The sequence below is a fragment of the Eutrigla gurnardus genome, assembly GCF_963514095.1.
Source record: "Eutrigla gurnardus genome assembly, chromosome: 9".
Classification (NCBI taxonomy): domain Eukaryota; kingdom Metazoa; phylum Chordata; class Actinopteri; order Perciformes; family Triglidae; genus Eutrigla; species Eutrigla gurnardus.
The window spans coordinates 19,351,353-19,483,077 of NC_139923.1; the positions used below are offsets into that span (position 1 = coordinate 19,351,353).

Consider the following 131,725-nt stretch of genomic DNA (forward strand, 5'->3'; position numbering starts at 1 on the left):
TTCTGTTGTTATCTCAGTCATATTCCCACAACATCAATCCTGGTTACTGTGATTCATGCATCCTATCGTCGGGAGAGACTACAGCAATGTGCCGACTGGTTAAGCTACAATCAGAAACAAACAGCAAAAACAAAAGGCATTATTTTAAAAGCCTCCTCAGGTAAATGTGCTCATCTGGGTAAAACAGTTAAACCACAACAGACGTGGCCTGTTCTGTTATTTGGACTGTGTTTCCACCGAGTTGATACCCCAGCAGATTCTGCTCTTTATTGGTGTCAGGGTTCTGTCTGGAGGCAGACCGTAACCTCTGCACCTTTAATTTAGGCCAGTTGGGACTTGGGTTGCAGCCACTGATCTCCGTGACCTGCTTCTCAGGTGGTACAAGCAGACCAAATAACACATGCGTAAGAGCTTTAACACATGTAAGTCGCGCTTTTCTTACTTTGTCCCACTGTGCACATTATGTCTCTCTGAGAGGAGGTCAGGGGACCTTAACAGCATTGCACATGTAACAATTACTAAGGAAGTGCTGAGAATAGTGGCTTATTCAAATGAGGAGGTTTTTTTTTTTTTTTTTTTTTGCTATGCATCTCCTTGTAAAGCGGCACAGAACTGCGACAGAGAGAAAAGGTGCAATGTTCCCCCTCTCTCTCTCTCTCTCCCTCTCTCTGTGCACTTGGTAGTTTGACGCCCGCTCCGGGGCTGAACATCAGAGGAGCGGCTGCTGAAAAAACAGGTTGTATGGGTCCTTGCACACAGCCTGCCTGTGGTGCTGCCTGAAGGACTGCCATGGAAACAAGGAGTGTGACAGGCTCTGGGGGGATCCGCCACAGCTGCAGGCACTTCCTTTTTGACAGCCTGATGAAGACATCACTGCCACACAACAACGATGCACAACAACAACAACTACTGGAGAGAGAGAGAGGGAGAGAGAGAAAAAATGTGATCAGACAATGTTAACTGCTGTGTGGCTCAAATGTTCATTAGCAAACATGTAGAACATCCAGGGATTTTCCCCACTGCATTGGGGGACCATATTGCACAGTGACTTCCTCCGCTGAGGTTCTTAGCCTTCCCAGGAGAAAATACATTGATGAATAATTCCTTAAATATGATTACACCTCTTTGAAGAGGATGCCTGCATGTGTGTTTGTGCGTGCGGATGGCCGTGTGTATATCAGGAGGTAGCATGAGTGTGCATCGGTGCATGCCGAGGCGAATCAACAATTGTTGTAACCCTGTCAGACTCTTCTGTATGATCCATTGAATATGAATGATACGGGGAACATCCAAGTCCATGACCTCAGTGCCACGGATCCAAAGACTTGACAGCTTGGAGGCAGGCATCCGTACTCCCATGTGACCTCTCGTAACGCCATTGGCAGCATTTGATATATCGGCATTACACACTATTATTTCAACTTAAAACATGCTTTTCACCAAAGTGAGTTTTTTTGTTAAATTTGCCTTTATGTGCCATTATCTGTCAGGTTCTTATTTTTACGTGCTCGTAAGAGATTTAGATGTCCCGGTGCTGCAATTTGGATGTTTGCTGAAATGTCGTTTAGATGCACCCTGGGAGTACTGCTTAATTGGTTTCACCTCTTGGGGACACTTCGTCGGGTCTTCCCAGTGATCTCCTTGTACCCTCCAACCCTCCCCAGATCTGTTGCCCCCCCCCTCCTCTCTCAGCAGAGCCAAAACCAGCCCCCCAGCCCCAATGGAGCCAAGAATGTAGGAGGGTTTCAGCCAGTGTGTGGGATTTACTTCATCAGAAGCTCAGGGTCACCTCCACACCCTCTCACTTTGAAATGGACCCCTGGTGGCAGCTCCTGGGAGATCCCAGTGATGTCTCTATCAGCCTGTCAAAAGAGATAGCCCGGGGCTCCACCAGGTCCCTCTGAGCCAATCAAACTCTTCACAAAGCACAGATGGATGCTCTTTCACCAGCGTGCTACTGCTAAAGAGGAGGAGGGGGCACCCGGCCGTGATGCTCAGTCCCCCAATCAGTTAGAACAAAATCCCATTGGTGGGGTCCAATCCTCAGTTCGGCCAAACTTCAGTTCAAACTGTTTATTTTAAAAGGGAGTTGTCTCCTAATCAGTAAAGGAGGACATGTGTATCAGCATGGCAAACTCATTGTAGCTAATATTGTGAATCAGTGCAGGGTGAATTGGAAATATTTCAAAAGTTACTAGTTTATTTTTTCTCACTCAGTAGGGGATTCATGTAAGAGAAATAAATAAAAAAAAATGTGTCTTTTGCAAAAATCCAATATGACCAAAGGTGTCTATAATTTATTTTTGTATTTAAAATATGGATGAGGGAACTGATTGAGGAAATACTACATCCCTCTTCTTGGAAAAAACTATTGTGGGGAGACGGATGGAAAAACCAGACTATGTGTGTGTGTAACCATTAGATAGGCCAGGTGATTTTAGTGGAAATCTAAAGCACTAAGTGCCGAGGATGGAGAGAGTACTCTCTGTGAGATGAGCTCTTTCTCTCTCATCTGGACCCTGTTATTGTGAGGAGGCAACAAAGCAATGCATTAGGAAGCACACTGGAGCCACGCAGCTTTGATGTGAGCTCGGTAACCAAGACACAGCGGTGGCCGGTGTGTGAGCTCTGTTCCAATGGCTGTGTTGTGTAATCAGATGTGTTTACTGTGTATTCAAGTAAAGAAGTGGTGTAATCCAGTGCAGTTATTGAAAAAACACAGGCAAAAAAAGGAAAAAGAGCTCAAACTGATGAAGATTCTTTATTCAGAATTCCAGCAAATTCTCATTTTGATCATGCAGACAAGATAAAAATAAAACTCAAATGAATCAGCTGGCAATAATACACATGCAGGATATATATACATATACTGTATATATATATATAGATATAGATATATATAGATATAGATAAAATGAAAAAAGCTGACAGCATTATACTATAAACAGTAAATTCGCCCCACAAAAATAGCATTCAATACAAAAAATATACTACAAAAAATATTATTTGGATTATTATTTAAAATACATGCAATATATATATATATATATTGTTGACTTTTAATTGTATCAATACATGGATAAAGAAAAACATGGTTCATTTTCCATAAACTGTTAAGGTTATATTAACTTAACCTGTAGGCAAATTTCTTATTTTCAAAGTAGAAAAAAAGAGAAAAAGAAGAAGCAAAAAAGCGGAGGTCTAAGGTAAGCCAGACCCGGCGCTTTTCATTCCTTTTCTAAATTATATCCAAAGATGAAGGCTGAGCCCTGCAGCACTCTCTTTTCTTTACCTCCAGGCTTGTGATTGACAGCACCATGTGCTGCCCTCCTCGCTGCTGCAGTTCACAGCCTCTGTCAGGGGGGTGGCAAGCACACAAGCCAGAGAGCGGCTGGCTGCCCCTCAGCAGCAGGGGGCAGAGTTACGGTGGTGTGGTGGGGGGGTGCACATGGGTCATGGGCTCTGCTGGCACTGGAGCATTGTTGTCAGGTGGACTGCGTCGTGCCGTATTCCAAAAAAAAAAGGAGACCAGCCTTTCATCCAATGTGTTTCGCGAAGCTTACTTCTTCTTCCGTGGCTGATTCTGGCTGGTGGGCGCTCTCGGCGCGCTGTGCTGCACCTGTAAAAACAAACAGGAGTTTGGTCAGAGGCAGGTAATCCGAGCTCAGTGGAGCGCACGGTAATGGCTCCCCTGAGGAGAGCTGGTGCAGGGGAAAGCGAGGCGGGCTCGGCTGTAATGAATCATTTTTTAAACACAGGAGCAGAGGGGATTAATCACAGGGAGGAAGGATTTGAAGAGTCAAGGGTTCCGTACCAGCGTACGCCCCCCTCATTCTGCACCACAATCACAATATTAGAAACAGAAATCAACTGTTGAGGTGACCTGCCAGGCCAGTGAGGGAGTTGCAAACTGCATAATCACTCACTAGAAGTTATGTACCCTAAAGAAAACTTTAGAAAACAAGTCTGAGAATAGTAGTGTATGAAACCAGCGTTATTTACAGGCACAGGAATCAGTTGATGTGTAACTTTGTTCACAGCTTGGCAGAACCTCAGTGTGACTTTGATTTCTTCAGAGAAAAACAAGGCCTGAAATGTGACATTTGAACTCGCAACCTTTGTTTTGTTCTGCTAGTTACATGTGTAGAATTAAGCTGGAGGTGGATTTCAGTATTTCTTTTTCCAGGAATGCCTTGATGTTCAAATGGATTAACAAAATAAATGTATGTTGTAGAATCACTTTCTCTTTGACATTGAAAACATTTTAGATTCAACTGTCCGTTTTTATGTTTTTTTTTTGTGTGTGTTTCAAAACTGCCACCATAATGCAAAGAGGGCTGATCACAGGGTAAAGCGAAAAAGAGAAGAGCTGGAATTTGAAAACTTGCTTTTGAAGCATGCTTGCTGAGCTCAAACAATACGGCGAATCTGTTGAATAAAGGTAAGAACTCTATGCTAATTAGCTGGTCTCCATTATTAGAATGGGAGATGGAATGTGGGAACAAAGTGACTGCCTCCTGCATCAGAACATGAAACTGTCCTCAGAACTGACAGATGCTTCTTATTTCAGGACAGACAGTGTCGTCAGAAGTCCCCTTTTGAGGCAGACTTTGTAGATGTGCACAGGCACTAATTGCCAAGTCACATTTGCAAGAAAGACAGGAGTCAATTTTCAGCTTTTGTGGTGTTTTTGTGTCCACACCTATCTGAAGATTGAAGTTCTAAGTCAACAAAAACAAAATATGCGGTCTATTGTTTTGGGTCTCCTGTGTATATGATGTTAAGGTTATTTTTCACAGTACATAATGAAACGTACTTATGATAAATCTTAAGGGTGTTTTGTTTTCCATGATTGGAGCTATTTTCAAGATGTAGTTCCTCTTCTAAACCAGCCTAAAAAGTATTGTTTCCATGAGATTTGAAAGTGAGTAATTTTCAAAGCTCACACATTGTATCCCGATGGGGAAGGAGACATACAAAGGGATTCTGAATCAAAATGTATTCACCACCTTGTTTTGCCAACTCAGTCAGCCAAATCTCAAACAACACAGGCTCCCTCCAACATCACAGAGGAGTCAGCAATGGCTTGCTGCAGGAGGACATCAAGGGTGCAGCAGAGAAACAGACTGGGGTGAGAGTGTCTTTCCAGATCCAGACTGTCAGGATTTCTCCCTGAATTCAGTCTGGCGAGTTACCTGGGAGATGAAGGCACTGTGTGGCACTTCATTTCCTGGCTGAGCAAAATCCTCAGTCAGAGAACGGCGAGCGCCCCGGCACCACTTACAACACCCTGACAGCTCCCCTCAGCTCTGTGATGTAAATGCAAATGACATATCAGCCGTGGCTAATATGTAATCACATATGGCACCCAGCAAGACAACTGGGGCTCACGACTACATTAATTGACTCCACCACCCTGAAGTGACTGAGGCCGCATCAGAGTTTCGGCATCGACACAAAAGCCGGCGACGTCGGGAGCACTCCGCCGGCCCTCGGCCAATCACCAGCTCTAATGTCAGAGCGCTTCAATCAGATAGACAAAATTGCTAATAACGGTCGGGGCTGCAGCAATATGGCTGAGGACTGATCTGAGCATCTCCTCACGAAGGCAGCACGGCGACTACACGGAGCTGCACTGAGGAATAATTGGGCCAGGGCTGCTTTATAGGCGAGAGTCCATTAATAATCAAACAAAGCCAGAGGATATATTTCTGCAACACTTGGGAATTCTGGTACAGCAAATAATGCAGACATCTTTGGGGAATTCCTCCCCTATCTGTATGTAAAATTGGCCCCTTACCTTTTGAACATCAGAAGGCACCCTCTTGAGGAAATCCGATATTTCATTATTGTCAATAGTATATGGGTTGCGCAGCTTCTTGGTAAATTTGTTAACGCCTGTGAAAACAAGAGCACATTAATAAATAAAGGTGTCATACTAACCAGCATATTTTACAGTGTAAAAAAAAAAAACTAATAAGAAAAAAAAGAGTTGTAACCCCATCTGTGTACAGAGTTCCCAACGGTGTATCAGTAACTGCATTATATGATGCAGTTTAAATTGATCCCTTTCAGCCAAACTGAATTCAAGCCAAGCCAATGCAACAGAGACAAATGAAAGCGATACGTAATCACTTAATGCAGGTTAATAACGGCAGCTGGAATTTGAAAAGGAGGCGCACACATTTATGTCAACTTTTCCTCACTTTTGTTTGCTTCAACCTGATCATTAGCACATCTATATTTACTTTTCACATTGCTGCATACCACGGAGAAAGGAGAAAAAAAAAAAACAATATCTCTCGGGTCTTGTAATGGGACCATTATATTCACAGCTTGGTACTGCCTGAACCTCAACATGCAGACAAAGAACCTAAGGACTTAAATATGTGCAAGCAACTTGAAAGGCTTGCCTTGCAACCACAGAGATGGGGGTTAACTGGGGAGGCAGAGGAGTGTCTCAGACTGTGTGTTTTTTGTTTGATATGATGGTTTTTTGGTATTGATTGTGTTGAAGGCAGTGTGGAAGTACAGTGGATGTGGGCTTACAGCTGGAGGAGGAGAGCCTGTTAAGGGCAGCATATCTCCCTGACCACTGAGATGACTGTCTATTCTCTATGACTACAGCAGATAATGAGAGGCTAGACCAGGAGCCTACAGACTGCCCAAGGACATCATGTATTATATACAGCTTGCTACTCTACCTGCTTTGTTTCCACACAAACCTTAGGCCTCGCCTCTGCTGGGCTCTGCTACATCAGCCCACACTGAGCAGAGCAAACCTCTGCATCCGTCTGATCTCTGTGCATCTGCAGAGGTGTAGGCATGGCAGTTCTTAAATTACTGTACTTCATTAAATCATGGGTTTGCAGTCAGGAGGATTGCATAAGAGTATTTAATAATTGTTTTGTTTTGCAGTGTTATGGGCCTTCATTGTTTATACAATTTGTCAGGATGCTTTGGTCACAGGTAGTGGGAGTATGTCAGCTTTTTGGGGGGTTTTGTTTTACAATTTTATGAATTCAGTTAGTATTGTATTTAGATGTACAGTGGAACTTACCCCATATCAGCACAATATATCGCAGCGGGACAAAATATAACAGCGCTGTTGTCCCAAACAGCATCAGACAGGCCAGGCACGACAAGAATGGGACAGACCAGTTGACTATGCTATAAAAGAATAATTGTTTCAGATTAATGTGAAGTTTTACAAAAACATTCATTCATTCCAAAATAAAGATACTTTGTCATATATATATATAAATAAATAAAATGGTTGAATTACTTCTTGATTCGCTCTCCGATGTTTGCGATTTCCTCCAAAACGTTCTGGACAGCCAGCACTACTTCCTGCACCATATGTATCTTATCCATCAAACCCTTTTTCCCGGATTCCTAAAAAAGAAAAGCAACACAAAAAAATTCACCGACACTGATGAGGTACACTGTATGTCAATTGTAGACGAAGAGCAGTTTATTTCTTCTGCGCCATTATGTGTGATTTATCTATTGAATGGCCCATAATGAGCAAACACTGTACATCTTCAGACTGTGCTTTAGAAGATGAGACAGACTCGGTGCTCAGAAGCTGTTATGTGGATGGCTGGGAGATTTCGGCTTTTGTCTGCCACACACAATAGAGCTATTGCACAAGAGTAGCAAAATCAAGACTCTCCTGTAGATGAAAAGTACACAAAATGGCCATCCCGCAATCAGCCAGACGAGATGACCTAGACAAGATGTGCAGGGGCCTCACAGCTTAGGAAAGATTCCTTTCCAGCAGCCTGCACAGGACACGTTTCAACATGTTTTTACAAATCTGTCAGACCAGGCTTTCTATCCTAACAGTTTATCTGGGAGAGAAACACTTCATCCCACTTAGCACACCAGTTGGACGCGTTCACTCTTTTCACTTGCATGATTCTTGTCTACTATATGTCTACTTGTCGACTTACACGGCACATAACGTATTATTTGCTTTTAATGAAGTGATATAATAATGACAGAGTCTGGCAAAAAGCAGTAAGTCAACATGTGAGGGGGGTTGGAGGGTCTCAAAATGAAATAAATGTGATCCCATCAAAGCTGAAAAATAACAACTAATGTGAAGCCTTCCAGAGGCAGAGGAGTGACTCGAGATAACACGGGTAACACAAGCTAAAGAGGGCTGAGAAGCCTCACATCAAAAGCAGGAAATAATGACAGGAATGATGACAGAGGGCGGGAGAGGAAGAGTGAGAGGGAGAAGGGGAATGAGTGTTGGGGGGGGAGGGCACTCTGATGGACCCTCGCAGGAGGCTCGGGGATGTCTATATGTTTATGTTACAAGTCAGCCGAAGCCGCAGCCTGTGTGCATTGACAGGGTCCAGACAGAATGCCTTTATCAGAGCTTCATGAGGCAGCCCCTGGGAACACACTGTCTGCCAGCACACACAGACTCCCCACCGTCAGGCCCACTCTTCTCCACGAAAGGCGCAGGAAGAGAGCAATTCCCACACTAGCAGAGCCTCCCCCACTGGGCTCGGGTCTGGACAGACACTGGAAACACAGCACTGTCCAAAAAAGGAAAAACTATCACAAATATGCTTTCTGCGAGATCAACATCGCACGGTCCCATCGTGGTGTTACGGCCCGGCTCAAAGGCCGCAACTAAACTGGGAGACCCGACAAGTTGAAAGTAATAAAGAGACATTTATTTGTCATTGAACCAAACGAATGTGAAAGGCTGGTGATCAGTAATGTTTGCATGTGTCTGAATCAAATAAAGCAGCAGCCGTGTAGCAGAGGAGGCAAGGAGTGAGAAAGAGATTCATGTGCTTGTGATGAGCTTTTATACCTGGAGCCACAATCAGGCTCAGGTGTGGCTCATCAGCTGTTGATGACCTCACAGACAAGGAACACACATACTGGATAGGAGGGGTCGTCAGAATGGGGACTATCTGTGTATATGCGTCATTGGAGGGTTGAGCAAGCCTCCATGCGTGTCCTTTACTCCACATCAGGTGTTAATTGAGCTCGCTATCCTCAGTTTATTTTGAAAGTAGGGAACGCGGCTTGAGTCCGCTATAAGCCATTACAATCTGGGTCGGTGAGTTCCCGATGCACGCAAAGAGCCGTGCATTGAGAAATGATAGCTCACTCGATCAGTTAGGATCTCATTCTTTTTCATATTTCCATTTAAACTTGTTTAAGTCACACAATTACATGAGTTAGAATTACAATCTAATAAGAGGTATGAAGCATTATTTCAAGGCACTCGAGGCACTTGCAAGGTAATTTTTGCCAGAAATACAGCTCTAACGGGGGAAAAAAAGGCTCCATATTGGCTTTCATTTCTTAAAGGAAACACGGACAAATAGATGTACTCTGAAGTATGCATCGAGAGGCAGAGCTCTCATGATTATCATTATTCATGCGCTTTAAGATTCTTGAAATCTTCCATCTCCTTAGCGACGACAACTGACGTCCTTCCTACATTAATCATTTGGTGATATTCTTTACCTTTGTTCATTTCTCTTTTCAGCATGTACATGAGTGCAGAGAAAACAAAAATTAATAAAAGATCTCTTCCTGAAATGGAAAAGGATGATGGGTAAACTGGGGATGGATTAAATGAATCCTAAATGTCTACTGATTAGAAAACCTGTGTGAAATCATATTCTCATTCCAGATAAAATTGTAAAAGCTTGCTTTTAAGGTGCGGTAATGGAGAACCAATTTGATCTGCTGCACAAAGGTAAACATACTCTCACAGACATGTGGGGTGTTATCAAAGACTGGGAAAAAGCTCATTTAGCATCATTCTAATTAGAATAAACGGTGCCAAATTTGAATTCACAGACTGAATATCTTTCAAGTGACTTTTTTTTTTTTTTTACAGAGATAAGAAGTGCCTCGAAATGAAAAACACCTGTGCTGCAGGCAAATTATCTCGCATGGAGCCGAAATAAGCTAACAAACAATTTGCCGGGATAAAAGTACAATCTCTTAGAGGCTTTAATGTGTTGGCAGGCTCCGTGTGCGCTAGCTCTCGTGATGCACGTCACAGATCACGACATGGGCCGTCTGTCTGAGTGGTGTGCTCAAGGAGACCCAGCGGTGACTGTGGACTATCGGGTGAGAGATGGAGTAACCTCCAGCCGGGTCGAGCATCCCCACAACCCCCCACCAACTCCCCAGGGCAAGGCTCTCGGAGCAAGTCAACCCCAGACCAGCTAGCCGGGGGGCAGTGAAGGGCCGTTTCATCTTCCCTTTTCATTTCTATGGGAGATCTATGGACTTGTTTTGGCTCTCTGTTTCTTTATGTTATGATTAAATATTGTCTATCTGCACAATTGATACCTAAGGCCAAAGGGAAGTCACTTTGCCCACACATAATTTGTAAGCTGTCTCTTTCCCCGAGGACAGATTTGTTCACAGGCGGAGAATCTGTTCTGTATTATCCTGCTGTAACACTGCCTTGCCTTTCGTCTCTCTTTAACGTCATGCCTTCACATTCTTGCTGCTCTGTCTGAGGTTTAAATATTTCCTTCCTCAAGGGGGAAAAGGGGGATAAAAACATATTGGAGTGGTAATCATAACCTTCTCAGAGGGAAAAGCCTTTATTCACATGTTAGAGAAAAAGACTAGGGGGAAAAAAGCAAAGACTTTGAAGTCATCAAATTTAACACTGATCACTCTTTAACCCCAAATATTTCCAAAGAAGACTTTGATAGGAGGTGTAAAACTACACTGCTTGATCTAACTGCATGATATCACATTCAAGTGACAGCGAGACCATAACAAGACTTTCAAGAAAACCACTTTAAATTAAAGCTGACAGCTTAAAACAAACATGGGTGACTGCTTAATTAGTAAATGAAAGGAGATATTTCATTTCCTCTGAGTGTGAAAGGGCTTAGGGAGTCTCATGGAAAACCTTTCAAAAAGGCTTTAAGAGTTGGGAAACGCATGCAGCATGTTGAGAGAATCTTAAACCTTTCTAAAGAGCCATTTCTTAAACTAAAAAAGTAAACACTACTCTATTATATATCGCGTCTCCAATGAAAAAAGGGAAGGAATAATCATTCTAAAAAGCAATGATGTTAAATCCAGTGCATAAAGGTAATCCGACCCAATTCAATATTCATAAATACAGAGAATTTTCGGTGTCAGTGCAGTTTGTTTAAGCACCAGTTTGCCTGTTCCTAGCGATGACGGCAAGTACGGCTTCCCACTTTGTGTGTGCAGACATATCATGCGAGTTTCATCTGTGAATTAGCCCATCCGTTCAGACAGGATTTGGTGGATATGCCTGTGTTTTTAAAAGAAGCTGGCTTCTTTCATAGCCCCAGGTCATCACAACAGAATATATTGAGCGCATTATGGATATGAATCCTGGGCCTAGACACGCAGCACAAGGGTCATTGCTCGAAGGCTTTGTGTTAGCGCCACACTTCATTGCCATAAAGCAATAATACACATCCCTGTTAACTCTTCCTTCTTTACAGAAAACAGTGGGATCAGAGTAATTGAATATTATGTGCTGTGGGGAAGTATAATTTCAGGCTACTTAAAGATTTCCTGTTGTTTTGTTTTTCGGGAGACACGAGAGAGTCACATTTATAAACATTAAAATTTATGATTTCTCACAACCGAACAAGTGAAAATGACTGATAACCTTTGGGGCAAAGTATAACTTTGCTGCTGTGTTATTCTATTTTGTTCATTTGTTCTGGTAGTAAAATGTCATTCTCAATACAAGAATCGCATAAAGAAAAATGGCTAAAAAATTAAATAAAAATAAAAATCTATTGATATTATCCCCAAAATTCTAATTGATGGCGCTGTCTAGATTTCTATAGTTATTCAAAGGGCTGCAATATCTTAGCGGAGTGAGATATTGAGAGAGTGATACTGAATACCCAGAGGAATAGAATAAAGATCTACAACTGCTTCATAGATATTGCCCTCATTTGGGATGCATGAAAATATTTCTATTTTTAGTGTGAAAGAGCTTCTGAGAAGTAGCTGTCACTGTGACGATGCTAAAATACAGACAAGAACCTATATGGATCTTTGGTAAAATATTTTCTATTTTCTAAGAAGCAGTTCATTTGTATAAGAATAACAGCTATGTGCTGAAACCAGGAATTCTTACCCACTAGAGGCAACGCAGACATGTGTTTGATTCAACCTTGGCTATTCAGAGAGAAATATTAGCAGGGTTCAATTCAAAAAAGGGATTTTCTACACAAGCATTTGAGTAATGTCACAATGAAATGTTAAAACATTCAGTGTTAATGGTTGATCTTAAAAGATATAGCGAAAAACTGAGAAGCGATAACATTCCAACAAAACATATTATCCGGTAATATCCGAGATAAAATACCTTCTCGTCTTCCTCTTCGTCGTCACACATGCTCATGTTCACCTGAGAGAAAATAAAGGGTAGAGGGTGATTTCAAACGAACGGGACATGTGGGCACTGGAGCATTTTTAACAAACACCTAGTAATGAAATTTTCTTTGAGTACATTCACCCCTATTGGGAGAGGCTTGTTTCCATAGAGACTGCATCACAGGGGTGACCTCACACAAAAGGAGAGGTGAAAGAGGGCCTTCCTCACAAGAGCACTGTCACACCAAAGCAATCTCATTTCTCCACAACATAAGCACACAGAAAAACAGAAAGAGAGAAAAAAAAAAAAAACACATTTAATGTGGATGCTGTTGCCTAGATCACTTTATATCAAGTCATCCCTGACCCCAATGTGGCGCACACTGTGACATTGCCTGGGAACAGAGCTGTGTCATTGCCGGCCAGAGGGTCACAGAGGGGTGGCAGTGTCTCAACACTGGATATGAGGGTGAGCCCGGGCTTTAACATTGCCCAGGGACGGCATCTTTGCCAGCAGCCATAAACACAATCACCGGGCCGGGGATGTTGCTTTGGGGAGGGTGTGTGAGCAGGCCAAGCCCCTGGCTGGCCGGTGAGAAGGTTTACAACACAGTGAAATTGGGGGGCAGTCAGAAGTGTGAACAGCATTAACCTTCACAGACATGTGTAGGGCAAACATCATTTCCATAACAGTAGATAGGGAGGAGGAGAAAGCGCTATGTTGTGGAGAGAACTGTGGTGCTGCATTTACAGATGTGACGGGACTAAATCAACAGACTATACAGGCTATACATACATTTACAGCGATTTGATTTTAGTGGCTTCGTACTGCTTGGTGTTTTTATTGGGCCTCTGGAGAAAACGTAGAAACTAGTTTAACCAGCTATAAAACACGGAATGCTGCTACAACCGGCTGTACAGTGAGGTGCGTTTTATAGACCAGCTTTTGTATTAAACAGTGTGCACGCAAGTGTGAGAGCTGTTAATTGACATTACTGTAAAATTAGAATTTGTGTGCCCAAACGATTGGATTCCAACAGGGTTTGACCAGAGTTCGGTTCCCATATAGATTGAATTTGTAACAACGTGCATCTATGGATGAATACTGAAGAGTTTGGGGTCCTCATCACTCACCAGGTCCTGGTTGGAGCTGGCCTTCCCTGTAGTGAGCTGGAAGTAGTGCCAGCCAATGAGTAGAAGCAGGAAGAGGGGCAGCATGAAGAGCTCCCAGTGCCACACCGTCACAAGGAAGATCTGAGAAGACAGGACATGACAGTATAACGCAAAGCCCGTCACAATCTGAGCGGGCCTGTTCCCAAAACAAAATATATAATGGATTTAACCACGTCCTAAATCTCACGAAAAGCACTACAGACTGTAAAGCCTCTGAGATTTACAGCCGATGGCAACAGATTTTACTCTTAGTGGTTTGAAAGTAACAGACATTTAGGGACAATTTTTAATATCTTGGAATCCTATTTATATACACCAATAACACTGCGCTGGCAGAGCGCCTTGCTGCGAAACAGAAAGTATGACATGGATAGGCATGGTATGCTGTCTTTTAACTAGCACATCAAATCCTCTTAGATTCAGAGGCGGCGAGGCTCTCTGACGAGGCGCATATGGCAACCGGAGAAGCATTTGCAACATTTACCCCCTCCACGGCGATGATACTGAGAAAAGCCAAGACCCCTGGTAGAAATAAGATGGATCACACTGAATGAGTAATCCCTCATAATTCTGTAAAGAAGTGGTGCTAAGCACGTTGCACAACACCCACCGCATTTCACAGCGGAGCACTAATTGGGCGGCTGCATTTAAACCCCTTTAGTGACAGCCTAATGAGTCTGTCTCCAACTGAAATTATCAGGAATGTGTGAGGAGGATCACACCAGCCGGTTGACAGGGATGAAATAAAAAAAAAGAAACGTCCCCCCCCCCAAAGCAAGTTGAATCTTAAAATCTATTATAGTGTGATTATGTGCCAATACATCCAACATATGGTCCACTTTTCTTCACCACAGACATCTTTCACAATGTAAATTTGTCCTCGTGCTTTATATACACACAACGTTTTCTATAATTAATGCGTCCTTTCCAACAGTTTCAATCCTCCTACTTTCTTAAGTTTTTTTCTTGGAAAGTTTATTTCAAAACATCGAGTATAACTGCTAAGCTGAACCCACACGATGGTAGCACTGTGCAGTCTAGGCTCAAGGAGCTGGAGGCTGCTTCGACTACGGACAATATGTTCGAGTTAAGCCCGAGACAGGATGTGAACCACTGGGGCCTTCAGGCCTCAATAGCAGGTCTGTAAACAGCAGACTGCTCCTGTCATAGCAACCACACAGAGTCGGTGTAAGTTGCTCTGGGGGCCAGTCTACCTACTGCCACACCAGACCTAGGTTCAAATCGCCACCAGGGAAACGTGAACCATGAGTAATGCAGACAACATTGTGGCCCAACTGCCCTAGGCTTCACCACTGTACTGCTTATTATCCCTCAGTACAACCTGGGAGATAGTGGGTGAGCCCAAGCGTCATGCGGAAACACAGCACGATGATAGAGGTATAAAGAAATGAACAATATGTTATTTTTATTTTTTCACAAGAGCTCACATGAATTACATATGCAGCAACAAACTAGAGCTGTTGGGGGGAGGGATAAAAAAAAAAAAGGTAAACAATGAATATGCATGATGTGCAGAGGTAGCTGCACTACATCTCATCTCTGTTATGAATAACCTACGTCATGTGTTGTCACCTCAGTTCCCATGAGGCAACTCTAAAGCGACGATCCCCTCACCCCAGAGGAATTCAGCTGGCTGGCGGACAGGTAGCTTGTCATATTCACAGTATTCTCGTGAAAAAAGGAAAAGAAAAGGGGGGAAAATGTGCCTGGAAACTGACATGAGCCCAGCAGGAATGTTGAACCTCCTTGCCCTCCCTGCAAAAGCTGCTACATTAACCACTAAAGTCTAATTGCTTGGTCTCTGTCTTCCTGTGCAAGTCAACAGAGGGAGCCAATTCATTTCCGCCCAGGGAGCCGGCAGAGAGAATCTGTCACAGGTATTCATAATCGCCCACTAATGCAAATTTCTGCTCACCGCGTTCTGGCTCAGTGGACAAGATAAAAGCCTACAGAAATACAATGCCTTGTGTCTAAACTGAGTGCTTAAATGAGGGTATAAACCAAAACTGTCAGAGATATCTTCTCAATTCCTCCCTTATGGTATGTCAGCCCATGTGTTCGGGATTTACATGCTTTTTTAACACTAATAAAAACGATGGAGAGAAACATCTGGGAAAACCTCTCAGATTCCTTCACTCAGGTGCACAGACTGAGACTCTGCCGTCAGACATCCCACGGTAATGAGCAGAGGCAGGACTAAACCGTCCCCTTGTCTTCCACATCCTCCAGAGTTTCTGTGAAATGGAGACAGAACTAATTCCCCGCTAAGTGGTTTATGTTTTATTAGCAAGCAGCTGAGTGATTAAAGGACAAGTTGGACAAAGTGCAACCTTTCAGGCATAAGTGTAAATTTGTATAAAAAAATAATCCCTGTTTTAATTGCCATCAAAGAGGCTCCGCTTCAGTCTTAAAGGCCTGAATGTGTATTTTTTTCCCCATCCGTCAACAAATTAGGCATGACAAGTAAAACCTTGAACTTTTTAAACACGACAATGCTAATATGTTGCACGATTTATTTAACCGAGAAAGGCCATAAAGCAACAAACAAACCCCAGGGACATAATAATTCATGATATACCTGGGCATTTAGGTTTACACACAGCAGAATTGGATAACGAACGACTTGTAATTGAACAAGTGTTAGTATGTATGTCTGGGAGGAGTGTCTCTAATGTAGGAAAACTCCCTTGACAAACACCATTTAGCTGAAAAATGTCTGTATGATTATGCGCAGGGAGTCTAGGGAGGGAAAAAAAGAATGAATTAATAAAACTATTAGCACACGGTGGAGTAGATGATGGAGATGCACTCTCCTTAGCCACCTGTAAGCGCTTGGAGAAGGGGGCAACCCTGGGCAGAGCAATTCTGCCAGCAGGGTTAAGAACAGCCTGACAGATTTGTTTTATAGTGCCATTAATATGATTCTACTAAATGCATTCTGCGCCTTCTCATGCAGATCCCCATGGCCAGCAGAATCCAGTACCTAATAATAAAGCACTCAGCGATTAAAAGTATGAATAAAATAACTTAAAGCTGAGCAAGCATGGCAGCTCCCACCACCCACACTCTCCCAGGAGAGGAAGAAGAGAGCAGGAACAAAGGGACAAAGACACCCTCTATAAGAGTTCCTACCATCCAGTAAATTGATTAACAGAGGAGGGGGTTGCCCAGTCTAACAACCCAAACTACTGACTGGCAGACGTACCATCAGACTGCAGGACTGCCAAATGGTCTCCTTATACACTACAGGACATAACAGGCTATAAATAAAGGTGCCACATTAATGTAACAAACATAATACTGTTGATGAGCCAAATTAGTGCAATGTCACAGCAATATCAATACAATACTTTCTGCTGCGAACAAAATAATTTAACTCAAACCAACTATTGTTTTTTTTTATGTGGTACATTTAAAAAATACCCTTATTTTTAAGACAATGTACCCTCCATAAAACACGGAAGATTTAATCTTGGCTGTATCTCTCTTCAGTTTCACTCCACTTGGAAAGCTAAACAAAGCGAGGAGAGCACCAGCCAGCATTATGAGGGTCAGTCATGGGGGCTGTGGACGGATGCCAGATTATGTGAACATATACTGAAAGAGTTTAACAACGACTGACTAATGGGCTGCAGGGTTTGTGTATTTATGTGTATGGTCGACTCCGTGTGTGTGTAATGGACAGAAAAAACCCAGAATCTGTGTGTGTGTGTGTGACAAAGTGCACGAGAATCGATTAGTACGATTATTCTTTTAAAAAACACAAATAGGAACTACAAACTTGTTATAGTCTTCACCCTGATAGGGATGGTCTTTTTCGAGGTGAAATCAAGGGTAGTAAATCTGAGCTTCCTCAATTAAAATAATAAAAAAAAGAGATTAATTATGTATCAAAGGCACAAGTAGCAGCTCAGCTCACGCAGGTCTTTTTTTTTTCCAGCCCGGCTGAAACAGAGTCTGGCTGAGGGCTTATGTTGGGGACAGGAGCGGCAGGCTTTAAAGTAGCTGTAAACGCAGAGCAATGAGACATGTAATTTGTGTTGAGCTCGGGCCAGTGTGGGGACAGGCTTTCAGGGGGTGTCGGAGGCAGAGGAAGCACAGATAAGATTTCTCTTCGGGGCAGGTAGAGTGTGTGGGCAGCCATGGTGCTCCGAGCTAACGCTGAATAAATATTTCACATACGCTCAGCTCAAGTCTTATCGACTGGGGAGAGAGAGAGGGAGGGAGAGAGAGAATGGGAGACAGAGGAAGAGGAAGGGGGGCTGCATACGAGTAAGAGCAATGAAATGGGGAATCTCATGTCCCACTTCAGCGAGTGAAATCCATTGTATCATTTTGCAACTCAATTTTAAAATAAATATATTAAATTTACTAGTAGCATTGATATTTACTGTGTTTTAGATACTAAGTTACTTAGTTTTGTTGACAATTATTTTGCATAATGCTACCTTAATAAAAACAAAAGTAAAACAAATTTGTAATAAAGCCATAGTTAAAAATAAGCATAAACAATTCCTATCCTAAAACTAAATCATAAAAAGTGTGTTTTAGCCTGATTTCAGTTCCTTCTGTGTTCTCTATTTTTTTATTGGAAACAAAAGGTAAGCAAATGATAAACAAATACCACAGCTCATATGAACACATGCACAGCACAATGCAAAAGTGATAGCAGCACTGAGGAAGAGCAGCCGTGCGAGGCAAGACATTAGCATTTGTTCACAGGGCCAGCTCCGGCCGTTGTCTCCCCTCCTGTCTGACACATGCCAGGGCCACAGTAGCGCCAGTACGAGGCTGGAGCAGGGCAGTCAGCGGGGGCCCCGTGGTGCCTGTCAGTGGTGGCTACACTGACCCTACACTCCAGCACTGGCCACTAGTGTTTAATCCGTGTCGGGAGCGTTAACACTGAGCGACCTCCTGGGTGACAGATCTGCCATGCGAGCCTTTTTCCCTGAGGAGGTGGGGAGGGAGTGGCAAAGACTCTCTCCCTGTCAGCTCGGCTCACACGCACTTTAACGCGCCGGGGCCAAGACCGGCCCCGGAACAGCCACACACAGGGGTGGACGGGTCGCCGCCTCGGCTGCCTGGGGAGAAGTGTCCTTTGTGACTAGGAAGGTGGCAACTATGTTAAAGGCGGTCATTACGATATGGCACACACAATGGGGTTAAACACAAAGCATACATGGGCTCTTGCATAATAGAAAGGTACAACAGATGCACGGATAAAACCTCACATTGTATTCAGTGCAGTTAGCTTTTAAACCACACTACTTGTGTGTACTTCATGCTGTTTAATAATGCAAAATAATAAGGATGAATTTGTTAAGTTTCAATTTAAACACATGTGTTCTCAAAACTGAAATGCATGTCCTTAAACATGTGAAAATAGCAACTGTTTCGCAGCTGTAATTAAGCGATTATTAGAGAAAGCCTATTAATCCCACTAATAAGGGGACATGTTTCAAGGTTACATGCAGCATTCAGCCGTCCTCCAGAGCTGTCAATTGACACTTAACCGTTCGATGCAGATAAATAACAATACCGTGTTAAATCAGGAGGCGCAGCTGAGCAGTTTGCAAGTAGTCATAGCCTATCATTTAATAATTAATAGATCCCAGACTCTAAACCATGGATACACACATCGCCATCACTGTCATCATTTTTTTTTTTGTTCCGACTAGACACATTCCCACTATACAGTCTGTGAGAACTCCCACAGCCGTGGAGATGGAGAGCGTAACTCCCATGAGACTGAAGAAAACCACTCCTGTAAGGCCTCCAACTTTTTCAAACAGAGAGAAAACAGATGCAGAGCAGAAACAAGGAGACAATTCACAGGCGTGCAGTCTCGCTGTTCTCACAAAAGCCTCGGCAACGCGGTAAACCATAAATAGGCAGATCCAAGACTCACAAAGCATCTCATTTTCAGGGACAGTGTTAACAAGAACAATTATGACAACTCTGATTATGTCTTTGATCTCGGCCGGGCTGGTGTTCTGGTTAATGGCCCCGACTGATGTTGCTCTACACAGGTGGTCTCTCAAGACCTCTGGAGCCAGATCTGACCCTGTTCTGCCCTCATCTGGGGAGATGATGATTCTATCAGCCGGCCCCCCCAAAAAAAGTACCCGTTGCAGCTGCCAAGTGTGTTTACAGCTGCATCGCATCAAACATTCATCAAATGCCATCTTTACAGTGTGTGATGTGAAGCAATCAGCATTTCACAGGCTGTCAAATGGTGTCTAAAGCGGTTGCTACCTGGCAGTGACAAAAAGAAAACGGTTCAAATACTCACAAAAGGTATACAGGTTTCTTTCTAGTCTCACTCCTGACAGATGAGGTACCTCATATGTTAAAATATTAATTCTACTTAAATACTTAAAGCGGTCTAATGACAGCAAAGCTCAAAATCAGCTTTCAAGTGTAAATTATCCTCTTTTTTTTTTTTACTTTCATCCATTTCATTTAAATCAAAATTGTTCTCAACTTTAAACTTCTAAAGCAGATTAATTTGGCTGGCTAATACATGCTCATTTAGCTTTTTTTTTCTTCTTTTTTGGGGGGGAAGGAACTTGTGTCTCTTGGTGTAATGCACAGAATGGAGGATTTCACTCCAAGTTGTTCCCACGAATGTTGAGAAAAGTAAGTGATCTCCTTAGCGCCTCCATTCATGTTTCCAGCAGTGCTTTAGCTCCATCTACAGGCCCTATTCTTGTGTGCAGCAAAGAACTCTGGGTGACCCCTCCACAGTCACTGCTGATGTATAGCACATTCATCTTGCTCAGTCTTAGTGAAAAGCACATCTAAAGGCCGTTATTTTATGAAGATTTTAGCTGTCACATTTCCTCTTTCTCAGAGAAAGGAACATGCTGTTGTCAAACTCTTGAAAAGCATAGATCCTAGGCTCATTACTGTAGCATAAACAAGACGAGGGGGGAAAAAAATCCAAATTTCTTGTTTGTATTTCCGTTCACTGATGAAAATGTTTATAAGGATTTGCCAGAACTTTGTTTAAATGCGTGAGAAAGAGTTTTTTCCCCCTTCTGCTTGTTTTTTTTTTTTTTTGCATTACCTAATTAGAGAGATTCTATTTTAAAACTGCTACACATTGGTGGAAAAATCGAAGGAGACTTCAAACGGTATGGACTCCGCTGATGGGATTGCACAATCAAAACAAGTCACCTCCTGCACTCGCAAACAGTGACAATACTGCAAGTATTTCCACTGCCCACACAATAACACTCAGTGAAGCAAACAAAAAAAAAAAAAAACTAAATGAACCATCAATCTGTTCATGCTAAATGTATATGTTCCTGGATGCGCAGCTTTCTGAAGGCCACTCGTGAGAGAAAAGTTGCGTAGATATGAACAAAGAACTCTTTGCATTCCTATTCACTTAGTTTATACGATCCGGAGATAACCTAATACAAAAATTTGAATACCACCAACAACCACTTCATAATGCATACATGAATCTACATAAACAGGATACAAATGTAGACTGCATGCTGTGTGGAGGTCAGAGAATTGGCCTGTGGGACTGAGTGATATAATGGCTAAGTATTCCTGGTAAAGCACTACGCGAGCATCCCGCAGTCCCAGTAGAAACCACAGCAGCGGTAATGCATTACAGGATGTATATGGTGTAAAAGGGTAGGACCGGTCTGCCTGCTTGATAAATAATGTATTATAATGTATATTAAAGCTAAACCCACCACTGCAGCGTTTCCTACCGGCATACCCCGAGAAGCCCTGCGCTGCCTGCCACTGTGGAAAAGAGCAGACACTAGTGGTATAATTATGCACATCTGAGAGGCAAGCAGAGGCCATCTGTCAATGTCTGAATCAGTTACCTTATTACCACTGCCTAAAGATATAAAGATAGGAGTGGGAGCTGCTTTCATTAAGGCACATGGTGGCATGCTGCTTTAGACAGCTCCAAACACTAACTTAATTGCAAATGATGACTTGGAGGAGGAGGAGGAGGAGGAGGAGGAGGAGGAGTGGCTGTACAGTGGCTACCCTTGGAGTGGGCAGGGGCGCTAGTGTGAAAAGCGGCATGGCACATGGCTTGTAATGACAGGAGGTCAAGACCTTGTTGTTAACCTTTACTGACTGAAGTTCAGAGTTTTTCCGGTTACTCTGAATCGTAGTATTTACATATGATTTGCGTCTTTCACTGTTCTTGTTACTTAAAAAAAAGGAACTTTCATGCTGCTGATGAGTGGGTGATTAATACACGATGGCAGTTTTACTCGGTTTGGGCGATTCTCGCCACGCACCTTCGACACTTCGGCTATTTGAAGCATACCTCGTCGCAGACGAAGGCGTACTCTGTTTACACTCTTACCAGCTTGCTGGTGTTGGTGTCTGAAAAGAGCAATTGTTAAAATAAAATACACAAAGCCGCCACAGTCAATATCACAAGTATTACCGTCCTCATTGGTAGGGGGCAGATGACACACAGCTGACAAAAATACGATTGGGAGGCACGACACCACAATAAAATGGTGATCCTGATGAAAATAGCGTGCGCATGCCTTTTTCCTTCATTCTAAGATCTCAATTTGTGTGCTGCACTCCTAAACAGCAGGAGGAGTAGAAGTGGAAATGAAAGATTAGAGTGTGCCACCACACACTCCCATCGCCTGCGGAGGATCTAATTATAGGTGGAAGAAGATGGCCCCATCCCGCTGACCTGTCACCCGTCAGCCTGCCTATCCTCCTGCTCTCCTGCCCAGATCCCTGCCTCCAAGTCTCCTGCTATCTGCCTTCGTAGACCGCACTCTTACCCAACTGTCTTCCTCTTTCTATGCTCCAACTTTCTTTCCCAGATAGTAGCCTCCCACTCTATCCTTATACAATCGGCTGCATTGTTCTCCGTCTTCCTGTCTGTGTGTCCGCCTGCCTGTCTGTGTGCCGTGCTGTTATAAAGGCTGTGATACATTGAGCCTGGCCATTGCCTGGGGGGATTTGCACCTCAGGATCAGTGAGAAGGGCTTACAGAATGCACCAGGTATGAATTGCATGTCATTCGGAGACAGAGCAGACAGAAGAAAGGCGGTGAAAGGAGAGTTCTTCACACACCCTGTCTGTGACCGCTTCCTCACCCTGACACGGCGCTGGCAGGGCTTTCATGGCAAGTGTACACTCTTAATCATGACATTACATGTGCTGGACTGAGGGGGATTCACAGGGTGATTTAAGATTATTTAAGCTTAGGACCTTAGATCACATACCCTCATTAAAAACAGCTAAACAGAGACATTTAAACAAGGTTCAAATCTTGGAGGCAGACTGTCACTCCTTCACCCAAGGAAGCTGAGACTGTGATCCTCCTTACACCGTCCCCCGGGCGAAGAGGCTTCGCTAAGAAGTCAGATGTACAAACGTGCAAACCACACCCCTTCAAATACACTCTAGTGTCATCAGAACTGACGGAAAGCCAAGTGGGGTTTGATTTAAAGGATAAAGCACATCCATCACATACACATGGGATGAAAACAGAAGGCAGACATAGTTTTTCCTGGGAAAAAGCCGAGCGAAAGAGAAAATGACTAAACCAAAGATTCTCCCCAACATCTAATTCACATAAAATGAAAGAGTTAAATCTGGGCTGCGGTGAAATGGGACAAAACTTGTTCGCCCCAAGGCTTAAAGAGAGTTCATTAACGTGAGGCAATGACTTACCAGAAAGGCTATTAGACTCCGTTGCGTGCTCTCCCATTGAAAACAGCTTTTAATGTACTGTAACGTGTACAGAACTGCTGCGCTGATTTTTCGAACCCGATATATATTCCGGGCAAGAACCTAATGGGAAATAATTGGAACAAAACACCGGTTAGTATCATTTGATACTGGACATAATGTTTATGACTTTGCAATGAGGTTCAATCAGCTATACAATCCCTTATTTGCTACTTGTGAAGTTAGATATTAAAAGCCAATTAAACAAATTAGTTTGACTATGTCCGATCCAAACTCCGACCATGTGTAGCTTTGTTGTGGCTACTTTACTATTGGGATGTGGGGGGAACATTCTGGCAAGCCTTTTTTGTTCCATCTGTTCAATTCTGTCAAAAAAACATGAATAGAGATTACCTTTTTGGAGAACTTCAGGTTCTCCTCCATTAGTTTTGTCTCCTTTGGTTGGAAGGTTCTGATACCAGCTCTGACCTGGGGAAAAAAGGGCAACATGAAACACTGTAGTGTTTTATGCTATATGATATGGAACATTATCACCTTCCTAACAAGCTTGAACATATTTAGTTGTTTAGTTGATCCTTACTTTGTTATAGATCACCTCCAGCACCAGTGTGATGGTCCCTTTTGAAGTTCTTCCCAAGTCTTCTTTCTTCAAGAACAGACATATCTGCTGCCCGTTCTTAACCTTTTAGAATGATATTATATGTGTTAATTTATATATCAGATATTCATATGTAAGACAAAGTAAATCCTGTCACAGTAGTGATGTAGTGGCTGATCATAAACAAACTTACAGTCAGTAATGGAATGGCCACTTTCCCCAAAAAGTTTGGGGCTTTGTCTCCATTTTCATCCAGGAGAGTTAACTCTATCACATCATGTATGTCCTTTATTGGGCTGTAGCATAAGAGTTCAGAAACATGTTATTCACATTGAAACATACAACCCAGAATAGGACAGATATTCTGTTTTATTTTCACATGTCTTACTCACAATGTCAAGGCTTTGTTCCACTCTGGATTGACAGTCTTGTAGATTGTGTGAGTTTGAAGTTTGCTATTTCCTAGCTCAACAACACAAAAAGCGTTGTTTTTTCCTGCAAATGACAAAGAACTGTTATTTAATGCACAAAAAAAAGCCACAGAAAAACACAAGTGAATTGTTGTAGGGATTACCATTAAGGTCTGTGGCAGGAAGGTCATTTGCCTTTACAACTTTGACCTGAAGGAAGCCGACCTCACCCACACACTTGTGTGAGTTCTTTAAGCTCTGAAAAAGGAAAATGATTAAATGAACTCCTTTTATGAGTATAAATAATAATAAAGTTGCAACACCTGGCATGTTACAGAATTATATTAATGATAACAAACATGTGACCACCAGCACAACACACAACTTATTGTATTTCTTACTGAATCAGCTGACGTTACTAAGCTCTAAATGGCAGTAAGATGCAAGACCAATATTTGGGGACTCTCTTTTTACATAAAAATAAACTACAACAAAAAAGAACTTACAAATTTCTCCAGTACTGCATCTCTCTCATCAGGCTTCTCCAAAATAGCGGTTTCGATGTCAGAAATGGAGACTCCCCAGCAGGGTCTCAAGGTGACCAGGAACACCAGCCTGCCCTTTCCCGGGTTCAGCACATGAGTGTATAGCTGCCTCTCATTAAGTGGAAGTCTCGATAGGTCAATCTCAAACCTGAGACGCAAAAAGCAAAATAGTTCCACTGAAACACATGAGGCCAACTAGTCCTGTGGAGGAGCCCATGTGAGCAAAATTAACACAGCACCCCAGGAAATACTCACATCCCCCATGACTCCTCGCCCTTCCTGCCTCTCTTGGAGTACACCTCCACCTGCAGAGGTTCCTGGTTATCTTCAAACAGATTGAAGTCAAATTGCTCTCTCCACTGGGGATTGGCCTGAATGCAAAGGTTCTGAGGGCAGTCAAGACACAGATTCAGCACATATAGTAACAGTAACACAGACACACGCGCACGCTTTGACGCAATGTCAGGTTTAATGCATTATCAGACTGAGCAGCGGCTGCATGACAGGTGGATTAAGTCTTCATTCAGTCCAACCTGAACGAGGCAGGAGAGGAGAAAGAGAGGTGTGTGTGTGTGTGTGTGTGTGTGTCGGCGTGCTTGTATGTGTACACCTCAGTAGCCACTCTGGGATTGTAAACACTGACAGCTTCCAATTAGAATCAGCTTTGTCCAACAAACAAACAAGCAGAGAGGAAAGCAGAGAGGTTTACAAAGAAATGACACGACAACACAAGACAAGTGCACCATAGAATCATCAGGGGGGAGGCCAACAACTACAGGTAGATGAACAGGGCATGCTGGGTATGCAAATGAAGGCAATGAAGCCCAGCACCCGAGGCACAGGGAGAAGTGAGTGGCAGCCTTGCCCAGTCTAATGAGCTGCCTCTGCCATGGCCCAGTGAGCCAAGGTGGAGGTGAGTCACTGACAGGCACCTGCTGAGCGAGAGAAGCGGGGAAGTAAGAGACAGGGGCCCGGGAAGAAAGACTTGAAGTATAAAGAGCAGACATTAAACAGACAGGAGCTTGAGAAAGGGGAGTGTAGGAGAAGTAGGCAAAGAGGATCACTTTTAAAAAAAAATAAGTCCAACCTTGCTCTTGTACTTCTGGTCGCCAAGGCGAAAGCGGGTGTAAATGTCCCCGTGGCCATGCTGCGGAAGGTCTTCTCCCTCCACCAAGGTGATACCAAGCAACCCAGTCCACATCTGGTTCTTCAGCTGATTTCTCTGGGCCTCAGCTGGCCGCGGGGATAGTAAGGCCTGGTTCTGCTGCAGGGCAGAAGATGCACACTGACAGTTATAGTTTTTTAAAAAGCTCTGTGTGCGTGGAGGCTCCGTGCTCTTCCCTCTGTTTACCTGCTCCTGTCTCCGCCTGGCACCTCATCATGTTCAGAGTGCATGAAAGTAGGACAAAGGTCCACACTATACCGCGCATTTCTTTTGGAGCACATTACCACATCTCTACTGACAGGTAAGCCACACCATGGAGGCTCCGGGAGAGCGGGGAGAGGGACGTCAGCGAGCAGCCAGATGTCCCTGGCTGTGACAGTCCCACTCATCACTGGCTCCCAGACTGAGTGTGGGGAGGCAGGACACTTGGCATACCGCACAAGTGACAGCAGGCAGCAGTGAGTAATGATGCAAACTGCACAGCTCTCTCATCAGCAAATTATGCATACATGCACTATGTATGGCCAGCATCAGAGTTTACTTTGTGTTGGCAAATTCATCCTATATTTATAACACCAACAAAATAACTAAACAATTTGACAAAAATGTGTCCTGACTCTACAAAACGAACATAGATGTTGTGCTTTTTTTTTTGTGTGGATATCAAGGACAAGTCAAGCAGATAATCCACTTCTCCTGCCGTGTGTCACAGAGGGAGTGAGAGGCCTTGATATGTTTCCATGTTAAAGTTCCCGTGAGGCCGCGCGGTGATAGGCCAGGGCTGTAAAAACAAACAGCAGAGAGGTTGTGTCGGGCTGACTGTAATTAAAGAGCAGGACCGTAATCTGCTCTAGCCTCTTTGATTGCCCGGCTCCTTCGACTGCCCCGGCGACGCTGCTTCAAACAGCCCCGCTACAACTCCCCTGCCATTCCGGCCCCTCCTCTTCACTGTGGGGTCACAACCCACATTGCCACCCAATCCGGAGGGGATCAAAGCACGTCTCAGGGACCTGAATTAACATGGAATACCAGAGGCACAGCCCTATAAATATCAGCCCCTTCAAAAGAAGAGGAACAGAGGGAGTGGAGAAGCGATATAAAACAGGCCTCAGCCAAGTCATCCCAAGTGTTTATCTTGGACACATTTCTATCTCAGTGGCCAATAAAACAATTCCACTTAACTGTAAGTGGCCCCTAAAGAGAATCTATTCCTGGTCCTAAAAGGGCTGTGCGATTGCTTCCATATGGTGGGACAGCATGGGGACAAGCATGATGAGCTCAGACCCAGGTCCATTTGGCTGGTACCTCAGCACTGTCCATCCACAGCTGTGATATTACATCCTAACATCTGGGTTATTGCCCGCTATGCCTGGGAATTATCAGCAGTGCCGATCTTAGGCATCCCACACTGGCAACATGCCTCAAACAGCAGAGCCCCCCTCCTGCTTCTCCCATACGCCCCCCTCCTGTTTGAAACACTATCACACAGCAGAATTTTACTTAGGCACTTGCCATTCCCTGTCTCTGTGGTGGTAACACAGAGGGAGAAAACGATGTTCTGAAAGAGGGGGAGTGGAGCTGTAAGAGCTGGGTATTCGGCACTTCCAGGATAGGTGTTAAATGCAAAAAGATATTGTACGTTTGTCAAAAATGAAATGGGGAAAAAAAATGGCATTGTTACATTGTTAAATTAGCACTGTGATTTAGGCAGCAGAACATTGTGAAGCGTCCCATCACACATTTCACTCTCCCTTTGAGTATCTTTAACCATCTGTAGTGGATAACCTACAATGTGTACGAAAATGGCTTCATTCCTTTGTCATCTCATTTCAAATTGAGATTGCCTACTGGACCATCAAGAGACTGATCAGTGGCAGATGTAGTGACTACATAGGTGTGAATATAAACCCACTCGCTGCAGTGTGAGTCCCAAACAGCAGCCCTCCTATTTCACTCTGAATCTAATTACAGCTGTAATATATCGAAAACCACTTGAGAGGAGATGGAACTTTGTTTACTACAAACCCCAAATACTGCTCTATAACATTCATCTGAGGGGCCTTTCATGAGAATGTATTCAGTCAATATTATTATTGTAGTTTTTAATCAGAATGTAATATAGTATCATTCTACTACTGAAAGAAATATGCATTGCAAAAAAAAAAAAAAAATGCTCACGTTAAAACCACAAAAGAAATAGGTTGTGCTCAAACACAAAAGCCTGAGTCCTGAGCATACACCTCATTCTTTGATGCACCATAGCGCAGTGAGCTACTGCCCCCTAGTGCTTTAGATCAGGGTAACAGACCACGTTAATGATAACATTGAACTGAATGGCATTCTTGATGCCATTTGGAAATAATTAAGTTAAGTTAAAGAATAAATGTAGTGATACACCATTCCTTACCTTATTCTTCCTTTGTGGCCATCTCTAAGGAAAGAAAATACATAAATCAGTACAAACAATTCACGGAAGACAACAAATCACCAAATATCTTCTTAAATGAGAAATACTCTTACAGGGCTTCTTTTGATGGTGGCATCTCTAAACATCAAGCAGACGTCCATAATAATAACTCCCATGTCATTTTCTTTACTTTTTGGATCATCGAGATGCACCTCCATTTCATAGGTTCTGTGTAGAAACGGAGAGGACAGGAAGATTAAAACTGATGGTCACTTACAGATATCTTTATGCAAATCTGTTCCTTAACATAAAAATATATTATATTCCTTACTTGTACAATTCAAGATTGTTCAGGTGAATAAGGCTGGAACCCATAAACTCATCAGCGGTCCGATTTTTATCGTAAACCTGTAACAATATTTTGAACATCAATAAGATTATAGACAGAAATTGTGTGCTCAGGCATAAGACCGCTCTTGTCTCGTAAGATCGTCTATTCAAACAAACAATACTTACCCGAACTTCCACAGGGTGCTCTCTGTCTCGGAGGGGATGGGAGAAGGACTCATTCCACCGTGGATTCAGGCTTTTATAAACCACTTTGCTTTTATAGAACTGTTTTCCTTCAAGTTTGAATTTCACATAAGGATCACTGGTCCCTAAAATTAAATACAAAAAAAAAAAAAAGAGCAAATCAGCAAGATAATGTTGTGCGACACAAGTGGTAATTACCTTAACCACAGTGTAAACACTGATTTACATAGCTATATATGGCGAAAGTTATTTCATGCAAACTGTGTTTATTTCACGTGGAACATATTGTCACTTTAAAAATGTAGACCGTTTATGAAATCACACACACATGACCACACACACATGCACACCCTTCCCCCATGCTGCTCGTGTGAGAGACTGAAATATGTGAGGAGGGGGTGCACCCCACACATGCCAAAAGCAGAAGGATGTAACTGTTTAATTGTGAAAGAGCAGAAACACTCGCCAGCATGAGGCAACCAGAAACCGAAATCTAGAAGCAACCAGTGTTAATCTCCCAAGCCTGTTAAGAAAGTCTGTCTGCGAGTGGGGTGGGGGTATGAGACTTCTTTGTTTCTGCAATTGCATGCAGATTGGCCAAAAAATGAAAGCCAGTCCCATGCCTTCATTTGTATAGGGGAATAAAGGGGTGCTTGAGAGAGCCTGCAGGGAGGCTTGAATCACATGACAAAGGCCCTGTGGGGATGGGCTGTCAGGCCTGTCAGCTCCCCACTCCAAATGAACATCTCGCAAAAGCAGGCAGGACCCACAGCAGCTCCACCCTGCCAGCCTGTGACAGGGAAACCTCCAGGCAACTTGACAGGAGGAGAATGTGGCAGCTAGCAAGGAGAAAAGCTCTGGCATGACTGAGAACGGTGACGATGGAAATTAATGGGAAAAAAAGGAGAGCACAAAAACCAAGGAGTGGGGGCTGGTGGCGTGGGTCCTTTCAGAATATGTAATGACAATGTATGCCATTGGTGAGTCTTTGGCACGGTGTTGATTGTTGGGCAAACAGTGGAGAGACAGGGGGCGTGTGGGGATTGCATCATCACGGTGCCATCTTGTCAGGGAAAGTAAGGTCTCAACTAGCAGGGAGTAGGGCACTGGGCTTGGAGGGTCTTCTGCCCCCAAACCGGAAAAAAAATACTATTTCAAGAAGGATGTCCTTTTACCAGTTTGGTATACGCTGATTTTCCAAAGCAACAGGAGCTACAGCAACTTATAATATTATTAAAATTAAAAGAATGGCTTTGGTTTGAATGGTTTAAATTTTCAATTTGATGCAGCTTTGAAATATTGACATATCGAAATATTATATAAATCAATCTAAAATAACCAGTTTTAAAACTAAAAACGAATAACTGTCTAATACAACTAATTATATAAGTAGCAAAACATTGCCATTAAATAGCCACACATGTATTAAGGCCAGCCATTAATTGTCTCATGGTGTAATCCCACATTGGGCCACAGGGCGTCGCTGCTTTCCCAAATGAAACTATTGAGCCCTCAGGGAGGCTTCCAGATGAGTGCAAATTTGTATTTCACACTCTGTCTTTCTTTGTCAAGGATCAATATCATTGTCAGTGGATCATTAATTATCTCTCTCTCAAAAAAAACCTCCAGTTATGAAAATCAACTCATTCATATGTGTTAAAATCTACAACATCTTTGATACCTGACCAACTTTTAATGATTACAGACAAAATTAAAGTCACAGGCTTTGTTTTGAGAAAGCTAATCAGCTATGAATAAGGACCACTTGACAGGTAATTACATAAAGCAAAGAGTCCTCTTATTACACCTGGAATGCCATTCAAAATCCCAGCTGTTTAAATACGTTGCAATGGCAGTGGTTTCATGGACAGAGTTCTCTTGACGCAACGATGACTTGATTGCTTTATCCCAGTCCGTCTATTGTCATACTGGTCTGACTGCATACTTATCAAGTGCGTGTGTGTTTTTTTCCCCTTTGTACATACACAGCTTGACGAGTCATCTTCACAAGTAAACACATGCAATAACTAAGCCCAGTCCATCTTCTTTATACACTATATTCCATTCCCACCGTCCCACTGTCTGCCTCACGAACACAAGGTGAACAAGTTACGTGTATCTGCTGTGTTTTCTTTGGCTGCTCACATTTTAGCAGTAGCCACAACCCGGCACACAAAGAGCTACATTCTTCTAGGATGTACAAGAAATCTGATATGGTATCGTTTCATCTCCACCCAAGTGTTTCCCCACATTTAAAAGAACAGTTTCATGTTAGCTTATAAAGACTTAGTAATTATCTTCTCAGTATCTAAGAGAGACAGATTCTTTGTCTGACAGGCTGTGAAAGGTCAGGAACCCACCAATCGTCTACAGGTTGTTGACCTACCGGAGCGTTTGTCTCGGATGACCAGGTTCCTCCCCTGCTTTAGGTTGATGCTCAGGAGGTATCGCTGGCACGCGACAGGGATTTGGGTGTCAGGCCCCGCCAACATGCCCTGTTTTGGAGAACCATTCACATTAATATACTTTATCACACCAGATGCTTGAGTCACGTCAATGGGCCGTCCGGTGAGTACTCACAGTGTCCAGAGGATCTTGCACTTGTTCGTCAATGAAATTGCACATCTACATGGAATAAGGTTATAATGATAAGAAGGCAATCACTTAATATGGTACAGTCAAGTTGGGATATCAAGGTGTGTGTACCCCTTTAATTTCAAAAAGGGTGTTTTCCATTTCAAGTCCTCTCTAAGTATTTGTCATGACTAATGTATTTTGGAAACAACAACCAATGTGACTAAAGTATTTAAAATGTGAAGCAAAGTGAGATATTATCAGGCTCTCTGTGTACTTTTTAAAAAGCTCTCCACGGCACATTGTGTCTCTAACTAGTAACGCAGGTTTTCAACTTTTATCTAGGAGGCATCGAGACAAAAGAGGACACACAATTCTTAGTTTCAGTTATACCCATGGGGCCTGTATAAAGTCAAATCCCATGTGGTCACTTTACATTTAACACCAACCATCTGAGGAGGCTTTTGATATGTAGCACCAGCAGACTGAATAGTTACTGTCACAAAGGATATATATACTATGTCTATATGTCAGTGTTACGGGGATAAAGTGTAATAAACCCACAAGCATAAGTTCAGGTTTAGAAAAGGAATGTTGATTTCATGCTCTTCACCATATTAGAGGCTGAGGACAACTCATAGCATACAAACCAGACCATTTGAAAGTGACTTATATATATAAATATATATATATATACACACACACTATATTGCCAAAAGTATTGGCTCACCTGCCTTGACTCGCATATGAACTTAAGTGACATCCCATTCTTAATGCATAGGGTTTAATATGACGTCGGTCCACCCTTTGCAGCTATAAGAGCTTAGTTTATGGGAATTTTTGAGGTCAGGACTCAAGACCAGTCAAGTTCATCCACACCAAACTCTGTCATCCGTGTCTTTATGGACCTTGCTTTGTGCACTGGTGCACAGTCATGTTGGAACAGGAAGGGACCATCCCCAAACTGTTCCACAAAGTTGGGAGCATGGAATTGTCCAACATCTCTTGGTATGCTGAAGCATTCAGAGTTCCTTTCACTGGAACTAAGGGGCCAAGCTTCTGAAAAACAACCCCACACCATAATCCCTCCTCTACCAAACTTTCCAGTCAGACAAGTACCGTTGTCCTGGCAACCGCCAAACCCAGACTCGTCCATCAGATCGCCAGATGGAGAAGCGTGATTCGTCACTCCAGAGAACGCGTCTCCACTGCTCTAGAGTCCAGTGGTGTTATGCTTTACACCTGCATTGCACTTGCTGATGTATGGCTTGGACGCAGCTACTCGGCCATGGAAACCCATTCCATGAAGCTCTCTACACTGTTCTTGAGCTAATCTGAAGGCCACATGAAGTTTGGAGGTCTGTAGCGATTGACTCTGCAGAAAGTTGCTGACCCCGCTCCGTCATTTTACATGGCCTACCACTTCTTGGCTGAGGTGCTGTCGTTCCCACTTCACTTCCACTTTGTTACAATCCCACTGACAGTTGACTGTGGAATATTTAGGAGTGAGGAACTTTCAAGACTGGACTTGTTGCACAGGTGGCATCCTATCACAGTACCACGCTGGAATTCACTGAGCTCCTGAGAGCGACCAATCTTTCACAAATGTTTATAGAAACAGTCTGCATGCCTAGATGCTTGCTTTTATACACCTGTGGCCATGGAAGTGATTGGAACACCTGATTTGAGTTTAAATACAAATTTCAAAATCATAGTCTACATTACATTCAACATTTAAAAAAAACAATAATACACTTATGTAATAAAACTGACCTCATTTGTTTCTTCCGTGGCCTCCTCAGGCTCAGCTTCTTCTAACAGAGCATCTTCAGCGGAGAAGGATTCCATCAAGAAGGAAGTGCCGAGTTCTCGGTCCATTTCCTCCAAGTCTTTCATCCAGGGCATGTTGACTTGCTCCTCGCTGGGACTGCCAGAGTCCAAAGAGGTACCATCTCCACTCTCCAAAGGAGTACTCGTATCTAGTATCAGAGACATCGTATCTGCAGGAGTTCCTCTCTCAGATGCTGCTCTTCTTTGCTCAAATGACGTGGGCCTCTTTTCTGTGTTAGGTTTCATTTGGTCTCCCAGTGAGCTTGCTCTGGCCAATACTGCAGCAACAGCACCTAAAGACCCATCTTCACCAGAGAGACTCTCTCTCTCTACGACGTCTGGTCTTGGTGGAAGTGCGTTGGTAAAACCAGATCTCGATGCAGGAATAGGGTCAAAAGTAAATGAAGTCGAATCCCACTTTGGTATTTTATTTACTTGTGCGTACAAGCCTTCTCGAGTCAAGTTCCCCTCATTCTGTGAGCGGGAATTCATCATAGCATCAATTTCCTCAGAAAAGCTCAGTCCCACTGGTGCACTGATTCTATGCAAAGCAGCATCTGTGTGATCTGAGGGACCTTTGAGTCTCCTTACTGCGACTGACTCGTACAGTTTGCCTGTGAATAGTGGTCCGTCAGCGACCGAGCCACTTGCAACAGAATCCGTATCACTCTGACCTCGGGAGTTGCCAACGGAGACAACATCAGAGGGAGTGGACACCAGGGCGCTGTCTGTAGAATATGCTTCCCCTGGCAAAAACCTTAGGTCCGGTACAGAAATACTGCGCCGATGGGCCAGCTTCTTTCCCTGCTTGTACTTCTTCCCTGGCTTCTTCAGGTTGATCAACTTAGTTTTCAAACGAAGATTCTCCAAGAAGTTCTTTTTCTTGACATCCATCTTGATGGCGGACGACTTTCAGATAAAAGAAAGAAATAGCTGTGAGATCAAACTCCCTCATGCTACATATGTACAGGCCTAAGACAATGCAGCAAGGTGTCCCATGTGAAGTAGTGGGAATGATAGAAACTACCACAGCCAGAAGTTAAATGTAGCAGAGTAGGCTACCGATTTACGTTGAAACACATCTTTAAAAAATATTTTGGTATTGTGTCCTACATTAGACTTCCTTTCTGATACTTGACTTGAGTACTACTACAGTGTGTGGTGTATCGCAGGTCAAGAAGTAGGTGTCGGGCTTCATTATCGTAGAACAATCTTGAAATTAGTGCTCAGGAGTACTACCTAACATAACAAACATTCCTAAACAAACTGCTTCCCCTAAATCATTCTACATGGATTATTCCAGCATAATTTAGAGAAGGAAAACATGATACTTACAGGTGGACCTGTGGCGAAGACAAAATCATACACTTTATCGGCCTCTGCCAAGAGCACCAGTAAAATTCCAGAAAGGCAGCTCAACCATCCTAACTATGGTGTCAACGAGGATGTGTCTCAGGCAACATGGCATGCAGTCAGTGCTCTTTCCTGCTTCAAGACAACTTTGGAGGCAGGTGATTGGTGAAGAGGCAGAACCGGGTGAAACTAGCCATACCAGTCTCACAAGGTGAGTTTCAACGACTATGTAAGTGTTGAGTCCTGCCCAAGTTTCCTTTTGTGATGGATGGAGCTACAGCATGAGTTCAGTTGTGAATCTGACAACAAATACAGTCTGTTAAAATCCAACTGCAGTTGATAAATCCACACTGAAGCACCAACACTGTGACGAAACAGTTCGGCTGACTGTACAGCAAGTTTCACAGTCTGTTCATTGTCTCCCTGTCAGTCTGTTTACTGTTTGATTTGAATATTTATTTGCATTTTCGAGGCCATTTGTCTGTTTTAAGACTTGCATGCATTACACTTCCTCTAATATGCATTCTCTTATAGCTCCAAGTATCTGAGAAAAAATACTTAATTCCATAATCTATCCTAATTCTACAATACAACTGTCCTTCTTATCTGTCCAAAACGGTCCCAGTATGATGCTGATAGATTCTACAACACGGCTGAGGCATATGAAATGTTGGCTATCTGTTTCGTCTTATCTCGGCTCTGATCTGCAGCATGGATCTGGCAGTCGGCGGCCGCCTTGTCGCACCAAAACTCCATTTCTCTCGCACAGCCCCGTATTTGTTCACAGTGGAACGCGGTTTAGCCTAAGCTCGGCGAAAGTGAGCATTTGTGTTTGCAAAGTATAAACTATAGCTTTCTGTCCACACATGGAAGCTAACGCAACAGACCCACTGGTGTTCACTCTCTCTCTCTCCCCTTGTCTGTGCCCAACGGTGGGGACTATATGACAACAGATGTGTTTGAGTCTGGACTGAGTCTTGTTCAATATTTGCTGACGTCTTAAGGAGATCAGGCCCACATGAAAGAACCCCAACTTGGCTCCCAGTTGAAAGGCAGGGCTGGGGATCTGAACAGGGCAAGTCCCCATGGCAGGTGGCCCCTCCACACACAACTCAAACGGCCCAAAAAAAACCCTGCTTGGTTTTCTCTACACATGCACACATTGGACGTGATCCAGGCTGCAGCACAGCTGGTCTGGTGGACAGGAAGCCAAGAACATGCACTTTGGGACAAATCTACTGAGTGATGCACATACAAAGCCTTCACACTGAAAACAACCATAAGAGATTTAGGTTGTCAATTACACAGCTGACCCTAAAACCCCTGCTTGTCTCATTGCGTTTTATCTTTTGCTACTCAATTTAATTTAGTTAAAATGGCTTATTGATAGAACACATATGAGTAGCACGATAGAGAAAATGCAAATCAATTCGGATATAAGTGGTAAAAATGGATTTTTACACCAAAAGTAAAAGTGCTTGAACTACTTTGCATAACTTTTACTCGCTGTAGTTACTTTTTGAGAGTTTCCAGTTAGCAATACAACATATTTTAGCATTCTCGATGTTTCTCACCTTTGAATTAAACGAAGTTACCTTTGTTTACGTTACAGTTGCATCTCGTCCTATATTGTTTGACGTACTTGAAATTATAGTTCTTACCCCATTTTGTTTTTCTTTCTTTTACCGACTTACAGGTTCAACCAAAGGAAAGTTAAGCTAGGTGCTAGCCATGTTAGCTACTTGTAGTGTTAGCTTCACTGGTTTACTAACTCACCTGTACAGCTAACGAGATGCGTCACCACAAGGCCAGCGACCTGCACTTCTGTGCAATGCATTGTATAACACTGCCTCCTGCTGGCGATAACGTGGAAATACACGAGGTCGTCTTCCTTTTTTTAAAAAAGGGTTATATCACATTTCAATAGATTGCTTGCATTAGCTTTAGACACGTGCTGCTGTCACAAATGGGCAAAAGTAACTCAGTACATTTACTCAAACACTGTAGTTAAGTATAACTTTGAGGTAGCTATTTCCATGGTATCTTATATTTTTCTTAAACTGAATTCTGTTCTGTTAACATCTGAAACTACCCAACCATAAAGGTTACTGTATATATGAGCTACAACATCCAGAAGCTGCGTATAATAATAATAATAGATAGTATAATCTATATGTTAATGTATTATACTCATAATTATAACTCCTACTTTTTGACATGGAATACTTACCGTAAAATACGTTTTTAAATACGCTTCTACAGCATCGTGTAGTATCACTGTGTGAGGGTACTAGCTGACGCATGCAGTGAATAATGCAATTTCTAAGCAAAATTCAAAGATGAATAGACATTGAGTTCAGATTGAGCATACACTGAGGTGTTTAATAAAGTTGACAGTTTCTACTGTTTGGGACTTCACAGGAGAACAAATTCTATAAGAGTCGTTTACTTCATTTTATACAGAATAAGAGAGATAACCTAAATTACACATTAAAAGCCAATATTTGTACTTTTGTGAAGAATACAAATTTTGTACAACAATATCTAGCATAGTATCTTAATTGTTTAATAAAAAGTTCACTTGAATATTTATTGTATGTCGAAAATAAAATAACACATTCAAGGGAAAGAAAATGTGGATTAACTTAAAATCTCTTTCGATTTTGAAACAAATAATTTCATTATTGGCAACAAAGTCCAGCTTGTGCCGCCAAACGGTCTGAGCGTTCAAACCGAAAACAGCTTCTTTAGTTAAGTGAACTATCAACTACAAACACTGACCAAACACATAGTTCTGTTTATAAAAGCCATGAAGCAAAGCGGTGTACTCTTACACAGCAAAGTCAAGAAAATCCTCTACAGGTTCATTAATTACCCATTCCTTTCACATTCATCAGTTGTGCACAATTTGGACGTGGAACCAAAAGAGCAAAGTGTACTGTATCACGGTGCATTCACTGTGCATTTTCTTGTGTGGGTCTTTTTTTTCGGAGAAGAGGCAGGTCAAGTTTGAGTGATATCTGTGCCGTTTTTCTTTTTTTTAAACCAAGAGAAAATTAAATAAAAATGGTATATATCATTTTTTCTTTGGGATAAGGCATTTTCCTAACTGTGCATATAGATAGACAAACTACAAAATTCCCTGATAAGTTATCAAGTGCTAAAGTGTGTGCTCAACTACGAGGTGGTGCTGCCGAGACAGGCAGGCTATATATTTTTTTTTGTTGTAGTCATTTATTATTGCTATTTTCACCTGCTTTGTTAAAACTGGATTACATTATGGATCACTACACATTATGTAACGTATGCCTACCAATGTATATGAACATGAAGAGATTGCCCCGGGGGATCCAAATCAATCGTTTAATAAATGATATCATATGTAACTTTGTAGTCCAACAACCTTCAGCCGTGGCACTTCAGGATAAGAGGCTAACAGTCAAATCTCAGATTGCTCTTCTTCCTGATGCTTTGTGGACTAAAACCTGTGAGTGACATCATCATTCTGTATATGTGCTGTGAGTTGGGTGCTAAAGCTGCATAGATCCATACGGTTGGATATTGGGAACTACCATGGTGCTGACGATGGGGGTGGGGGCGAAGATAACCTCCGAAGCACACACAAGATATGTCACGGCGAATGCAGAGCGATACCCTTTTTTTTTTTTTTTCTCGCGTACAGCAAACTTCTCGTACAAATGTGTGCAGTCCAGCAGTGAGATTGAAGTCGGTGACAATGCATTGTCGTATTAGCTGCTGAATTATTTGCTTCTGTGATGATGGAGAAGAAAACAAATCACAGCCCCCCCCTCCCCCCTCCCCCTCTGTCTCTGCATGGTGTGATAACGGCGTTGCGACACCTTCTGCGTACGTGACTTCAACGCCTTCAGAGTTTCTCTTTTCTGGCTCATAATGTTCCCAGGCCTTTCGTAGTCCTACTAGTAAAAGGTAATATTTCTGGAGCCAATTAAGGAAACACATGAGTCTTTTTGTACACAATGATGGCCGATTGCTATATTTACAACCCGTACAGGCATGATGAGATTTGGTGATGGTTTATGTCTTCTGCTTCAATTCAGTGAACCCACAACAGGATAGTAGAAAGGGCTTGAGAGATGCCGTGTCTTTCAGCATAGCTACGTGCACTAACAATAGGTTATTCTTTAGTGTGGGGCCTTGGGTTTGAATGCTGGCAGTGTACTCAGCAGCTGCTGGTATACAACTACAATAGGAGGGAAGAAACTCTATTTCCCCTAGCCTTGCAATAATCCTTCACAAATTTGAAAATAGTGGAACTTCAACCTCACAGCATTGTTATTACAATGAATTCAGGAAAAACAGTCATCACTAATAAAGAGGGAGGAGAAAAAAATGGAATTGACCATCTGGAACACATGGGAGGTTATGATAATTAAATTTAGAAGAGAGATTACAGTAAAATGAACAAAATAGCAAATATTGACCAGTGAATGATCTACTTTTTAAGGGTCTACTCTTGTAAACTTGGCTGTAGTCCACAAAAATATACTTTTCTTGAAAACGGTGTTCATACAGTACCCTCAGTATGTACTCACACCCTGGTGATATATATTAAAGTCGCTATTTACACAACAAAAGAAAAAGGTTTGGCTCAAATTATCAATTGTACAAACAGAACAGCAAATGTTCATGGCTTTAGATATTGATTCAAGATCTGGTTTACAGGACTTTACACTGTTTGCAATAAAGCACACAAAAAAAAAATTAAAATAAAACTATGATGAAAGAAATGGTGCATTTGAGTGGATTGTTAGGAAACCGTAGCAACTGTACAAAACAACACAAAAGAACAGCTTTGGCTTATATTACTGATGAACTGTTACACAAATGTGAACATGTTGATTTTCTCACCAGTTCAACTGGACAGGTTCGCATTATCTTAATTGCACATTTATATATCCTACTCTTTTAAATTATAAAATGAATAGTATGTCATTATTGCAATAAATTCTGTGGCTATTTTGTTTGTTTTTTTTACTTCCAACAGTGTGGTTTTATTTTTCCACCAAATTAGTCTCGACTGTTGCAATTATTTGTTGTGTGATCCAATTTCCTGTATAGTCTTAATTAGCTCCATGTTCTCTGTGTCTCCTGATCGACTGAATCAATAAATTACAAGAGGCCACTTGAGATAAAGGTCTTGCGTGGTCACAGCGTGAACCGCACCAGATAAAAGAACCACACAAGATAAAGATAGTTCTTGCAATGAACGTCATATGTAAGGGTCCTCAGCCTGAAAGCAACACAACTTTCTGATTGTTTGCAACTTGCGAGCACAACAGCAATACAGCAACTACATGTAAGTGTCTGACTAGACCAGTGACTACGATAATCTACCGCCTATTGTTTAACAATTTTCTCTTTGAACATCTCTCTTCAGCAAACGTAATCTGAATTGCACAAAGTACCTGATATCACCTGCCTGTGCATATAATTCAGTCCAGCTAACTGAGATTTTTTTTCTTTTTTCTTTTTTAATCTTACTGTATCAGTTTGAGATTTTTACTTTAGATATGTCCTGACACGTCTTATAACATTAGCCACTCAGTCTTACAAATTGAAATGGAGTTGAATAATAGTATCATAATGACAGCTTTAAGGACCCTTGCTCTTTCTTTTATCTCCATGTCTAACCCCTCCCCCTTCTCTAATTGGCTGGTGACTGGAGGCTTCATAGGGGCTCTTTATGTCACCCATGTGTCCATGCGTAAGCGCTTGACCGAGGGGCTCTCCCTGTCCTCGGAGCCGGCAGGGGGTCTGCCCAGCCCCAGCGGGGAGTGGAAGTCTGGCCGGTGGTCTTCGCGATCGCTGCCGTCGTAAGAGCTACAGGAGGAGCTGAGGCTGTCAGCGGGTGAACGTCCCAAGACTTCCTGTCGGCTGGACCCTTGCTGCGGCTGCTGAGGGGGGAAGCCAGATGGGGTGACACGCTCCCGCGGTGGCGAAATGGGCTCAGACTTGATATTTATACTCTGGCTGGTGTTGATGGAGAGGTTGGAGCCCTGAGGTAGGTGACCTCCACCACTGCGGAGAAGATGAACATGACACGTTTGTGTTCAGTCTAAAGATGACAAACAAATGTGAGGCGCCGCAACATGGAAGCCAGGACTATGTAGATGCGTGATTCAGCATGATATCACAGAGCACAGTGGGTGTTGCTTTTATGTGAGGGCGTCTGGAGAGTGTGCCTTTGTTTGGAAGTGTGTTACTCACACCAAAGAATTAAGAGCTGCCTGGCCCAGTTGATGCTGTTGCCATGCCGACATGGAGCCCAGTGAGAGCCCAGGAGAGCTGAAGCCCTGTAGGGAAGAGATCTCTGCACTGCTCAGGGAGAACTCTGTTAAAACAAAAACAGTCCAAGCACAGTGAGAACTCGCTTCAGCTACAACACCATGTGCCACTGAGAAAAGAGCAAGAACCGACAGCATGTAGTACAAAAAACGTGTGATGGAGGCTGTTGTTCTCAGTCTGAGAGGAGAGCAAGGCCAGACTCACCAGCAGGGTTGTAGGAGGTGGGCATGCCCGAGTAGACCAGGCCCTGTGGGGGTAAGCTGGGGGTGGTGACGGACACTACTGGAGTGGCCAGTGGCTGGGAGCTGCTTATCCTCTGGGTGTTCTGCAAAACACAAAAAACAACAAAGATAAATGCATGAGCCAAAAATAACACTAAACTAAAAACGCTACTCTCTAAAACAATGGATACATTGTCTTATTGTTTAAAGATGTTCATTTAGAGTTTCCATGTTTTATATTAGTATACATATTGTAGTTATCAGGGATGTCAGTGTAATAATAAAGGCTGCCACTAGGTGGTGATGTAGCTTCATGGAAATACAAATTCTGATCTTTCAGATGCATTATTGACTGTATGTTTATAAATATGTAAAAAAAAAGAGGATAAGATACACACATAGATATATATTACTGACGGTTTCAAAGGGATTTTGTGATATTCATCCACACATTGTTCACTAAATATACATGTATGTGTGTAACACAACCTGCAGGTATACTTATATTTATATATTTAACAGACGGATACACATTAGATCACATTTATATCAGATTTACCACAATCTGCTTAATGAGTTTGACTGTGTTAGACATGATAAAGAACGCTGTTATAAAGATCGTGCAGGTGAGGAACCCCCGTGATGGGAGAGCTGCCTTCCACAGCATCTGTTGCAGATACATTCAGAGTGCGTCAAACCAAAGTGAGTCTAATGATCAGTTTCACGACAAATAACTGAGCGGGTGCAAACGGATAATCCCAGTGACCGGCATGCAGTCCACACAAACACACACCTACACAGCATGGTGTGGTCATGCAGCGAACTATACGGCTGAGAGCTACAAACACACGCGCTCCGACTCCACACTAATCAAATGCAGTCATAGGTTAGAACAATACTGAAAACACATCCTCACAACACAATGTAAGAAACATATGTGCAGCTGCCAGTGGTTACATTTGAAGCAGCATTGCATCATGGTCTTGTTGATGGCTTCCTTGCATTGTTCCAACACTCTCCAGCCAGATGACTTCACCAAACCCCAAGTATCTCACAGCATGATGTCATTTAAGATGATGTAATCTCCTCCTTAGAAAAGATATAAATTACTTTTTTTTTCTCCCCGACAACACTTTTTAATTCTTTTAACTTTTTGAGATTGTCAGTTTAAAATCATAGTTTAAAACATTAATTAGCTCCCTCTCTCCCTACCCCTGTCTCTCCCCCTCCCTCCCCCCCTCTCTCTCTCCCTCTCACTTCTGGTGGTATATGACTAACACTGACGTGTTGAGAACGGAGGAGCCAATTTAACAGGCTGGGGCAATTTTCACAGGCCAAACCCAAAACATGCAGTGACAAAACATTTTTTTTTATTTATTATTGCTGGCAGTTCCGAGAGCCAATCTCCGGTTCGAGCGCTGCCTTTAGTCTTGCATCTGCGATTACCGGAAGCGTGTTCACATTTCAGCCATTTGCCCAGGCATTTGTCAAAACTCACCAAATCCATTTCCTCCTCCTCCGACTGCCCTCAACAGGAGAGAAGAAGACAGGCAGAGTTACAGGGAAAAAAAGGCAGAGCGACTGTAAATCGCTCTGGAAAATTGTGCCAGCTCATCTAAATTTTACAGTAAAAGGGAAATTAAGGAATATGAAGGTGTGGGTGACTTCTGCAGTAATTGTGGAAAGTCCCATGTTATGCCTATAGTCATACTCATGAACTTGTTTGTCCATAGGCACAGATTGAACTTGCCTTGTAAATGACGAAGAAGAAGGAGTCACATTATGGACAAATGCCAGTGAAGTTAAGAACAGAGGATTCTGGATATCAAATAATACTGCTCTGATTCTAAATGAGCCACTGCAATCATCTTGTAGTCATCAGAAATTACATCTTTCTTCACTATACCAACAACGGCCCCCACAGTAATCAGTAGAGGAGAGTATTTCAAATCCTCCCTGTGCCCAAAGTGGAACCAGAAGCCCATCTTCCATCTTTTCTGTGCTGTGGGACACACTGCGACCAGGCCAGGGCTGCCTTAATACCCACACTCAATCAATAGCGGCAGGAAGACGCGACAAGGGCGACAAGATATTATCTGGCTCACACCCTGGGCCCCTGATTAAGTCTTCATCTACACTCTGTCACACTGAGATGTGATTAATTTAATACCATTATGGCCCTAATGACGGGCTGTCTACAGACATGCCACAGCCGGAGCCCTCCACAGCCTCCCTGCGACTCCAAAAAAGAACCCATCCCACCGCCTAACCTGTTTCAGACCTCGCACAACACAACCCGTCCTGCTCTACGGATTCCACACGTTGACAAAGTAAAACACCAGTTGTTAAAAAAAAAAAACGGCTCCAGGCCGGTTGAAGCTGACGAGCACCCACAGTAACCCAAGGTTTATTTACCAAACACAATCATTTTCCTGGAGCGGCTCCTGTTGCTGACAACACGCAAAGTTGGAAATAGTATATTTGCTGGCCTGTGTTTTTTTTTTTACCCCGAATATTGATTTATGACCAGGAGTTTAGCCTCAGGTGTTCCCTGTGGTCAGAGCGCGCTGCACCTTCTTTATTTTAGTTAGAGAAAAGCCTCTCATTTAAATGTGAATAATTGAGTGCGACTTATGACACCTGGGCTGCAGATTCTTGGCTCTGCCCACATGTTAATGGAGGTTATAGAAGAAGAATGCAGCACGCTGCTCAGGTGCGGCCTTCGTAGACTGCGAGCGAGTCCCACTTGGCAGATAAATATCGTCCGTTGCTCCATTGATGTCATATTATCAAAAACGGCTGTGGAGAAATCTCGCGTGAAGCATTCTGCAGTGAGATGACACTAAACAAAAGCTCTGATCCGCCCCTGCAGCGGAGGTACTTTAATGTCCTTTAGCTGGGGATACTTGTGTGCAGTGGTGTGCTCTTTACTCACCAGCGGGGGCATCATCCCTTTGCTGGATGGAGGGATAACAACCCTTAGGTCTGGCTTGCGGCCTCCCATTCCCATGTTCCCTCCGGGGGGTGGTGGAGACTTGGTGGGCATGACTTTACCCAGGCCGTTGCCACTGGGTGTGCTGAGGACGCCCGGAGAGCCCCTGGGGTTAACAAAACCGTTCCCTGCAGAGGTACAAAGCGACAGAAACACATCATCAAACCACGGACTGTGACTGACAACACTCACAGTCATCAAGAAAACCTCTCACACAGCGTTGTTTTCCAGCCTGCTGCAGCATGCAGCGTTAAGTGTTTCCAACCCTCTGGGAAGTTTTAATAGACTCGGATAATTATCCTGCACATTTACAAAAATAAAATGTCCATTTCAAAATTGATGAGCCTTTTATTTTTATTGTGAATGATTACATCAAAGTCAATCCTTTGCATCTTGGGATGAGGAGCAGTTCACTGACAAATGTACTGTGACTGCTTAAAAGAAATAGCTGAAGCCATTACAGTCTCTTGATGTTGTTTTTTACACCGCGCACACAAACAATAGCAAAAGTGCAACACTCTCCGTTCCCCATCACACCTTGATGTTCATGTCGTTGTCATTAGTCAATTCCTCTCTTTTTTTTTTAAAAAAAAGTGAAGAATCCCCACCAATTTATTTTAGGAACTTCCATCCACCTCCCTCCTTCCCTCCCACTCTATCGCTGGACAACTTTCTCATGCAAAGGGAGGATTTCATCAGCGGGTGTGGACAGAAGAATCTTTCTTTAAGACGTATCTCAAGAAACAAAAAGACGTTTTCACAGTGTAACATAGGTGTATAGTACCTCAGAAATACTAGCACCAACAAAAAAGGTGCTACTATGTGTTTTAATTACTGTGACTTAGCTCACACATTTAAGAATAAAAATAAAGCAATCAAAGAATTAATTCTGTAGCAAAATTAGAGTGAAAAAAAAATGACCCCATCACTGTAAACTGTATGTTTTGGATTCATTATTTTGTTTATATAAATACGGCTCTCAGTTCTGTTTTTGTCGACAGTCATTTTTTTCTTCCAATTGCAAGATACTGTGTGACTCATCTGAGCAAGGCAGGACTCTGAAGATTCCACACAAATCCACTCTGATACAAACGTAACACTGAATTCTTACAGGAGAGAAAAAAAAAAGGCAAAAGCAAAATTTACGTAACGTAAAAAACGGCATCGTAAACAATATATACATGTTGAAATCTGGAAAACAAGGGGGAGAAAGAATGAACGGCGTTTAGCGCTGCATCAACAGATCAGTAACACTTCAACAAGTTGCTGACTTCTCCATTGTGTTCAGTGTATCCCAGTGAAACACAATGAGTAGGCTCTTGCGTAGGAACATAATGGAACAATAGCCCTTCTGACTACAGATAAGGACGGCAACAATTCATGGTCAAATAAACAGTTATGAAGCCGACAATAGTATCTCACAGCTGAATCAACACTATACACAAGCAGCCATCGCCGTCAGCTCTGGCTTTGATCACACACAAGCCTTGGCTGCTGCAAGAAAACAATGTTTACAGAATTAGCAGAGTAAATGTCCAAGGCTCTAAAAATAGCAAACCTGATTAAAAGCAGTGAAGATGTCATTGAGTGGGAATGAGACGTTAGTGCAAATAGACTCTCGTGTAAAGGAATTGGTTACAGCTCGGCAATATGGCAAGTTAAGACTTTCTGATAACAATCAGTGAGCTGTGATATTGTACTTTAACGGAGATTCCGCCCAAAACATAAATCTGTGCGATAGCAGGGAAAGCACGAGCGGAACTAATGGCATTAACGATGGCCGCATACCAACATGGGATGCTAGCATGCACACAGAAATGGTAAACCTCGATGGAATACAGCTTTTATCAATAATTAAAGCTTAATTAATCACACCTGTGCCTTTTCTGCTACTGTATGATATATCAACGTGCCTGCTGTGAAAAAAGCAGTGAGTAACATCAACAAAAAACTTTTTTTTTTGTCATTTGTGCAGGAACTAGAGTTGTCACTATATCCCGGCAGTAGTACGTGAGATAGATAATCTGTGAAACGATCAGGTTCCTCCGTGCTTCTAATGGCATGTGCACTATTCCACCGCACCCGAAGGAAAAAACGACCAATCAGTGCCGAGGAGTCTCACATGCAGCTGTCAATGACTCGCTTGTGAACTCAAACTGTCAAACTAGACAGCGCCAATCAAATATGAATCCAGATTCTGTTACTCTATAGCCTATTGCTCTCCTCAAATGTTTTCAGAAACATATTTGAGAACAACATTTTCTCATGTTATAGCAAAAACGTGGTTTCTGAAAACTGCGTCTGGTGCGAGTGATGAACCCAAATGATCCCGCGGGCAAACTCATGTCAGTAATACGAGGCGAAAATTAGCTTTACTTTTGGTGCGAACACTGCAGTGGATATAATTACATGGTTAAAGGTTAAAAAAATACCAGTCTATTTCTGTTTCTGGAGAGACACCACTGCTTATCAAACGTGAAAATATAACAAGACACCTTCCGGTAACACATAAATGACTACATTATATATACCTTCAAATAACATATTTAAACTCAGAATGTAACACAATGTGCACTGAAAAGAATGAAGTTCATCTTTTTAGCTTTCCTCTGTTTTAGTGCATCACTTACACAATCTTCTTACTGGCTATTTAATTATTCTAATATATTTGTCTGTAGCCTACCTGCTTTGTTCACTGTCCTTCACAGTGTGGTTGTAAATATAATATAACTATAATAGAGCAATAGAAAATAAATTCACTATCTATCTATATCTATATAGTATCTATAGACATTCTGGGGCATTTTCTTTGTTCACTTTATCCCAACATATGCTGAGCTGATTACCAGTGCCAGCACTTCACAGAGTAAAGACACACAGAAGTCCAGGCTGTATTTGGATTAACCAACCTGATTACATATCTTTGGAATCTACCTCTGATTATTACTTCAGATGTCTCACGATGGAAAAAAAAACTTCTTTCAAATAATTGCCAAGGAGGGAACACATGTCTGAACAAATAATCTGACCACAAAGTTCATTTTGCACCAAGGTAACAACCGCAAGTAAAGGCCCGGCATTTCAGCGGGGACGTTTTACTGGGCCTTTCTGATGTCTGCCCTAATTCCATTTTCAGACTTCACCAACGGTCCGGTAGTGCCAATAAATCCTCCCTGACTGAAACCAGCTCGTGTAGAAAGCTGTTTGGTTTCTGTTCATTGTCCTGAATTATTAACAGACTCTTTGAAGGGTCATTACATAAAGCCTTGTGTTTACAACTGAAACATTGAGTTGAAATTTTTAGTTCAGGGGAAAGAAAACACAGCGACATATTGTGCCCAACATGCATCATGTTTAGTCAAAAGAGAAAATGTCTTAGTGAATAAGAAGAAATAATAGATGTGAGTCACGGCCTCCAAAAGCAGTTTTTTTAATAATAGATGCCATGCACTGTCCTATTGGTGGGCCCAGCATAACGAAGACCAGGCAGTGTGTGCTGGTTTTGTTTAGTGCTAAACACACATGGCAACCAGATTCACAAGTGTTGTCTTGTTTTTAATACAGAATGATTCATCTTCTACAATGAAAGAAAAATATTTGTAATCATTCTTTTTCTGAAAGCCAGTGATATGATGTGCTGAACATCATTGTGTTTAAAAGCTTGCACCAATATTGTTGGAAGGATGCGTACAGCTTGCTGACAGACAGACCACTTTAATTCTCTCCATTCACCACAACTTCCATTCTTAATGCTCGACAGTCGAGTACCAGCTTGTAATTAGGTGTAATTGTATGAGCTGTTAAAAGAAAAGATGTATTATAGAACTAGACACCGGAGCAACGGTATAAAATGAGACATAAAGAGATTGCTTTTCTGTTGAAGGGGTAGTAGCTGCACCGCCATTATCTGCACTGCAGACTAGACAAGAACGACACAAGCTGGCTTATTTTAGAAACCAAAATTATTTTGCCAGAAAAACCAATAATAAAGTTCACTGTGACATCAACGTAGTCATGGAACAGGTAATAAGTAAATAAAACCCCCTCCAGATTCCACTATTCAAAACAGGGACCCAAGGGTTATGAGGAAAATCATTTATTTTATTGATCATTTATAAAAAAAAAATTACCTGGGGACACCGTCACACGGCACATTTTCCATCTGGCCACTGCTGTGGTCATAGCTGCTACATGTGAAAAATCGGAGCTATGTCAGGAATGGTCATCTGACAGCAGGGGTGGAGAAACCTCTCCAGCCCCGTAGTCTCTGCTGTTCTACATGCTTGGTACAAACAACAGCTGCAGCATGCTCACGCCGTGCCAAAACCGTTGACGCCGCCTGGCAGAGGATTCAAACTCTACCCCGACCCCGGTACCACACCCCAAACTTAAAACGCAGCCAGCGATCCCTTTAAAATGTTGTAAGCTGATCCTAGGCGCTCCACATACCTTCTAATCGATACCTAGCCAAATATCCCATCTTAAGCCAATATTCTTAAAGCTATGAACATTAAATATCGTACCGTTTCGTAAACAACTCGCTGCATTCTGTCAGGAATACTATATGGAGCGACAAGGAAAGAGTTAAACTCCACCTGCCTTCGCCTCTCAAACAGCACATTGCAGCCATGACAGGCTGTCCGGTCATTGTGTACTGAGGACTTAGTGGGATGTCATGGCCCGAATACCTAAAGGGTTATGCTGGTCTAGGCATCTTACAGACCTTCTCCAGCCTTATAAGGGCTGCCAGACTAGTGGGGGGGAAACAGATGCACCTGTCAATAGAGGGAAGGAAACAGGATGAGGGAGGGCTACGCAGAGGTGACAAGTTGAAAGGAAACACTGGGTTTATTTACCTGCCAAAGTCAGTTGGACGGCTAATTGCCTCGCTGGTTATGCATAGGTTTGTTTCAAGCACAAACACCACACTGTGGGAATGCTGCCGAGCCATTTCCCATCCCTCACACGGGGATTTAACAAGCATATTATACATCTCCTCTGCCGAGAGGAGCAACACACGGTCGTCTTCCCTCCGCATGCAGTTAAGATATAGTCGGGCAAAAGCCGCTATTAGTCGATGATGGTGACAAATGTCTTGAACCAATCACAGATGGATACGCAACTCTCCAGCTCACGTGCTAAGCAGGAGGCCTATTGGGCAGAGCTACAGAGAGCTAATAAATCTCTCCGGGAGGACTTACCCGCTGGGCTGGAGCCCACACCACTTGGCACTGAAAGGTCTGTGGTGTCCAGCATGCCACCTAATGAGATGCACAGAGTGATATGATTAACCATCTGCATCCTTCTGCAGGCTAGCAAAGCATGTGATGGAGATGCCAGACCAGACGTGAAAATGTCACGTAGATCTATCTTCGCGGACGCGAAAAAGGGAGGCGATCGCTCTCGCCAGTGTCCTTATGGCGTGGAAATGTTCAATATACACCATGATTAAAGAGAGCAACTTCAAGCTGCGTTCAGCATGGTGTTTTGTCATGTTTATAACGTTGGAGGGGGGAGAATGCAGAATGAGGACGCACCTGTAAAAAAAAAAGCTACTCTTTTCATGAATATCATCAACTGGAGCCTCTTAGTCGAACGGAAACTCCACCAAGAAGATGCTTTCAAGAGATACGCGTAAATCAAGCACACAATAGAAGTATGAGCCTGGGATTGTTTTTAACTTTTGACATATGCTGATCCAAAATGAATCAAGACAGATAACCAAGGAAGAGGTGTTGTTGTGAAAAACTACCATGAAGTAAAACCCTGCGTATGGGGAGGTGTTAACCAATTCTTATATGTGGTTGATTTTGAATGAGGTGTTTCACACCTTGTCGCCTGTACTTTTATCGTATGCGGCGCAGCGGAATTTTGCAAAAGCCATCTGGACAAGTCAGACCAGTCATATAAGTACTAGCATAGACTTATTTTCCGACAACAACAGTGTGATGATGAGAATTTCAGAGGGGCTGAAAAAACATGTCATAAACACCAGTTAAAGTGCGTTATAACACGTCTGCTTGACCTCAGCTCTCTAACATCCAATGCAGCCATGTTGAAAAAGTAAAATAAAACTCAACATGATTCAGAGAAATGCTATTGTATCGAAACCTAGGTATGTCTATGTGGGGTTTAGAAAGGAGAGTGATGTGTACAGACAGTCATTGGTCTGTTGTGATCAATAAAACATTTTTTTTAAGTAACTTAATTTGTCCATTTGGTGTTATTATGCTTTTTTTTTGACAATGCTACACTTTAAATTTTAAGTGTGAAATCATATTGTCAATTGTCCAATTGTTACAAACAAAACATTGATGCCATCAGAATAACTACAAAGATGATATAATCACAGTGGCTTTAATCAACTCGACGTATCTGGCTCTGCGTGGACAGGATCCTCCTCTGTGCACCACTTTGACCAATTAACTGGGATTTTTTTGTCTACTAACCTGCACTGGTGGGCCTCTGGGGTCCGCCACTTGCGCCCACATTCCTGTGCAGAGAGGCCTGTGGAGGGGACAGCATCCCGCTGTCACTGAGAGAGGCCGCGGCTGCTGCCAGGGCCTGGCTGCCCAGAGTCCCTCCTGGCTGGTACATGGCGTTATGGTTGGAAACAGGCACCGCCACATGCATGGAGAAGTTCTGCTGAGGCAAAGCTGTGGGCTACAGGAGGGAGAAAACACACACAGAGGTTTACACACAAACAGACACAAAACCCAAGGTCTAATGATCTGAGTCTGATGGGTCAGTGGTTGTCATGGCATCATTAACAGAGAGCTACCCTTGAGGGCTTGCTTTAATAAACAAGGACGTACTGTGCATTTCAAATTTGCACAGGAGTTTGCGTTTGAAACTCGGGCTGGTGCTTCATAACAAAAATATTTGATGAAACATTTCCGCCTGACAAAAGGGCTGCTGAGTGACATCATATAACCTTCAAAAAAAATGTTATTACCTCATTACCATCATACATAAAGCATACACACAAATCTTCAGTGTTACCGCAACACACAGGATAACACACAGAAAACAAAACAATAAAAAAAACATGCATTCAGGTGATCACTTTGGCATTGCAGCAGTCAGCACTATAGACATACTTTGTTGCCTTTTGAAACACCATTGTGTAAAGGTTTGCGGAGAGGGGGGTGGGCGGAGATTCACGACTTCAAGAATCGTGACTCAGTTGCGTTTACCTGCGGTAAGTGCTGACTGTGCAAAGCGCCGGTGAGAATGACAGGTGCCAGTGAGAACGTTTCATCATAGCATTATCTAGTGAGCCAGTCGGGTGTTATCATTAGTTTGTTAATGGCAAAGTGATGCTCTTCATGTCAGGGACATAGAGAAAACGACTGCTTAGTAAGCACTATGTTCTTGCACAATTCTAATATTGTCACGCATGATAAGATCACAGGAGATTTGTGGTATTTTAGAGGGTGAGCCAGTGTGGCACTTGATGAAGGAGAGCGGAGATGCTAAATGATAGTGTAGTGTTAGTGTGCTCTGTGAACACTGTATTTCTGGAGCCGTTCAGCAGTTAGATACATTTTATGATGCATTGAGAGAGAGGTAAGAGAAGAGTTGAAAATTTGTAAATATTACATTATCAAGGAACTATGATTTTTTTTTTTTAAAGATATAATAGTTTGGGATAGAAAAAAAATCAAACCATAAAGCACCAAACCTGCCGATCTTTATGATAAACTGTCACGATATGTGAGTATTTACTGAACATTCCTGATGTGTTGATGTAGCAACTGCTGTTTGATTTATGATAACATGGCCACGACACTAGGGTGTAATCTTTCCAGCAGAAGCATGCAACATTTCACCTGCATGAATAGTGATCTTATCAGGGTGTGCCAAAATATCAGTTGCAGAACAAATCAACATAAGAAAACAAATGCACACCCGGTGAAGGGGGCATTAATCTAGAGTAGTTCTGAAAGAAGCTGACAGAGGTTTTTTGGGGGGGAGGGGTAACAAAAAGAGGAAAAAAGTGAAAAAAAGAGTGAAAATCCTTTGTGCCACAAAGCCAAGCAAAAACGTTGCATTGACAGTACTTACGATTTTATGATTTCTCATCATATTATCAAACTCCTCATTAATTTTTTTATACTTTTCTTCTGTGTGAGGAGTGAGGACATATGAGGCATCGGGGTCCGGGCTATCACAACCTCTGTGTTCTTTCTTGTTTAGCGCCTGTAGTGAACATCAACATAAAGACAGGAATCAACACAAAACAGCAGGGGACAAAAGAAGTACTTACACCACAGCGCTTGTACATTAAATCACTCTCTTCGTTTAGTTTGCCGAAATGGTCGTCCATGAGGGGGCTGTGCCCAAAACAGTCTTCGGGATCGGGACTAGCACAGTCATTATGGCCTTTGTTTCTCAATTTCTGAAAGGAAATTGCACAATTGAAGAGAAACAATATAGTAGTAGTGCTATTGTTGCTTGTCATCTAATTTATACATTTCTATTTTTTAAAATATGAAACAGAAAAATCAACATCGGCTGTATGTGTCCTTCAATATATGTATGTGGTTGCAGTAGTCGATGCTGGGCTAAACTGTGGTTTCATAAAAGGCTCTGCACAAACTGAAATGTCCCTCCAGAAGCCTTCAGAGAAACCAAATATTGTCCTCCTCCCCTTTCCTCTCTTTATCTCTCCTTCCCCCCCCTCCCTGCCTCCACCCTCTCTGTTCTTACTTCTCTTGCTGCAAGTGTGTCTTTGCATTTTTCATTATGTTTCAGTTATCATAAGCCAACCAGCTGGAAGAATCCCCTGCATAAGAAGATCCTACAGCAGAGCACTTTAAGACTGTCCCAGTCAGTAATTCAGTGTGGTTGTCTCTCGTCACATCAACAAAGTTATTGCATGCAGGGAATAAAATGGATGATCAAATATGGTCAAAGATGCTTATTTGAGCATGAAATTGGGCAATTATTGTAAAAGCAAAGCACTCATAAGTACACCATGTGGTGTGTGGTGGCATGATAAAGACCCCCAACTCCAGAGAGAATGGAAAAAAAGAAAGAGGAAAAGATGTCACACAACTAAACAAATGAATGCTATGCGGTGCACTTTCGCTCACTTTCTTACAGGCTGTTCTCTGCTCCTCATTACAGCTCTGAACAGTGTTAGCAAGACTTGCTGACAGCATGTGACAGCATGTGATATCAAGGCAGTGTACATCAAAACATGATTTATGTGTGGCTCTCAAGGTTCCTCTATCAGACTACTGCAGGTCCACGGCAGCGCCCTGCCTTGTCTGCGGGCTGCCTCGGAGGCCTCGTGTCTACAGGAAGGTCACTGACTCTTGTGGATGCAGGGGTCAAAGTGTGAGCCAGAGGAGAGGAACCTGCACACACTAATGAGACCGTACTCTCTTGTTTCAAGAAAGTGGAAAGAGTGTGTGCATGTGTGTGTGTGCATGTGTGTGTGTGTGTGTGCAGAAGAGTAAGGGATGGCTGGGGTATTTCTACAGTTGCTACACCAGAGATGCAACAGCTCGTGTAGGTCTGTGCAGATAATGTGGCTAACCCAGCGCTGCCGGCCACAACCTCAGTGTGAGATACATTTCCGAAAACCTGCGCCATGGCTTTATGAGACTCGTGCATACTACCATTGCTCATTAACACCAGCTGATGTATGCCTCATGCTGCATCCCTGCTGCATGCATTCACATGCATAGGGGATGCACGTGGTCACTGTTAATCTACAGAAATGCAACGCTGTGCACGGAAATAAGGAAGTTCAGAAGAGCGACCGCATTTCTTCAAACATAAGTAGAGACAATGCCCAGGGGGGAGAGAGAGAGAGAGAGAGAGAGAGAGAGAGAGAGAGAGAGAGAGAGAGAGAGAGAGAGAGAGAGAGAGTCCTCTCGATAATGAATGGCCAGCATTGTACCACAGATGCGTTTCTGTTTGGTGCGGTGCAGAGCGGTGGCATTCTTCTCATTCTAAGAAAACGCCTTGCTGGTTCATTTCCTGTTTACTGAACGAACCCTCTTTAGTTAGGGCCGCTGAAAGGCCTGTGTTTACTGGGGTTGAACTATGCACTTTCTCCACCAGTGAGCCAAAGATCTGATCTCAACCTGCAAATTTAGGTTCCAACCTGCTCATTATGGGAATATCTTGGTCGGACTGGTCGGGCATGGCTGCGCAAGATGGGAAGGGCTGCACTACTTTCACAACAAGCCTGGCCAGCCATCAGTACGCCGCACCCACCGGTCCGAGCCATTTAGGGAGGGGTTGCAGCAGCTCAGTGGGCGAGCGGGAACCAGATAGTGAGGGCAGGCAGTAAGCAGATCTGTTCCATGACACACGAATCACTACAATGAGTATTATCTTCAAAAAGGTGCAATGAAGGTGGTGTGTATTGACACCATGTGCAAGAGTTAATGGTCTCTGTGGCTCTCCAACACTGAAGTCCTGGGAGAGCACGGCTGTAATTTGCCGTTAAATGATTTGGCATGTTTTGGGCGTCCCACAGACACTGCCCACAGCTCGCAGTAAATGGATCACTAGATCAACACATGGCCAAACAGGTGTCCCTCTTCCAAACACCTGTCAAGACCTGGCTCCCCAAGCTGGCCAATCAGAGGCAGCCGCGCAGAGACATGGCCGTAGAAGGGGAGCCCTGTAGGCCACCCGACCCCAGATCAACTTCTCTCCGACATGTCAATGCTGCGGACTTCTCCAGAGAGGAAAAACACCAGACGATCGGGATGCGACAAAAAGAAGAGATTACTTATTTTAGAATTATGAATAGATTGATAAAAAGATAGTTTCATGCCTGAAAGTTGTGCGTTTCGTACTTTGCTGGTAGGATGTGAATACAACTGTCGTTGGGATTTTTCAGTTGCATTTCTAATAAAAAGATACGAGCTGTTTGTTGTGGGAGGGTTAGGGCTGTAGAGAGTATGGACAAGGGAACTTGTGTAATCTATTCACAAGGTCCTGAGAGGCTCACAAAGATGAGTGGGAACAAGGCCAGCTGCTATTTTCTCACAGCGGTCCAAACCTGCATTGATAGAAATTTGGCTCTTCAAATAAAAATGAGACTCTGTCTGAGACTCGTGTCTGTGCGTTTATGTGTGTCCATCGGTTTTGCTTGTGTGCTACTCAAACTTCTCTTTAAAAAAAAAACATTTTCTATGGCAGGAGGCCTTGAGGCTTCCTTATCAGGAGGAAAACATCCATTCGTCATCTCCACATGATGCCCTGACTATTAACCTAGCTGTAACCATGGCGAACATTCAGCACGGTAATTGCCTCTCCAGCTTTGTAGTATGTGTTCCATCCGGTATAGTGCAGTGAAGGTAACCTTGCATACCACTTTGATTCTAAATGGTATTCTTTTTTGTTTTTGCAGTAATGTCATCTCCCAATGAATACCTTGAGAACTGCCATGAAAATATATAAACATTTCTTAGACAGCTCAATTCAGGACCTTAAATCAGGAATACGAGGCTTTTAAGCTTTATATTCACATTTGTTACGGCAACATTGAAGCAAACACTACTCCTTGGATTAAAAATAAAACTCAAACCATTGCATAAGCCACCTACATCACCTGCTTCTTGAGGAGTACTTTCAGAGAAATGGGCCCAGGCAACGTACTCCGCTGCTGCGAGTCTTGGAAAAACAATTTCACTGTGATATTCTCCCTCTCTTGTGTGAAGAGAGCTTTCTGCATCTAAGTTATTCATGTACTGTACAAACTGTACGTGAATAGAAGGCAGGGTGAAAGGAGAAAGATAGTGGTTCGGGAATGAAAGGCAAACTTCAAAATGGTGGGGGAGATGACTGAAAGGGAGGCATGTTTCTTCCATTGTGCTTGAATCACAGCAGCTTTCACTTACAGTAGCGTTCACTATTGGTGGAGCACCACCTGACCTATGACTGGTGCACCACCGCTCTGATTGCATGCCCCTCAATGGCAAGACAATTTGTCACATAATGGTTGAAACGGAAGGGAAATTACACGACGTGATCCAAAAGTGGAGTGCAACATGAATGTTTAATGAACGTTGTTTATTCCAGCCGTCCCCTAAACTACATGAAGACCATACAGGTTAGCTGTGCCGCGGCCTCCCCTCCGCCCATTACCAGCCGGGTCTCCCAGCCTCTCGCCCTGCAGTGCTGTGAATTAGCCCTTGTGCCCCGCCGCAACACTAAGCAAGGTAGCGTGCTAATCCTCATGACATCACCATTGTGTCCGGGCCGTTCCATCTAATGTGCTTATCAAAGGGCTTCTTTGAGTGTGAACGTACTAGCAAATCAGCATGTGGAGGTGGCAGATAGGAAGGCTTTTATCTGCTGAGGAATATTTCTGCACTTATATAACATCTTAAGAGACTTTCGCTACCATCGTGTTCCCTTTCCCCTGTGGTGCTTTAGTCTTCACTTGAGGGGAATAAAAGCCTCCTTTGGTTGATCTTTCGCCACTGTGTGCCACGGCCCAAGCACTAGGTTACTGTAATGTAGAAAGCCACCTTTTTTTTCTCCTCGCCATTTCCCACCCACATATTGGGAGTTGGGAGTGAGGGGCTATTAGATAAGGAGACATCTGTAATTCCCAGGCATATCTTGTTTAATCTCATGACCATTACACATAACTGACTGATATGAGGATATGATGCTGGATTCATGTCCTTCCTGTGGCTCACTCCATTGTCTAGTTGCACAGCGGACAGGAAGAGTAGTGGGAGGGGGAAACTCAACTGTCTGCATTTATTTCAATATTGTTGTCTTGGAGCTGTATGGGCGTACTGAGATTCGTTCCACCGGACACAATGGCAACGGATAGATCAGCGATAGATAAATTACTGTATATTGTATGCTGCACATGATTACCTGTATTTGACCAGCTACATTGGCAATTAAAAATAGCATTTTACTGAATAAGAGGCCATTGGTGGCCGTGAGCAGTCCCTTCAGATCGTTCAGCTCTGAGACTGCGGTGAATGACTGATGTGACAAAGCTATTAGCCGCCACAGTCAGAGGGAACAGTCTCAATCAGTGGACTGCATATATTCAGTATAGAGGGAATTCAACTACAAATTGAGGATAAAGGCATACCAATGTCATCATTGTCTACAGAAAAGAATGAGAACATACTCTCTGTTCCCACTCCACAAAGAAAAAAGGTAGGGAAGGGAAAAAGGAATTATAATCCAGACAAAAACATTAACGTACAGATTATTGAGCATCTTTCTAACCATTTCTACTCCCCGTCTCGTCTCCCACTCTTGCTCTCTGGTCATTGAGTGGATCATTAGCTGTCAGGGCCCTTGAAACCATACCCCCAACCCTGAACTCCCATTCCTGCTCGCCTCTAAAATATTCATAAGGACAATTAGGAGTTCCGATAAGGCGAGTACGGAGGGCTGGGGGGTGTGCGGCGGAGAGGGCAGGATGTGCCAGCAGGACGTCTGTTCTGCAACACTCTATACCCAGACCACAGACCTGTCCTCATCAATCTGAGACACAGCAGCCTCCCTCTTTGCCCCCAGTCAGGCCAGGCAGTCAGGGGAAGGTGGCACAGTGCCAGCGATACCCCCCCACCCCTCTCCCCACTCCCCCAATCCCAGCAGGCTTTGCTCTGTCCTCGCCCCTGGGCAGGAGGGGTTGGTCGCACAGCGTGCACAGTGGGAGGAGGGGGGCACAAGGGCAAGCTGATTGTTGCACAAGCTAAGTCACAGTAGCTGCTGTGCATGAAGGCAAGGTCTCATTTCAGCCGCTCAGCCCACAAGGTCATTAAAGAACACAGAGTGCGGACGGATGGCTTGTGGTTCTAATGATCTTTAACATAACTAGTATCACTGTTGCTCTGTAACTAGATCAAAGCAAATTAGGTCAGCTCAGTGTCTGACCCATTTCATGTGGTTCATACCACAGTCGAGAACAGGTACGCGGTTTGAGCTCGGTTGGAGAAACTATACGCATGCATTGTTGGATGTCATCCGATACTAACGGCAGAAGGGTAACAAATCATCTTACCATTACTTTTCCTAATAGCCACGAGTTAATTAGCAGTTACAGTTCTCATTACAGTACATTACTTCTGTGCACCCTGCTCTTCTATTAGGCCCATAATATAAATGCAGTAAACCTGAGCACACATTACTGGCAGGACTAATGTCAAAAAAAAGAAATAAATAAAGCTGCAGCATCGTGATGCATGAAATGTTGACGCTGTATTCACCATTCTGGCCTTGTTTGTTTGCATAGTACTGGTAATTGTATATTGCTAGTGTATTACAGTAAGTATAATGCCTACAATTAAAAAAAATAAAAACAAAGTCATGTCTGATTTATGTAGAAGTCAATATGAAATGGATGCCAACATCAATTAATGGGCAAACTATTCAAATATTAAGAAGATGCTTTAATCATGTCTTTCTGTTAATATGAATGATGCTAGAGGAGTGACGCATCAGACAATTTTTTGTAAAATCTGATGCATAAAGAAGAAGTAACTTGTATGCACTTGTATGTACAGCTACATTGGGACATTTAAAAAAAAGATGAAATAATAAAGTTTGAGATTCAGGTCAAGCTCTGCTCCACTTGATGTGGATGATACTGACATTGATTATTTGATATTGCACAAGCCTCTTCAAATAAGAAAGCAGTACGATTGTTTGAATAGGAATTAAGAAGAAAACAGAAAAATGTATGAATCAGCTTTAAAAAGCTGCTCTTTGGTGAATAAACTGTCGTGTTGTTCAGTTCCAGATTTCAAGAGAAACTATATCTAATTTTAGACCTTAGGGTTTTAACTAATGATAAGAAAAAAGCACCGTGACACCAGGTCTTTTGTTGCTGTGTCTCCTTTCATTATATAAGAGACCCTTGTTTTGTATGAGACATGAGACACACGTAGTTGAGAGGGTGGAAAAGAAGCTCTGACGTCGATGAAGTACAACACGCGCTAAAAGCAAAAATCTCAGTAACCTGGTAACAAGCATCACACACTGGAGACATAATAAAACGGTGGGATGTAATACGTGATGGGTTTAAAATGCACCAAAAGACATTCGGCAGTTCAAAAAATTAACCGTTGAAGAGCCCTTCAGGATGAAAAATCCCATATAAAGATTTTGGACAAGTGCTGATGATGTTTAGTTAAGTTTAATTCCAATAATCAAACTACATTAAAGACCATTACTCTGCCATCAGGTAACAATTACTGTAAGTCTGTTCCAGCAGAGGACACATATTACAGAACAGCATGTGATGCACTCGCATGAACATTACCACAACTGTATCAGAAAACTACAAAAGAGGACTGGTGACCCTTTTTCACTAAAAGCCCAGAGGAAAAGGAGTCCTTGTCCTACAAAAAGGGGCACTTTGAAACCCAGCGTGTTGCTCGAAACAGAACCATGAATACGGCTTCACTCACAGGCGATGGGAGACTTTTCCGACAAAGTCTTTACAATACTCCATAAGAGATATCAATGTAGAGGATGTACTTGAAAAGGAGAGCAATAATAAATGAAAGAACTGGAGAATTTTCCCAACCACAACTATCAACTTCATAAAAGAGGACGCAATAAAACATTTCTTATGCAGTGTTTATTCTTTACTCACAGCGGCATATTATACACCACATACTACGACTGTAAGTGGCATTATCTAACATTTTCTGGCAACAAAGATAACACTTCTCTCTGCTTTCCCTTTAACATTTGCGAGATATTTATTTTTAACTTGTCCCACTGCACTAGTCTGAAAATAGATCCCGTTGTACTGTATGGACAGCCAGTGTGTTTGTTTTGACCAGCAACACGAGTTAACTTGAGCTGGAGGCCCAAAGGTGAAACAACTGCTCCAAGGTATACATGTACATAACACCCCAACCTGCCTGCCCATGTATCTCCAGAGACAACAGACTGACTGAAAGGCTTAGTATTCATGTGGCAACATACAGAGGATGCTAATTAAAAAGCAGCATCACACAGTATGTACATATCCATTAATTTAAAGGAAATACCCCTACTTAACATAGAGTAATAACACCCTGAATATAATCTGCAATACTGTGTGAGACCTACAGTCCAAATAAAAATATAGGAAAATAATTTTAATATCACTCCAATAAATCACTAGAGCCCAAAAGTGCACATAGGTTGTGTTTTCTTCTGTAATATTAAAAATAGGCCGGCAGAAAATTTCACATATATTGAAAAGCCCTGAAAAATCAACATCAACCCAATAAGTCTATGTCAACAGCAATGACATTTGATTTAGCTTAAAAAGGATTTCTCATCAGTGCTGCTGTGAGCTCTTTGGAGAAATATCAAAAAAGGAGAATATAGTAATATGATGATGGCATTGTGGGGAGAAAGTAGATGAATAACCGCCAAGAGCTTGAAGTGGATATTAAGTGTAATGAAGACAATACTATTTCATCAATACCTTTCATTGATGAAAACTTTTGGAAGAGATGGAATTCTCCTTGCTCCTACAGCATGGTCCAAACATTATGCCCATTGAAGAACAGACCAGCTTTTTAAAATATTTAATATCTGATATCCAACTATGAAGCATCTCTGTCTCCGTCTGTCCTTCGCATATCTCAGGAACCGTCCGTCTGATTTACTTCACACTTGGCGCGCGTATTGCTGCGAACCCAAGGGAGCGCTTTCCTTGAATTTGCTGCAATTTGGACACGCACCACGTTCAGCATTGATCAACTTTGAATACACTGTTGGGCTTTAGCAGAATGGGGCGGGGCTTCAAGGCTCTGCAGATTGAGTCCAGCATGCCGTCCGACTTCCGCAGTGGGCAGACGGCGGCTCATTGGCCGCGGTTCATTTTATAACCAAACTCTAACCAACTGGAAGCAGAATGGAATCAGAGTGGATTTCTCCTGAGTGAGTTTGGGCATTTTACCCCCCTTGAGTAAGACTGTAACATGATACCAACTAATAACACTAATAACGATACCGCCAGCTAAATACCTCCGCTAATTAGATCTATACTCTACTTTATAACCACAGTAGTTATGTGAAATCACATGTCTCAGACGACTACTTGGATATTACCTCCATTAAATGTATCGATGCCATAATGTAGATAATAACAGACAAAGAATGAGAACTTTTACCAGTCAGACGATAAGAAATCATGGATATTTCCAACTAGAATAACGACTTGTCACAAGTGTAATCTTCTCCAGATAAAAGATGTTTAATTAACTTGCTATTCTACGTTTCTAGAAATGGCAGCTCACTCGATTATTAAGAAAAAGAAGAAATAAAAGAACAAGCATGTTTCTCTGAGGACCTTAAACACCAACCAGAAAAGGTTAGTTGGTGAGAAAAAAGGGTGTGAAGATACGTGTATGAATATATTAATGTGACTTATTTGACTTTTTGTGAAAAAAACAAAAACATTATGGATATGAGCAAATCATTTTCAGAGAAAAAAAAAAGCCCAGTTGCAAAGGAAGTGATGTTGCTCTCAACAGCAACGTCAGTTTCTTCAGAATAAACAGACAAAGAAATCCGAAAATAGCATTAGAAGTACAAAAGAACTGTCTGTGCACATGGAACCAGGATAATTTAAAAAAACGTACGAAACCACGTTACCACTGCAAACTTTCACTGGTGTCATATATAATTATCCAAACTATGGCTGAAACCCAACAACAGTAGTATGAGTGTACTATATCCAATCTACTGGTAGAGTACTGAATTCAAAGCAAAGGCCAAAACTGCCACTCGCTCGTCGACTCCATCCCATTATCTGAACTGTGCACAATGATGAGGCTATAACTGTCCCTCCCAACGAAGATTTTATCAGGCAACTATTAATTTAATGATCAACAATAACCAACTTTACAATTTTGACAGCTGTAACTAATGATATACAATGTCTAATACTGTTCAGATAATGTACTGTAACTTGTGTTATTTTAAGTTACTTGCCCAAAACGTGTTAAATTATTTTTAACCAATAAAGAAATGGTTTTGTGAATAACACGGATATCATCTGACCTGTTGCTTTTCCTTTGCTGTTTTAAGGGATTTGGTGATTTAGATGTATTATCATTGTTTGGAGTTGAATGGATGTACTATAAAGTGACCTTTTGTAACATTTAAATTGAGATTTTAGGACTTATAGGGCGTAATTACTGTCCAGAAAAGCCTGTAAATGTTTCTACGATGTATGCGTTTGTATTCATTTGCATTTTTACTCATTATTATACGGGCAATGTGTTAACATGGCTACTGTCACACTCTCTATTGCATTAGAGAACATGGAGGTAGTGACAGTTTCCCTGTGTACCAGCCAGAGCCTCATTTGACCGTCCTGTTATGTTTCTGTGTCACAATTATAAATACACACGGAGGACAATCTGCCTCTGCTTCTCAGCGTAGTCTCACCAGTGTGCTTTGATATTCAAGGATTTATGCTTACTGTTAAAACAAACACAAACAAGCTGCACACTATCCTCCATGGACTTGAGAGTTGAAAGAGTACTCAGCTAAATATTTGCATGGCTGAAGCTCAGTTCTCGCAGGAATATTTGATCAGAAAAGCTGCTGACGGAGAATCAGACGCATTATTTAAAATGCAAATTGAGTTTTTGTTCATGTAAAGTTGATGGATCACAATGGAAATGCAGCACAAGAACACAAATGAAAGTTTTTTTTTTAAAAGTTGGAATTATATATTCAGTGTGAATAGAATACTGTTTTTCTCTGATTTAATCTGAGAACAATGTTTCATATTGATCTCTAACCTACTCTTTAAGGGGCCAACCTGGACATATCTTTGTCAAAAACAGCTTTTTCCAATTATACTTATCACTGTCTATTTTTTACGGGTTGTGAATTAAAGAGGGGGCCCTCTTTGAGTAAAATTAAATTCCATTTTTCTCAACTCTAATCAAATAAAGCATCTGATTTATTCCATTTTGGACAGTTTTCTGTTCATTTTTTTTCTTCTCGTGCTCTTTCATCTCTCTTCCTCCCCCCACACGTTCCCCAGCCTCCATTTCCAGTGAGCCACCAGCAGGAGGATAATTGATCAATCATGCTAATTGAAGAGTCTGGACAACTAGCCCACCATAGCAGATGTGCCAATTTGCATTCATTAAGAAAGAAATGAGTCTTAATCACTGCTCAGCCTTTGATTGACAACATAAACATCCCCTGCCTGAAACTCCTGGTGCCCATTCAACCCAAAGCACTGTAAGGGGTTCGTTCCATAACTGGCAATAAAACGTTTTCCTTTTTTTGGGCCATAAATTGCTGAAAATGTCATTTTGAGTGCAGCGGCTAAATGCAGTGAATTCAATATAAAAAAAAAACATGAAATACAGAATATGAGAATATGGCACATGATGACAAACTGAACCCTCATTTGTGAGGACTGTGAAGATTTAGTCACTTTAAGCTCTGCAAAGGGCAGCCGTGGAATTTCAAAACAAAATAGATTCAGAAGAAAACACAAGGCTTGACATTCAGTGATGGTCAACATTAACATATCCTACTGAATGTTTAATACAGCTCCATTCACAACAGCAACAGTTGATGGAGATCATGAGATAAAACCTAATGGAAATGACCTGATCATTTGAGGCTCATTCCCTCTCACTGTAGCAGTCTTGTGAGAGGGGATTGTCTGCTTTTCCAAGTAACATTAACAATGGCCGTCCCTCTTTATTCTGAGGAAGATAAGCAGAATTTCCCTATGAATGTTGTTTACTCTCACAAATCCTCAGGGTAAAAGACATAAAAAAAGCAAGAGTCAATGCTGTGCAAATGGTACTATCCAGTTATTTACAATTACGAGGCATTGGTATTTGACTAGAAATGCATTCTCAAATTGGGTTAAGGCCTATTCACAGCCCTGGATTTATAAAATTACAATTAAGTGTTGACTTAATGCCTGTAAACCTGATTAATCTCTGCCATATACATAAACTGTATTGAATTGCTCAAAGAGAGGACAGATAAATGCCAAATTGTGCCTGTGAAGTCGGGATCTGATTTAAAGGTTTCTCCCGGCACACACACAGTGATCGCTCTGTGTGCCGGAGAACGGTGTGAGGTTGTAGCGGAGCACGGGCAAAATCTCATTAGCTCCAATGGCGGAGCGAGGGGAGGAAGAGTAAATATTATTAGATTAATCTAATGACTGACGGCAGCATTTGGATTTGTGGCATAAACAGAATTTAATGAGAAACACAATAGGAACAGCACCATTAAACCTTCAGTCACGAATTAGCCTACTCTCGGACAACCATGTTAAATGCCACGTTTATTTCTCAAGAGAAATCACTATATGTTGTGTGTTGGTTTAAAAAATCAATAAAGATACAGCAAATGTTACCCTCAAAATTCTGAATATCTAACAACGACTCAAATAATGGCATCTCACCATAATACTGTTCAGAAATGTCTGGAAAATAACAGGTGAATGTTTAAAACCAGAGATTCTGAGATAAATGCACTCACACCAACACTCACGTAGACCAGAAACGTGAGCCGACTGCTCTGCTTTGGACTACGAGCCAAGTTTGAGACAAAGTCCATAGCCCTCCACTGGGTTATCAAACTGTGGCCCAGGCATGCATCCATCTGTGGAAAACATGGAGACTGTTCTCCCACACTGCACAGCTCAGCCTTTATCTACAGATGGTACTACTGAGCAGGAATGTGACCTTTGATTTAGTTTCTCACACGTAACAAGCCTTCCAATGAAATGCGAGAGAGGCTTGTTTTCTGGGCTCCCAAAAACCGGACAAAATGAGCACATGATTGTTTGCATGGCAGAGATGGCTTTAACACGATTAAAACATTTAGATAAGTGTCCAGTGTAAGTGTCCTCATGTGAGGCCCATTTCTCTAGATAGATGGGGGAGGGGTGGACTCTTGCCATCAGTACTAAGGCATCAGCTCCTCTGTGTACTGTACGAGGATCTGTGCAGCTGAAGAGAAACACTAAAAAAAAGGCTTTGCCAAAAGAAACAGTCGAGAAAACACTTGAGATTTTGACTTCAAATATGATCAAATCACGGCTTCCGCGGATTATCAACCACCTCCGTCAACGGCTCTATGGCCAAGTGAATAGCGGGGTTGTGTGGTGGTGCTGTGAAGTGGACTGGGCTGGTTACTTCTGCTCTGCTTCCTCACTTCTGAACCCTGACCACATAGCCAGCAGGCAGAGGGGAGATTTGTGCATATCTGCAAAGATGCTGGCCGAGTGAGCGGGGACAACGGCGGCTTGTTCTCGCCTTTTGTGCAGCGGGGCAGCTTCCTTGAGAGTAGCCAGAAGGGCTCCGTGGCAAAACAGCATGGGACAACTGGTGCTACATTATGCACAATGTACATTCCAATTACACCACGCTGTCAACATAAACATATATGGGCAGACCACAGAGACATCTGATATCTGTGAGATAAAGAGGAATGACCCCACACATCACAGAACTCTATAAAGAGTATAAGATGCTGCATTTGCTTGTTTAAAACCAGAAAGCTTCCAGACTCACGGCAAAAACAAATTTGTGGTCGCCGTTACATAAGGAAGGAATGTATCCATGTATTTTTTATGCAGGTGAGCCCCTGCTCTGCTCCAAGGGCCCCTGATGGAGGAGTGACTGCATGAGTCTACTGGATGCCAGAGCACTCTTCTGCAGCTCCGCCAAGCAGGTAATTCACAAGCAGCAGCAGCATGAATAAAAGATAATGGGCCACAGCTGACTCCTTTATGCCGCATGTAATTTCACTAATTCCTCCACGTGAAAGTGTTTTCCAACCCTAAGATTCTTTATACGTTTCACTCTCACCCATCTTAATCCCTTAATGTCTCTTAATTGGGCATCAGCAATAAAAATGTGGTACGTTTTAGGTGGCAGTAAAGACAGCGGCGCGTTGCGATGCAGCAGCCTGCATTGTCTAATAAACGGCGTCTTAGTGCATAAAAAGCGTATGGGAGTGTATTTCGGTTATACGAATGAATTTGCAACTATATATTAGCCGTATCTGGATTCTATCAAAAGGCATTAACATACATTGTATATGCTTTAATTTATACCAGCCTCTTGAATAAGCTCAGAAACCACACGTGTGTCCCGATGAAAGACGCTGAGAAGAGGGTGCATCCCTAATTGTTCTCATTTACGTCTACACTTTTGGATGGCAGTTTTGTACGCTGGCGTGAGAAGTGCTTTGCTCTTCCTGCAAGTCGCCGGGGCGCGCAGGAGCTGCCAGGAAACCCGAGTGCTTGTTGAGTTTCATACAGCATGGAATGTACGAAACACTGTGTGTGCACTGCAGCAACAGCCAAGCTGATGGTCTGTGATGAGGAGCAGCCAGAGAACTGAGCCCTACAGGTACAATATCTATGGGAAGCAGGGTGAGAAATGGTGGTCAGCAGCAACTGTGTGCATGCATGCACAGAGATAGGTTTTCCTCGTCAGTTGATGGGCACAAGAGAAGCTGAACTTATCAGAGACTGCAGACCTCCTGTGCCCTATCTAAATGGTGACTAGAAGGAAACTGGTACTTGTTCCTCCCTCTCGTTCGTCTCAAATATTCCCCTTGGAACGTTTACAGAGCTGTACAGTCACAGAATAAATATATTTTATAGCCTGGTACTAAAATAAAACATTTAGCGATAATCTGATAAAATCTAGTTTTGAACAGCAAATCATAGAGAAGAGAAAATAGGAAAAGGCATGATGTGAAAGAGGTTTTACCCCACAACGTGAGAAGGAGCTGCTCACTCACCTCTACAATGTCAGAGTTGGTTCTGCTCTCATGGGGCTCGTTGTACTCTGTGTATTTCAGCAACACTTTGTCCATGTCTGTGCTGGCATACTGGAACAGTTTGTTAGAGCTGTTGAAAATGATGAGGGCGATCTCGCAGTCGCATAGTACACTCAGCTCGTAGGCCTTTTTCATCAGGCCAAACTTCCTCTTTGTGAAGGTAACCTGAGGAGCAGACAGAAAACAAAACAATCCATTACGGAGGAAAAAAGCATTTCTCAAAATTAAAAAGGAGATCAAAGACAAGTGGGAAAACATACATTTGTACATCTACGTGTAATTTGCACAAGTGTAAATATTCATTTAGGTTTCTTATTATAATAGAAGATTGCAGTATATTTAACTCCATGTTTATTGGACAATTATCAAGTATTCACGTCTTTTTACTAAAAGTAACAAAACCACAGAGTGCATTAATCAAATGAACTTAAGTTAATGAAATACTTCAAATTAGTATAAAATCTTAAGAGTTCTCCTACGTTTTAAAAGGCATACTGTAGGCTAAGCCAGGAAAAATAACATTATTAACAGTCCCATTATATTCCAACAATGTTACGGTAACCAAGGTGACAGCTAACGAGATCATTCCTCCTCTAGGAATGATTGCAATGACATAGTACACATCTGAAATGTCTAGTTATCAGGACAGAGGTCAGGGTTGGAGGCACGAGTCAGTGAGCTGAGTCAGAGCTTTGGCAACAACAGGGGTCCATACATTACTGGAGCCCCTGACTCCATATACGGAAAGCTATCTCTGTAGTGCAGCATAAGCCTTGTAACATGAGCCCTCAGATGGGACTTCAGGTCATACATCACTCCAATGGTAACGCAACCCTCCCTGCAAAGTGACTCTATGTCCCATATCTCAGCAGCTCTGTCTCTGTGGTCGCTCCGGACCCACCCACACACACGCACACACACACACACACGTCATTATGTGACACCGCCTCTTTACAGTACACTACATTCATTTCTCAAGCTAAAAACATCGTTAACAAGGAGAGTGGATAGAAACGCAGTCGTTTTTCCCCTCTTTGGTTTTACAATGGTCGCTGAAAATAGATTTAAAATGTGTATATTTGAAATCATGGCTTCAGATGTTATGTTTTTCTTTATGTGCGTGTGTGTCCCGTCGAATGTGGATTATGCAACGTGGCTTGTGACTGTTGAAGGCTGTACTCGGAGCCACAGAGGAGTGCATGTGTCTGTGTTCTCCATCAGTTTTCACTGACCTACTAAGAAAGGAGTTGAGCAGATGAACTGGCTTTGTTCAACTTTAATTGGACACAGCTAGCAGCTATACCCTCATTTGAACTGGTATAATGCAGTATACTCCTATGCGTTACATAGTGTCTTTGTAACCAGTGGGGTCTCGTCATTTGTGATAAATGAATTTCCAAATCGTCCACACTACAGGTGATTACACAAGACTATGACTCCCGCTCCAGACATGGAGGAGCCTGTCCTTGTGTCATTTTCTATCCAGTGCACCAAGCTCATGTGACAAACCAAATTGCCTGTTTTTTTCCTGTCATTCTGATAATTTTCTCAAGAAGGATCACCGCATGGAGGCAGATAAAGGGGATGTGATGTGACCGGCCTCGGGTCTGTTTCTACCCACCTGCAGTTCTAACCAGCTGATACTCTGTCTCCTCTGACTAAAACACACACATTTGTTTTGCTCACCTAACCAACTGGAAAGCACGAACTGTCATGTGGGAAAATGATTAACAAATTGTATGCTCTTTAGCAGATGAATGCGGCTGTTAAGCCATGGAGATGTCACCTTTCAGCAGGAAGCCCAGGATGAGACGCTGAGCGAGGACTTTGTTCCACCTGGATGCATGGCAGAGTGCTGAGTGCAGGGCTGCTGACCCAGGCACCGCTTCATTTCAACCTCAGCAGCAGCACAGAGAATTGGTCCTTGCCCCGGCCTCAAACACAGGACCTCTACAAAAGCCAGCTGCTGCTCATACTGCCATTAAAGGCGACGACCACATTACTCTCTCCGTACTCAAACTACTGTACTTAAAGGGGAAAGAGCATTTCCAGCTTTGTAGTTTGATAAGTCATGACACAAAACAGCTATGAGCATAAAGACCATCGTACACAAATATAACCTCCATCCACCCACATCTTCTCTGGGGTGACTGGTGAGACAGTGGAAAACCACAGACATCCTTGAGGTCAAGTGGGAGGTTGACTGGCAGAGCTTTCCTATGGTTCACCAAGTGAAAGACACCCACAGAGACACTCAATGTGGTTTTAGAAATTTGGGTCGCTCCTACAGTAAGATGTGGTACGCATGTAGTCGAGCTCCGTGACTAATTTGTGTAATTCACAATCATGGGATTAGCCTCAGTGTTTCAGAACTGTGTTGCATCACTGATCCGGTGCATCTTACACATGTTCTGAGAAATCGCACGTCAGGGCAAAAGAGGCGGGAGGCTACATTTAAACGTCAAATAAACTGGAGCGATTCCAAGTTTCTCTGCTTCTGATGAGGTCATTACAACAGCTCAGTAACTATACTAGCATTTTCTTTAGAGCTGTGCAAGGCTGATCGCCCTGACCTTTAAGAAGCTCTCTCAATGTCAAGATGAGGGGGTAAGTCCACTCTCACACTTTCTGCATTTCCATCTTCTTCCCAAGTGTTAAATATATTTTAAGGTGCACTATGCAAGATGTTTCTGCAGACAATCGCAGAGTGGTGCTGAAGCAGAGAAAAGTGTGCCATAAGAGACAGTGTCGAGAGTAATGACTGTTACTAACCTAAACAGCAAGCACATTGCCCTCTGGAGAAACAGTGCTCACTACTTCCAGTCACTTTTATAATAGAATAATCACAAATTAACAGATTTTTTTTTTACAATACCTGGATATGCCATCAACCTACCGTATGTGTAAAATTCCTGAAACAAATTCATATAAATCTATGGCATGAGCTGTGCCTGTCAATTGTGTCCACAAGACAGACTCCGCCGCAGAAACCCACAGAGTATATGAGAACATATGCTACAAACGAACCCAGACACACACATCCACAAACAGTCGATGTGTCAATCAAAGGGTCTATCAATGTCTGTCCTCGGGCAGAGGTGCCAAGATGACAAACAAGACATCTGGGACTCAGAGTGCAGCTGTGACTGGAGCATGGCAGGAGATGCCTTAGTCACTGACACCTTCAGAGGGGTGACAAGCAAGCGGCCTTATTAGAACCTCATGTCACCTCTGACGGCCCCCATGGCAGACATGAGAGCGGGCTTCGAGAGTCAGCGAGGTCTGGCACCAGCTGGCAGAGTGACCCAGGCCCTGTGGCTGCTGCCCTGGCTACATGGTTCCAGAGTGCGAGGGCCTGGGAGACAGGCCAGGGCCACCACGACTGTCTGCCTGGATCAGCTCTCGCTGAAAGAGAGGACAGCCCCAGGATCTCCATGTGGACAACTGAGGGTGCAAAGGCCTCGTCAACAGGGTGGGATTGACCTTGAAACATACAGTATGCGTGACTGATACTGTTTAGTGGAGAGAATGACAGGCTAGTTAACAAAAAGTATGTAGGTTTCCAAGAAATACCGCAATCATTAATCAGAATGATTTGGTTTAAAGACACTATTCACTGGGTTGACATTGTAAATAACTCTGCATCATCTGCATTTTAGCAATGCCTTATAAGGTGCACCCTTGACAGCAAGAAATACGATCACCAGCACCCAACTTCCAGTTTTCAGTGCACTTTATAGAAACCACATATCATCTTGAACAATGATAATATATGCACTGGCTGTCACATTTAACAGTGTTCCTCTTTTCTGTCCATGGTCTATCAACAAGCTCGTCGCCTGTCCAAAAAAATAATGACGCCCGCTCAGAACTTCAGGAGTGAGTGAAGGCTTAAAAATGGGAGGTATGCACTATGTCGCTCCCCGGAGAGGAAGTGAGAAAGAGAGAGAGCTGCTCTGTGCCTACGGGCATCCGAAGTGCCGGAGCACAATCCAAAATGAGCCGCAGCAAGGGCAGGCAACCCTCCACCCAGCAGCAAAATCATCAAACTTTTAATGACTTGGGCAATTACCCCCAGTGAGCCTGCTTAATGGCATCCATAGGACGTCACTTCGACACGGCTCACACCAGCCTCTTCCCCACACTAACTTACAAGACTAATGTGTACCCTCCCATCTCCACCAGCGTCCCCCCTGCAGATCCACACACACCATGACAGCTGCTCCGGGAAGAGGGTGAAAGACCCTGAAAATGCTCGTTGAGTGCCACTGACTCTGGCTGTTGTTATCGCTGTGCAGTTCATGGGTTCCAAGTCAAGCCAAAACACAGCAGAGAGTTCCCTCTGTTTGAGGGCCAGATTTGACTGGTCCACTTAATTCCTCTGTATATGTGTGGGAATGATAGAAAGACAGAGAGAGATTACGACAATGTGAATGTTAGATAAGAGCATAATTTATATAAATGTGCGAGTCTGTGACACAAACTGTAATAATTGCAGTAAATACTGTAAATGAGGGGACTCAACCAGGGCAGTGCTGCTGTATGGTTGTTATCTCGCATTCATTCGCAATCAGCCGGCTGATGACTGTGCCGCTGTGTTGCAGGACCGTCACGTGTGCAGGGAAAGGCTCAGGAATTGGTTCTTCACCACCCGACGGTACTGCATGACAGGACCTCTGCTGCCTTCGCATCTCATTCTGTACACGACAGCGTGTGGATAGGAAAGCTGCACGTAAAAGGTCTAACTTACACATGACCGCTGCAACAACAAAATGTTATCATATTAGCTTACTTGTCATTTTTTTTGCGCAGCGATAACGTGTCGTCATTATACACTCTAGGTAAAGACTTAAAATATCGGCTAAGTTCACTGCCTGCCTCAACTCTGCTGCACTCACAATTCCTGATAGATAGTACAATTACAGACCTTCTCAGCCTTTGCCACGCCTTTTGTTATAAATCCTGAAAGGTTAACAGCCCTCCGAAAGCACTTGCAGTGATAATGCACGGGAGCCCCCCCATTCTCCCCACACAACATCCCATGTATGGCAATACTATCTAATTAGCCCACTTAAGGTCTTCTTTCATTTTAATACGAAGAGAACAGATAGCTAGCAGCAGAGCGGCGTAGATAAAGATTCAAATTGTCTCCCGACAATGGGGACCATATGCTAATGACTATTCCCCCTTGGCTCAGAGCATGCCCCGGGGAGATGGCACTGTACGCTTCATGGCCTCTGGAAAAAAAAAGGGAGAAGGATACACACGCCTACATCACTCTATAGGAAAGCTGTATTTTAGCACAGCGGCCTATTGTCATCGCAATTTCTCTGCTGAGCCAGCTAAAACCAACTAAATACGAGCTGAAACGCCTGCGTTCTGCTGATAAACTTTCTCACAAATTAAACAGCGAGACATTTAAAATCTGATGCAAACGCTCGACTTTGGAAGACACATTAATAATAGGCGACGTCTCTCACTGCGGCTCCACTTTTCTGTGAAACAATGCTCCTAAATGTCCCTTCATACATGCATCGTAAAGAAGGTTCACTTAGTCAACAGTTCGGAACCTGTTTTCATGTCATTTCTTCTCTTTCTCATTTTCCCCCTGATGTCACAGGACATCGCGTACAGAGATAACAGCAATGATCCCCCTCCTCCATCACACCCACAGCCAGGTGTTATACTGATAATTGGCCCACAGTGTGGATTTTTTGCACTTGGCTGAACTGCTAGCCTCACGGTAACAGACGGAGACGCGGCGAGAGTACCGATTGGCCAATATCATCTTACTGTAATACCCTCAGGAGAGGAAGCACCACTCTATCGCTGTTATATTTCTGTGTGCACAGCAAAATAGTTGTTCCACCTGTGAAAGAATGCAAATTATACTTTGAGGGGGTGTTAACAAAATGCGATCTATTTGGCTACGGGAAGCCTACGCATCTTCATTAATTGGTGTAATTCGTCAAAAGCTGTGCTCATGCGTCCTCAACTCTTAGCTCTTAAATCAAAGAGAGCGTAGCTAAAAAAGAAATGGACCCAGCCTTCCTGCTATAGATATCCGAGCCTGTTATTCTTGTTCCAAACAGACCTGGGCTGTTTTGAACAGTGTTTTTGCTGTTTAGTAGTTTATATTTAACATGAGCAGACAGAGTGAATTCCAGCTTGCTCCCTCTCTGCGGCTAGCTGGGAACCAGTGTCGCCGAGGTAGAGAAGTGTGCTGTGTGTCCCGCTGACCCGCCCTGCAAATGAGAGGGTGCTGTGGTGCAGTGGCTGCTCCTAATTACTACCAAACAGCTGCAAACACATAGTGCTACAGCGAAGGGGGCCCGGCCGTACTGCCAGGCCAGGGTACAAGCCCTGCAGTGTGGGGAGGCCACAGGCGGCCCGCTGTGCTCCTCGCTACCCTCAGTTTACTCCCACGCCATGAGGCCCCCGCTGCAGCCCGGCGCTCCTGCTGCCTCATCAACTTCTCTGGCTGAAATTGCAGGGTGGCTGGGGAATCATGTCTGTAAATATGACCACACTGACAAAGAAATGTCGTGGTCCCTGTTCAGCTGGCGGGGACTTTGGGGAAGGAGATATGTCCGTTAAGATCCATGCTCATGACAGCTGCTGGACTCCAAGGTCCAAGGCAGCAAGGAAAACAGACGACTGTAACCTTCAAACAGGTACAGACTGTCTTGAGATGCAAAAGACGGATGCCGTAGCATCTCGTAAAAGAAGTTATGATCAGAATATTTATAATAACAAAAAGGTAGATTGATAGATTGATTCCGACACTCACCTGCCTGTTCCTCTCATCCATGATCCTGGTGATCTGTATCTTCTTCCGCCCCATGGCTGCGTTCCTTTTCCGGTCTCTCTGACACCTCAACAATATCAGAAAAACAACACGATTTTCGACGGCACTCTCTTAGCACATCGTGCGACAGCCTCTCTTCTTGTATACGCGCGTTCTTCTGTCTTCGCAATGCACACTTCGACACCGCAATCTGCAAGAGGACAGAGAGAGAAGGAGAGGGGGAGCAGAAAGTTAACTTGACACTCAACAATGTCTCCTTAAGCACTTCAAAGCACCCCGGGGCTCTGCTTTCTGTTCTCGAGCACATTCAGAAAGTATGAGACCCACATGGTGTACCCTTATCTCCCCTGCTGCTGCACTTGAACCACAGCTGAAGTCAATGAAAGGCGACTTCACACTGACAGGGCAGCAGCTACGCGAGGCTCGCTGAACAGGTGTATCGCCAGTTAAACATGAGGCTATAGAAAGCAGCAGATTAGCTTAGCTTAGCATAGTGGGAACCAGGGAAACAGCTCTCCCCAACAGTAACAAAATATGTTCCTTTTTTTTTTTGTGCAAATATAAGCTGCTAGATGTAGCTCCATTTTTAACATACATATATTTTGCTTTAAGTTCTGCGACAGATTATCGTTTATGTTTTGATAGCATTTTACTAAGTTATGTTCCCCTTAAGAGTTTGTCACTATTTCCCTGCCTCCATGTCCTTCCTGGATGGACTCATCCTAATGCCAGCTTTGCTCTTAAGAGAGCACCTTAGTCTGAGGTTGACAGCAGTGGAAATCCAGCCATGGGAGGGGGAGGGGGGGTGGTCTATTCCCACATGAGCTTGTAACCTGGCCAGTGGATCAGATCGCACTGTTCCCCAATGGACATCTAACTCTGTCCTGTATCTGCCTCTCTGCACGAAGAGATATAGCCCCGTCCCTGGAGGCACATCCATCACTTACACCCAGCAAATAGAAAATGTCTAAACAACTACATTTCCCATATGAGTACAAATGTAGAAAGGTTAACAACTCAGGCCATTAGATGCAGTCAGCAGTTGTAAGGCGAGGACGCCGGGGGCCGAATTGGCAGCGAAGACGAAAATGACCGGTTCCAGTGGCACACAGTCATTATGGGTTACAGATGGACTGGCATTATGGTGTCTGGCTGTCTGAATCGGGGCTCCACTGTAAGCAAACTTGACTGAGATCACCTCGCTAACTACCCACGCAAGGCCGCCCGAGCCAGGAAAGTAACCGCCTGAACCCTCACAAAGAATTTCTCCAGACCACATCACAACAGGCCAGGAGGGAGAACGACCATGTTCTTGTTCATTCACCATTTCACATACACACACTAAAGAAGAGGGAGACCTCCCCCATAGAGATACCTGACCCGCCCTGAAAGAAAATGTCATTGTATTTTATCACTTTGAGACCCTCAGTGAATTTACTGGAATAACAGAATTTTCAGTGATTTTTTCTACTCTTTATTTGAGATAACTGAAATTTATTACGTCAGATTTGACACAGAGTTTGTCAAAACAGAGTTTGGGTTTGACAAACAAGTTGCAGAGCAAGTAATGAACTTGACAGACAACTGACCACTGTGGTGTGTTTTATCTACATGGCGGTGAGGAGATAATCTCTTTCTCACTTTGTGAAGTAGAATGTGATCTGTATTGATCGAGAGCGTTTATAGTGTTTGCTTTTTATTGGCGGTTGTAGATTGCTTTTTTAAAGTTCTGATGCACTGGTTTACATTATCCGAACAGTTTTATCCGTGCGTCTCTGTGAATCGGTGTCGGTTTAGAGGAGCTTACCTGAGGTGAACTAATCTGTATCCATCTGCCGAGGCTGCTCTGAATTAAGCACAGCAAGTTGTGTTTGTGAATATGTTCATCGATGTAACCCGAGCGCCAGACAGTACATCAGGAAGCATCAAGACACTCTCAAACACCCTTTCCTCTGTTTATGCAGAGGAGCTGTCACAGCGGGACAGTTCAAGTCTAGAGGCTTAATGAACTGTGTCATGACAATTCTCCTACACAGATATGAAATGACAAACGAAGAGGGCCTTCAGACTGCAGGTGTGCCCCAAGTTAGCGTTGAAAGCTAAAACATCTCATTAACATCTCATTTTTGAGGTTTTTAATGATCGCTCTATCTAATGCTGCCATTTCTCAAGTCACAATGTACTTAATACTGCTTCAAAAAACACAAACGAAATCAGCCGGCCCCACTACCCAGTTAGACATGTCAGAAGATGGTCAGATTACAGGAGAACAATGTCTGCACTGTAGCCGACTACATCTTTGTGCGTGACACGCCAACTTCTCTTGAGCGTTAGACGGGGACAGACTTTCTGTTTATGACTGAAATCATGTGCTCTGTCTGTGTGTGTCTGTGTGTGTGTGTGTGTGTGTGTGTGTGTGTGTGTGTGTGTGTGTGTGTGAGAGAGAGAGAGAGAGGCGAGCAGTGACAAAGAGGTAAACATCTCCAGAGTTATCGCCCTGCAGTTGTATGCCTCCGCCAACCAGTCAAGTTGCAGTTAACATCCATGTCTGTCCAGTCTTCGCTTCATATAATGCATGTAGTCAACGACTTTGAAGGAAATAAATTAAGCAGCGTGTCGGATTTAGTGGCTTCTAGTGGTGAGATTGCAGATTGCAGCTAACTGAATAGCGCTCTCCGCTCCATTTCCAAATTTGTTGGAATACAAAATGATTATTAGTTTCAGGTCCAGCCATGCATACATTATCAATCACTGCTAACCCTGTTCAGGTTCACGGGGCGGCTGGAGCCGAAGAAAGCGTAGCTAGGAATATTATATTCCATTTCTGCCCGTGAATTCACCTAAATCCTGCACATTGTTCCTTTAAGTGTATTTTTGGCCAAAATGGAAGTTATCACTATAACGACACGTATGATTCCAGTGAATAATTTTCCAGAGGGACATGCTGTCTTCACTCAGAGACTATTTTTACAAGAGGAGTACAGAGGACTGATAGAGAGCTTCGTCACATGGTGCAAACTACAATCACCTGAAGCTCAATATCAGTGAAACCAATGAGCTTGTGGTGAACTACCAGAGGAACAGGAGGCCCCCTGTCCCGGTTGTCGTCCAGGGGAGAGGAAGCAAAGAGGGTGGACTCGTACAAGTACCTTGGGGTCCACATGTGTTGTGTGTGAAATGGCCTTGTGTTTTGTGAAATGTTGCTGTGTTTTGACCCTCTGGGCCACCGTAGATAAATAAATAAAAATTTGAATTAAAGCTACCTAAGATAGCTACTTTCTCTGAAGGCAACGGTCAGACTTTTCTGTGAAACTAAACAAAACTTCTAGAAATTAGAAAATATTTACTCTATATTTATTTGACAAGGCACTACTGGATGAGCACCACGTAATTACACTAAGGGGGACTTTCCATGTGGACACACAGAGGACAGCGAGTACAGTATCAGGTCTGCTCACAGCAGCTCACAGCTATTCGTAAGGCCTCTCGCTTTTCACAACACAACTGCGTGTGTAACGTCTGCCAGACAAAACTTGATGGTCCGCCTGTTGTTGTGAGGATGATAAATTGCATGAGCATCCAAAGCAGCACGTTGTATAACAGCATCTCATCACACACTCCTTTAAAAAAAAAAAAAAGACCTTGATATGATACCCCTGGTCCACTTTGATATAAACCAGCGCAGCACGTCTGAAAGTTGCTTACCAAACATTTGTAAGTAACACATTAATCAATGTGCGGAGAATATGTCGCCATAGGAACAACCACAACAAGCCTGACAGAAAGTCAATATGACATGTCCAACAGAACGAGTCCATGCCTTACTGTATCGTCAGTTAAACTGTATCTATGGCGGTAACTAAGCATTGCAATCGTTTCTGACCAGATCCGATTTGACTCTCCATTCCATGGTGTGAGACTGGTCAAGTGACAGGAGGCCCAGTCTGCCTTTTCCTCCCTTTAGACAGACCATGGAGACACCGGGAGGCTTGGTGACAAGCCGGTCCCTTTCGCAATCAATAAAACATTGCTCAATTCCCAGTGTAATTACAGGATCCAGCACATACCTCCTCCCTCTTTGCATGTGTATTTCTGCATTCACTCCACACAGAGTTGAGGCATTACTCCCTCAACTGTTGTCCTATATAAAAAAGGTAACACAAAATGATGCAGTAGATTCATGTTTGCCTGTACGGAACAAAGAAAATGAGTCGACATCTCAGATGAATATATTAAAAGGTTATCCGATCCCATCTGACTCGTGTTCAAGACGCACCCACTGTGTGCTGCAAGCATGCCTCCACTTCTTTGAAGGTGATGGACAACAGCCAAAGTCTTGAGCATAGCCGTGACAGTTGCACTTCCTGTGCAAGGCAGCGTTAGCCTCAGTATCCTACCACAGGCAGACAAGACTCAACTTCCTGCCCCTCCGCTTCCTGTTATTCAGGACCCTTCTGCATACCCTCTGCAGGGGGAGTCAGGGGGAGCTGGTAGAAGATGGAGAGGAGGAAGAAAGGGAGGGACCACCTTGGGGACACCCTTCCCCTCTGATCCCTTCCCATATTACCGTCCGGACTGAGTCTGAGACTAAACAACAACAGAAGCTCATCTCCTGTGGCTTCAGTCTGTGTGCTTATTATGTTTACTGGAAGGATCATTACACAGGCTGGACGACGTGCACGAGCTGCTCTCAGCCGCTCGCTTTACAATTAGTAGGCAGAGACCTTTCCTTCTTATTCAAACACTCCAGCGGTTATATAAGAATGAATCACAGCTCTCACAATACCGGCAAATATGCATTGAAACAACATGATTATGAGGGAAGTACATCTCTGATAGGATGCAACAGCCCCGCGCCGTAATCTGATGTGCATTGATATGGGGGATTCTGTGAAATAATCCATGACAACGTTCTTAAGTGTATCGAACTCAAAGTGTCAGCGCTGTGGCTCAGTTGTGATTAGCTCCTGGCAGACTGGAGACATAAAAGCGAAGCAGCCTAAATCCACAGTTTTACCGATTTGTTTCAATGGAGCCTTGACACCGCCGCGGTAGGAAATGAACATCCACCTCTTTGTTCTTGCTTTCATCAGGAGGTGTTGTACCTGTAAATGGGGCTGTTGGCCTGAGGGGAGTGGAGGCAAGCCAGCCCTCTTACGCTTTCCCCCTCTTCCCTTTTGTGAGAGCGCGCTTATCTCCTGCTCCAGCAGTGAAAAGCAGTATTGTGGCCCCGGCAGCATCACTAGTGTTAATGTCTCCTGATGCTAATCTGACACACGGCTGATCCCTCAACAACCACTTTCGCCAGCCCCTCTTTTCATCCCTCCCCTTCTCTCTTTCTTTCCTTTCTTTCGTGCGTTTTCTCATGATTTCTTGCTTTCTTTTTCTCTTTCTTTGAACTCATGTTATACATTCCCTCACCTCAGTTTCCAAGGCAACTAATGAGATATAATTAATAAGAGCTATCGCAAGGGCATGCGAACAAAAAAAGTGGAAAAAAAGGAGGCTTTGAGAAATGTAGATGGAGAGGTGGGGCAGTCTGCAAAACGTGGACTTTCTGCAGCACTTCCCTTTCCTCTGTAAAGCATTGCTTGGGGTGACATTTCTCATACCAGAGAATGATTCAAATAGCGCTAAAAGTATTATGTTATGAATACCCTGAAGGTGTTGGAAGGAAATCAAACACATATACCAGGTTTATACAAAATGAAAGAACCTGCGGGCCAAAATGCTGAGACTATACATTTAAGACAAATGTTTCATAAATTGCTTACGAATTTAAGCCAAGCCACGTAAGAAGGTCGTCAAGCATCTTTCTTGTCTCATTTAATTAAGCAGTATGTTTCCTCTGAATATTAAATCAGTCTGATCCTAATTCAATTGAGGAAGATGTAAAATGCATTGTTCAAAAGGAGACCTGGACAGTCGGGCCAGTGACAAGGACAACAGCGAGAGCCTGCAGTGAAATGGCAGCCAAGCAGACAGCGAGTGGTTAATCTGCCCTGATGACTGGTAGCTCAGTCCAACTCTCCAATGACCCAGCTGTAATCCCACATTGAATCGATGCAAGTTCAAACAATCCTCCATGCTGCTAGCACCTTGCTTGGGCTGGGGGGATGGTGCTGTAAGGCAGGGACCAGGAGACGGAAAGCTACTTATCACCTCCAAAATGACATCAAAAGGAAAAGAAAGCCCCACAGGATGAACCTGCTCCGGCTGACAAAACGTTTCACGGTGGGCCGCGTTCCACCGCCGACTGAAAGGAAACGACGTCGGCCTTCTGATAAATACACGTGTCCAATCTAAAGAAATTTCGAATGACGATGATTACCAGACAGACATCCTCCATCTCACTGTCACGGCGCTGCCAGGACGACGATGCAAGGTGACTTTGACTAAATGCCTTGGGGTTTTCATGAGAAAACGCCATTGACATTACATTAATTTCATGTCTCTTTTTTAACTGACTTAGTGCCACGGAGCCCTGGATACCAGGGAAAAAATGAAACCGACATTTTTTTTTTTTTTTTTGCTTCAGCTAGAGGCTGGGAAGACAAACAGTGACAAATAGGAGACGTGATCAGCTACCAACTTTTTCCCCTTACTTTAAGAGTCGTTAGACATTCGCTCTACAGCGGAAGATAAACGTTAGTCGGGAACTTTCCACTGCACTTCGCTCGTGTGCGTTTGGGTTTTGATAGCAGGTGTGTGCGTGAGAAAGAGACTGAGCGAAAACAAGAGAGAGAGAGAGAGAGCAGTATGACTGTGTTAACTATGTGGAAAGATGTAAGGGAAACAAGACTAAAAGAAGCACCCCGTGCCCATCCCATCCCACCTCAGTGGTAGTGTGCGGCAGCGGCGTTGTAACATAATTACTGCTGGGACACTTCTATTCCCAATGATCCATTTGCGTCAGTCAGGTTCCTCGAGCCCAGCCAATGAATGGATTCTCAGTTTCTCAAGGATAAAGAGATGACCCTCTCCTAACAGTTATATCCATTTCATGTAGAAGAGCTACTCTTCTCCTCGAGGTAGATCTCTCCATGCGTCTTTGAGTGAAACTTTTGCAAACAAAGAAAACGACGGTAACCTCCTTGATGCAAGACTTAACCACTTTTATCCTTATCCAACTTTTTTGGATGCTTCGCTCTGTGATCTCCAATGTGATGGTGATAAATGAGAGGCACAATGTGGGGCGAGTGTCCTGCTAACTGTTAAGTCCACAGTATTTCCCAAAGAAGCGCAGAGGGAAGCACATTGTGATTTGAGAAACGTCTCTATTAGGTTAACCTCCTGACCCCTGAGAAATCATCGCAATCTCCAGCATGTCATGCTATATATGTGAATTGCAATTGACAGACTAATAGCCAACTACTCACTTCATATCTATGGCATCGGTTTAACAGACTATGTCTCCGAGCAACAGCCCTCCATCCCCGACATTCACTATGACATTGTCAGTTTAACAAGCTAATGTCTTAACATGGCACGGCGTCATTAAGGTACTCTTCGTGGATCAGCGTTTCCTGTGTCACACGTTGCTCCTAGTGAGTTACATGTAACACATCCGAATCCGTCGTGTGATATTTCATTACTTTTTGTTTTCGTGAGATAACGTGAGTGAGAAAACGAGTGGAGCAAATGTCTAAAGGAAAATCTTGGAGCCCGCTCTGTTTGTCTAACACTTGCACACAGACACACAAACAAGCATGCACAAATAAAACTAATGCATGCACGGTCCTAGAGGTTTATACATTTGCATAGCATTACAGTGCGGTGCTGTGGTCTGATGTAGTGCGATGGCATGTGTCCATTTGCATGGTTGTCTATCATCAGATGGACTTCTCGCCAGGGAACAATAGTAATGCCAACACCATAGGGAGCAACCGCCCCCCCCCTCCTCCTCCCCCTCCCAGAAACCCTGCAAGCTGTGTTAAGTGTCATGGCAGCCTTTTGATGTTGCACAGACCGCAACTCAGAAATGGTAAACAGCAAAGATGAACCAAGATCTTCCTCCAGGGGGAATACACAGTGTAAGGATATTAGGGACGTCATGCATAATGTGTCTCAGCAGCGGCGCATTCACCCGATCTCAACACATCTTTGGAAACACTGTGGATCCCGATTAGACACTGAGATTCCAGATATTCAACTCTCCTCCAGTGTTTGATGATCAGCAGGCGGATTTAACCAAACAAACAGTGAGCACTCTAGAAAGACAACAGCTTTTTTTGATACTTGCACGTGTAGTCCATAGGATTATGGTTACTGTCTGTCTTCAGAGAATGTCTGCTTTTAATGGAAAAAAAATTAAAAACCTCAGGATAAATATTTGATTTTCTCTCCCCATTTTTATCTTCCACTCGAAGCCTCTTTCCCACAGTGTTCCATTACATAAAAGGTTTATGCAATCTGAGCACCGAGGATGGCTATGAGTCATAAAAACAGTGTAAGAGGCTAGCTAAAGTAGCATTGATTTTTGTCTTTTTTGTTTTTTTTACAATTTCATGTTATCGAATAAGGCTGTTAATGATCTCATACGGGCCTGTTATTCGCATTTCTTTTCATGTAAAACATTTCAAATAAAGCGACTACTCATCCGTTTCTGAAAGCACATTGTGACACATTCGGCTGGAAATGTTTGTAAATGTTTGTCATGGGTTTTTATGTTACTGGGTTACTGTGCTGTCACACTGAGAGACGGTTTTCATTTTCAATAATCAGAAACTGCTTTGTGAATGCTGTTTAACAATAAACAGCAGTTTCAATCACAGAATATCCCTGAAAGCTACATTCTGGGAGGGCGACCGAGACAAAAAAAAAAGGGCATTTTTTCTCAATTTGAAAATTACATCAATGAACGCCATTCACTGAGCAGATAATCTAAGGGGCATTTCTGCAGCTACAGCCCATGGTTTCTCCCAAATCAGATGATGTGTGCGAGCTGTCACATGAACACTGTGTGCAAACAGTGTGATCGAGAGAGAGGGAGGCAGACAGAGGAGGGAAAGAGAGAGAGAGAGAGAGAGAGAGAGAGAGGGAGAGAGAGGGAGAGAGAGAGAGAGAGAGAGAGAGAGAGAGAGAGAGAGAGAGAGAGAGAGAGACCCCCACAGGGCTTGCTGCTGCTCGCCTCTCCAGGAATCTTTTCGGTCAAACTGTTTGCCGATTGCCTCTGGTTCCGAGTCCCAGTCCTGTACACCTCTGTCAGCCGGACCAGCAACAGAGGTTGAAGGGCGGAGGGAAAGAAAATCAAGAACAACACTGTCTGACATGAATACAAGCTGGCAACAGCACACCGGTGGAAACACTACACCGTTTCCAACTAGATTTGCAGCCCACAGCACACAGATGGAAAGTGGACTGGGAGAAAGGGAGAGGACAGACGGGCAGACGCACACACAGCGGGAGAGTCAACACCTCACTCACAACCATAGTCACACTACTGAGAGCTGGGATCGAGAGACTGGAGATGCAATGACAACACATTCTGAATCACCCTCGGATTTAAAAGATAGTTTTGACTGAATTAGACATTTAAAAAATGGCTTGCCAGAGATTTTTGAAATTCTGCCCACTTCAAGAGTAAAGAGGAGTAATGTTTACCGTCAAGGAAGCCGCCTGAACTGTACAAGCCGAGAGGCGACACCATGACTTAAAAGTATCACTTTTAAGTCATGGTACACTTCCCCTAAAGTGGGCAAGGTCTAAAAGTCTTATCATCCTAAATCCGCTCACACAAAGACAACAAACGCTACCTCGTTCTAATGTGTGACAGTTTGGAAATTGGTGGTCTGGCTAAAAAAGAACATTCATGAGGCGTTGCAGTGTTCATGCTGCTCGAGCTAAGCCCTAACAGCAGAGAGGAAGACAACTTTGAACTGCACGTCAGAGCCCCGCGGCGGGTCGGAGCGGCTTCCAGAGAGCAAGGGGTGCTGGGTCACTTCCCTTCCCCGTTCCTATGGCTGGTGTGTGCTGCAGAATAATGGGAGGAATCACATCCCCCACAGCTGTCCTGGTTCAGGCTGCTCAGACAAACAGAAAAACAACGATATCGCCGGCCAGACCTCCTTCCTGCAGCTCGAGAGGCCACAGGGCCAGTCGAGCTGCGGGAGATCCAACTCTTTCCTCCAGCAGCTACTGTGACACCCAGCTCTCATAGCTGTGAGACACCAGCCATTGATAAACACTTGCATTAACTACTCCTTTCCATCTCCATCAACATCATTTGAGGCTACATTGAATGTTTCAAATCACCTATTTTAGAACAGCTTAAACAGCTTCATCACACATAACTGAAGAAAGTTTACTTTGCACGAAATTCAATTGTTTGCTCATGGCCAGACTACTTAACCATCTATACAAAGCCTGAGAAGATAAATCTCCAGCGATAGATGCATTTTAAGATCTACAGTTGAACATCGGGAATTCAATACAGTGGGGTATATTAGCAATCATGGGAGATCTTTTGATCTAGTAAATTAGATTATAATATATTCCTTTGATTTATGTTTTTTTTTTTCTCAGAGTCTCATTAAAATTCAGTTAAAATGCAACTCAGCAAAGAGTTGTCTTTTTTAACTTCCTTTCCGACTCCATGATTCAACTTAATATCACCACAGTATTGGGCAGCAACGTAGTCGCCCACTATTATTGTCTCCATGCAGGCAAATGTTTCATGTAAACAACAATATGAAATCAGGCTTTAAAAAAAGAAAAAGAATGACTAATGAAACCACAGGGCACACACATGTTTGGGTTGCATGCCGTGTTTGGCCCACACACTTTTGAGATGATGCACTGTGTGATGCTGTGGTTTTACTTGCAGTCCAGAAAGGAGGATGAGGCATTTTCGAAAAAAGGTGCTAAATGACTCGACTTCTGAAAGTTATCACCTTTGTTCCACCGCATGCTTCCACTGTCTACCCTCCCAAACCACACAGTGTGCATGTGCTGTTCGTTCTGCTCATTAGAGAGTGTGGCCTGTCAAAATGTTAACACACTAACCAGCGACTTGAGAAGTAGTGCCGTATGATACTGCAAACAGACACGAAAAAACACAGTACAAGTAACTATGATGTTATTTTAGGCCACTACCGTGGCTTCAGTGGCGATATACAACACCATGCCATAGTGTGTTTGTATTCAGAGTCACAGTCGGTGAACAGTATGGATGTGGAGCGAGAGACAGACTGGGAACACAGTGGTGAAAGCAGATCGGCAGCAGACTACGAGTCCTGCTTGAGGATCTTCCCGCTGCTTCTCCTGTGTGGTCCAGGTTGAAGAGGTGAGGAAACCCTCCAGTCGGAGGAGCAGGGGAGACAGGAAAAGACAGTGCTGCCTTAAGCTGCTCTGCCCTGCTCAGCAGCACATGTGCTGAGTGAGCCAAACAGGGTGGCTTACCACCAGAGGTCTCAGTCAAGGGCAGGACAGTTGAAAGGTCACTGTTAGCAGTCTTGCTATACAAACAGTGCCTCAGCGAGTAATACATTCACCCTCTGAGCGTACCTCAGGCTATTAGAGGCCCTAAACAATACTGGGGAATATCAATGGAGTTTCTGAAAGCCAGTGATATTTAATTATTTGATGTAAGAGCTATATGTTTTTATGGTGGTATATAAGGCATTTATGCATAATGTGAAAGTACTTATTTAGGAAATAATAACCTTAGATTGAGTTAAATCAGACAGCGTTAATGTTAGTATTTGTTAAGTTGATGTTGTTTGACACCCAACTCAGACCAACGGCTCATGATCACAGCACATGAAGGCAGCACATGTAAAAGCAAACACACAGAGGGCCAAGAACTGATCCCAGGACCTCTTTGCACCGAGGTACTGATGGTAACCAATGACCCAAATGTGACCTAGAAAGCATGGACAAAAACCATTAAAGAAAAAAACTATTTCATAAAAGTGTGCCTCTTGACTTTAAATCAGATCATGTCAACGGTTCTGCTTTACATGTATAGGTTAGGTCTGATTGTTGGTTTTCTGCAAACCAATGGTCAACTATGTGTTTCCTAAAGTCTTTTCTCTTCGGTCTACAGGGGACGGTCTACAGTTAACTGCGGCGTAAAACATTATCTGCCAGGCTCAAGATTCTGCATCCAACCTCCAGGTCTCACAGGAAAACGCTGGAATCTCCATATTGATGGTATTAGCGCAATGAATCATGTTGCTATGATCCTAGAAAACACCGGTTTTAAAATTAACTGCACAAATAAAGATGAAAAACCATCATTATTAAAGTGAAAATGTGTCTCCAGTCACTTCAGTACATTTATGTGTGAACTTATTCAAACTTTCGGATGCAAAAAGAGCCATTTTCATCAACCAAGAAAATATATTTAATGTTCACACTCATCATCATGAGTGTCAAAGAATTTTCCTAAAACAACATTAATATCCATAACCACTGTAGTGCTAGAACTGCATTTACTGTATAAAAGGAACATCTTGGCTAACCAACCAATCACAGAAACACAGTCCTCTTTATTGGACCGAGAATGTTCAGCTTCTTTCTCTTATTTTTCTCGATACATCCTTGGCTTTCAGCTTTCTGGTGTTTTTGTCCTCCTTGGAAAATGTCCTGGGAGGAGGAGAGTGGAGGAGAAAGACTTTCACTCAGTGATTCAGAGGCATCGTGTAAACGCCAGCATTCTCTTTCTGACAACCGGCGTTAATTGCAGATCCGACTCGCCCACACACTCCACATTTCTCCTGGAAGGAGAAGCTGAGACACTGAGATTGAAGTGGGATGAGGAGTGCAGTAAAAGATGCTGCAGCTGCCCGTTCCTCACACCGTCACCACCTCTCATTTCTCCTTTTCTACTGAAAACTTACACTCGCATTTACAGAAACACGCAGGGGCACACAAACATACCATATAACAAGGCTAAAGCATTTAATAAACAGTGGTAGTCATCGTGGAACATCATCCATCTATGATACTTCACCAGCGTATCGCTGATTAAACGATCCAGAGTGGAAATCGAGTAGATGATCAAACCCCCCGTGTCTTCGCGTAAAGGCAAAGGTGCAACATCTGGGGTCTCCGAGGTTAAAGCAACAGTTCATCAAATGCGTGAGGGAGACATTTACGATGGCCCTATCTGTACCTGCACGCACTGACATCACATCCATCCCTTTGACCAACACGCAACATAAATTGTTAAAACGACATTCATTTCGGCAGCGCTGAAAACATCCCTCATCCACACATTAGACATAAGAGCTCACGTGATGTGGATCATGAGCAACAAGGCCCATTACTGGTGAGGCCCGGGGCAGCACACAAGCTAATGACTGCAGATTGAAGGGTGCTTTACTGCTTTGCCTTAGAAATCACTGGCAACCAGCTGGTATGGTAATGTACACGCCGTCAGAACGGCGGCAACATTAAATGGACGGAGAAAAATACAAGCCCGCTTTAATACTCATGTCCCTGGAGAATTACTTCAACAATAAAAACGAGTCCTCTCTTCTAGTAACTGAGGGATGTACTTTAAAATGCACTACTGGGGTTAAGGTGAAGAAATACATTTTAAATATGTGTAAGCAAACAACACAGGGAATACCAAACAATCTCAAATGCTTCTGTGGATGCCGATACAGTTTACCGATCTACAGAACTGGATTTTATCTGCGCGGTGACACACAACACTCTTTTACAAGTTGCAACATGTCAGACAAGCAAACATCTTCCAAAGAGTGAATAAACTTGTAAAAAAAAAAAAGAAGAGCGAAGTGAATAGAGCACAATTTCAAGTTATGCCAGAGGCATTTTTCTGCTTCAACTGAATAAAAATCTATCCCTTCTGTACAATATTAATGAGACGTGCATGGTGTAGGCGTACACTAGAAAACATTTGAGAAGGTCAGATCACCAATGGCCATTGCCAACTCTGGCGAGGGGTTAAGGTCACAAGAGTCCCACAGATTCAAAAGAAACACCACACAGCAAAGACCCCCCTCTCACAAGCTGTGTTGCCAAACTGACCGCACGGCTTTCTGAAATTTACTGTCCACCGGCCCCAGAGCATGTGACTAAAAATAAAAAATATATTTTAAAGAAGTATATCGAGACAACAGTTAACCTCTAAAACATGTCACATTAGGACACCTGGATATATATGGATGGATATATATATATATATGTATCATGTTAAAGCGTAGAAATTAAATTAGATCAGGCTTGCTGTCATGCAACTCCTCCTCTGTGTCGCAGATAGACAGACACTGGCAACATGCATGGCAAAAGGCAAGTGAAGTGATGTCACCGTGCACGAGCTGACCAGCACCATCTAGATTTCAGTACCAACAACGTCAAGCAATTATCCGAACTGGTAAGCTTTAGCGCCAAAATACGAAACTATTTTTTAATTTTTTATTTAAGACACATGTAAATACAATAATAATAATAAATATAATAATAATAATACATGACTGCTTTTTTTGAAGTTGCGATACTGTAATGGGGCACACTTGACTGTAAACTCGGTGTCAGAACTCAACTTCTGGTTGTTGTGACGTCGTTATTAAATATATATTTTGCCCAAACGATGCGCCTGTTTGTACAAAGTGTCTACGTTACAGTTGGACACACACTTTGGATCCCAGGATTAACTGCGAGGGAGTTCCAAGGCTCACAAAAGGACGTACAGCAGGGCTTATCACCGGCGCAGTACTGTTGACGATGAACCCTGTTTAAAAAAAAAAAAAAAAAAAAGTTTCTCGCAATTGACTTGATATCAACAGCGCGCGCGCGCGTCTGACGGCACCCTTTTCCTTTTTCCACGCAGCTTTTACTTGGGCGCTTCGCGACGTGAAAACCTTGCCGATAAATTCAACGCGGCCGCCGTTGAGCGACGCTAACGCGGCTTTTTACAGTCCGTGGCCCGCCTCGCATTCTGCCCGTATCCGGGGAGAAGAGATTAAATGGACAGATAGATAACGTCTCCGTCTCCCAAATCCTCTCTACGTCTCCCTCTTGCGCTCTTCTGCTCTCACTCGCGGTACGCCGCCGCCGCACGCAACGCAACATTGTTTCTATTTCCGTTACTCACCTTCACTCCCAAGTCGGTTGCCGTGTAGAGACACTCTATATCGGCGGCTCCGGTGGAGAAACCTAATTTCAGTTCACATTTACACGCTGTCTGCTATTTTAGGGGGAGCTGACAAACTCAGTAAAAGCCAGTCTCCCTCTTGTCAGCGAGAGACTCCTCCCCTTTATCTGACGAACTGCCTCCCCCTCTCTCTCTCTCCCTCCCTCTCTCTCTCTCGCACACACACACACACGCACACAAACCGCCGTCAAAACATTAGTAATAAGTAATAAAAAGCTTTAAAAGAAACACGTAAATGAAGAGGAGGTCCATGTGTTGTGCTTCAGTTTACTGATTAGATTTTTAACGTATTGCTGTTGTTTGACTCGTATCATAGTCATCATAACAACTTGTTTCCAAACAGCCCCGAGGATGAATCAGTTACAGTAAAAAAAAAAAAAAACTTGGCAAAACTACCAGGAAAAAAAAAACGAACAAAAACAAAAGTACAACCACCTGAATCAAAGGCAACAATTACAATAAGTACCGTCTGTTTTCTCCAAGACTGACTTTACTTTGGGACGACTACTTTCCCAAATTACTTGGCTCGGCCTCATCACATTAGATACTTTTGACGTCATATCTCTAAGACAACAGCGATGGAATTTGGTTTAAAGGGCACCTGGCACAGCCAACGAGAGTCCGCAGCGTCTATTGAGCAGCCAATTAGAGGAGGGAGGCGGGATCTAGCTGACTCAACCATGAGCAGTGTCACGTGTACGTGCAGGCTCAGAGTTGTGCTTGGTCCAGCAGGTTGTTTTTTTACAGGCCTTTGGAAGCAGGTGCGATAGGAACTGAGCACAGTTAACATCCACTGTTTCAATTACATGTTGAATATGAACACGTTTGGCTTAGAGAGAGTAACTACATCCACATGGACACTTCTTATAAAGAAAGCTGGCAGATTAAAGTGATGTCATGGGAATAGGGCTACCATTTAAATACTCAAGTATTTTCCATTTTCTGCTAACACTGCTACTCCACTACATTTTATAAGGAAGTATTCAACTGTTATCTGACGCTCATAATTATTGCAGTTTGATTGTAAATATGTATGTTAATCATGGATATCATTGGTTTTGTATAATGCATCTAAATAAACTATTTTATAGTAGATAATTGCCTCTGTAATGAGTACTTTTTCTCTTGATAGTATAAGTACATTCAGCAGATAATTATCATGATTACATATGAGCACAATTCTAACTGCAGGACTTTCACTCGTTGTCTTTGCATTGTGGTATTGCTACTTTCATTTGAGAAAGGGATCTGAAGTTGCACAAAAGTTTCACACGTTACTCATCTCGTTATTATATGACCTCATCATTTAGGTCACATGATTTCACGGGCACATTATTGATCACTGCAAGTGTCATTTCAAATGTTAGACTACAAAGACTCACTAGACTAATTCACTTACATTTGAATGTGTGTGTGTGTGTGTGTGTGTGTGTGTGTGTGTGTGTGTGTGTGTGTGTGTGTGTGTGTGTGTTTTGGAAATGGCAAACTGGTGTCCCTGCAAACAGAATCACTGATTGGATGGCACCATTGCCCCGGCTGATGTGATTATTTTGACATCCTCCTCTAATGGCATCCTGTTTTATTACACTGCATGCTCACTAATGAAGGGAAGGTTTTTTTTTTTACAAAGCATGGCTCCTGCTGTATGTAGCTCATTTGTATTAGTCTAGTATAGCCTGGTCCCGGGTGTATTGTGCTACCTTTTTCACCAGTTAGTCCCCGTCCCAAAGGAAAAGTCATCCTCATCTCTCCTGTTTCCGCAGGGCTCTAGGCCAAAGAGGAACAACTGTTCTTAATGGTCTGTAATGCCATTTATATACATACATGCAAACATCTTTATTATTTTCGATATATGTTAGAATATTTTATAAGTTATTCCACATGATACTGCTGATTCTTGCCCGTGCACAGATTCAGATGAACTGAAGACATGGTTTATGGCCATATGAGGAGATGTGGGCTGACTCTTCCTGCAGTTTGCACTTTTACTTTACTGTTCAAACTCAGGCTCCAACAGAAAAAAACACTACCTGCCAGGATTTCCATTTCAATCTCTGCCAGATGAGGATAACAGTAGGCTACTTTCCATGTAAATAAGTGTGTGCATCACACATGTATGTCCATTTCAAAGGGAAAGAAAAAAAACATGTGGATTAAATGCTAAACCAGAGGGGCACTGTTGTTGTTCTGATGGTGGCCGCTTGATTGATAGTACATCCTTCTGCTTCTCACACCCACACCAGCCCTTTACATAAAGCAAGCAACTACTTTGTAGGGCAATGCACTACTTTACATTTGTTTGTTGGCATATATATTTCATTTTGTTATGAAGTATGCTGTTTTTCTAAATTAACAAAATTATTATCTTAGTAGATATGATATCTCATAGAAAAATAAATATGCTCTTTGCAGTTTTTCTAAAATTAACATACCTCAAAATCCAGTGAGAAGCTCTCATTTATTTGTCCCGCCGAAGTGTCCAACAGTTCAGAACGGTGTTAACATCTGAACAACTGGAAAGGTCTGAGGTTTATGCATAGTCGACAAAATGATAACAATACCACATAACCATCTCAACTATCTCCCAATGTGTGAAACCTAAAATAAAATAAACCTGGATTAAACTAAACGGGACATGTTTGCTTCCATGAAATCGAGCTCTCAAGTAAATGAGAGAAACATTTCTGGAATTATCAAGATAATAATGTTGTTAATTCAAAAAATTAACAATATTTTTCCAGTTAAGTTTTTCTCAGAATTACCAAGATAATAATTATTAGTTATTCAGGAAAAACAGGGCAAATATATATATTTTTCAAATGAATGCATACTTACAACAATGAAATGAGATGTTTAACAAGTTTTCATTAAGAATATTAAGGCACATAATTATACTGTGATACCATTATAACAAACACTTTATTATGTGGCTGGCTCAAAGTGCAATCAATATACCACAAAAGCACCGATTTAAAACCTCAACCTACAGAGTTATTGGTAGTTAACAGAGAAGTAGCACACCAACTTTGATAAGTTCTCTTCAGCTCTTCAGTCTCCTCCCAAGCTCCTCATGTTTAGTCAAGTTCATCTAAATGTCGATAAGGTATCTCTGTGTGATGCTCCTTTAAAGCACTGAACTCAGCACTCAATCACCTTTCAAGACGCCATTAATTCTGCTATAACACCATATGAGTGTCGTATTCTAAAAATTTGTAAATGATTTCCCCACCTCCTTTAAGATGTGCGTCCAAAGCTGAGAGCCTGTTAGCAATATCGCATTATTTATGCACATTTACAAAAAATAAATTAAAGTTGTTCACTTTTTATCGTCTAACCCATGGCTGTTACTCTGCTCATTCCTCTGCATTGTGAGTAACGATGGCAGAAGCCGTCTCCAGCTGTTTTCTTGGAGTGTTTCCAATCAGTAATGGTTCTGCTGTGAGGTGGTTTCTTAGTGAGTTCAGGCTGACGCCAACTGACAACAGCGCGGATCCAATTTGCTCTCAGCATCTCCTTTAGCAGCACTTTTGTGATGACACACACCCCTGCCTCCCATCTTCCCAAAATGATGGCAGCGACAAAAAAAAAAAAGGTAATGTTAGCAAAAATAGGAACCGTGCTTAGATCGTGATTTACATGATCAGCTCGTTAGGTTTCACCTGAACATAATGCTGCAGTTTGGGAGCATTTCTCAGATCTACACAATCACACAAAAGATACAATCTTGTATGAGCATCATGATTAAAAAGGCAATCTTGAAATGACTATAGTGTTAATTGGCATCACATATCAATCATGTGGTAGGAGTCAAGACCTGTCTTGACACCTGTGTCTCACCTGATTGTCGGTGTTGTTCACAGAACCTGCTGTTCCAATCTCCACTTCTCTACACGTGTCTTTGTCTCTTCCTTCCTTTCTTTCTGTCTACAACACTTCCTCTTCTGTCTGCTGCCTTTGTTTCACTCTGCCCATTGATTTACCTCAAAGCCAGACCAGCTGGCTTTGGATGCTTCCCTCAGAGCCCTAAGAGGCCCGTCGTCCCACGTTGTTCCTCCTCTTGTCCCTTGGTCTCTCTGTGGGCAGAGAGCAAGGGGGGCAGTGGTTTGAAAGGTAGGACCCCAGATGGACATAGACATGTCGGGCATGCGTTATGTGACAGGGTTTGGCTCGGGGCTCTCTCGACCAGCCACAGCTGTCAGTCAAAAGCACCAAAAGGTGTTGGAAGATTTTTTTCTTTCCCTTCCTCCTACACAGGGCTCGGAGGAAAAGGAATTATTTTTGGTTTACGATAAAATACATCTTCATAGTGCAACATAATATGTAGTTCACGTCGTCTTCAAATTGTATTTATTCATCAAATGTCCATAATATGTTTTTTTTTTATTATGGGGGGAACCTATTTCATATGGCATAGGCTAGTAAGTGATGCATTTCATGAAGTTGCAGGGACTTGCCAAATAACGGTTTGTTCCAGCAGGGCTTTGATGCGCGACAGCTGGCATTTCCAACATTGCACCAGACCACAAATAGATCCAGACACTCTTTCCCTCCAATTAAAAAAAAAGGGACTAAAACACGCGTCGCATGCAGCGGGCTTTATTAGGCTATATAAGTCAAGTTTGATCTACAATACGATAGTGACGAGAGAAATAAATGTTTATTTTGTAAATGAGAATAGCACAAACAGATCACTGAGTCACACAATATTCTGAGACAGCAGTCTGACCACCGAGCTCTGAAATAACATTTCATTATCTGAAGCTCATTAAAAACAGCCTTTCTGAAAAGCCCTCAACGCTCCTCACCAATCCCTGGTCCTCGACGCGCTACGAGTTCACTTACGGGGGCAAAACAGTGCCAACAAATGCCATACGGCTGCGGTTTCAGTGACTTTTGAGGTAACGCCGCTGAAATATAAAGTTGCTCTGCAGTGTGAGCTCCTTTCATAACCACCAGTTGGGTTTATTAAACAAACCTGCAAGTAGTTGTAAAAAAAAAGATCAAAAAGTAATAAAAGTCTAGGAGGTTTGTTACAGTGAAGGACATAAAAATGTGTTGAATCATTTTATTAATGGTTGCAGTAGGTATGTATCCGAGGAGACCGCAGCGTTGTGTTAGATAATCAAGACCAAGATCTTAAAATACTCCATGTCTCACAGTTTGGATCTCTTCTCTCGTTACCCACGGTAATTATAAGTAACCAAGGCCCCGCCGGCTGCGTATAGCATAGAATAGCACATAACTGGTAATACGAGGGAGCGACACTTGAAGGGAAAACCCTCATGATATCATTTGGCTGAGGAAAGTGGAGCAAATAACACGGAGCTACGAGATGGCCCGTGAATGTGGGTCAGTAGAGAAGTGTCCAGTAAGGTTTCGTGGTCATCTGCAGTGTAACGTTCCTTTACGCAGAGCAAGACAGTTTGCAACGCATTTGCTACACAGGCTTAATGACAGGCACGACTTCTCAAGTGTTCTGTGATGCTTGTTCATCCTGTTTCTACCTCACTTCTGTACAACTTTGACACTGCAGTAGGTTTTGTTGAGCGTCTGTGCTCATCCCGAGGCAGAGAACGACACAAAGGTCCTTATGATGAGCTGATGATCTCTCCTGAGACCGCCAGTCTCCTGGGTTTCTTAAACTATAAACTATTCTCTGTTTATCGCACCGCTGAATGCTCATCAACTGCGAGGTTGAGTAGTTCGCTTGACGCCCCCCCCCTCCCCTCTCTTTTCTTGCAGATGTACAGAGATCCGGTAATAACGCTCTTTAATTATCTTCAATATTCACACGAGCCTATGGCTCCATTTATAAAATGGAGTCTCCGTCATACTGAGCTCATTAAAAATTCAACAAGGTCAGGAATGAAACTGCTTTTACCATTATTCATTTTGTCCCTAATTCTGAGTATTATTTAATGAATCACCTGAAATGACTCAAATCATTTACAATGTCATAAGTTGCTGGGAGATGTTAGCAGCTTTTGCACTTGTAAACATACATTAGTCGTGAGCTAAATGGAACAAGACACTTCCTCTAATTTCTTGTTTCTTATTATGTTCTATGAGGCATGAGGACCATTTTGTACTAAAGCGTTTCACTGTTGGCTAATTTCACAGATTTTCTGACTTGATGATTGCATCATAAGCAAAATCCCTTGTTTGTTTAGCGCGCGTGTGTGTGTGTGTGTGTGTGTGTGTGTGTGTGTGTGTGTGTGTGTGTGTGTGTGTGTGTGTGTGTGTGTGTGAGAGAGAGAGTTTCTGACATCCCCCAAGCCAGTCAGCAGGTGCCATCACTTCTCATTCCCACCATTTGTAGTGTAAAGACATGTTGAGGACGAGCAGGATCAAGGGAGACTGCCAAAGGGAACGTGTGGGAGAGAGACCACTCTATTTCTGCCTTTTAGCAGCTCTTCTTGGCATTTTAGCTACCATTCCACATCAAGCTAATGCTACTGTAATTCAGATTGTCAGCCTGTATAGCAAGGAGGCTAAAGATACCAGGATGTACTGTCACTGTTCTCCACTGCTCTTCTTTTCCTTTTTTACCATTAGACTGTTTAATTGATAGAGGCCTGTTATATAGTAGTAGTCCACTATTCCTCACACTAACTTGTGTTTTCTGAATTGCACATATGCATATTCACTCACAATGCTCTATTGCTGTATGTTTGAGTTCTAAAAACCGACCCTCCATCACACAATTGTAGGTAGTAGGTGCCCAGTTCTCGCTTAGCGTTATGACTCATACCAGCGCACAGAGCAGCTATCCAACTCTAATCCACAAGAGATAATTTGGTATTCATGTTTTACAAATGTGCTTGAGGAAAATCCCTAAATCTTTTTGGCAAGTGCAGCCGAGGAAGTCGTGCAAGCATGTCATCCGCCATGAAAAGGCGAGCGGGACGGTGGAGCAAAGCGGGGCTTTGTCTCCCGACTTCAGCCTGAAAGACACTGCCATCATCAGCTTTCTTTGTTGCAGACTTTGTCTTTTCCAGCATTTCGCCGGCTTCTCAAAGGTAAATAGAGGCTTGACTCAGTGGGGCACATGCAGTTTTTCCTACAACAGGTAATAAATTTGCGTGTCAGGCCTGCGCGTCACAGATTAAACATGCTTTGTTTGGGATGATTTATGAGTGCGATGTCGTGCCGGGTGCACTTGGCTGTGAGGAGCTGAGAGGTTTGATGGTGGTGAGGGGGTAGCAGGTGGGGCGGTGGGTTGGTGAGTGTCAGATTTGTCTTACAGGAAGACTGATCTGTAGCTGCTCCGAGGGTGCCCACTGCAACACACACCTCTGTCATTAATCACACACGGCCTCGGAGTACAGAGTGCTTTGTCTTCTCCTCCTCTCACACCGGTGCTACAAGCTGTCACCATCCTGAGAAAAGCTTACTTCAGAACAACCATCGAGAAGTAAGAGAAGCTGCTGCTTGCATAGTGTATATATGTATTTCCACAGAGGAAGATATAACGTTGCATCTCTCAAACGGGACGCCTTACTCATTGTCCTCTTCACAGCTGTTGCATCTCTACAGTCACTGGAGGAAAAAAAGCTATAAAAACAAAACGATCCAAAACTCATATCATAATCAAGTATGTTGGGGATGTTGCGGCCTTCGTCTAGACATTGCCCGACTATAATGTCGTTACTCTCGTACCTTTTCCTCCTTCAGAGAAGGTTACCTGGATATACAGGATTAAGATCATTCACTATCCCAACGAAGAAACAGCTGATTCAGCAAGCAGCGCAGCTAAAAGCACGTTGACTTATAATCCAAATACAGCGGGCCGCTCATGCCCCACTTTCTGCTGATCTCATAAACTCACTACTTCCATGCAGAGTTTGATTCATCACAGCAGCGGTATTCAATTAGAGATTGAATTTGAGTGTGATTAGTGTGATTTTAACTTATAGCTGAGGCAAGAAACTTGTGGTTTGTACGCCTCCGCCAACCATCATGCAGTTTACATTCATGTCTGTCCAAAGTCTTTTAACGTGTCAGTCAATTAGCCATTTGTGTCATAATTAACATGGATTCTTGAGTTATGGCCAAATAAGTGTTTTGTGAGGTCACAGTGACCTTTGACCACCTAATTCTAATGAATTCAACTTTGAGTCCAAGTGGACGTTTGTGCCAAATTTGAAGAAATTCCTGATATTGCGTTCGAGACAATGTCCCTTACACATGGTCAACCCAAAACCATGATACTTCCTGTCACAGCTGTCATCGACACAGAGGCATAAAACCATTACTGACATTACATTGCATACTTTTGGCTGATGCTTTAGATACAACATATATGTGCATTCAACCTCCATGAAGAATAGGAAAGTGCATCTTCTAAACAAGCAACTAGTGAGATATACTCTCGTTGATATACACAGTTTGATGTCTTCTACTAAAAGTCTAACAACTCCTTGTCGAGCACAAAAACATGCCCATTTTCAAGGACATAATAAGAATATTTAGCAATACTGTGGCAGCCAGAAAAAGGTTTTTATGAGACCAGAGAGGCAAAAAGAAAATACACAAACAAGATTAAATGTATGATGATGTAGAGTAATGGCGAGGGCATAGAAAGAGCACAAAAATTAGAGAATTTAAGGAGAAGGCCATTCTTGAGTCGGAGGCTCAAAAGTCCTTATAAAATAAATATTCAGAAAAGAGGAATGCAGAGAGCAGAGCAAAGCATAAAATAACAACCTACCAGTTATACCGAACATACTCTGATCTAAAGCCTTTAAGATCTGCATGAACCCGTTTTTCTCTGTGCATGTTAATGAAGCCTCTGCTCCCTGAAACTGTGAAAATGTTCACGTCAAAATCTATATTTTCCTCGCACTAACATAACGGGCTCAAATGTGCCGTCTACCCTAGGCATCTCATAAACAGTTCATTTCTGAACGTAACCCGAGGTGGTCAGGAAGGGGAATAACGATCTGTCAAAATAGAGCCCGGGTCCACAAAGTGTGCTTTCAGTGCGGAGGGCCAGATATGTGAAGTGTATAATTGCACGCACTGTTTAACATTTATTACATTCGGAATACCATTGCGGTTTGTTTATCGTAACATAGCAGGCAAACAGAGTTAACGTGTGCCTAAGCAAATATTTGCAGCGCTATATCAAATCCAGCGACCAAATTAAGGATATCAGAGAGGCCAAATAGGGTCGTGTGTGAAATAACAGAGTTGTTAGGCCATCCGCTGTTCCACACACAGATTGCCCTATCACACAAGTGTTTGCACACAGAGCGTTGCCGCCTGCAGGCTTATATATCACACTGTGCCTTATTAAGAGCTTTAACAAAATCTGGCTTTCACTAGCCCCCCCTTAGTCACCACTCTGAGGGCAGTAGTCTTCAGGACCTCGGTTTGCACAGCCCCGTCTAAACGTCTCGCCCCCCCAAACACATTGGAGCATTACACATGCCCTCAACAGATAAAAGGCAAGAATGGAGAGATGGCTGCTCTGTGTGTACTCATAGTAGATTTGGTCTGAAGTGATGTGCTTCTTTCTGTAACTGGGATCAGACAAACTCAGCTTTATTGGGCGTCATGCCTTGATTTGATTCAATTTTATATTTTCAACACGTTAAACTGCTCATTCACGCCATGAAATCCTTTAATGGAATAAAAAAAAAATCAGAAAATGGCTTGCATTTAAAATGTTTTCCGTCCCTCTCAAAGTGTCATTTACGACCACGTTCTATAGCAAGAAGTTCTCGTAACCGCAAGGAGAGCGTGGTAATGGTCTCACGGTGCAAGTTCAAGCTGTCAGACAGACGAGCCATTTACTTTTATGCAAAAGTAATGAGCAACGGTCCAAGAGAGTGAACCGCTGACCCTGGAATTGATTATCTCCAGCTGCACGTCGAACCCGCTGAAATGACTTCACTGTAATCGCCGCATGTTATGATGTATTCTGGGGCGTAGCCTAACTGTGTCCCATTCCTTGAGTCACCAAAATAGAGGACTCCATTTTATTATAGCATGCTGGGAATTCCCCTCCATTTCCTCGCGCTCTTGAACTCCCGCCCCCCCATTGTATGTCCGAGGAGAGGGTCTCGGGGCCGGAGTAGCCTGCGCTGCTCTGCCCGGCTGACAGATCGGCCCGTCGTGCCCTCTGCTGCTCCGTCTGCACTGCGGCTCCATTGTTCTGCCCCTCTCCGGCCGAGCCGCGGGGCAACTCCTCACCATTGTGTCTGACAGACCTGCAACCTGATACCATGGGAGCAGGCGCCTGCCTCCGTCCCTGTGGAACACTGATGCAGAATGTATATGTGTGTGTGTGTGTGCATTAAGACTTAAATGTATGGCACATTTTGTAGTTATAACCACAATAAAAGTGTAGATAAAGTGCAAATATGTTAATATAATCGGAACCGCGCAAGAAGTTTACCATTAGACAAAAGAAAAGAACACGATCCCGGCCCCATAGGCAGAAGAACGAACCCGAAACTACTCTGCAAAGGCCCAACGCTCCCATGCAGTTAAAGACTATACACTCACAGTCACATCTTTAGTGCGACAAGAGGAAGACTGACATCTTATCTCACCTCTACAGAGGAATGGAAAAAACCGAGCCTGAAGAAGCCTATAGCACAGACACAACACAACAACCTACACACATCAAAGCGAGCCCCGACCAAGCTGAGCATGCCGTTGTGTGTCACTGAGGAATAGTCCTCTTTTTATGTAACACACAGATGATTAAAGAGTTCAACACAGCAAGCAGACTAATGACTCCACTGGGTTGCAGGGGAACTCAGGAGAGGAGAAGGCAGGGCCTCTGGAGAATACTTGCTGAAACAGGGATAGGTTCTAAAATATACAAATTTATTCATCAGAAAGCAGTCTTTTTATGTCATCGATGTGTGCATATGCGAGTGTGTGCAGGTGGCGGAGAGTGGATGTGAGCTCAGAAGGCGGAGGGGGAGAGAGAGAGAGAGAGATGAGAGGGAAAAAAGAGATAGCAAGTCTGACAGTATCAGCCCTCTATGAGCTAAAAAACATCAAGCAACTAGTAAGAACCACCATGAAAACAAACTGCAAGCCCTGCCGTAATGTTGGCTTCACTTTCTGCATCTTTGTTTTTCCTCTAATAGCATAATGGATATCATTAATAAGTTATCTTTTTCCATTTTAACAGGTCAAATAAACACATTATAAACACTTTTTCTGTTTTTCATCTTGCTAGTGTACGTACAGACAGCATCGTCATATTTTTTTCCCTCGGCTGGATAAATGGACACCGTTGAGTCCCTTGTGAGAGGTGACAACGTGATGAATGGCTGTGCTGTCTCTGGGACAAAGTGCAGAAATGATTGTCAGTCACTATAGGAGGAGGAATTGATGACCACGACCAAGTGGCAAAGGGTAATGATATGAGATTAAGAAAGATTTTATCTTCAGGCATAGAAGATGAAATGTTTGACGCTGTGATCAGGTGTAAAAGGATCAAACTTATATCCGTAATAAATCAATAAATCACTGAGACGTAACACTGCATGTTATCATTTAGCATATATTGTGTAAACAGCTCTTGAGATGACTCAAAACATGGATTATAGTATACTAAATATATACTATTCATATTCACAAACAGTATCATATGAGTACATTAATAATCAGTATTTTAAGTACTATACCTTCCAATATTTTGACAAACTCCATTATTTGTCAAATATATTCCTTACTTAATCAGAAAAGTAGTACAAAAGTGACTGACTGGGCCAAATACATGAGTCATAAATATATTGTATTAATACATTTGAGCTCCATAATGAATATGTCTTATTTGTCTGAGGTCACAAACTGGCATCGGTGCCGCCAACCGTCATTATGTTTAAATGGTTACGTCACACTCTGCAGAGATCGGTTCAGGTCACATTCAGTGTTGCCAAATCATAGTAAGACATTGTTTAAAGTGGCAAATAATAGTTTTCTACACGCAGATATGCAACATAAAAAAAGTTAAATGTGTTAAATAGTGAGACCACGACTCCATGATGATGGCACTGTTGATATGGTTACTGTGGTTTCATCCTGAGTGAACATAACCTAAAGGAAACATTATAAAAATGTCCATCTTTTTAATGAATTTGATGATGTTGTGATTGTCTGCCCACCCGTTTATCAGGGTCGTGGGAGGTTAGAGTCTCACCCACACACTGGATGAAACGGGAGAGTGATTGTTACTTTGTTCGATTGATAGGAAGTGGCTGTTTTTTCCATTACCTCTACGCAGTCGATACGTGCTTGTCTTTGTTTTATAATCTTGTAGTCATGTGAATAAAGATGTGTGTTCTGAACAACACCAAAGGAGTCCGCCTTGAATTTTGGGGGGATTCCATACCCTCTCTTGTTGACATAACTCTGAGGTTGCTGCAAACCATTGTGCTCTGAGAGGAAACATTTTCCCTCCTTAATTTAGTTTCTATTTTTACAGGTAGCCAACACACTGGTAGGGGGATTCAGTGTGATAACTTGAATAAACCTACTTTTTTTTAATGACACCAATTCATAAAATGAAGTAATAACTGCTCACAGTAATGTATATTATATATAACACATAAATCATAGAGCAAACATCTGTCTTTTAACTAACTGAAAAACACTGTCCAAGAAGGGAGTTGCTTTAATTTGAAGTGGAATCAATGACATATAAACAAATATACAATCAACTTCCTATTTAGAAGAAAAAGAAAGAGAATATTTGAGCTTTAACCTCTTTTAAGAGCAAATAAGAATCAATTCAATCTCTGGACTGATTGATTTCAGTTTCATATCGGGTGCTCCCCCTTCTCTTTGGTTCGAGGCCTCTTTTAAAAAATAGAACATTATACACAGCATCCTCTTTAGAGGAGGAGATCTTCATCCCTGGATATGCCGATGAAATGGTGAATGCAAATCCACTCAAATGGTTACTCCTCATGAATGCGATCCAGCAGGGATGACAACATAAACAATGGTGCAGATAGTTGTTCAAACCAGCTGCACGTTGCTATTGTTAGGATTAGCATGGTAATCTCAGGGCTGGAAAAGCTCACCGCAGAGACACCTGATCAGCCGGGATGGATGAGTATTTGTTCCTTTTTCATTTTGGACAAATATTACAGAGAGTGTGCCTCCGTATTATGATGGACATGTATGTTGATATTACATGAAGTTGAAGATAGAGAGCAAAATATAAGAAGAGGTGTTAGCAAGGTGAAAGAAAAATGATGATAGACAATGTGGTTGAGGATTACAGGCAAATAAACGAAGGAAATAAAATATAAGGGAAGGGAAAAGAGAGCAAGATGAGAGCAGTTTGTCTGGATGGGCAGAAGGCCTGCAGAGCTTGGCAGGAGTCCTGCTTCTGACAGCAGCTGTGGCCTCAGTTTTATATCTTAAGGTGGTGCCTTGACTCTGCGCCAGCCTTTCTATCTCCAGCTCTCATGTTTTCAATCAGAGGGGACCATAAATTATTGTCAGCAGTAATCACAGCTGTCCAACGTGGGCCAGCTGAGGGGTCCCAGCCTGTCCTGGTGCATCAAGTCAGACTGGATCATGGCACCTCTGTTATGGGCAGTGGGAAGGCCCTGCAAGCAGGATAAGACACAACATCAAAGTTGAAAAGAGGCTCTATTTATCCAAGAACCTGAAGCAAATTAAAATGATCTGCTGGACGAGGGGATTGAAGTCTGAGTTGAAGGAAGAGTTCTCCTGAAAGTGACAGCGTCAGTTAGGATATGCCAATATCAGTTTCTATGGATGCCATCAGCCTTCATCTTTTTGTGCTCCATAAAATATTGCAAAAGTTCAAAAACCTTGTTGTTTGATATACTTTAAGATGTAAGCAAATACAAGGTGGCTCATGCAAAATATTTGTTATGTTGTTATCCTCATTAGTTTTGGAGGAAGCTCAGATGAAACTATACCTGTGTTCGTTTTTTCTATTTAAGTTTTGATCAGGGGCGAGATATCAGATTTCTAGTGATGAATTCATTTTATTCTGTAAAAGCAACACAAAATGACTGTACATCTGTGATCAAACGTGATTTTTAATTGTTGCATTTAAAAAAAAAAAGACGTGGTTTCATTTGGTTCTAACACTGAATGAAATTGGAGAATGCCTGAGAAAAGCAGACAAAAGTGGGTTTCCCCCTCTTTCTTCTGTCCGCAAAATTCATCTGGCTCCTTTTGGCAAGCTGCCTGGGTAATCGTGGCACGGTCTGTGTTTTTCACGACAGCACTGTTATTTTGCTGTGAAAACTCGCAGCATGGGGTGGCACACCCACCTCTGGCAAGACACTGCTGTCAGAGCTGATCAGCACAGAGCAGCCTTCCCTTTCAATTAGCCTTGTCTATCCAAGAACGGGGCCAGGAGCACCAGCACACAGCCACACAGGCACCCAGTGAAGGAACAGCGAGGAGAGCAGGTGGGAGGAGAGGGGAAAGCTGGAGAAGTAAGCCCCAAAACTCCAAACGGGGACTGAAATACCCTCCACTGCTGTGTGCTAAGTCCCTCTGTACCAGAAAGGGCTCTGCCATGGCACGTCACAGTAAACACAGGCAGGCTCCATGGAAACATGGCCATTTGGCAGAAAAGCATGGGATGAGATATGGCACCAATGAGGCAGATAATTCCCTGAATAACTATATCATCCCCCTCATGTGCTATCACAGTGATGAAGAGCGTGCATGCGTGTGAAAGGGAGAGGAGTAAGAGAGCATGCGGCAAAGCAGTTCACATGTTCGAGTAAAAAAAACACACACACACCACAATATATGGCACTAATCAAGACACAAATTACAGGTTGTTTGGGGAGCTTACGAACAGTGTTGAAGGGGCCTGAGGAGGAGCGCCAGGGCCCGGGAGTGAAAAGGGAAAAGGGTGGCAGCCATGGCCCTAGGTTGTTTGTCACAAATGCCACATCCAGGTGGGATTTGCAGAGTTGCACCCTAGCCAGCATCTTTCTCTCAGTGGAAAGAGCCTGAGGTGGAGGATGGTAAACATGGGCAGCTGTAACACAAGCACAAATGTCCCTGTGGGCTCGGCTGGGGGTTTTTTTTCAATAGAGAAACTGCTCGGAGGAGGCACTGTATCGATAACCTTATCAAGTATGTGGGCCTTCTTAGCATTCAGAATACTGCTCATTTCAAACACCGATCAACAGTGCACCGGATGGAAAACTTAGGTTAAAACAGAATGCCATCTCAACAACGAGCCACCTTTTCTTCCTGTTCTAGTGTCTAGTTCGCCCGAAGCCAAGTATGCTTCATAAAAGCAGGATAAAAGAAACAAGAGGAGAAGGAGTGCGGTATTATAGGCCAATTTTCCAAGCTTCATTTTTCCACAACAGTTGAAGAGATGCTCGACTTGAATGAGTATCATGTGTTTAAAGCTGTTGTAGGGGTCATTGTACCTATAAAAGCCAGCGGCTCTGTCACCAGCAGACAAGACTCTGGAAAACCCATCACCCGACTGGAACTTGTAAAACTTCAATGTGAGTACAGTAAAGTATTTGTCACATGTCTGTTATTATTTTTGTATTCCGCCACCCATTACAGAAGAATTACAGCAACAACTCTCACTACCAGGAAAAAGGCCATTTAATAGCTGTTGTGGACCTGTCTATTATTTTATTGGTCAACAGCAGATGTTGTCATGGAGTAGACATAGAATCCTATACATGCTTGTACATTTTTGTATTTTATATCAGTGCTGCCGGGAAGAAGACAAGGCCTTGTTGTGCATTGATGAGGATGGGAGACACTAGAGAGATTGTAATGCTATTCGCAGTCTGAATCTATTAGTAGAGCAACGTAATACCACGCAGCCAATCTAATACGACAGTTACTATCAATGTCACAGTGTTATGATTGTCAGGTGGCATGTACATTTTTTTCATTATGGGCTGGACTCGGTATCTCAGCACACTTTCAAGCAAAGCCAAACTCCAAACTCCAGCTGCTTTCCCGTATCTCTGGTTCCATATGCATCCTGTTCAATCCATATATAACTGAGGATATGACTCTGTCTCTTTGTTCTTCTGCCATTCACACAAAAAAAAAAAAATCAATACGACATTTGGAGGATATTTATTTCGACCTTATTTGACCAAACTTTTCATGATGATACGGTTTGACTTTTACTGTTGGAGACTAAGAAAAGTTTGAATTCCTATGCCGATGATTTATAATACTGAACAAACAGCTCATCCATGTAGCTGTGTGTGAATAAAGCAGTTTATGGACATCACGTCACCCTCCTTTTGCAGATTATTTTTCATGAATATGTTTCATATTTTGCTGTTTCAGCTGTACACGTCATACGTTCAAGGGATAACAGGATATTTAAAGAAGATGCAAATTTAAAAACAATCTAAATATTTTGTAAAGGAGGAGCTCTAGGACTCTAAGTACATGAGGGAAGGACAACATCTTTCTCTCGCCTTTCCAGCTGATGTGTGGGACGGGGGCCCCTTTGGTGAGCGCTGTTGTCAACCGAGACAAACTGCAGCTCCTGGGAGTGCCCCAGATCTGACAGAAACCTCCCCCTCCATCAGTCACGTCATCCAAGTCAGCGAAGGAGTCTGCGCCCTGCTCGCGGTCACACTAACCAGGAGACACAAGCTGTTCCTCTCCAGGTGCTCATTAATGCACTTGTCCTTGATACCTCCACCACACAACAACACAAAGACAAACACACGCCCGCCGTGTTCTAATTACACTTTGTGTGCGCACAATCGCGGGCCTGTGCATCGTGCGTTCCACTAAGAGACTTGTAAATGTCAAACAACTGCAGACGCCCCTTTACTTCCCTCTCCTGCTGTTGCTGCTCTTGTCTTTTTTTTATTTTTTTATTTTGGAGGTGGCGATGGAGGGGTGGGGTACAAACTGATAGGGTCTGTTGTTATGAAGCCAAAAGAGTCAGAGTGAATGTGGCGTTATGTAAAGATGGTGTGAGCCTTTGAAGTGGGGGGACGTTGGGGACAGCTGATATGAGAGCCGGCACCGGAGTGGAGAGCCGGGCTGAAGGAATTCATCAAGCCTCCTTGGCAATTAGCATATGGGCCTAATTATCATATGAAACCAATCCTCCATTACCAGCCTGGAATATGACTTCCTATCCTTCTACATTACCACCCATCCCACTGAAAAATGGTGAGCATGGATGACCCCAGAATTGTCTTATACTTCTCCTCTCCAAGGCCTGCTTGAATAACTACCATACCACCAATGTTCCTTTTTTTCCATTATGCAGTTAAGCCAGACAGTTAATTATCCAGGAGCAGGGAGGCCTGGTCTCTTTGCTGGCTGCGATAACGATATGCTTTGCTGGGCAGAGAATGAAGAGGGCCAGCCCACAGGGAGCCACGCTGATGTCAGGCAATCTTTCAAAAAAGGGCCCAGGCAATTAGATGCACCAGTGCTACCAGGGATGACTACTGTTATTGAGGATACCGGCTAGCTTCTCTAATGGGGGTATTTAGGGCAATTATGATAAAGATGTCAGGGCGACCTCCTCACGACTGCTGCTTTCACAAGAGGAGCCTCTAAGTGCAAGATCACAGAGCAGAAATAAGGAGTGACTAAAGATGTGGCCAGTCCCGTGTGGAAGTCTCGCCACCAGCAGAACTGCACTTAAGACTCGTCTCATGTGTAAAATACTGTCCAGAGGTGCTAAATGGGCTAATCTGCCCTCACAGTTGGGTTTTATGGGAATTTTGGAGTCTTTTATGACAGTCTCAGGAAAATAAACACTCCGGTGCTCAATTAAAAAGTAAAGCCTGGCTGATTTGTTTCCATTTAGCATCAGAGATTCCGCACATCTGGCCCGGGGAGAGATGGGAGCGCTGTTATTTAATGGATGAGGGAGGCTGACCATCTGTAAGGTAGCGGAGCCCCACAAAGGGGCCTTTCATGTGGCAACACTTGTACAGCGCCTGCGTCTGAATTGTTTCCACAGACACATTTACCTCAGTCATCACCTTTCAACCACTGGCATCACACCACCCTCGCATCAAAGTTACACCTCGGGGACATGACTAAGAGCTACTGGTCACCGCGCGCACCTTCAACCGGCCAGCCACATCGCAGCGTTAGCATATGCCATCCACATGGCTGGCATGATACTAAACACACACTGACTATTGTTTGAAGTAGGTTCAAAGAGGCAAAAAAGCAGAGGAAAAGTGCAACGTGGAAGCAGCGTGTATCCTCTTTCCTCCTTTAAAACAGCCAAACAGCTGGCCATGTTCTTATAACGCGCTGAGTACATTTCCATGATTGTTTTTATACCATGTCGGTGGATAATGCACCATGATATCCCTCTCTCTGTAATAACCGCTCTGGATAGATATTAGAGAGTCAGGAAACAGCCATCCCTCCATCCAGATGGAGAACAGCTCTTCAGTGAAGCACATTCCAGAAGTAAGTGTTTCTTTGTGTTGTAGTACATGGAACAAAGCCACACACTACTTTAGGAGAGACTGGAGAGATTAGATATGAAGTTTAATGCATGAGCCTCTCGTTGTAATACTGTAATGAAGGAGCACAGCTTGAGAAAAATTGAAGCAGACAAGAGAAACGCTTAATTAACCGGAAAGTCCTGATTTTGAATCACGTTAGCAGCACGGCTCTAAGGACGGGTATATCAGACATTCATGGTTACCAGAGGATGAATCCTACCAACTTTTGTGATGTCCTGTATTTACTAGCGGCGCCAGCAGGTTGATATTCGTGATTGTAGTGAATCAGTATGGTAAACATTAAACAGCATCACGTTATTGTGCATATGTTAGCATGCTAACGTCGGCATGCTAACGTTAGCACGCTAACGCTAACGTTAGCATGCTAGTGTCAGCATTTACACATCACTGTCTCTAAGTGTAGGCCTATCCCCATTTTTTTTTAAATTGGCCAAATGAAACATCTGCACGTTTTTCCTGTGAAATTAAATACTAACATAAGAAGACAGCATTCAAGAGTTTTCTAATTGAAGCTCAATTATTTGACCTCTAAATGTACATTGGTGGCTTTCGTCATTTGTTTTTTTTTACTCCGTCTACAAAATGCTACCAAAGCATCCCAGAATCATAAGCAAATGGGCATGGGGCCTCTCTGAAATACTGGCCAATCAATCAGGCTAGGTTTGCCCTTCTGGAGCAACAAGCCCCCATCCTACCCAGCCATCAGTCATGCCCCACCTCTGGCTGTCCTCCTGCCTATTTTCACACCATCTCTTTCACTTCACACAGCTAACACGATGACTTATTATGTTTTCCAACTTGATTCCCCTTGATGTTTTTCGCTCTCCAACTCTCTGGCTGCCTGCGAGTTAGAATCCAGAGTCGATTTTCCATCACGATATCTGGAGAATTAACTCCAAATGTTTGACAGAGTATCAAAAGCAAGCCGGGGGAGAGATATCGCTTTGAAATGTGATCTTACATTTCTGGTTATTCACCTTTATCAGTGATATCTATCATGTTAATTAGGTTTTTTTTTAACATCTCCAGAGAGCTTTATGATGAGGGCATAATTGTTGTGCAATTATCTTCAGTTGGCGAGTTGAAAGTTTCCATTCACTCTTCTGCACAAGGTCACTTAAAAAGAGGAGCAGATGTTAAAAAGCTCTCCATGACAAATTGCCACTTTTGCAAATAACATTTATAATGCAGGTAATGTGTGGAGGTGTGGTGTCTTCTTGGGGCTAAGGCTTTTCCCCCAGTGTAATAAAATTGAAACAAAAGTCAAAGCTTTTCCCAACAGGATGCAACACATGCCTGTACTGTATGAGGTCACCTTTAAGGCTGCTAAGCAGCAGCATGAGGTGGATTTAAAATGTTGGCTAAGCATCAGCCAACCGTTTATTTGCTGTAATATGACCTCTGTTGTTGCAGAGGTCAAATGTCATGTATGTCCAACTGAGATTGGAGAATTAGGTATTTCCATAATAAACCTGTGAGCAAATCATCCAAAAGAAATACTGTAAAAGTTCAGAAATCAAAGCAAATGCAAAAAGAGATTCCATCAAAGCATAACCTTACAAATCGAAGCGTGGAGGTCATTTAGTTACGTAAGAGGGGTGTTTCTCTTCATGCAAATGGTGAATGAAGGGCCCTGCATCAGGTCTGGACAGAGGACCAGCATGACCTGCTGTGTATACATAAACCACAGCTGTAGTGATGGATGGCCGGCTTGACTGAGTGTTGTTCTGTGATGTAGTGGAAGAAGGATCCCACTGTGACTCCCATCCACCATCACACCACATGTATAACTGTCTGCAATGAATGGATGAAAAGTTACAGTGTGTGTGTGTGTGTGTGTGTGTGTGTGTGTGTGTGTGTGTGTGTGTGTGTGTGTGTGTGTGTGTGTGTGTGTGTGTGTGTGTATGTGTGTGTGTGTGTAAGTGCCTAATCTGGAAGACATAACAGCTCTCTTCAAAGACACAACAGGAGTGAAAATCACTCACCTTTGCTACACGTGCCCCATTCATCCATTCATTCTGTTTTTTTTTTTTTACTCCGTCTGTGATCAACAAAACAAAAAGCAGAGAAAGCGAGTGAGAACAGGACCGACCATCCTTCCTGGAAGGACCCTGAAGGGGTTTGAAGCTCTGAAAAATAAGGCTAATTTGAAGGTCATTTAAAGAGCGCCGGGCGATGCAGCTCGGGAGGGGGGCCTCGGAACAAGTGCAGGGGGAGCGGCTCGGGTTGCACCGCTGTGAGGTAGGCACTCCGACGCTCTCCCCGGTGCTCTTCATCAATCTCTCCCATCCACCGAGAGCCTCCTCTGACCCATATAGCAGTCAGAGGGAGGGGGTTGCCTTTCTTTCATTATTGATACCACTGCATCACACAAGCTGCACTTACCTGAACCAAGTCAGCAGAGGAGCCGAAAAGGTCAGAGGACCACGGGCCTCGCATTTACATTCATAGTCAAAAAGGTAAGTGACAACCATCCCCCTCTTTGGATATTCCCTGTTTTGTATTTGATATACCCGTTGCTACCATTCATTTTGGAGTTGGATATTTATGAGGGTGGAAGTCTTCAGTGTGAGTGACTCATTTCAGTGTTAAGCAGAAGGAATCCATTTCTTCCGTAGTCAGCATCCTGCTCAAAGGGACTGTACAGAAGTGACATATTCACAACGTTTTCTCATTATGATATCAGAAAAATCCCATTGAAAGATTACTGTTTGACTCATTGGGCATTAAATGCACACCACATATTATACGGCAGGTAAATGAAAGATCATGAAACTTCATATAATTAACGTTCTTTTGTCGTTTTCCTGGACAGATGCAGCTTATTTTACACATGTAGGCAGAGAAGCAGGCCAAACATGTTTGTGCTGGATCCATCTGTAGCGTTCGGAGGGATGTCCATGGCAGCGCTCTCTTTGTGTGCTCGAGTGTTTTGAGGGGGCAGAGACACAGACGAACCTCTCTACATCATTTTTTGAAAATGTCTAGCAGTCGCTGATCCATGTTTTAGCAGATAAAGCTTGATTGCGAGGCCATTGGAAGAAGATGAAACTCCCCCGTACACATATCTCCCTGTCACAGCGCTGCTTAAACTGCAATTATGAAGGGACGTACACGCTGTCAGCACACAAAACACAGTTATTGGTTTAGTGTGCTATTGTCTAAACAAAGAATGGCAATATATCACCTCCAAAGCTCTCCGTAATCTTTGATTTTGACATTGAATAGAAAGGAGAGAAGACGATTTAGCGGCGAAACAATAGTAGATTTGTTTCCTGCATATGCTTCAAATTAGGCCAAGGTTTGGCTAAGGATAAACACAAGTTTAAGCCATCCTAAGTCTCCGCCATAGCAGAGAACAATTCACATTTGAATTCCAAACTATTGTTAAACAAAGCACTGGCATGGAGCGATGCCGCTGCTTGGAGAGAGAGCTTATCTTATCATACTGTGACTATCATGTCTTTGCTGTGGACAGCTTCAGTCAGTTCAAAGGAAGGGGCTCCTGGCTTAAGTGGCTGCTTTTTGTTTCGACTTCTTTACAGCAGCATTACTTGCACAAATACACTGATTGTGGTGCTGAAACGCATTTCTTATTCTCCGCGCGAATAGCATGCTTTATCTGAAGTGAGGCAGCTGCGGAGACATTGGCATAGTAGGTGTGAGTCAGGATGGGACAACTTTGTTCAAGTTTGTTAAAATTGTGTTGGTTTTCGCCAAATGTGGGATTTTAGTTGAAAATAAATGCACTTTTCAAAGATAAAACTGGAAAGTCAGAGAGTCTCACAGGTGGAGGGATACTTTAAAAAGCATTTTCTTTTATTCATCTAAAAGACTATTGAAAAATCTGTCACATAAAAACACATTAAGACTCTCTCAGTTCCCACTTTAAACACTATTTGTCTCGACTGGGGGCTGATGTTCATTGCTGAGGGGAGGGTGTCTGTGGGTTCACTAGCACAGGAAGTGGGGACAGCTGTATAAGAGGTCGGTGCTTCTTTGTGGCTTTAACAAATAACTGTGAAATATCTGACGAGCAAAAAGCTACGAGTCTGTGTGTTTGCCTGAGAAGTGGATCCATAAATTGTTTGACTTTTTATGCAAGAACATTTCGGTGTTTGACAGATAAACCACTAAAATGCGTAGAGAAATTACAATATCTGATCTCAATTGCTTTGTTAGCCCACTAGCAAGTGGGAACAATCAAACAAACTAATGATGCCTTTATGAAACTGCTATAATAGTTCCAAAGAGGCAGTTTTGCAAATGTGTGATATTTTCCCGTCGTTCTTATCGAGACTCATATCAAACTATAGCTATGACTGAATCCATAATGATGCATGACGTTGTGTCGTGCAGATCTTTTCTGATTCACCTCAATGAGGCCAATCTAGTCATCATTTATGTGAATATTTGAATTAACGTGCTGCATGTCAATAACACTGTTCCTGCGTACAGCGTGGTTTCTTACCTCTCTGTGTGTCACCGCACAGATGTGTGGCAAGAGTTCAGCACACAGCTTGAGGGAATCCACCCAGACCAGGTTCAACCTTTCATAAGACAGTTTTTGTGACTTATCATGTCGGTTTGTTTCTTAATTAAATTGATGAAAAGGTACAGTAAGAGTGCGACAGCCAGCTGATATCCTGCTTCTGCTGCTACTACCTTCCAACAGACAAGGAGGTTTTCTGTTTTCATCTAAAGCTTTGGCTTTACAAGTGAAGTTGACACGGTTGCCATGACGCCGTTTAAACTGTGAACAGGAAGGGCAATTGTTAAGTGCTAGGGGGGGAACATTTCTACGGTCAGGTGTCTTGACAAGCTGAAAATGGAGTAATTGCAAGCACAGACTCGGGCTGGCGCTCTAAGACGCTGGCTCGCAGGAGATTTGATTACGGTCGGTAATAAAATTTGCCACAGTCTTTTATTTAACATTCATATTGTTAAGTCATATGAGGGACAGTCGCAGCCTACATATTACAGCGAATCTACTATCTGTTTGTTTAAATGATGAGAGGAAATTAAAAGAACATGATTGCCTGTTAATTCTGCTGAAATGCATTTATTTGATCTTGTTTTTATTTACCATGTGAATATATTTTCAATAACATGCATAAAACGATGGCTGGATTATCGATTAAAGATAATACAAGCTGAAAGGGCGGTAAAAATGGACGGGAACACACAAATTGATTCTTCTCACGATTTATAGATAATTTTTTTGTCATTTTTAAAAAGTGGGTCTCCATAAAAAAAAGTTTGGGAAACACTGATCCAAGCTATGAAACAAAGAATTAAATCTCTTATTACCGTCATCTTGTATTGTTTTTTTAAGGCACTTTTGTGTCATTTCAAAGCAGACCTGTCATTTGAGTCAAACATTATTCAGAATAAAATATGTAGAGCCATTGTGTGATTACAAGAACGTTTACTGGCAGCCCTTCTCCTGTATCTTTCACTGAAATGGACTCAATAAAGTTATTCACCGTTAATGTTTGCTGGAACCGCTCCATGGAAAACGGAGAACTTTGAAAGTCTGAGGTGTACAGAGTAAACATACATTAAAAACATGTTTTTCTTCCGCTGCCTGCATGGTTTGTAGCTAAACCTACAGCATACATTGAGTTGAATCAGGAAGCTCTGCAGCTCGCATGTAAAAGGGTTACCCTGCAAATCCAGTAAGTCCCTGCAGACGCTCAACACAGAGAGATCATTTGAAGTGAGTCATATCAGCTCCAAATCATATGCATAAAATACATGAATTGGAGGGGCCATCCTGAGTGATCTAAATGAGATAAAGCGAGGTACACTGGAGGAGGACATACACCTGCCAAAATCACTCTAAAAACTATTTGTTTCTCCATTTCACATAATGTTAAAATGTCCAAAGCTGTCGCAACCCAGAAACCCAAAGTTTATTCTAACAAATACTCCTTATTTATAAAGTATTGTCTTATTCACCTTTTAGAAAGTATGCCTTAAAGTAAACTAACATTATGTGATTGCAGGCCTGCGGGGAGGATGCTTAAAAACTGCATGTGCCACTAGCTAGCGTGGCCTACTGCTGCTCCTCTTTCACTTTAATGTTTTATTGGGAGAACTTAACAGTTGGGCTTAAAATAACCAAAAAAAAACCACCACCTTACATGATACGCTATGGTGCCTTGAATTTAATGGCGTGTCACAGGTGCTAGCCTCCTTAAGCTCCCCTCCGGAAACTGCAGTCGGCGTGTAAAACACAATTAGATCGAGAAAAGGCAACTCTTTGAATAATTTGTTCATTTACACTCCGGGTTGTTACCTCGCAGCCTCACGGTGGCTGGAATGCAACAGAAAGAATGATGAGAAGTGTTTGAATGGAGTTTGGCGAGGGTGAGACATTTTAAGTGCTCACCCTCCACCTCTCGCCGTCCTCCCCCACACACGCTGCTGAACGTCTACGCATACGCGCAAACAAACACATGTCAGAGGTCTGAGTGACTCTACCGCTGTCACCGGGTGCCTGCTGTGAAAACAGCACACACACACACACACACACACTCCTCTCCTCACCCTCCCTCCCTCCCTCCTCTCTGGACGCCAGCCTGACATACCAGACCTTGTTCGTTAGCACATATTTTTACCCACCGTTACTAAATTAGGAAGCCAGAGGGAGCAAATGGAGTGTGGCTGCCAAGGCAGAAGAAGAAGGGTCTGATCAGGCCTGGGTTTGCTGAGGGCCCATGCCAACCCTACCAGCTTCATTAAGAGCCACTTGGGTTTCAGAAATAGAAGCCCAACAGGGACCGGGGCCAAACAGAGCCCTGAATGGCCCAGCCAAAAACTCACGGGACAAACAAACAAATAAACGGGTTGTCTCATGGCCTGCCAGAGTCAACCGGCAGCAGCCATCCCAAGGAGCCATACGAAGTTATCTTAGGCAGTCTAGCACACAAAATGTGCCCTGCCCTGAGTTTAAAAGTGGTGACAGTACACACACTGCCAGCCCGATACAGAATAAATTAACCTAGAAAGCTCTCTCCAGAGACCAATTTCTCAAAGCAGCCAGAGAGACGTTACTTCTTGTTTATTTGGCACGGAGTTTGGGCGCTGATGCAAGAAAGGATATTTTCACAAGGAAATGTACATTTCCTTTCCCCGCCAAATTAGCATATAGTATTTATGTCTATGAAAGTACCGAATTATGCGGAACACACATATTCCTTCTTTATTTTTTTTTATTTTTTTTCATCTGTATTTTTAAAATGATATTTTTATTTCAATTCTGGAAAGCCCTGAGTTTCTTCATATTCATCCACACTTCCATACTGTTACAATATTATATGTACATTAAAGAATGTACAACAGAAATAAATTGTTCTTGTTTTAATAATTAATAATAATGAATCAAAATAGAGGGGAAAGCATGTTTGTTACTCAAATATTTAATGTGTTTGTATTTTCAGGAGATTTGGACAAAAATACAGCCAGTTAGCAAATAAAATTGTTCTTAAAAATCTGGCATCGTAGTTTCAGGGAACCACAAGCGATTAGAAAACATTGTAGGAAAATGTTCTATTTTACAAAAGGTTACATCTTTCCGATTCATTGTTTACCATGTTGTCTGAGCGCCACCTCTCAACCGCTGCACTGCTGCGACTTCAGCCCATTTAGCACCCAGTCATTAAAACTAATGAGCTATTAGCAGCTGACTTTGAACAACTGTAAGGTCATTGTTGCCACTCGCATAAACTATATTAATCAACAATGATACAGATACTAGCTTTTTATACAGAATGGTTTTGATCAACTGAAACCATTGTGTTTTTCTCCTGTCTATGATAATGCTTTTTTATTATATGGCATCTTAAAATATTTTAGCAAGAAAATGTGTTTTACTTTTCAGACTGCTGGCATATAACAATACATATACTGTAAAAAGAATAACAACTCTGGGGTTAACATATTGCCAGTAACACTTTAAAGCGTGGGTCCCCTAAGGAGAGGTTAACATAATAACCATCACTTCATAAAAGTGCAAAAAAAAAAAAGAAGTATAATCCCTCATTATAAACTCCCTTCACCCCCAGCTCAACTGTAAAACCTGTAGTAAATCTGGAACTGGGACTCTTGTGTTACTATACTGACATCTTGTGGACATTTTACAATATTACAATCAATGTGTTCAAAACATGTTCAAGAGTACTCGTGAATTTGTACTATTATTAATGACATGAGGGAAAACCCCTGACTTATATCTGTCCTGTTTTTAAGCATTTCAGTAGAGCTGCAAGTAAACCTGCTGCAAAAACTACACTCTAACATGTTCATGCTACGATTAAGTCATATATTCTGTGTTTTTTTTAACATCTTTCATATTCTATTCTTCACAAATCCCCTGGCCCTCAGTGAGATTGTGTGTTGTCTCTGTAGCTCACCTCAGTGTTCCCATCCTCTTGTGGAGGACAGCTACTGGCAGGTGTGGCTGTTTTAGGTCTGGCCAACAGATGGCGCCTGTTCCTTCTGTCATGCTGACCTTGAGCTGTCTCCACTATGACCCTCACCCTTAGGCACTAACCTAAGACCTGGGAGTCATGCAGGGTCTAATGGCTGGCGTTATCCATTTCTTTTGTCCTCTGGCCAGAGAGCTGCTGCCGTTCTGCACCTCTATCTCCTTCTCCAGAGGTGAAAAGCTTGAGGTTCTCTCCTGAATGTACATCTGGCACTTCACTGCTCACAGCCAAACGCTATAATTACCAGCTGAATAAGTCCTTGACTCTTCCCTCATCAGTGGCATCAGGAAGAGAAGAGGAAGACTGAGCTGGAAATCTCCACTGCTCTATCCAGGTTCAGTGATGAAAAACATGTTTTATTCACAGCAGCACACAGCAGATATGTTGCCAAAATACATTAAATAAAGTGACAGAACATTAAAGGCAGCTGAACCAAATAATTTGGTGCTATTGCCAATTAACAGGGCGGGCCATTCTACAGGATTCACAGTGTAGCCTGGATGATATTATATTGTCAATTGTTACTATAAATAAGTAATGTTTATTCTTCTTAAACACTTCCCATTTCAAATGCAGAAACGTACATTTCATTGCGGCCACAAGATGGTGATATATTCCTGTAAATTCTCATTAAAGTCAGTTGTTCGTGTGTTGTTTTTTTGAGTGACTTTATGCATCTCGAGTCACCTCATATTGAGGTTTTATGCTAACTTGGTTATGCCAGTATGAACAGCAGTATTTCATGTTCTCATACAAATCAGGACTGTGTTGTCCGTTCTGCTCAGCAGGCGGCGTGGGTGTGTTACAGACCTGCTGGGCGGGTTTCTGCAGATCCACTCAGCCAGTCACTGTTCAAACACAGGTGGGATGGGAGGGCTGGCCTTTCTCCTCTCCTTTTAAAAGCCATCTCTCCCTCGATAACTCCCCTCAACACATACGACACTTAGATATTACATTTACAGTCTGCTTGAGAAATGATAAAGCCCTTTAATTCTCTGTTAAATGCTGCTCTGTTTACTTCACAGTCAATATCAGCTCCATATTATTGAACTGTGTCTACCATTTTACAATATGCATTTGTAACCTGGTGGTGGTATTGACAACAGAGGTCCCAAGGACAGTAGCTACTACATGCTCAGGAAAAGATTAAAGACTTAGTGGATCATGACGGAGACACCAAGCACTGCCTGATAGTCTGGGAGAGTCCTGGCAGCATACAAATAGCAGCTACTTGTCATAGTTTAAATCACTGTGGGTGAAGTTAGAAGCATAGGCAGGAAATAAATAGTTTCACCTTGGATGACATCATCCCGTCTTTATGTGCATTTGGATCCTGCTATGTATTTGTGAGGTATCCATGTTTTTTGGTACTGCAAAACAATCACAATGTTTGTTACTGAATTTGGATTATATTCTCTTTCTTGGTTTTAGTGAGGACACATGTTCACTCTCATAATTGAGCTCGTAAGCAAAGGTAACAGGGTGACGGTGTTTTAACGTTGTATTTGAGACCCAGTGTTTTGAAAATCTCGTTGCTAGGGAAATCGGAGCAATGCTCCTGCAGCCTGATCAGCGGCGGAGGTGAGCTGCGCAGATAGGAATTTGAAAATGATGCCATCTTGGTCTGTTTCAGAGTTCAGAGTTTGTTGACATGATGTGTGTAATTGAAAAAATGTGCAGACTCTGGCTGGTGTGTAAAGCTTGCTAAATCTCTTTTGTTATGTGATGACTAAGAACTTGGCTGGCTTTAAAAGCTCTGTCAGTCGACGCTGTTGTGATGGAGGGGAATGTTCCCACCAAAGCCTGCAACAACAGAGCGCTCTCTTATAGATCCCGCTCCAAACATTCGGCTCTGTTTGAGGTGTGTACAATCAGCAAGGTGGGATGTTTATTGTGAGGGTTTAAATCTGTCTTTTTGTTTGCTCTCTTCTTCTCGAACTTGGCTGTACCTGCTAAATTCATTTATTCTTTTCACTCCTTCATTAACCGCTGGTATAAACCGACATCTCAGCTGACAGAATAAATGAACGGAAAGTCATCCACATCCATTCATGCACTGATTTGAAAAGGTGTGTTCACCAACTTTATGCAAATAGACGCTCATATTTGTGCTGTTGTGGTAATAAGTCCTGTATCCTTGCATATGTGCTATGGCCTGGATTCACAGACACATTGTAAACAAACAGCATAGCTACTGTTCGTTAAACTCTCGTATCAGATGTAAAATTGCCTCTGATTAGTAAAACCAGCAGATTTAGCTATAAATGGCCGTGAAAGAGTCATTATCTGAGACGGAGCAGGTAGTTCCATAGTCTTCTCCATAGTCTTTTACCCACATCTACCTCAGGCCCTCATGAAAATCCCCTCATCAATCACAACCCCATCAGTTTAAAGCACCGCATGGATTTGCTGGAGCAAGCTGTTGTGTTTCGGGACCCCCTCTGTTTTCACTTTGGCTTGGCCTTGCTGTATCATTTTCCGAGCGAAAGCCCAGAGCAGACTTACGTCAACTTTGTTCTGGAAACGTTTACAAAAGAGGGCTGTGTGGCTTGCTTGGCAGCACATCTACAAATCCTTAATTATATTAATTCCCTGCCCTACGGACTCTCGGTAGATTTTGGTGGGATGTGGCATATTACCGTCCTGCCAGGAAGTGTGTAAGGATGCAGAGTGAATGAGAGGATAGAGGCGTATTGTCTCTGTTTGTCCATGCGGGCAGAGCAGCAGGACTCAAGCCACGCTGGAATGCAGCTCTGCTTCAGCCATGGCTGCTGCCCTAAAAAGGACCTGAAGTGCCAGCCTTGTGAACACGTATGGGCGGGGCCGTCCTTCTGTCCATCACGGCCTGTTAGAATAATCTTGGATTCATGGGGAAATTGAAAGCAAGGAGTTTTTTGGTAGCATGCGCTGCCAATGAGCGGTGTTGTTCATGCGGTGCTGTGGCCTGAGCTGTCAAGTTTAGAGGTTACCACACAGACTGCCACTGCTACACGACAACACAGGCAGAGAGTGTATAGTGGTGAGTGGTGTGTCCTCTGAGAAAGGCCAGCCCCCTCCCCCCCCTTCCTTGACTGAAGAGCTGAATTCAATTTAGCGTCCATTAGATGGTTTGAAGCTTTTAGCGGAGTAGCCTGATGGGATCCAGAGTCCTTGTGGTTACTGCAGCCATCGTCTCATCCTCTCTCCCACCCTGTAGAAGCCCAAGCCGCCCCATAGTGCAGCATGAAAGGAAGTGACTGCCTTTTAAAAGAGCAGCTCATGTACAGATGTGGATCTCCAGCTTTGCTTCGGTGGTTTCCATTAAGACGCAAGAGCATCCTCTTATTTAGACACATCAGAACGAGAGTTGTCAGAGTCTGAGGGGCTGCAGTTGGGACTCGTGAATGGATGCAACCCAAAACAATCAAAAGAACAATGTGCAAGCTTTCCCTATTGTTGTAGTTTGCGTTACAGCCGGCTTCAACCGCAGCCAAAAGCCTTCCCCACTCCACGGGGTCTGGGTTTGGCTCGAGGACCAAGCAGCTACTTCTGTAATGAAAAACAGGCTTGTGGTAATGAAGCAACACACTTATAGCTATATGCCCTACTCCTCTAAATAAAGTGTTATCATTTTGGAACTATAACATGTGCAAACACAGGAATGCAGACGATGTACTCTGATTACTCTGCCCTGCTTCCCTATATAGCAGGCTGACCTGGTCACTGCCTTTGTGTTTATCTTCCCGTCTCTGGCCGTCTCCATCTGTATGTCCGTCCTGCTCTATAGGGTCTATAGGAGACAGGACAGATCAGAGGAAGCCTTAAGACAGTGTTACAGCTCACAGGCTGCAACAAAGACCAGACCAGACCAGCAAAAGTAAAAACCAAAAGAAGCAAACAAATGAGGAAGGTCAGTGATCAGTAATGTTTGCGTGTGTCTTCAAAACCAAATAAAGCATCAGCCGTGTAAAAGAGGAGGCAAAGCAGTGAGAAAGAGATTCACGTCTCTGTGATGGGCTTTTATACCTGGAGCCACAATCAGGCTCAGGTGTGGCTCATCAGCCTCTGATTTCCTCCAAGACAAGGAAAAAGAGCACAGACCCCTACTGGATAGGAGCCGTCATTACACCAGTGTGAGGAGGAGTCTCTGCAGTTGAGTAGTAATCCAGAAAAGATGTGTTCTGTGGCTGCCATTGAACAGGACAAGGGCCAGTTGAAGCCATGAAGCTCCAAAACAAGGGACCTATCACTCACACACCATAGTGTATGTATAAAGACATAAGGGCTTCTTGAGACGATGCCAGGCTTCGTTGTTAGGTAAGGTTCCCACACCTCTTATTTGGTCGATATGTGATCGGCCTTATTTCACGTGGGTGTTTCTGCTCGGCTCATGCCACTGCTATGAGTCACAACCCAGAGGAGCTAGAGGGGATCTCCCACAGCCTGGCCCCCATCCTTTCTGCTGCAGCCGAGCCCCATCACAATGGGGGAGTTTATTCTAGACGCAGACGCGGCAACAAGGGGTTAATTAGGATTTAAATCCAGCCATTGTCCTCCTATATGTGACATTCTTTAAGACGTGTGTAATGGAACCCAGAATTGGAATAGTTTGACTGAAAACATGTCAAAGTTCAGTCACGTCAGCGTGGTTCACCCATGTCGACGCAAATGTATCAACCATTTGAACACAGTATAATACAGAAAAGTGATGGTTGTATTAATTCTGTTCACCATGGAAACACCCTTGGTTTGTGATTGCCACCTGCTGAACGGGGTGTGGCTTTTCCTACTGATGACAAGAGATGAGTTAGATAAAGGACAAAGGTAATCAAGTGACAAACATAAACAGCACAACTACATGTTTGTCTTGGCTACAACCTGTAAGAGCGTATTAGAAACACTGCACTGGGCAGAACACGCCACTGTGCCTGCCAAAGTATTATATTTGGGAGAGTTTTTATTGAGCTTTTATTAAACCCTCAGCGTGTCCAACTACACCAGCGAGACCAGTTCAAAATACAGACAGTCCCTGTCGTATTGAGAGGAGCTATTTCCACCGTCCTCCCTAAAGCTCAGCGCTATCAGAGTCGCATGCTAATCTGGGAAGGGTGCAGTGTGCAGAGCTGCCCTCCCTGGTGTAAAATATCACACACGTGGTGACTTTGTGTTTCCTCAGATGGGAGCCCGACAGATGGACAACACGACTTTGGAAGGAGAATGGCCCGTTTGCTAACTGCTGTCAATTAAAAGGCCGCTGACCCCAATTAGCGAGGCATGCCATTATGTCCTTTGAAACAAAAGTGACACCCCCTGACGTCTTTCAGCACGCATGCATGGAATAAAAGTGCATTTGGCCACGTTCCTCCTCTGTAGCTGCCCCTGTGTTACCTTCAGCCTTATGTAACGTGTTTTTGTTTTTCACATACAGCATGAGCTCAGATCCGCCGCCCATCACTCATACTAAAATACACCGGTAAATGGGGGTTTGTTCGTGCTAGTAACAACACGCCTGTAAGGAAAGGAGCCCGGTTGCTATGTTGTTTTGTTATGACATTTAAGAGCAGAGGGGGGCTACCACTGACAGGACCCATCAGGGCTTCACTATCTCCACAACACGTCCCACTAGTAACCTTTCTGAAGGGGCCTGACACAGATCACATGTCAGGGCTTTTTTTTTTATTTCCTGTCATCACGACACCATCTGCATTCTGAGCGGCCTCATACAGGAGATTAGAGGGGGAAAATGTGTAGATACAGAACTTTGGATCTACTAAAAAAACAGAGAGAACAATGGCACATACACAGATACATGACATGTCCCCCTTCCTGTCGCGCTGCTGAAAAAAAGAGGCCTTCCATTACATCAACCTTAGCAACAGTGAAAACATCCAGGAGGCCAGATGGATCCGTTCCATACTTTCCTTGTAGAGAGGGAAACTTCTCACTCCCTCTTTCCCTACTTTGGACAAAGTTACAGTTGTGTTCTTAATTATGATTATTGCAGAAATGACAGCCAGGCTTTTCTCATGTCTAATTTAACTGTATATGCTCACACTGTTATCGGATTCTCTGGATTCTGTTAAATGTCAGTGTTTCTTATATTTTAGAGTGAAACAGTCACTCCTCTCATTTGATTGGACCAAACTAAACCTAGAGTGGAAAATGACTCTGTATCTTAAAGTTGTTAACCACCGCAGGTGGCTGGGTTGTTGATAGGAAGTCCTCGTAATACATTTAGAAAATCCCCCCTTGTTGACCTGGCCTGAGTGGTCAGCACAGGCGTTATCAAAACCTCGGGCCTCAACAGAGGTTATTTTGGGATGTTTAGTGCCTTCACACGTTGCTAGGAAGTGTTTAGTCCCATCAGAGTAAAAGTTAGACTTCTCATCTTCCACTCAGCTGTCATTATGTTTTATTTTTTTATTCTAAATTTAAGTGCTGGATAACATAGTTTGTTAAAATGCTATAGGTGAACCTGCTGAACAAATGAAATGTTACGGTTGATTCTCCTGGTGAGATTATTCCCCATCAACTGCTTTTATTTAAAGCAATACAATGATTTGAAATAACCGACAAGTGCATGTTTCACTAGTACAGCCGTGTAATGTTCTGCAAGGCATCAGAGGTGGCTGAGAGAAAACAGAGGCAAGCTGGAAGGGAAACAAAAACACACTTTCAGTTGTACCATCCAGTGGAAATGATGGAAACTCAATGTCTGACTCTTGAAATGTTCTTTTTTTATTTTGTCAGTACAATAATCTTGCAGGTTTGGACCAAGAACTGCTGATATTATTTTAAAGAAGTCTGTTTGTCTGTTAGATAGTACAAGCCAATATATTTTCTGTATATGGATGAAAACATTAGTTTTATGCTATGAAGCGGCACATCACCTTCAGATTATGTGTGTTAGACATACAGTAACCTAACAAAGATTCCTTATTAAGTCAACATTTTAAGTGCACTGGTGTAATAGTTTTTTTGTTTTATGCATGTATGTAAATATGCTGTATCTGGGCACTTAAATGCAACAAGTGTTTAGTAGATTTGCAGCGCTGAACATATTTTAAAAGCATGCCGTTCACGCTAAACATTGCATTCTTGGAAATGTCGTTAACATGAGAGTGTCAAGAAGCCAATCTGTGATCATGTTGCAGCCACTTAGGCTAAATGGACAGGACATGTAACATGTAATCACAGTGGACCCTTTCTGCCTCTGCAACTAGTGCAACACACAACAAACCCTAATGACAAGTCAATGCCACTAAGCTGCTGATCCAAAAATAGTCACGGTCATGGACACACTTGTGTATTCAAGCAAAGGTGAATCCTTCAAGCCAACACTGTGATGACCAACAAATGTCATCAAGCAAACAGGCGTCCAGACAAGACAAACTGCATACTATGACATCCTCTTAATTCTTTCATATTCAATCTTTTATCTTAACATTTTTTTGGTGTTGTATATGGTAGAATAAACCATTTTTAATTCCCAGCCCCCTAATCACATGTTCGTTCTTGGGAACTCGCACTTCTCTTTGACTTCACAATTCCAAACTTGCAACGTTTCTTAAGACAAATCCCCATCTTCTTCTCCCAGCTCCACTATAACATAATAATCCCACTATACTGTCCTCGGCTACAAGCTTCACTACATCCTTAACACATCCCCGACTGCTGCTGCAAATAAACTACTGTTCCAGGGTTCAGGAAATGCTAAAAACCATTCCATTTGGCAGCCGTGCCCGAGTCAAAAGACAAATTAAAGCCCCAATCTGCAAACAGTTCATAGCACCTCATAACTCCGGCTGTCATATGTTGGCTTGCAATCGATGGCAAACGCATGATGTGATGGTTGCTGTGTTGTAAACTGCATAATGGGCTGTTAAAAGTTGCACAGCAAGTACAAAAAGAGAAATCTAGAGAGAATAAACAAACCTCTGCAGATAAACTACAAGCTGTAAAAAGGTTCCTACAGCACTCTTATCAGTTTGAGCAGCATGGAAACGTGTAGATCCTACCTTAAAGCCCATATTAGTTTGCACTCACTATCTTAATAGTAGTACTGCCAACGCTAATACCACAAATAAACGGTTAATCTGGTCATTTGGACCTAATTTAGCTTGAAACGTGAGGTACACAAACTGTTAGGTGACACAATAAGTAAACTTAATAAGGATACAGTAAAAGAGTGCACCAAAATCAAATTAGATACATGTCTTACTGCAAAGCTTACAGCATGTTACAGTGTCTGCAAACAGCAATGTAATGCCATGTGTGCGTGTGTGGGTGTGTGTGTGTGTGTGTGTGTGTGTGTGTGTGTGTGTGGACCGCTGTGTCAGAACAACCTCTGCAATGTGCACTTTAACAAAAAAAAAAAACCATGGCAAGCACCCTTAAGAAATCTGTTCACTCATGTGTTGGGCTTTCAAGGTAAACTGTCGCAACTCTCTTCTCTTGAGAAATCTTCAGCGGGGCCTCCAGGATGTGAGATTGCAGCTGTGGCCCCGGGGTTGCCTCGGCATGGCTGCCCGGTACGTCCATCTGAAAGGTGAAGGACGTTTCTGAGGGCCCCAGTTGTATGTGTTTCTCGGTGACTTCACACACGGACCCTCCTTCGCCTTGGAACCCTTCGCCGTACGCAGCCTCCTCTTCTTTGGAGACCCTGATGCTGTACCCTCCTTCTGCCCCGCCCTGGAAGGCCTTCTCCAGCCCGAGGTTAGACGATCTGAGAGTCGCCATGATCTGCTCTTCGGATAGATCATCTCCTGCCTCCAGCAGCCCAGAGTCCTCCAGACTTTGAGAGACGTTCAGCTCCGCCACTATAGTCACGGTGCCGTTGTCGTTCGACTGTTGCACCGTTTTGACATCGACGGCTACGTTCTGTGAGCTGTCGCCGCTCACTTTGGCGAGGAAAGCCAACTCCTCCTTCAGTGGGCCCGACACGGAGCTTTGCAGCTTCTCTAGGGCTCCCTTCAGCTGCTCTTTGGGCTCCAAAGATTCCTCTGTCAGGAACTCCAGCACGGACCCCTGCACTATTGGGGAGACACGGACCTCTTCTTCGATGATGCACTCCGGGAAACTGTCTTTGACAAACGAGCGATCGCCTGGCGTGAACTTGTCTTCGTCGCTTTCTTCCACGATCACTCTTCTCGAGGGAAGACCTTCGTCCTGATAATAGCGCTCATCCGACAGGTCATCCACAATGCCGTAATGGCCATATGAGGTGATGCCGCCGCCCTCCTCGCCTTCGGAGAGATTATCATCTGGCGTGGAGACAAAATACTCGTCGGGCTCCTGGTCACGGGAGAAATATGAAGATTCACTCTCTCTAGAAACCTCTTGAACCCGCGGCATTCCACTCTCGCAATCATCTGTATCTGTCATGGAGGGCGTCATGGCATCACCATCCCCCCTCTGAACCGGAGCAAATTCAGGGGCATTTTCTAGCTCTTCAATTTGGAAATAAGTTGTGGAGGGCTCATAAAAACTCGATGTGGACTCCTGCTCGACTGTAAACTCCTCATCGCTGTACGACTCCACTGGCTGCTCGATGATTTCCACGTTGACCGACCTGTTTTCCAAGTTCTCTCTTCCGCCACTCAGGCCGCTTATCAAGTTCCTGATCATGCTCCCCGTTGCCGTGTCCTTGATGTCCTCCAGTGACACCTTCGTGACCCCGTGGCTCAGAAGTTTATCCAGCGCCGAGTCCTCCGACAAATCCAGATCTTCCTCCACTTTGGACTCCAACACAATCTGCGTCTTCGTCGTTCCATCCTCCTGCTCAGTCTTCTCCACGTGATACGTTATCGTCGGGTCTCCTGAGGAGCCGACCATAGCTTCCAAACCTGCTGGTCTCACCATCTTCTCCATGATCTCCTCTACAGACACACAGTCTAAAACCTTTATCTCACTGGGGCTCATCGTAGACTCGGTTTTCCCTTTATCTGTTAGCTCCCCTCCATAAACACTATCTTTCTCTTTTTCCTCTGACACTTGCTTTTTGCTCTCCATCTCAGTTTTCAGGCTCATCATCGGCGGTGACACCACTTTCACGGATCTGGTGTCGGTAGCGGACGACTTGATGGGGCTCGCTTGGTTCTCTACCTGGGAGGTCTGTTTGATTTTCACACCTTTCTCCTCTGCTGCAGCTTTCTCTACATGCTGACTCATTTGGTGTTCACTCTGGAGAGGTTGTTTATCTTTGGTGGCAGTGGCGGTGGCGGCGGCGGTGGTGGCGGCCGCGTTGGTAGCGGGGGCAGAGGCAGCCGCCCGAGCTTTGGTGAATGAGATCATGTCCCTTCTGGATGCAGGACTCTGGTGTCGAGCTATCGAAATAGGGATGACCCTAGAGGGACTTATAGACCCAGAGGGAGGCACAGGGGATCTTCTCAGGTTTGAAGTGTGCGGCGTGTGCCTGACATCCACATGTCGTCTGGCAGTTAAGGTGGAAGGTCTTGAAGTGTAGGGCTTGGCTGGCATCCTTATATCTGTGTCAGAGAATTCATATTTAGGTATATATAGGCGCTTATTTGCAAGCGATGAAAACATAGATCTTCTCATCTAACTCTCTTCAAGAAGGCAAATAAAATGATGTTGAAATAGTTCTTTTAGACTAGTTTTAAAATGTACATACACATTTAACAACAATTATTTTTTTTTCAAATGCAGTACCTATTATTCTTTCTCTTTGATGTGGAATCCCCCTCCTATGAGCATCTTGCAGGTTGACTCTCTCACCCTCCAGCAGAGCCCTGAACAAACAAGAGACAAGATAGATTTGAAGACAAGGGAAAATAATGATAACTCATTGGTCATCCTCCTATTTCGACACATTTTTACTATATTTATAAAAAAGATAAAAGACAAATACCTTACAAGAGGGTGTACATCCTTCAGCTCGGCCATCTCAACCCCCTCAAACTAAACGCAACACGCTTTCAAGACTGTGTGAACCCAGGACTTGACCGTATAAGGTGGTAATCATCAAAAACACAACAAGCCTGCGTAAGAATTAGCTCCAGCAGCTCACCTTTCCTTGGCCATGCTTCAACTAACATACAACGGCAAACCAATGTGCCTCAAAAGGGAACGACCTCTCCGGAGACTGCCTTCCAAAAGACTGACCTAAAAATATAACGGTTACAACGCAGGGCTGCTTCCCGACGGATCCCAAAGCAAAAGCCGACTCGTGACACAGACAAAAAACACATGCCGCTGCCACGTCCCTGACAAAGACATTCTGCCTATTCCAAAAATCCCAAACAACCCAAATGTGCCAGCGGATGAATCTGCCATATAGAGACACACTGCAGCAGATATCATTCTGAAGAACTAACTGGGAACTGGCTTCAAAAAAAGTTATCCCTTTGAAACTTTAACAACCGTTGAAGACTATAAAGATGCGCTATGAGGAGGTTATGATCGTACAAGCATAGCTGGAAAGAACGGGATATTGCACCTTCAAACATAACAATACAGTATGTTTATATCTGCTTTAGAAATAACTTTCAGTATAAATAGTCTGTTAGTATGTGACCCTGTGTGACAGACGTGACCTGCCACATTATAAACACTAAAAATACACCACAACAAAATTTTAAAGAACTTGGTAAAAAACTAAATGTATGTGCAGTACATGTAGTGTTTATCAGGTGGTATATGTGAGCTGCTTCTTTTAGTTTAACTTAAGTGAAGTTCAGATAAAGTAGTGCCAAGACCAGCATGAAGGAAGCAGCTGTTTCTTCTGTGTTTAATTCAACTTAAGCTAAGAGTAGCTTAGTGCTGTTTCGACCAGGAATCTCTTCTTAAAAGCATTGAAATATCACTGAAAAGAGAGGATGTGCCTATTTTAGCCAACTTTCTTCATTCACAACAAAACAACAGACAATTGAATGAAATCATTGTTAATGTTCCCCTCATGCTTTTCTGTTTCATTTTAAAAGGTGAATTCTATCCAATTAATTTCAATACAATCCATTTTCGTTGGACAACTGACTCAGCTCATCACCTGTAGGCAGCTACCTCCATGCCCAGGTCCATCTTAACCTGGAGAAGGTGCTGGTGCTCTCGCATCTGTTCTGCAGAAGCATCAGCCATCAGATTCCTCTCGTGCTCCAGCTGCTCGATGATCATCTGGAGGAGCAAAAAAGGAAAAAGAGAAACGATACGTTTTTACCCTGCACACATCATTTCTTTCAAGTCTTTGGTCTGCCCGTTGGGTTTTTTGTTTGTTTGTTCATCCCTGTTAATTTAACAGGACACACCGTCACAGCTCTGCTGCCTCGTTCACCACTAAAGTGTGTGATCGCGTGTTATTTTACTGCAGCTTACAGTTTATTAACTTCCTAATTCCCGTCTCGTTTCTGTTCTAAGACCCCCCCTCTGATTTTTGTCGACTTCTAATGCAGAAAGGGGGCGAAAGCGGCTGAACACGTCTTGCCAACAATTAAGTCTGATCCCACCAACAGACTGCACTAATCATTTGCACCACTTAAACCAGTGACTGCGTGCAAAAGCCTTTTCCAGTGACATCCTTCACCACAGGGGTGTGTACTGTAACAGTGAGAATTGTGTTTTTTGTCCCAGTATTGAAGACATCCGCACAGTGTAGTGCATTTGTAATTGAATGACCTGCTTAGGGCTCCATCTTTGGGAGGCTAATAAGGATTTGTCAGTCTGACAGCTAATTGGTTTAAGTGGCTGGCTGTAATCTTACTGCTATAGAACTGGGGAGGCAGAGCGTTGTTTAGCTACTTCAGCTATTCAATCCTTTTACACCGAGGTCAAATGTTGCATGCCAGATCCCGTGCTTTTGACAGTTAAAGGAATATGTCAGGAACTTCATACTGGTAATGTCATTATGTATTGGTGTTAATGGCATTGTGTATTGGGGGTAGGGAAATCTCAGAGCTAGTATATGCTTTTAGGACAGACTGGAGTCACAGTCATTGTTGTTCCTGTTAAAAATGTCAGCCTAGATTGTGATTATATCATTGTTTTATGCTTAAGAATGAGAATCAGCCTCTGACAGCTGCATCAGTGGTTTTAAGGGTGTGGCAGGACAAGAGGGAGTGGCCTCCCCCTCTCTGATGGCTCACTGTGTTAAAGGGCAGATTACTCTGTCGGTATATTTTGAAAATGGTATCATATCCATGTGTATTTCTGGACTTATTAAAATAGAAATAAATCTCCTGATGTCTTGCCTCACTACAGTCCCTCTGATTTATATTTATACATTTATACACTTGTTCTCCTCACCTGATATTCACCGAAGTCCACCCGGAATTTCTCCTGCATGTGCATCAGTTGCTCTTCGAGGCGAAACTGAACCTGACCTTGTTTTTCCGCCTCTGTGCGTAATTTGTCCAAGTCCGACGCGTACAGCATCTTCTCTCTCTGCAGATCGCTCAGCCTCGCGTGGTCCTCTTTGATCGACTGCTCCATCTCGTCCACCTTCATCTGGTACATATCGAAGGTCTCCATCCACGATTCGGACACGCCGCGCGCATACTCTTGCACCTCCTCCACGGTGGCCGCCGGAGGCCCGCGATAACTTTGCGTGATGATGGGTACCACCCGGGACTCCACCTGGCGCCGGAGGTGGTCCTTCTCGTGTCTGTGCGCATCGTCCAGGCGTCGAGACTCGTCTTCCAGCCGCATCAAACGCTGCTGGAGCTCGCCGTTGGTCTTGTGCGCGTGGTGGAGCTCCTGCTCGCAGCCTTGGAGCTCGCCGCCGATGCCTTTGCACACCTCGGTCTGCTCGCTGCACACCGAGCGGAGCATCTGCAACTCCCGCCATAGCTTCTCCCTCTCCATCTCAGCCTGGGACTTCTCAAACGACAGCTGCCCCACCATTCTCCTCAGGTCCCGCATCTCGCTCTTGCACTTGGGCTCCCCCTCCGCCGTCCTCGCTCGCCTGAGCTTATTTATTTCACCGATGAGATACGCATTTTCCTGCTCCAGCTGCTTCGTCCTGGAAAGATAGCCGCCAAGTCTGCTGTTGAGCTCCTGCAGTTGGTGTTTCTCGCTCTCAAAAGTTCTCTTGAAAGGCAACATTGTGGCATTTGATTAAGGAAAAAAAAAAGTTAGTTTAAAAAGACTGCGAGAGGCCGTTTTTCGTCCCGGTGGCGTTTGTGTGTGCGTCTGTGGGCACGACTGTGATGTAATTTGTGATCAGAGCCCTTTGACAAGTGCAAGAGGAGGAGGAGGAGGAGGAGGAGGAGGAGGGCGGGTCCTGCCTCACAGGATCGCCCCAAGCGCGTCAGTGTCCCTGGCAGATGTGATGCTGCGTTTAAGTGCTATCTGAAATATTAACCCTCCGAGCTTACAGTAATAGTCGAGCCAATGATGTGGTGAAACAACTGCGAAACTGTAAACTAACAAGACTCGGGGGAACCTAGTATGTGGCCGGATCTTGTATGGTCAAATGTGCTTGATTGCAGATCACATGACATCAGGGTTCGAGATATGATTTTAAATGTCTAAAAAAAAAAAAAAAAAAAAAACAAAGGATGCGCAAGTAAATAAAGGCTATAATTAAATAGGTTTAATTAAATATAATTAAATTAGTGACGGCTATACGCTAAGCACACACACATTGTATGCATACAAACTGATCTTTTTTTTTTTATATTGTTTGTGGCTGCAGGCGTGGTGGTTTAGTGCAGCATTCACGATGCTTTAATACACGTTTAGGCTTCTCTTATTACTTGGCATGTCAAGCTTTTTATCTTTAACGTCAATATAACTCCGTATGTGGAAGAGAAAATAGCTTGAATTGGAATTAAAAATATTGACTATATACTTGAGTTAACTGCGTTCATGGGAGCCAGTCCTCTCTCTATGGGAGCTCAGCTCTCACTGGCTCCCACCTAACTCCAACACTGCATGGTTGTATGACGCATATTACAATCATTTATATGGCAGTTCATTCATTGGTCCGTATTTTATACCGTTTAAGTTTTATAAAGTGAAAGGTATGAGTCCATGACGTTGAAAGCATTTCCCGTGTTTCTGGTACACAACGGTCCTCTACTTCAACATTGTGTTTTAGGTCAATGATTTTGTTGTACAAAATAAAATCCATCTCGACTCGAACCGTCTCTACAACCTGCAGCCTGTCAGACAGTCACCAGGGCAAAACAGTAGATGACGTTTGAAGCACAATTGATTTCTTTCCCGTTTTGTTATAAAAAAAATAAAAAAAAGTTTTGTTAGCAATGTGATATTTCCCCAATAAAAGTCTGCTATTTAAGAATACTGGTTTACTGGTAAATGCCAGTGTCGGGTGACAAATATGTTGACGAGGAGTTTCAGCCGCAGCATAGCCTAGCTAATGCTAGCAAAACATGCTAGCCAACCAAGACAGTTAGCAGTTAACAGCCCAGATATCGCCAAGAAATACGTATCCAACGAACCACCACATCGCCCTTTTGATGAAGTTCGCGATGCTTCACTTAGTCTTGGTGCTATTAGCGGTTAAGTTAGATCGTTAATGACGCTGGCTACAGACGTGCTAACGTTAGCGCTGCGGTGCTAACACCCTGCTGTGGGGGATTTAGCTTCCAGGCTCTGATCAACGGTGCACTCGTTAGCTTGTAGATACGCCGTATTCTGACGTGTTAACTTCAGCCCCCCAATGCGTCACGTTACAACGACTGTTGCGTGTTGTATCGTGTTTTAAAAACTTTGAACGCGACTGTTGACTCGCTCTGATTCTCGCAAACTCATGTGTGCTCGTGCAGCTTCGTGAGCCACGCCCCTTGGTGACGTAGAACTCTTAACTGACCAATGGTGCAACTTTCA

The 131,725-nt window shown here is 43.2% G+C and overlaps 3 protein-coding genes across 10 annotated transcripts; all 3 read right to left on the reverse strand.

The window, feature by feature from the left end:
• Positions 1-2,742: 2,742 nt before the first annotated feature.
• mctp2a (multiple C2 domains, transmembrane 2a) lies at positions 2,743-34,837 on the reverse strand. The gene is made up of 23 exons (XM_084017585.1): positions 34,676-34,837; positions 33,284-34,249; positions 31,517-31,561; positions 31,323-31,431; positions 28,919-29,061; positions 28,734-28,810; positions 28,516-28,630; positions 28,403-28,426; positions 25,918-26,094; positions 25,086-25,216; positions 24,792-24,978; positions 24,450-24,543; positions 24,268-24,370; positions 24,069-24,171; positions 23,858-23,959; positions 23,671-23,745; positions 23,260-23,379; positions 13,513-13,632; positions 12,371-12,412; positions 7,286-7,395; positions 7,061-7,170; positions 5,801-5,898; positions 2,743-3,619 (listed from the first exon to the last, which is right to left on the reverse strand). Exons 2-23 carry the CDS (start codon positions 34,232-34,234, stop codon positions 3,560-3,562), a joined length of 3,096 nt encoding a protein of 1,031 aa, XP_083873711.1. The 5' UTR covers positions 34,235-34,249; positions 34,676-34,837; the 3' UTR covers positions 2,743-3,559.
• A 4,901-nt stretch (positions 34,838-39,738) lies between these two features.
• mef2aa (myocyte enhancer factor 2aa) lies at positions 39,739-93,043 on the reverse strand. 8 transcript variants are annotated; one of them, XM_084016787.1, is made up of 11 exons: positions 92,806-93,043; positions 73,827-74,034; positions 66,998-67,201; positions 52,301-52,435; positions 50,683-50,896; positions 49,435-49,494; positions 44,177-44,361; positions 42,740-42,763; positions 41,225-41,345; positions 40,943-41,066; positions 39,739-40,753 (listed from the first exon to the last, which is right to left on the reverse strand). In XM_084016787.1, exons 2-11 carry the CDS (start codon positions 73,878-73,880, stop codon positions 40,417-40,419), a joined length of 1,458 nt encoding a protein of 485 aa, XP_083872913.1. In that variant the 5' UTR covers positions 73,881-74,034; positions 92,806-93,043; the 3' UTR covers positions 39,739-40,416. The 8 variants fall into 8 exon arrangements, with proteins under 8 accessions (XP_083872913.1, XP_083872912.1, XP_083872914.1 ...); XM_084016786.1 differs by lacking the exon at positions 92,806-93,043 and adding an exon at positions 88,909-89,075; XM_084016788.1 differs by lacking the exons at positions 52,301-52,435; positions 92,806-93,043 and adding exons at positions 52,503-52,634; positions 88,909-89,074.
• Positions 93,044-123,347: 30,304 nt separating this feature from the next.
• synm (synemin, intermediate filament protein) lies at positions 123,348-130,286 on the reverse strand. The gene is made up of 4 exons (XM_084016593.1): positions 129,179-130,286; positions 127,929-128,053; positions 126,593-126,672; positions 123,348-126,408 (listed from the first exon to the last, which is right to left on the reverse strand). The coding sequence occupies exons 1-4, from the start codon at positions 129,974-129,976 to the stop codon at positions 124,328-124,330; spliced, it is 3,084 nt and encodes a 1,027-aa protein (XP_083872719.1). The 5' UTR covers positions 129,977-130,286; the 3' UTR covers positions 123,348-124,327.
• Between the last annotated feature and the right edge of the window lie 1,439 nt (positions 130,287-131,725).

What these genes read in the sequence shown, in the direction of transcription:
- mef2aa (XM_084016787.1), bottom strand. Translation starts at nt 73,880, where the DNA reads ATGGGGCGGAAGAAGATACAGATCACCAGGATCATGGATGAGAGGAAC. An exon ending in AAGGGATGATGCCCCCGCTG is followed by an intron (nt 42,764 to 44,176) that starts GTGAGTAAAGAG and finishes TGTTGAGGGCAG; the next exon opens with TCGGAGGAGGAGGAAATGGA. An exon ending in AGGAGGAGGAAATGGATTTG is followed by an intron (nt 41,346 to 42,739) that starts GTGAGTTTTGAC and finishes TGTGTTTTGCAG; the next exon opens with AACACCCAGAGGATAAGCAG.
- mctp2a (XM_084017585.1), bottom strand. Translation starts at nt 34,234, where the DNA reads ATGGATGTCAAGAAAAAGAACTTCTTGGAGAATCTTCGTTTGAAAACT. An exon ending in CATCCGAGACAAACGCTCCG is followed by an intron (nt 29,062 to 31,322) that starts GTAGGTCAACAA and finishes ATTTAATTTTAG; the next exon opens with GGACCAGTGATCCTTATGTG. An exon ending in TCCTGCCACAGACCTTAATG is followed by an intron (nt 24,371 to 24,449) that starts GTAATCCCTACA and finishes TGTCATTTGCAG; the next exon opens with GAAAAAACAACGCTTTTTGT.
- synm (XM_084016593.1), bottom strand. Translation starts at nt 129,976, where the DNA reads ATGTTGCCTTTCAAGAGAACTTTTGAGAGCGAGAAACACCAACTGCAG. An exon ending in ATGGAGGTAGCTGCCTACAG is followed by an intron (nt 126,673 to 127,928) that starts GTGATGAGCTGA and finishes TTGTTTGTTCAG; the next exon opens with GGCTCTGCTGGAGGGTGAGA. An exon ending in TCAAAGAGAAAGAATAATAG is followed by an intron (nt 126,409 to 126,592) that starts GTACTGCATTTG and finishes TCTCTGACACAG; the next exon opens with ATATAAGGATGCCAGCCAAG.